General features: G+C 48.6%; 16 protein-coding genes and 1 long non-coding RNA gene across 49 annotated transcripts in view; 4 read left to right on the plus strand and 13 right to left on the minus strand.

Moving 5' to 3' along the window:
* Positions 1–2706, minus strand: part of LOC120691572 (ADP-ribosylation factor GTPase-activating protein AGD5-like) — a 5102-nt gene extending 2396 nt beyond the window's left edge. The window contains exons 1-6 of the mRNA XM_039974673.1: positions 2397–2706; positions 1690–1748; positions 1217–1307; positions 597–651; positions 414–504; positions 116–308 (exon numbers count right to left, since the gene is read on the minus strand). Of these exons, the coding sequence (XP_039830607.1) occupies positions 116–308; positions 414–504; positions 597–651; positions 1217–1307; positions 1690–1748; positions 2397–2447 (540 nt within the window). The 5' untranslated portion in view covers positions 2448–2706. The remainder of the gene's footprint in view (positions 1–115; positions 309–413; positions 505–596; positions 652–1216; positions 1308–1689; positions 1749–2396) is intronic.
* A 6487-nt stretch (positions 2707–9193) lies between these two features.
* Positions 9194–9969, minus strand: LOC120691582. The gene has a single exon (XM_039974683.1). It carries the CDS (start codon positions 9702–9704, stop codon positions 9480–9482), a length of 225 nt encoding a protein of 74 aa, XP_039830617.1. The 5' UTR covers positions 9705–9969; the 3' UTR covers positions 9194–9479.
* Positions 9970–18321: 8352 nt separating this feature from the next.
* LOC120691590 lies at positions 18322–21232 on the minus strand. 15 transcript variants are annotated; one of them, XR_005682339.1, is made up of 8 exons: positions 21043–21196; positions 20177–20947; positions 19815–19966; positions 19526–19676; positions 19214–19312; positions 19034–19120; positions 18711–18758; positions 18322–18592 (listed from the first exon to the last, which is right to left on the minus strand). XR_005682339.1 is itself a non-coding variant. In XM_039974706.1 (8 exons), the coding sequence occupies exons 1-5, from the start codon at positions 21092–21094 to the stop codon at positions 19647–19649; spliced, it is 642 nt and encodes a 213-aa protein (XP_039830640.1). In that variant the 5' UTR covers positions 21095–21204; the 3' UTR covers positions 18322–18561; positions 18711–18758; positions 19034–19120; positions 19214–19646. The 15 variants fall into 15 exon arrangements, 12 of the variants coding, with proteins under 12 accessions (XP_039830640.1, XP_039830629.1, XP_039830703.1 ...); XR_005682338.1 differs by having other exon boundaries at positions 19746–19966; XM_039974706.1 differs by having other exon boundaries at positions 18322–18561; positions 19214–19676; positions 20177–20309; positions 20673–20947; positions 21043–21204.
* Positions 21233–21538: 306 nt separating this feature from the next.
* LOC120696194 (SOSS complex subunit B homolog) lies at positions 21539–22924 on the plus strand. The gene is made up of 2 exons (XM_039979331.1): positions 21539–22040; positions 22193–22924. Exons 1-2 carry the CDS (start codon positions 22026–22028, stop codon positions 22685–22687), a joined length of 510 nt encoding a protein of 169 aa, XP_039835265.1. The 5' UTR covers positions 21539–22025; the 3' UTR covers positions 22688–22924.
* A 543-nt stretch (positions 22925–23467) lies between these two features.
* Positions 23468–26615, plus strand: LOC120691656 (internal alternative NAD(P)H-ubiquinone oxidoreductase A1, mitochondrial-like). Of its 3 annotated transcripts, none has more exons than XM_039974812.1 (5): positions 23468–23651; positions 24309–25225; positions 25341–25501; positions 25611–25676; positions 25769–26615. In XM_039974812.1, exons 2-5 carry the CDS (start codon positions 24355–24357, stop codon positions 26381–26383), a joined length of 1713 nt encoding a protein of 570 aa, XP_039830746.1. In that variant the 5' UTR covers positions 23468–23651; positions 24309–24354; the 3' UTR covers positions 26384–26615. The 3 variants fall into 3 exon arrangements, with proteins under 3 accessions (XP_039830746.1, XP_039830733.1, XP_039830740.1); XM_039974799.1 differs by having other exon boundaries at positions 23469–23651; positions 24266–25225; XM_039974806.1 differs by lacking the exon at positions 23468–23651 and adding an exon at positions 23690–24075 and having other exon boundaries at positions 24266–25225.
* A 921-nt stretch (positions 26616–27536) lies between these two features.
* On the minus strand, positions 27537–41090 carry LOC120691672 (secretory carrier-associated membrane protein 1-like). Its single transcript, XM_039974824.1, has 13 exons — positions 40847–41090; positions 40452–40514; positions 40239–40343; positions 40046–40108; positions 39793–39826; positions 39208–39330; positions 29156–29218; positions 28978–29071; positions 28835–28880; positions 28662–28729; positions 28215–28263; positions 27994–28059; positions 27537–27905 (listed from the first exon to the last, which is right to left on the minus strand). Exons 1-13 carry the CDS (start codon positions 40901–40903, stop codon positions 27819–27821), a joined length of 918 nt encoding a protein of 305 aa, XP_039830758.1. The 5' UTR covers positions 40904–41090; the 3' UTR covers positions 27537–27818.
* Positions 30029–30914, plus strand: LOC120691682. The gene is made up of 3 exons (XR_005682354.1): positions 30029–30084; positions 30245–30353; positions 30540–30914. It is a non-coding gene; the product is annotated as an uncharacterized LOC120691682 (long non-coding RNA).
* Positions 41091–42028: 938 nt separating the features above from the next.
* On the minus strand, positions 42029–53078 carry LOC120691688 (brefeldin A-inhibited guanine nucleotide-exchange protein 5-like). Its single transcript, XM_039974839.1, has 32 exons — positions 52663–53078; positions 52400–52566; positions 51368–51489; positions 51230–51288; positions 50793–50850; positions 50623–50707; positions 50327–50530; positions 50161–50219; positions 49975–50044; positions 49824–49892; positions 49625–49747; positions 49466–49519; positions 49260–49348; positions 49039–49135; positions 48840–48938; positions 48408–48611; positions 48218–48328; positions 47922–48106; positions 47222–47845; positions 46721–47138; positions 46124–46363; positions 45895–46018; positions 45638–45786; positions 45144–45497; positions 44784–44950; positions 44510–44703; positions 44245–44408; positions 43556–43672; positions 43215–43351; positions 42850–43138; positions 42643–42738; positions 42029–42552 (listed from the first exon to the last, which is right to left on the minus strand). The coding sequence occupies exons 1-32, from the start codon at positions 52775–52777 to the stop codon at positions 42490–42492; spliced, it is 5106 nt and encodes a 1701-aa protein (XP_039830773.1). The 5' UTR covers positions 52778–53078; the 3' UTR covers positions 42029–42489.
* An 846-nt stretch (positions 53079–53924) lies between these two features.
* On the minus strand, positions 53925–64938 carry LOC120691702. 3 transcript variants are annotated; one of them, XM_039974879.1, is made up of 16 exons: positions 64455–64938; positions 63793–63900; positions 63546–63665; positions 63416–63451; positions 63167–63301; positions 62927–63010; positions 62740–62858; positions 62495–62596; positions 57063–57179; positions 56935–56988; positions 56693–56759; positions 55750–55803; positions 55242–55331; positions 54732–54797; positions 54622–54654; positions 53925–54359 (listed from the first exon to the last, which is right to left on the minus strand). In XM_039974879.1, the coding sequence occupies exons 3-16, from the start codon at positions 63633–63635 to the stop codon at positions 54228–54230; spliced, it is 1179 nt and encodes a 392-aa protein (XP_039830813.1). In that variant the 5' UTR covers positions 63636–63665; positions 63793–63900; positions 64455–64938; the 3' UTR covers positions 53925–54227. The 3 variants fall into 3 exon arrangements, with proteins under 3 accessions (XP_039830813.1, XP_039830796.1, XP_039830803.1); XM_039974862.1 differs by having other exon boundaries at positions 62927–63013; positions 64455–64746; XM_039974869.1 differs by lacking the exon at positions 64455–64938 and adding an exon at positions 64252–64340 and having other exon boundaries at positions 62927–63013.
* An 815-nt stretch (positions 64939–65753) lies between these two features.
* On the minus strand, positions 65754–70248 carry LOC120691695. Its single transcript, XM_039974850.1, has 5 exons — positions 69915–70248; positions 69121–69170; positions 68351–68428; positions 67299–68157; positions 65754–66780 (listed from the first exon to the last, which is right to left on the minus strand). The coding sequence occupies exons 1-5, from the start codon at positions 70071–70073 to the stop codon at positions 66103–66105; spliced, it is 1824 nt and encodes a 607-aa protein (XP_039830784.1). The 5' UTR covers positions 70074–70248; the 3' UTR covers positions 65754–66102.
* A 503-nt stretch (positions 70249–70751) lies between these two features.
* Positions 70752–76687, minus strand: LOC120691718 (protein STRUBBELIG-RECEPTOR FAMILY 3-like). Of its 13 annotated transcripts, none has more exons than XM_039974908.1 (20): positions 76224–76630; positions 75630–75889; positions 75287–75416; positions 75120–75191; positions 74946–75011; positions 74794–74865; positions 74618–74689; positions 74449–74520; positions 74301–74366; positions 74118–74183; positions 73610–74016; positions 73461–73517; positions 73258–73389; positions 72846–73156; positions 72480–72748; positions 72248–72383; positions 71615–71748; positions 71337–71493; positions 71162–71260; positions 70752–71076 (listed from the first exon to the last, which is right to left on the minus strand). In XM_039974908.1, exons 2-19 carry the CDS (start codon positions 75745–75747, stop codon positions 71174–71176), a joined length of 2424 nt encoding a protein of 807 aa, XP_039830842.1. In that variant the 5' UTR covers positions 75748–75889; positions 76224–76630; the 3' UTR covers positions 70752–71076; positions 71162–71173. The 13 variants fall into 13 exon arrangements, with proteins under 13 accessions (XP_039830842.1, XP_039830882.1, XP_039830838.1 ...); XM_039974948.1 differs by having other exon boundaries at positions 73258–73317; positions 73616–74016; positions 76224–76628; XM_039974964.1 differs by having other exon boundaries at positions 70772–71076; positions 73258–73314; positions 73616–74016; positions 76224–76589.
* Positions 76688–79519: 2832 nt separating this feature from the next.
* On the minus strand, positions 79520–83659 carry LOC120691792. Its single transcript, XM_039974988.1, has 2 exons — positions 83059–83659; positions 79520–80084 (listed from the first exon to the last, which is right to left on the minus strand). The coding sequence occupies exons 1-2, from the start codon at positions 83392–83394 to the stop codon at positions 79926–79928; spliced, it is 495 nt and encodes a 164-aa protein (XP_039830922.1). The 5' UTR covers positions 83395–83659; the 3' UTR covers positions 79520–79925.
* Positions 83660–87657: 3998 nt separating this feature from the next.
* Positions 87658–92599, plus strand: LOC120691802 (peptidyl-prolyl cis-trans isomerase CYP37, chloroplastic-like). 2 transcript variants are annotated; one of them, XM_039975005.1, is made up of 12 exons: positions 87658–87869; positions 87956–88132; positions 88221–88310; positions 88504–88599; positions 88738–88845; positions 88954–89003; positions 89898–90000; positions 90187–90240; positions 91043–91198; positions 91319–91441; positions 92150–92199; positions 92286–92534. In XM_039975005.1, exons 1-12 carry the CDS (start codon positions 87726–87728, stop codon positions 92407–92409), a joined length of 1275 nt encoding a protein of 424 aa, XP_039830939.1. In that variant the 5' UTR covers positions 87658–87725; the 3' UTR covers positions 92410–92534. The 2 variants fall into 2 exon arrangements, with proteins under 2 accessions (XP_039830939.1, XP_039830931.1); XM_039974997.1 differs by lacking the exon at positions 92150–92199 and having other exon boundaries at positions 92231–92599.
* Positions 92476–93860, minus strand: LOC120691819 (caffeoylshikimate esterase-like). The gene has a single exon (XM_039975016.1). The coding sequence runs from the start codon at positions 93612–93614 to the stop codon at positions 92592–92594; it is 1023 nt and encodes a 340-aa protein (XP_039830950.1). The 5' UTR covers positions 93615–93860; the 3' UTR covers positions 92476–92591.
* A 1358-nt stretch (positions 93861–95218) lies between these two features.
* On the minus strand, positions 95219–96003 carry LOC120691827 (putative cell wall protein). The gene has a single exon (XM_039975027.1). The coding sequence runs from the start codon at positions 95897–95899 to the stop codon at positions 95564–95566; it is 336 nt and encodes a 111-aa protein (XP_039830961.1). The 5' UTR covers positions 95900–96003; the 3' UTR covers positions 95219–95563.
* Positions 96004–98224: 2221 nt separating this feature from the next.
* LOC120696195 lies at positions 98225–99646 on the minus strand. Its single transcript, XM_039979332.1, has 4 exons — positions 99539–99646; positions 98947–99444; positions 98694–98867; positions 98225–98610 (listed from the first exon to the last, which is right to left on the minus strand). Exons 2-4 carry the CDS (start codon positions 99148–99150, stop codon positions 98464–98466), a joined length of 525 nt encoding a protein of 174 aa, XP_039835266.1. The 5' UTR covers positions 99151–99444; positions 99539–99646; the 3' UTR covers positions 98225–98463.
* Positions 99647–126472: 26826 nt separating this feature from the next.
* On the minus strand, positions 126473–128500 carry LOC120691837 (ubiquitin fusion degradation protein 1 homolog). 2 transcript variants are annotated; one of them, XR_005682390.1, is made up of 4 exons: positions 128258–128500; positions 127824–127876; positions 127193–127257; positions 126473–127085 (listed from the first exon to the last, which is right to left on the minus strand). XR_005682390.1 is itself a non-coding variant. In XM_039975036.1 (4 exons), exons 2-4 carry the CDS (start codon positions 127212–127214, stop codon positions 126685–126687), a joined length of 327 nt encoding a protein of 108 aa, XP_039830970.1. In that variant the 5' UTR covers positions 127215–127876; positions 128258–128458; the 3' UTR covers positions 126473–126684. The 2 variants fall into 2 exon arrangements, 1 of the variants encoding a protein (XP_039830970.1); XM_039975036.1 differs by having other exon boundaries at positions 126473–126880; positions 126977–127085; positions 127193–127876; positions 128258–128458.
* Positions 128501–135679: the final 7179 nt, after the last annotated feature.

The raw sequence follows: 135679 nt of genomic DNA on the forward strand, positions 1-135679 counted from the left end.
GCAATGTGGATTACTCATCTTGAGTAAACAAGAAGTGCTAAAAATTTTCAAAACCTTTGTCTGAAATTGATTGTTGCCTAGGAAAGCTTGCAGCATTTCAATAGTGAAGGGTTACCTGAGAGGGCATCCTTGAAGCTGCAGGTGCAATTTTGCTCGGAGCTGGTGAAGTACGGTTTTGCTCAAATGAAGATCTGTGACCATATCCACTTCTGTTAGCACTAGCCGGAGACTCTTGGCTTTTCTCATCTCGAGCACCAGAGGAAGGTCGTGACGTTCCATTCCTTGGTACCCATCTCTTGTCCTCGTATCTACATTTCAGACATAATATTAGTCACATGTAGTGTTCAAAAAGGAAGCAGATAGGAATTAATTACACTAAATCAAAGTACAGAAAGATCTGAGAATAATCATACTTTGCACGGATGAAATTCTCTATTCCAACCCTATCATAGTTAGGAGGCAACTCTGCTTCCCAATAGCTGTTTGCCTTTTCGTTTCCCATTGCTGCAAGAAATAAGAGCAACCATCATGAGAAATGCCATAGTGGTTTCATTCAACTAAAATGTCCAAGTTACACAGCAGATAGCAATCCTTACATTGAATAAATGCAACTTGCTCTGGCAGCCATGTATCCAGGGTGGCAGATCTTACCTGCAGAAGGAAGAAGATGCTTTAGAAAAATGATAGAAGTCATCGGTTATTTGATAACCACCTATGGTTTATAGTAGACAATACAACATGAACAACAGCAACATATGTTTTGTGAAGCCATTTTCTCTCTGGCTTATACAAACAATTTGTTATCGACAAACTAAATAAACTTAAATGCAAAAAGATCACGATAGAAGCAATGTAGCCAACAAAAACATAAGCACAGCTACATGCCAAGGTTCTTGCATGATAAGGATAATTAAACTGATACTCTAGAACTGGGCAGTGCTGTAGTGGTACATGATTACCGTTATGTCAGCTAATAATTTCAGTTAAATTGAAGTTGACATACACAATTTCAAGCATAAACATTTGAAGCCGTAAAACAACAGGTCAACAGCTAGCAAATTGTCTTCAAAAGCAGATCACCTTAAGCCATACATAAGTATTGTGGCTTCCATACAATTCTTTGAGGACATCTACTGAGGACAAATGTCTACCAGTGATAGAGATGTTGAGTTGGAAAAGTAAACAGTGAAGCTCATGCACATGATTAGTCACTGACCTTAGATATGTGCACCCCAAGGCTTCTATGAATTCCAGAACATGTCATGCATATAAAGATCCCTAGATTCACACTTGCCCATCGAGGACCCCTGCAATATGGTCACAATTAGGATTTTCAACATGGACAAAGTTTTAAGAACAGGTATCTACCCATAGGACATGCAACGACATGGAATATAAAGCAGTCAAGGATCCTTTTCTGCTGATATAAAATTTTCATTTTAGTCCGTTTTCCTGTAATCAGAGGTGTGCTTGCACATGCACATAAATTCCTAAACAAACGGTAAATCTGTAGATGTTTCAAACCATAAAATATCGTCCCATTTACTCAAAAAAACATTTAAAAAACAAAAAGAGCCATTTCCTCAAGTGATAACTGATAATGTAAGGAAGCTATTCTGACAGCATCTAGATATGTCTAATTCGCCATTTCCATGTTTGAAACAACTAAATTGACACAGTTCCACTCACTTTGACTTGCAGTCTGCGCATTCTCTGTTCTCAGGCAGCCGAAGAAGACCTTCTAATATCTGAACACAGAAGATACAATTAGTTAAAATGGCTAGGATTCGGAAAAGACCAACAAGCATACCAGAAGGATGCTAACACAACATAAACAATACATAATATTGTTGAGGGAGTCAACAAAATGGCGAACTTTTGTCTCGACACTGAAGGCAAGCTAGTGAGGTTACTTAAACTGTGAAGTGTGACCTAAAATATAAGGAAGCCAAAAAATGGTTCTGCCTTTCTTATTACCATACAAAATATAAACGAGATAGTTTATAAGTCCACCAGACAGATACTGATAAGAAAATTCGGAACCAATCCGCCTTCTAGCAGCCAAATGAAGAGCCCTAAACGTCACCAACAGTAAGCGTCGGTTCCTTGGTTCCCACATGACCCTAAGCAAAAGGGAACGGAGCAGAACTCGGATCCGCCCCTCGCATCAACTCAACCAGAGTCACAAATCATTTACGCAGATCAGCGTAACGGCGAAAGGGAAATCAACTGCCGACGTCACCGCAGACCCCGAATCCTGAATCCCGAGCACGACAATCAACCGCACACGAAAACGGATTCCCCCTCAATCCTCTTGTCAATCAAAGCAGCAGCGCGCGGTCCCGATCTACGAAAATACTCGGAGAAGGGTGAGGAGCAGGGAGCAACAGCCGGACCTTCTTGTGCTTGGCGTTGAGCTCCTTGGATACGGACGCCTTCTCGTTCATGGCTGCGCCCCCCGAATCCTCCGACCCGATCAGACCCCGATGCTCCCCTGATTGAGAGATTGGACCAGGATCCGGGCTCCTCCTGCTCCCTCTTTCTCTCCCCCTCTCCTCCCTGTGTTTTTTGCTTTGCCGCGTCGGAAGGGTCGAGGAGAGGGATCTGTGCCGTGCCTCTGTTCTCTTCGCGGCTTGACCTTCTTGCTTGCTTCCTCTCTCCCCAGTCGCTACCCCCTGGATTTTCCTTATTTTTATTTACCTTTTTTTCTTGGTTTGTTTATGTTGGGAGACTAGTTTATTTGTGTGGTTTGACAATGACGGTGGTGTGAGGGTTTGCTGGCCTAACCACGATTAAGCCCCGGATATTTTTGTAACGCTCACACCGACCAAGGGTAGGATTGATTGGAACAAGAACTCCTCGAAATTTCATCGGATGCTATTCTCAAAGTCAAAACATCGATCTATTATGGGTAGAGATAAAAGAAAAGGCATGTCTCTATCAAACTTACCCAATGATACTTTGGCAGTGCATGGTGAAATTTTGTAACTTTTAACTGTGATTGAGGATTTCTGTGTCATTGAATTTCGTAGATTATGGTGGCTTTACCCGTGAAGAACGAAGTCATATGGTTAAAAAAATGTTTGTTTTTCCCTGAATTTTATCATAGTTTTATCGGTTCAAGTTATTGCTAGAGCCAAAAGACATCTGAAACGTCAAAATTTTTCTCCAAAAAATGTTTGTTTTTCCTTGAATTCTATTGTAGTTTCCATGCATGAAAGATTTATTTCTGGACTTGCGTATTCTAGAACTCTAGAAGACAACCAAACAAGGCCATAGCACCTTGGCGGCGGCACCCTTTGGAAAACCAGAAAAAAAAAAGGCACGAGCGAATATGCTAAAGTAAACTGTAAAGAACCGAAGATGACAAGAGCCTGAAGATTGCAAGGTAAAATGGGCACTCCACCGCACACTAGGATGATGCTAGCACAGTCAGCAACTTCATGCCGCATAGATGACCTTTGGTAGGACCGTGCTTTTGACAGCTTTCCGGGCACATGGTAATTCTCATCTGCTAGTCAACCATTACCCATTCCTTTTTATACTTTGTCCTACGCCGACATAAAGATCATGATGAGTAACTGGCACGTGGTGACGTGGCTGTCCCAGTGCTCTGGCCGACTGGCCCCTTTCTCGATGCAGCGCAAAGTTAACATTGACCTGTCGAGGCAACGGCACCATAGAAGACAGTAGAGTGCAGATAGTTTATCGGCACAGGCTTTTAAATTTGAATCTGATTACCATGGCTGTTCCATGGTCGTCATGTTGCTTAAGCCTGATTAGCAGGTGAGGTGCGGTTGCCGGTCCTCTCCTCCATCTGCTGTTTCTTCTCGTTTAGGTTTGGCTTACCGGGCAGAGAGCTGTTGGATGCTCCGTTTGGTGTTTTGCTCCTGCAGTTCTGCGTGTACCTACCGGAATGAATTTCGGATTGCCGGATTGGTCTGTTTGTGGCACAAGTCAACAGAGGGAGTCCCCAGGCCGGTAGCAACTCTTTGTTCGTTGAATTTGCTTCGGCATACCACGCTGAAACCAATTGATGCCACGTGTTATTATGTACTCCCTCTATTCACTTTTGATAGCTATATTTCAAAAACTTAAATGTTCAAAAATGATAGCTATATTTACTATTAGCATGGGTATTGGCAATAAATAGCACTAGTTACAAGGAGTTTCTAGTTAAAACATTGGAGGACCAACAAAAAAGTCTGTGACATTTATTAGATTGATAAGCACACTTGTGGTGCCCTCGGTCATTGTGTCATATGGAAATATATATATTAAAACTGAATGGAGGGAGTATAGTAGTATGCTTGCATATGCACACCCATTTGCATAGAAAATGCAGAGTTCTTCAACTGTCATTGGATCATAGCCCCTACTGCGTGTTCTGACAGAATGTTTTTGCAGCATTTAGTGCGTGGAGTTGATGTTCCAGCGAGAGTCCAATTTCTAAAAATGAAACAAAAGAAAAGGCATGCGGGCGAATGAAACTGGAGATGGGCTTGTTGGAAACCGGCTTTCTGGCCCACTCTAACTCTTGCACGGGTCCAGGTGCAATGTTCCATCTCAGGCCCAGTCCAGTAGACCAGTACCCATCCTGAGCCAGCGAGGCGTTTTCTGGACTAAATACGTTTCTCTGTCAAGAAGGCGGATTTATATTACAATTTCGTTTTCCCTCCTGCAACGAAGTCCGCTGGAGCGAGTTCCCAAAAAAAAAAAAAAGTCCGCTGGAGCGTGGTGGTCGGGCCATTGGCCCAGTGGCAAGCTCACTGCGTGGGAGGCAGCCAGCGGGGGTTTGAACTCCCGCACCGCTCCTGGTCACGATTTTCACAAGTTTTTCGTCACAAAAAAACTGAAGTACTCATCACTTTACATTCAGTACGTGTGTGTTACGGATTGTAGTTAATTAGACAGGGGATATGTATGGTGTGTGATGTGAATACAGCTATACAGATACTACGTACGTTTCAAAAAATGGTCCACTGGAGCGTGTGGCGTGACAACGAGAGGATGAGCTCGTGAGGAAGATGGAGGCAAAGCCGCATAGGGAGCCCACCGTCGGGCAGGAGAAACTTGCGGCGGCGATGAAGCGGCTCTAGTTACTTCGTAAAGCATGTCGAAATCCAAAATCAGATATCTATTAAACTATCCTGCTCCTGCTACTACTCGCCTCCGCTACCCGCCGATGCGGATCCCAGCGCCCACTTGCAGGCTCGTTCAAATCAGTAGAAAATCCGTCCATCACCTCTCTAGCGCTGAGGTACTGTTTAGACTTGGGAATCGGTCGTCAATCCCACCCTGAGGCCGTGTTCCGGGTCGAGTAAGAGAAAATTTCCTCCAAAATCCTAGAAATAATACCACTCCCTTCTATGGCTCTCAAGAGTTGAATCCTCCTTATTTGGCCCTACTTTTAACTTCTATGCTCTACCGTCGAATTCTGTCAGTTAACTCGTGTGAATAGTACATGTGTTTTTTCACCGCTCTTTTTTTTACTACAACAATCTGCAAATCAACTCCAAAATTCATCAAACCTTTTACAATGATACAACTGATGCAGATGAATCCATTTTGCAAAAAAAAACATATGTAGCATTTACGCTCTCCAAACTAAAATTCACCAAATCAGTCTATTTTTAAAGACTATTTGAATTTTTATGGTACAAAACTATTGTCCAAAAATTGATTAAAAAATACCTAATATTTCTAAGATGAGATTTATTAATTTATAAAATTATTTTATACTATATTTTATTTATATAATTTTGATGTTCGTTAACAAAAACAAATTTAAACTTTCTTTTAGAAAATAATTTTTTAACACAACTTCCAAATACTGTAAGTAACATATGATACAAAATAATTTTATAAATTAATACATCTCATATTAGAAATATCAAGAATTTTTTATCAAATTTTTGGACAATAGTTTTGTGCCATAAAAATTCAAATAAACTTAAAAAGTAGCCTTTTTGCTGTACAAATGATTGGTGACTCAGTTCACTCGGTCAGGCTCTTCCAAGTCCATACGCAACTTAATACTAGTCATTAGTTTTGGAGAACAACGTATGTACTCCTCATCAAGTTATGGAACATAAACCACCGTTACTGAGTTCTAATGTTGAGGCTTCAACTGCAGAAAGTTTCTGATGATGATAGTATCGACTTGAAAACAAGAGACAGTATAAGAAGTTCTACTCAGTAACAAGTGCGAGAGCTCAGGATTATGAACCTGACATCTTACCAAGATACGAAGATGCGTTACACATAGGAAGGATCAGTTTCGAAAGAAAGGCCGTGTGGCCACCTAGCTGTTCAATGTAAGCTTTGCTTGTATGGACAGTGATTTTTGGAAAGTCTAGATTAGTTAGAGAGATCTTATTCAATCAGTATTGGTAATGTCCTCGTACCAAAATATCAGTTTTAGTATTTTTACATGCAAAAGGAATATAAGCAGCATGTCTATTTGTGCTAAAATATGCGATAGTAAATTTTCTCATGGATTTGGGGTTGTTTGGTTTGAAGCTAAAGAGCAAAAACCACTCATTGGTTGCCAGAATTTGTTCATGTTGAGTTGTTGACTGTTCACATCGATTTACTAGTTTTCTAGGAAAATCTTGGCAAGATTCGATTTCCCATTTACTTTTTTCTGCCAATTCATGGGCAATCAATTTGATCTCCAGATTCTGGAAAACATACAAAGGGAAATTTTGGCTACCAAACAAATGGACCCTTTCATTTCCCTGGATTTGACATGATATATAGGAACTATTTGCTATTTTGAACCGAATTTGATAAAATTTGATAGGAAGTACATGCATGCCAAATCTGGTCCACAGCCAAAATTTGGCAACTATTATATGGTAATGGGATTGCCTAGCTACGCCATGGTTGACAGTAGCACTTTTGCAAAAAAAAAAAAGGTTTCCTAGCCCACCTCCTGCATAGTGCCTAATTGCCATGAAGCACCTAGCGCCTTTTCTTAAGTTCAATTTGTAGGCTGCATCTCCCATCTTAAGAGCATCTCCCAGAGTTCCCCATCTCAGGTTGCCATTCTTATTTTTTTTTGACAAAAACAGAAAAAACCTTCTCCAACAGTTCCCGATCCCAGGTTGCCATTTATGCCAAGTTCGGAAAAGAGCCTCCGCGCGCGTATATATGCGCGCTCGTATCCGCGGCGCATCCGTCTGTATCAGAAGAGGTGGAAGGGCATAAAAATAATTTTGTTTCTGTCTCAGAGTTTCCGATGTAAGTTTTTATGAGGTGGAAGGGCATAAACATAATTTTATTTCTCTCTCTTGGAGATGCTCTAAGTTCATCAAGTTTCCGAATCATCCTACCCCTGGGTGCTGGCATTGGTTAATTCTGTTGAGGGTGCTCTTTCTCTCTTGTGGTTGTCAATTTCTCATTCTAGAAGATGATTAAGCGAGAAGCTCTTCTTAACTGAGACATCGCTACTTTTGTTTGTCATTGATACGGTCGTTTTGTTACCACTAGAAAGTTGATGTAGACTGCTAGACTAGCAGTACAGTTCAGAATAACAAAAGAATATACTTTGTGCAAACACTCGACAAATTCTGGATACTATGTATTGTGTCAGCGTCGTTACGTCGGTTGGCAGCCTCTGTAAAGAACAGCACCGGCATGGTATAACCGTGTAACAGCCAGAAGATGTGCCACATGCTGCCAGATGCATCATTAAACCACTCTCCGACTGTCCGTTACCGCTCACCAGTCACCAGTGCGCCCTTTGGTTCACATGGCTTGTCCCGCGAAATCGCCCAAATTCTGGAGCATTTCTGTGGCGATGTTGAGTTGTCGACCGCCCAACGTTAAACTCTCCAGCCGGCCAACGGTTTCAGTCCAAGGAAGAGCTCTCTGGCTTGCTGACCGGTGACCAAGACACCAACGCTGCCGCTGCCAGTTCCCGGCGTGTGCGGTGTGCCCCATCAGCGGCTGGCCCAACCGCCCTCCTCCTCACGTCACCGGCGACCCATCCATCCACTTCATGCCCGCCCGCAGCTCGATCTCGATGCCGGCAAGCGGCGAGGGCTCAACCGACCATGCCTGCCGCTGCCGATCGTCATGCGCCTCGGCAACCGGGAGCGCGGGGCGGCGCGCCAGAAAACCGGTAGGAGGCGGAGCGCCGGCCGCCTCTGCTGCTCGCCAGCCGCACGGGTCTGACGCTCTGCAACGCCCCAACTGACCGAGTCAGTCAGGTCTGCCGCTCCGCCGCCGTCTCCGTGTGCTGCTACAAGTCAAAAACCACCAAACCCCGCGCCCCAACCACCAGCTGCTCGTCGCGCGCGTCGCGCCGCCTGATTCGTCCTCGTTAGCGGCTGCCGGCCGGCTGGCTGGGCAGCTGGCTGTGTTCACCGCGCACCAGTGCGGCAGCGCCCGGCGCCGTGAAATTGACCTTGACAGCTCTAGGAATGGCGCCACCAAATGACAGCTGCTGTTCCTGTGTTGTGGGGCGACGGAATTAAAATGGAGTTGTTTTGGTACTGGAGGCCCCGCCCCGCGTCAATTTAAATGATCTCGCATGGCGTAGTTAATGCTTATGAATTGGTGGTCGGGCATAAGGGCTTAAATGCCTTGCCTTGTTCCTTCTAGATGAAAACCTAAAACTTTCAGAAGTTCAGATTAAGACAATGTTTAGTTTTTTAAAAAAATTCTACAGTACTCGTTATATCAAATCTTTGAATACATGCATAAAGTATTAAATATCATTAAAAAAATAATTAATTACATAGTCTAATTGATTACCACGAGATGAATCTTTTAAACTTAATTAATTCATGATTGAACATTATTTGTCAAGTAACAACGATACCAAAATCCAAACTTTTTCACCAACTAAACACACCCTAAGAATAAAGAAAGTGGGAAACTTTCAATTTCACGATTATATTTCTTTATTAGAATGATATTTTTGAATACTGCAGCATCTGACAAACGTTGTTCAGGTGTGAGGGATCACGTTGTTGATATGGAGAGGGAGAAGAAACGTATGAGCATCGGTGAATGCTGGCTGATTATACGCAGAGAAAGGCGATCTGAGCATTTCTCTTGCATCTCCTCCATGCATGGCACCACCAAGATGTAACAGTAGTAGTAATTCCAGAATCCAGATCACCAGATGCATGATGGTAAGGGCTCGAAAGAGCAAAACGTGGAGCCTGTACAGAGTACAGGGTTGTTTCAGAAGAAAATTCGATACGGACTCAATGCGAGGACTTTGTTAGTCGGACACAGGGTTCACTTCATGGCACAGTTCATCCCAAATTTACATGCATGCACAGGCAATGCGCGCGAGCTGCCATTACAATCTGCAAACCGAGCGTAATCAAGCGGGAACAAAACAAAAAAAAAAACAACAGTCGCACGCCGAGAGCAAGATCACCGACCAAGAACACATGCAGATCGCGAGCTAGCTGACTACACCTCACGAGGCGACGAAGAAAGCCGTGGATGGAGATCGATCAGTAGAGCCTGTAGTGGCGGTAGGACTTGAGCATGGCGCCGCAGAAGGTGCAGATGATGGCGCGCCAGGTGCGGCGGTGCACGGTGAGCAGGTAGCAGACCCTGGTGGCGGTCTCCATGTCCGCCACGCTCGCGCACCCGCCGCACCGCGAGCAGATCCCCGCCGCCGGCTTGCTGCTCCGCACCGTCCGCCGCTGGTCCACAAGGAAGCAGAAGAACACCATCCCTCCCCTCCCCACCTTCCTTGATCCCCTTCGGTTTCTTGTGCCGCTCTCCAACGGAACTAACAGGCTAATCTCCTCGCGTGCGGCAAGTGCTTTATATAGCGGCAGCGGCAATGTGGAGCGAGGCCTGCAACTAACTCGCGCCTCGCGGTGACGAGGCTGCTGGTGAGGTCAGCAATGGCGAGCGAGCGAGCGGCAGGCCGCGCCAGTAGGAAGCAGCAAGCGATTCCGCGAGAATGCGAGATGCGACGGGGAGGGGGGCCGAGGGGAATTTAAGGCGGGGCATATGGATCGCATTGATGGCGGGGTAGGAGTGGTGGTGGTGGTGGAGGGAAGGGTAGGGGTGGGGTAGGAGGAGGCGTTAATGGCCTGGCCATGGCCAGCCAGCCGACCATGGCGCGTTCCCGGCTTGACTTGGCTTTCGAACGGGCAGCGTGCACAGGCACGCAGGCACAGCGAGGCTGGTTGGCCGGCTGGCCAGTGGTCACCGGTGCTGAGCAGGCAGCTCGTGTCCGAGATGGTTCACCACGGCGGGCGGCCGGCCGGCCGAACTGCCGAGAGTATGTGTGGTGGTGGAAGTGTGCGGACCAGGACTGGCAGCTTTCGGTTGAAACTGATCGTCGTTTCAAAGAAATCAAGGACGACCACCAGCCAAGGGATCATTGCCTCTGATTTCAGGAACTGTTGTAAACCTGAGCAGCAAGAGCTTGAATTTTACACGAAAGAAGAATTCGCTTCTCCTGAGAAATCTGCCTTTCCAACAAGAGTCTGAGCATTTTTTTTCAAATTCAGTAACGGTCCTTGTCGTAGTACTAGGTTTTGTAATGTTTCACATACGAAAATTGTTAGAGCATCTTCAAGAGCTTTTATATCTATGAATAGCTAAAATTTTGATATAGCTATTATATAAAACGAAATAGCTAGTAAAAAAAGATGAAATCCAACATCTTCTTCAAAATTCAAAAAAGAATGGCTAACACTAAGAGCTAGACAAAGATGCCTAGCAACACCCTCTGCATAAAAAACGAGGATAGAATACGAGGTAGATAGAATTTCTGTTGAATGAGATTTTTGTCTTTTTTTTAGCTAACTCACCTAAGATATAAGAGGTCTTCACAATCCTTTTTCTAAACGGCTACTCCTACAGATTAATCTCATGTTCGCATCTAGAAGCTGGACGGGCAGCGCTTGGGCCGGGTGGCACTGTCAATCAAAGCCTCACTAAATGCTTAGCCTACCCGGCTTGGCTTTGGCCCCAGCAGAAAGAAAAAGACTTCCATGAGAAGCAAGCGAGAGCCCTGTAGACAAAGACTTGACCTGCTGGCAAACAGATTGCCATTGATTACAGTTGGTACTAGTATTAGGCTTTGTTTAGTTTTCAAAAAAAATTCTACAATACCCGTTACATCGAATTTTTTACACATATATGGAGCATTAAATGTAATTGAAAAAATAGCTAATTATATAGTCTAACTGATTAGCACAAGATGAATTCTTTAAGCCTAATTAGTCTATAATTAAATATTATCTATAAAGTAACAATGAAATGTGCTACAGTATCAAAATTTAACTTTTTCCGTGAACTAAACAGAGCCTACGAAATGCGCTACAGCTGTCTGTCCGAAATGTGGATACTCCTGCTAATGGGGCGGGGCTTGATGGGTTTTTTGGGTGGGTTTTAATACGGGTACTATTAGATGGGTGGAAACGGGTGACACTATGAAATGGGTTGGGGCGGGTTGGGTTGACGACATAGACGGGTTGGGACGGGTTGGGGCGCTATGGTAGTAGATCGGCACGTAAGTCGCATATCATCTTCCATCGTGACTTCGGGTTGGGGCGGGTTGGGGCATTGGGCCGACGGGGTGGGTCGGGGCGGGTGGTAGTTAGGGTTCTTGAAATATGGGTAGGGGCGGATTTGGGGTGGGTTCAACCCCATTAGCAGGCGTAAATGTGGAGTTGCGTGATCCTTTTTGCTGTTGCAACTAGCTCAGTTGACTTGAGATTTGAGAACCTTCGACTGTGACTGTATCGTGCCATGATGCCATGTCATGCCAATGCCATGCCCGTGAAGCGAAAGACGGTGCCGTTGAGTGCGAGCGGCATTGATCGTCCAGCGATGGTCTCTTCGAATCCGGTCCGATTTCACGGCTAGATTCTGCGACCCATGCTACCTCATTGCTCACAGGAAGAAATCCCAACGTCTGCCTGTCTGCTGTCCCGGTGCGTAGCATCCAGAGAAGAGCCACGGAAGCACAATACCGGGAGAAATGCACGGGCACACGGCTCGTGCCTGCCGCCCAGCACGACACGACCCAGGGCGCCCATAACTTGGCCCGCGTGATCTGTCATGTTGCATTAATCCGGGCCATCGGAGGCAGACAAGCCCCATAAGCAAGGGAGGACCCTGATCGACCCCTTCGGCCGCAAGGAATTGCTCGACGGGCTGTCACGTCGCAGTCTCGCCATCATCATCTGCAAAGCTAAGCTGCTCGAACGTATAGGTGGCACATTAGGATCATGCGTGATCTGATCCACGATTAGTGGACCCGAGCGTTCTCTCTTTCTCGCAGTCTTTTCCTCAGCCGTGCACTGTTAAAAGAGACATGCGCCATGTTTGGTTAGGGGGTGCAAAAGTTGAAAACTTTTCACCCTTTTAACCACTAATTAGAGGTATTAAATGAAGTCTAATCACAAAATAACCTCCAAAATTATGATACCGTAGCATGTACTTTGGCTAATAAGGTCTTTGACAGTATGATTAGAGGATGATTAGGGACGGTTACCGTAGTCAATCATAGTGGAACTTGGCTCATTAAATTCGGCTCAAAAAGTTATAACCATCCGTAAAATTTTTTCGCAAATGAACTTTATTTAATACTCCAAACATGTACTTGTCTTTTTGTAAAAAAAAATTAACGGAGAAACCAAACATGGCCCTGGCATGTTTTCGAGTCGAGCACATCTTATCCGCTGGGGGCGATTGCGTACGTGTCGATGGATACGAGATAAAGGTGGTGCACTGATGCGTGCACGTACGGTTCGGTTGACACGCTCCGTAACTGTCAGAAATTACTGCCCCCTCAGTGGTCCCGCTCGAGGGAATGCTAAACAGTGCTAACGTGCCCGGGTCGCCGTCGATCGGGGCAGCTGTCAACCGGCGTCCGGCGAGCCCGTACACACATGTTGAAACGAACATGGCACTATTTATGCTATTTCGAGTGATTTTGGTGATCGAATGACAACACAACACTTAGACTAATATGATTGTTAAGATGACCATTCTCAGGCTTTTAGGTTCAAGTGATGACAAAAAAAAGAAGATAGGCGGGTCTCAGGGCAGCTGTCACAGAACAGTCCAAATAATACCGATCAAGTGCACTACTTAACCATTAAACTTACTCCTCCGATACTGTACTTCACCAGTACACTCAGACTGCCTGCTTTAACCAGGATCGATTGCACAGGAACTCTCGCCAAAAGACGAGCACAGGTGATTACAAGCAACAAAAGTTTTCAAACTTAACTTACAACCAGAGTTAAACAAAAGTCTCCAAATTAATTTACAATAAAGTTTAAAGCCAGAGTTACATTTCGAATACAGAGTTCAAACGCAGCGGAAAATACAAACATGTTTGAAATAAGCTTCAAAATACAGTACGATAAATAACGTCGATGATCAAAAGACGAACTTCACATCTTGCCCACTGATGTGAGGCTCACCTGTCTTCACTTCACGGAGAAGACGGAACCCACTCGACCGTCCAACCTGGAGGAAGAGGCTGACCACTCCAGGACGCACTAATTTCCTCGAAGTCTTCCGGAATACAACCTGCTCAGAAGGGTTACAACCAAGTCCTGAGTATTCTAATACTCAGCAAGACTTACCCGTCTATGGGTATACTTAACCCATTATCTAGACATGCACAACTCTTTGGCTCTGGGTTATTTTGCTGAAAACCTACTAAAACTGGATCCTTACTTTCAATATTTTATCTCCAATTGTGTTGATAGCTAGAAACTAGGTTTGACTAATTCTCTAGAGCACACATGGTTAATCATATTATCTTTTCAAAAATATTAACAAAAGTCCAACTTTTCTCTTTCTGTCCTTTCAATCCTTACTACGATGCGACGCATTGACCAAGGCTCTCATATCCGCGAGTCACGGCGAATCGATCCGATTTAACCTTGCAAGGTGGACCTAACTCACACGACACGTGAAAACCCCGTCGGGCCACACACGTCAACTGTTCCCATAATTACCCGAAGTCTGAATCAAGCCCGCAAGCACCCAGATGATGAGCCCCGCACGTGCGAACACCCGGTGAACCCGTGGGCCACTTCACCATCCGTCAACCCTACTCAGCACCGCAGGTCGAGACTCAGATTCCGACGAAATTAAGGTAATTAGCTTACCGGTTTCGACTACCTATTACTTCCGGCATGTGGTTAGTACTGTTCAATCCTCAGTCAAAGGGCCAACAACGGAACGGTCCTCAATCGTCGCAGGCGGAGACTCAACTTTCCTTAATCAATAATCATATCCAACTTTACCTCCGCCCGGTCTCCAATTTCCCTTCTTATTGCATTATTTCTCATAACACTGCCTGAAGTAACAAACCTATATCTCGCGGGTGACAGGAAATCACCCGTCTTCTACCGGTTTACTTAAGCATAGCGGTGCTAACGATAACTGCACTAGTAAGGACACTGGTTATTCAAGATTATGCATCTATGGTTCCAATCAATTCCTCAAACGTAAATGCACAATACTTTAATATAACATGGAGTAATTAAAATAAGGGATATGTTCCGGGGCTTGCATTGCAGGTCAGCGGGGTTAGCGATTTCTTCGGGAGCGTGTTCGACTGCGTCCTCCTGCTGTGCTCCTGCTTGTGGCTCCTGGACCGGCTCAGCAACCAGCTCGTAAACCGCTTCGTTCGTGACGTCTGCACGTATGAAAAGATGCCATGCAGGAGTTACAACGGTGCAAGGCACTCAGGAGGCAATGCAATGCGAGTAAAAGAAGATATGACAGCAATCATTTAACGAACAACCATGAAAACTAGCGATAAAGGAAACGGTTTGGTGCTGCTTGGCAGGTTTAATTTCCGACTGAGCTTAGCCTGAAGTGTTTCCTTTCAACAACACTACTAGACTTGCATTAAGAAGGCTAGGTGCACCACAAACAAAAAGAAGCAATAAGGCATTGCTTAGCCATGGTGAAAATAAAGAAAGACTAAAGCTAGGAACTAGCTAAACACAAAAACTTAACAAACCGCAACGATCTAGTAGCACAACTTTTCTATCATGAAACACTACTGATAAGGAGTGTATAAATAAATTACCAACATTTATTGATATATAAAAGTATTTACTTTAACTCAAGAAAAGGAAATCAAACAACAATATATCCACAACATGTACACAGGATATGCACCTGAAACTTTTTCAGTGGACTACACATCCAAAGAGTAATCTACTGAATAAATTTCATAATTTTTAGAGCAACGGAACAACCGGTATTAAATAAACTAGTTTAAACACAAAACACAATTTAAGCAGGGGAAAAAGTGACATTTTTCATGCATGAGTATTTTTCTACTGAAGATCTTGATTTTAGAAACTTAACAAAATTTAGTTTGCATTTTTTGGATTTTTCTGCATTTTTCCTACAAATTACCAAACTTCCACTCAAATCAAACAACAAAGAAAACAAAAACCACCCTAAATGGAGCTGTGGGCCCCACCCGTCATCCAAATAAAGAGAGGGGGGGAGCTCCCCTGCTCTGCTCTGCCGCCTGCCCCGGCCCGCACGCCGGCGGCGCGCCTGGCGCGCGCGCGCGGCCGTTGGCCGGCCGGCCGGCGGGGCAGCGCGGGCGGGCCCACGCGCGGGGCTAGCACGGCCGCGGGTGGGGGCGGTCCTGGGCGCGCGCGGGGCGGGGCGGGGCGGTGGTGCACGCAGGGCAGGGCGGTGGCGCGGCGTTCCCGGCCGGGACGGGGCAAAGCGGCCGCGGGGTTGGGCGGTGCTGCGCTCAGGGAGTCAGAGAGGCCTAGGGGCGCGCGGCGGCGCTGCGCACGCCCGAGCCAGGGCGGCCCGCGGCGGCACAGGCGGCGGCAAGCGGCGGCCATGGCGCCCGCGGCGGCGTTCTGCCGGCGGCGGCGCTAGGAGGGGAGGGGAAAGGATGCGGGGAGGACTAGGGGACCTCGGGGAAGCTCACCTCGCGGCCGAATCGAACGGAGGGAGGCCGGGGAGGGGAGCTCGATGGGAGGGGCGGAGGCTTAGTGTGGACAGCGATGGCGGACGGCGGCGCAGGGGCCGATTTGGCTGGGAAGAGGGGTCGGTCGGCTCGGGGAAGGGGCGGAGGAGGTGCGTGCTGAAGTCGGGCGACTCGGGGCGCGAGTAAACGAAACACGGCGGCGAGGGATGGCCGGAATCGGCCGGCGCGCGAGCTGCAGGGCTAGGGTTGCTCGGCTCTGCGGCGAACTCCTTGCGGCGCGAGGAAGGGAACCGAGTAGGAGAAACTAGACTTGGCATCCGACTCGGCAGCGGGGCGCTTAAGCGGCGACGGGCTCGCCGGCGCGACGCGTGGCAACCCCGACGTCGAGGCCGGTGGGGCACTGGCAAACAGGGGAGGCAAAGTGACCAATTCAAAGGTTTTTGAGCCGATTTTGACCGTACAAAATTTGAAATTTCATAAAGCAACTTGAAATTTGGTCAAAAAGGAAGTTGTAGAGGACAAGATAATCTACAACCTTACTTTTGGGCGAAAGTTGTATTGAAGCTCGGATCAGAGACAAAAACGCGATCGAACACTGCTCAAACGACGTTTACCGCGTGAACTCGGTTAACGCTAACGATTGTGATTAACCTTAATTAGCGATTAAGCACGGTATTAGCGTCAAAATTAACACCGGGGTGTTACAGCAGCGCCCTGAAAGCTCTTCGGATCAGGAGCACCGGAAGAACCGATGCCTAAGCATCGGTGCATCCGACGCTTGTCGGAAGAACCGACGCTATGATATTTGGTGCAGAAGGGAATCGAAGCCAAGTCAGCCTATAGGCACCGGTTGAACCGACGGTCCAAGAAAGGGCATCGGTGCATTGGGCGTACTGTGTACCAGAGATTATGTCAAGTGCCCAGGAGAAGTTTCTTCAGCACCGGTTGAACCGACGGTGCATCGGAGTATTGCGTCGGTGCAATGACGTCAGCGCCCAGGAGAAGATTCTTAAGCACCGGATGAACCGGTGATGCATCGGTACAAAGCGTCGGTTCAACCGGTGATCACCGCGTAAGATGTCAGAAGTTCAACGGCTACTTCGGGTTATGAGTGACCGGAAGAACCGACGCTACCTCAGCCAGAGGCATCGATTCATCCGATGATACGCATATTTTCTGCTGACCGTTGGAGCAACGGCTACAAGACTTGGTGGCCTATATATACGCCTCACCCTGGCCATTTGAAGATTGCTGGAGTTGTTGAACATCCCACACACACCCAAGAACATCTCCAAGCCATACAAAAGCATCAAGATCATATTCTTAGCCCTTAGCACACTTTGAGAGTGTTGTGTAATGAATTAGCTCTTAGTGAGTGAGATTGCAAGGCTTCGAGCCTTTGTGCTGTGGTTCATTAGCGAACCAAAATAAGAGATTGGTGCGCCGGCACCTTGGAGCGTGAAGCTCGCCGGCAACGTCGTCGACCCTCCGACTTGGTGTGGAGCGGCGACAACATCTTTGTGCGGGGGTCGTGGAGACCCCCATCCTTTGTGAAGAAGCTCCTTAGTGGAACCCCGGGGGCAAGGTGACCGTGATTGTGTTCACGAAAGAGACTTGGTGCCCGAGTTGCAATACTTTTAGTGAGTGCTACAACAACGTGGATGTAGGTGTGTCTTTGTGGCTAACTGAACCACGGGATAAACACCCGCGTTAAGAGTTTGCTATCTCATATCCCGCTCTTTAAACTTCCGCATTTCATACTAGCAATTTGTATGCCTTCTTTTATAGAATAGTTTCTTGATAGGAAAGGCTATAGGTTGCTAAACTCTTTTGGAATAGGGGTTTCACACTAGAACAACCTAGTTGCACATCTAGATAGCATGTTTTAGTTTAAGTTTTGTGCAAACTAGTTGGAGCCATAGATCTAAGTTTTTATTAGTGCCTAATTCACTCCCTCCCCCTTTTAGGCCAGAGCACCCGATCACTTTCACATGTGCTGAGCATTTTGGAGGCACGAGTACAGCGCACAACAGTGTGATGAGGTGGAGCCACGACACGCGTGGTACGGGCTACGTCTGGATGGCCGGGGTGATCCCCACGGCGACGGCGACGGTGAACTGCCGCGCGAGGTGTAGGATTTTGGCCGTTCGTTGGGGGTGGCAACGCATCACGCGGCTGCCTTTGCTTCTGCGGCGAGTTGTGACGTCAGCGCTGGCAGGACTCCGGCCGTGGATAACACTTTCAGCTTCTGCTGTTGCTTCGTTAAATGGAGCGGAAAAATATTTAACAAAACAGCTTTCGCTGCTTTTACTATAACTAGTAAGGTGTCCGTGCTAACGCCACGGGTAAATTTCAGACGTACACCATTCATCACATGATCCATAGTCCAAACCGAGAAATATATGTTTCACACAAAGGACAAAGTTATTATGTTGATTACACAAACACATCCATAGAGTAAAATCACAACTTAAAATTGTGAGGTATGGGCATTGGGTCCAATATAGATACAGTTCGAGATTCCATATCAAGTGAGAACAATATGATATGTCCAAGAAAAGAATGTATATCGAACGACTCTGTGCTTACAAAGAATTGCAGGTCCATGTAGTGGAATGTTCCTTCATCATCATCTAGATATAGGTGAATATAAGAATTTAAGACCTGTATCCCATGCACAAATGCAAATATATAGATCGTAAATAAGTCGACCATGTTCAATTATATATATATATATATATATATACACACACACACACACGTTGAACAGATATATACTTACATTGTCATACACGTGCTCTTGAACATCTCCGGGATGGAGATTTCCTTCCTGAAATTGAATGTCCATGTTGAGAAGCTGGATGTTTCTGAAGAAGCTGGTATCACAAAACTAACATAATTCCAATGATTTTATGACGGGATATGAAAAGTGGTAATAATATCATGCCCAAGGTAAGAAAATATTTGCTGTTCCTTGCTTCTTATGGGAACTTGTTAATAATTATCACAGGAAAAATAGCAGCTGAGTGCCTTTTCAACATACATGCATACAAACAGGCGTACATAATACTGAACTCATAATGATATGTGGTACAAATTACTCACTGTGGCTTCAGGGTTTTGAATTATAACAGAAAGTGCATCAACAAGCTCCCCCAGATTATGAGGAGGAATGTTTGTTGCCATTCCGACCTGAAACAATTTAAACAACCGTAAGAATCCCATTTTTGCATAAATAAATATCTGACTTAGTAGCACTTGTATAAAGTGAATACAAACTCATACCGCAATCCCAGAAGAATCATTCAACAATAGAGATGAAATACGAGCTGGCAGCAGAGATGGCTCCTTCTGTGAGTTATCAAGGTTTGGTACAAAGTCAACCTGTAAAATAACAAAAATCAGCATGAAACGGATGGGGGAAAATGTCATACAACAACTCACAGAGAAAGACATCAAAGAAGTGAAAAGAGATACTGTATCTTGCATGTTGAGGAATGCTATATGATTTCAACAGAGCCCAATATGTGAATAGCTCTCATTGAATCTGGAACGCGGAGAAAATTGCAGTTTCCCTAACGCGAGGGAAGGAACTACCTGCAGAGATTGTCAAGCCATTCTTGTGGGAAGTGGCGGCAAAAATGATCCGTTCAGTCCCCAGCCACCGGCAATAGGCCATCGGCCTAGCTAGGCTGTGGCTGCATACCCTCCGCAAGCTTCAGTCGTATGTAGAGATCCATACCACAACCTGAAAAAAGGAAAGGGTGAGATACATAAGACCATAACCTGAAAACATGGTAGCTAAAAGATCGATTACACTTAATGCCAAGGAGAGCACAAGCAAGCAGAATCTCCAAACTCAAATGGGCCCAAATTAACACCATACCGCCAACCCCAGCCTATATCCTTGCCGACAACTCAAATGGGAGCGTATGCTGACCCCAAAGAACTCATACACATGGTATTCAGATACTGTGTAATTCCATGAATAACGATCAGCAATGAATTTGTTCACTGCTGCAAGAAAGCTTCCAAGAACTGCAACAAGATACAGCAAACAAGATAGTAAGGAAAGATCAATTATAAGTACAAGTTAGGCATGAGGGGACAATATTATGATATTGTAAATTGTGGTCACGACTACATGTATGTTTGGGGCAGTGTCAGTTGTTCAGTTCATAATTTGGTTCTAGCTATGCACCACAAGGGTAGCAACTCAAATAGGAAATAGCAAGAATAGTCAGCTACCCAAAACTGAGATTTCAGAGATGAGCACAGCAACCACCATCTTAGCCGCCACAGCCTGCTTGGTGAGCACCTGCTGGCGCTGCCTGGTGAGCACCTGCTCCTTGATCCCCGTCGACCCTCCTCCTGAAACCCGCTGCCGCAGCCTCGAAGAGAAGGACGACAGGATAAATAAAGAGGAAAACGCCCGAAACTTGACTAAATCAAAAGGAATCGCTCCCAAACTTTGCACAGGTGATCTCCATGGAGTTGGTAAGCTATCCCGAAAGAGTCATGTCTCAATTCGAACTCAAACTCAGGGAATTTCAGATCACGAGCAAGAATGTAGTTTTTCTCACCAAAACGAAATTGGTTCGATTCTTCATGCTCGTGTTGATTCAATCAAATTCACTCATGGAGTAGCATCAACACATGTCTTTGCACGAATCAAACCAACCAAAAGCTCCCTAAATGCTCGGATTTAAGAAATCGAGCCAAGAACGAGAAAAACTGCACGTGCCTTGTTGGTGGTCGTCGCCTCCTCGTCCGGGATCTGCCGTGCCAGCGGCAACCGAGTTGCCGGCACCGGCGCGACGTCGGCGGCCCGCGGGTCCGTGGGGTCGTCGCGCGATGTGGTCATGGCCTCGAGCCCCTCGACGGAGGTGGCGTTGCTGGGGGCGCGGAAAGGGCCACAGCCTAGCGTCGCTCGGCGGCGACCCCGCGCGGCCTCGCCAAGCAGCAACGGCGGCCTCGGGCGCATGGCTTCGCGCCCCACCCGCCGGCCGCGGCTGGATCCTGCGAAGGAAATGGGGGACAGGGGGGTTAGGGTTCCGGGGGAGTCATATTAGGTTAGGGTCGCGAGGGGGGTTTAGGGTCCGGTGGCGACTCACCGGAGGAAGGGTTCCCGGCTCCGCGCGGCGGCGCGGGCCAGCTGGCGCACATGGGCAGCCGCGGGCGGCGAACGGGGCAGCAGCTGCCGGCAGGAGAGCGGCATGAGGCAGCGGCGGCCGATGAATTTTTTGGTAGAGAAAAAGAGAAATCAGATTGGGAGCCAAAAGAGCCGGGCTGGGAATCGAACGCGGGACGCGGGGGGGGGGGGGGGGGGGGGGGGGTTGTGGCGGGGACGGACGTGCGGGCGGCGAAGGGGCGCGTTGAAGCCGCGGATCCATATAAGGTCAGCCGTTCGATCACGTTGAAGCCAGGTTGGAGAGGATCTCAGCCATAGATTTTAATGGAGTTATTTTTTCTGGGTACATTTGCATGGGTGGACAACAGTTGGAGCATCTCTAGTGGGTGCAAATCTAAGTGTAGACATAGCGAAATTTATTCCATCCTTTAGAGGATAGATTTTTTTCCCTTCCTATTTATTTATCTTCTTTTCCCCCTGGCTTCCCTCCCCTCTCCACCATATCCATCCTTTACCGCCGTCAGCTCCCAATCGGCCTCCACGTCCGTCGCCGGCCTTCTCGACGTCCGCGCTCCTCCACGCCCGCCTCCGCTCCGGTCACCGGCGGCCGCGCTCCTCCGCACCGGCGCACGCCTCCACCCCGGTCGCAGGCGAGGTGGCCGCTCTCCTCCGCGCCCATCGCGGGCCGCTGGGTGCCTCTGCGACCGCCTCCGCGAGCCGCCCGGTCACAGCCCGCCCATTTTTTTTTGAGGGTCACAGCCCGCCCATTTAAGTGTAGCGTGCACGTGCGGTCTTCCCACGCGGCCCACTGAGCGGCCCATCGGTCAGCGAACCGACCGATCGCGCGCGTCGCCGACCTCCTGCGCGGGGCGAGTCCGCCCGCGCGATTGCAACCGCGGCACGCACAAGAGGCGACTGAGCGGCGGCGGCCGCCGCGGGACCGCTCTCCCGAGACGATCACCGTTGATGGCGCAGGGAGAGGTGAGCCCGCCGTTTCCGCCCTCCCCCTCCTCTTACCACCACGCGCCGCGCGTCGTTGTCACCCAAATCCGAGTCGCCCGCAAGATGTTCGATCAAAAGCCTGATAGGAGCTTCTATGCATGGCGGGTGATTAACCTCACACCCTTCTGCAGGCCGACACGCCCGGCGCCGGCACCGCAGGCAGGACGGTGAAGCTCAAGGACCTGGTCCCGGCGGCGACCAACACGGTGAACACGACGTTCATCGTGCTCGACAAGGCGGCGCCGGCGGCCCGCCCGCCCCACCCCCACGCCCACGCCCAGGCCCAGGCCCGCGGTGTCGAGGAGGTGACGTGCCTGGCGCTGGTGGCGGACGACACCGCGGCGGCGCACTTCCTGCTGTGGGGCGGCGAGTGCGGCGCCTTCGAGCCGGGCGACATCGTGCGGCTCACGGACGGCATCTTCTCGTACCACAGGGGGAACGCGCTCGTGCTGCGCGCGGGCCGCCGCGGGCGCGCGGAGAAGGTGGGCGAGTTCACCATGCTGTTCGTGGAGACGCCCAACATGAGCGAGATCCAGTGGGGGCGCGACCCCGGCGACCCCCGGAGGATGGTGCAGGAGGCCGTCGTCTCGCCCTACTCCCAGTTCTTCAAGCCGCCGCCGCGGTGATCTTGCTTCCAGCGGCGTCGCAGCTTGCGGCATGGCCATTCTCGCGCAAAGTGTGACCACCTTTGATCTCAACCAATTTTGTGTGTATGCCTGAACTTCTGAAACATAGAGATATTTACAATCCTGTGATCAAGAAGACTCAAACGAAACGCACAAGCTCTCTGAAACCCGTATCAGCTGTCAGCGGCAAATTGTTGAGGAAATATATATTGGCACAGGACCCTGTGCATTACAGTTTTTCGGGGCACATGGTGACCAAGCACAACTGCGGTCCCGTTTGGTTACATCTAGCACACATAGCGCTACAAGAGAATCTTGTATGCATTGAGTGCTAAACGAAACTTATTTACAAAGCTTTCACACATGGGTATAATTTTGCGCGATGAATCTAATAAATTTATTTAATTCATAATTGACTATAATAATGCTACATCAATCATTATTTAATTATGCAGTCAAATATCTCATTAGATTCGTCTTCCAAAGTAGTACAGAGATTGTGGAATTAATTTTATAAACTGTATTTATTTAATACTCCTAATTAATGAACCGCAACACGCAATAAAACGCCGGTCTGGCCGCCCCGCAAGTATCTGGACGCCGAACGGCCGGTGATGGGCCGACAGCTAAGCGATGACGCAGTCGCCAGACCCGGGCGGGGCGGGCGAGCGGGCCTGTGTCGCCTCTTCTTTTTTTTCTTCTTGCGATGCAAGTCGAGGCCGCCTCGCCGAGAGATCCTCCCCCTCCGGCAAGCCAGGAATATAAAACGAGGCAGGGAACACCGAACACGCGCACGGCCCCGCCCGCTTCCAGATCTTTTCGGTGCCCCCGTTCTCCCTATAGTCCCCCTAGCCTTCCCGAAACATTCACCACCTGTCCCTTCCCCTCCAGATTCCCAGTCCGAGGTCATCGATGATGGCGATGGCTCTCCTCCCGCCGCCGCCTTCCTGGTGATCTTCGCACGGTATATTCTCCAACCTCTTCTCGACTCTTGCCGTGTGTTGCGCGGGAGCGGGTCTGGGCCGGTGGGTCATCCACGGAAGCTGGGAGGACGGAGGGGAACTGGTCCTGGAACCACGAGCGAAACTCCGTAGCAGCGGCGGCGTGCACAACGCGCCCAATCCTTTTGTTTTTGACGCCACCAAATCCTTTTTGTTTCTGCTCGTCGTGCATGCATCACGGGTCCGCGGGTATATTCCTGCCCACGAGGTTCTAGATGCGCGCTTGCCTGATCAGCCAGGCCAATGAGAATCGGAAGGGGGATCGTGCTTGTTGACCTTTCCGCCGAATTTCTTGGGGAACAATTTGACTGGTTCTGCTTGGAGTACAATTCTTCTAGATGCAGAGTTCGTCGGCTCCAGTTTCCAGGGAGGCTGGTCAACATCCGCGTACTGAACCACACGTCCTTTTTTTCCCCCTACCGATTCTTCCCAGGAAATAGAGAATCGAAGCAAAGCCAAAACGCATTCCTCATGTCTTTTTTCCTCCGCTGCCGCTGTCGTTCATATAAATTGTCTTGCAGATCTGCCATAGGTTTCGTATGCATCGCTGAATGCGATCTCAACGTCCGTTTTGCAGGCTCTTCTGAATTCTGATCCCTTCCCTCGCACGCTTGGGGCAGTTACCTTCGCGCGGAGGTGGGCAGCTGAACTAGGCGCGCCGTGGACATGGCGGCGTGGTCTAGGATCGGGAGGGGCGCGCAGCTGTCGCTGTCGCAGTCCCTGTCGAGGATCGTCTCGGAGGGCGGCGCGCCTCCGGCGGGGGCGGCGTCCGCGCTGCGCGGTGCCGCTGCGCTGTCACGCGCCCGGGGGCAGCACGCGTCGTCGCTCCACAGCCTCGCGTTCGCGGGGCTCGCGGGCAGGAGCGCCGCCGCCGGGGCCCACCTCCTCCCGCCGACCGGCACCAGGGGCATCGGCACCACGCCCACGAGGCTTCACCCCGCGTCGTCGGCGGCGGTGGCGGCGGAGCTCTCGGACGCGGAGACGAGGGAGCCCAAGGCCGCGGCGGCGCCTCCTCCTCCTCGCCACATGCCGAGGCTCGGGTCGACGAAGCCCGGGGAGAAGCCCCGCTTGGTGGTGCTGGGCACCGGGTGGGGGGCGTGCCGGCTGCTCAAGGACGTGGACACGAGCGCCTACGACGTGGTGTGCGTCTCCCCCCGGAACCACATGGTGTTCACGCCGCTGCTCGCGTCCACCTGCGTCGGCACGCTCGAGTTCCGCTCCGTCGTCGAGCCCGTCAGCCGCATCCAGTCGGCGCTCGCCACCCGCCCGGGCTCCTACTTCTTCCTCGCCTCCTGCACCGGCGTCGACACGCGGGCGCACGAGGTGCTCTGCACGGCCGCCGCCGGCGACGGGCTGCCCAGCGAGCCGTACCACTTCAAGATCGCCTACGACAAGCTGGTGATCGCCAGCGGCGCGGAGCCGCTGACGTTCAACATCAAGGGCGTCAAGGAGAACGCCATCTTCCTCCGCGAGGTCAGCCACGCGCAGGAGATCCGCAGGAAGCTGCTCACCAACCTCATGCTCTCCGAGAATCCAGGTAGCAACAGCAGCTCACGTTGACACACGTTTGCAGAAGGGAAATCCATTACGGATTGATCATCAGTTGGGCATTGCGAGCACCGGTTCTGATGATATTACTGTTCCTACTCCAGGCTTGTCTGAGGAGGAGAAGGCGCGGCTCCTGCACTGCGTGGTCGTCGGCGGAGGCCCCACCGGCGTCGAGTTCAGCGGCGAGCTCAGCGACTTCATCATGCGCGACGTGCGGGAGAGGTACGCGCACGTCAAGGACTACGTCAAGGTCACCCTCATCGAGGTACGAATCGATCGACTAGATGATCCGGAGCATAATAACTTGCATCAATCGGACTTGCTAATGAAATTGCCGCTCTTCTAATCGTTCTTCATGATCTGTTTCTTTGCAGGCAAACGAGATCCTGTCATCGTTCGATATCGGCCTGCGTCAGTACGCAACGAATCATTTGTCAAAGGTAACAGAAACTTCAGACATCGCTGATGACACCCTGAAATGTACTCGATTAACTTGTGATGCTCAACCTTGTGTGTGCTGCATCTGTTACAGTATGGAGTCAAGCTGATGCGAGGCATCGTGAAGGAGGTGAAGCCCTCGGAGATCACCCTGAGCGACGGCACCCGCGTGCCCTACGGCCTGCTGGTCTGGTCCACGGGCGTCGGCCCGTCTGAGTTCGTCAAGTCCCTGGACCTGCCCAAGTCGCCCGGCGGCAGGATCGGCGTGGACGAGTGGCTCCGCGTGCCCTCGGCCCCGGACGTGTTCGCGCTGGGTGACTGCGCGGGCTTTCTGGAGCAGACCGGCAAGCCGGTGCTCCCGGCGCTGGCGCAGGTCGCGGAGCGGGAGGGCCGGTACCTGGCGCGGCTGCTCGGGAGGGTCGCGGCGCAGGGCGGCAGCAAGGCGCACTGCATCGGCAAGGCCGAGCTCGGGGAGCCCTTCGTGTACAAGCACATCGGCAGCATGGCGTCGGTCGGGCGGTACAAGGCGCTGGTCGACCTCAGGGAGAACAAGGACGCCAAGGGGGTGTCGATGGCGGGCTTCATCAGCTGGCTCATGTGGCGGTCGGCGTACCTGACGCGGGTGGTGAGCTGGAGGAACAGGTTCTACGTGGCGGTCAACTGGGCGACGACGCTCGTGTTTGGCAGGGACAACACCAGGATCGGCTGACGAGGATGCAGTTCTACTAGAACGTCGGCTGTGCTCCTCTGAATAATCCACGGGAGCAGCAGACTGACTGTCATTTTCGTTCTTTTATTTTTTTTTCTGTTCCTTGTTCATCCACGTGTTAGAGAATTTTAGTATTCTATATATTGACTTCTTATACGGTTATAGCGGATCAAACTATCACATTTTCCACGAGAAGTATGAAACATGAACAGAATTTTTGTTGAGATCGGTATTCGGAATTCTCACTGTTCTCATCAATGCACAGAATTAGATGAATAGGTCCGAGATACTTTTTTTTAGCATCTTAGGTCCGAGATACGTGAAACCGATGGTTAAAGGGGACCGCGGACAAAGCCTACAAATCAATTTAACAGTGCCAGGGTCCATACGTCGGAGACAAAGTCATCAATTTTTGTTTATTTTTTTTTCTGTTTCTTGTTCATCCACGTGTTAGAGAATTATAGTATTCTATTGACTTCTTACGTTTATAGTTGATCAAACTATCACATTTTTCACGAGAAGTATGAAACATGAACAGAACTTTTGTTGAGATTTACTGGTATTCGGAATTCTCACTGTTCTCGTCAATGCACAGAATTGGACGAATAGGTCCGAGATACGTGAAATCGATCGTTAAAGGAGACCGTGGACAGGCTGTGTTTAATTCGCCAAAAAATTTGAATTTTGGTACTTAGTACATTTCGTTATTACTTGACAAATAATATTCAATCATGGATTAATTAAGCTTAAAAAATTCATCTCGTGCTAATCAGTTAGACTGTGTAATTAAATATTTTTTAAACTGCATTTAATGCTCCATGCATGTGTCCAAAAATTCGATGTGACAGATATTGTAGAAATTTTTTTGCGAACTAAACAGGACCAAGCCTACAAATCAATTTAACAGTGCCAGGGTCCACACGTCGGAGACAAAGTCATCATGACTTACCTCAGAAGAGCTGCTCCCAGCAGACTCATTGACCCAAGATATCAGCTTCAGTGGTTAAAAAAGCTTGCTAAAATGCAAGTCTCCGTAAATTTAGACGGAGACTGACAACATATATCATAATTAGTTGGTTGGCCCTATTTGATCGGTTTGCTATATCGCACTTCAAATGCTTTTGCCAATATTTACTCTTCCAGCACGTACAAATAGTTGACAATAAAACTGTACAATAAATTAAAGGTGATGCTCCAGTGCTCCAGTCCACATTGCAACTAGGAAAAAAGATGGATGAAGACATGAAGTAATGCTATAAAAGCTGCACATTCTCTATATAGGTTAAAAAAGAAGATGGCGAGTCAATAATGTCACTTGCAACACCATGATAACCTACTGATAATTTTGGAGGAAACATATACTTTCATTTGTAGCACAACCTATCCACGGTAAGTATACGCTTGGGACTGTTATCTGAAATGTACTCCGCCACATTTAGAATGCGGCTCTCATGGCACTCCTTGTCGCATCACGCTTCATCTCTGCTGCCTTTCCACTGCCTCGGAAGTACATGTACACTTGCTGCACTCATAAATATCCAAATTGGCTCAGCTAGTTCATATTAATTTAATTCTGCAAAACCAGATCAGTTGCTTATAGAGACACTGACCTGGATGACCCAGATGCTGAGCAATGACTCGAGACAGAACAATCCAAATCCAACAAAGTAGAAGATCTGCAGAACAACCACATAGAAACTTTGTTACTAGCCAAATTGGATAATTATATTTTGCATCAGGAATAGGATGAAGAAAATTTTAATCAAAATATACAAAGCTAGATATCTCAGGATGGAAATGTAATTAGCAAAAAGAAAAGTCATGTCCTTACCCCAACCAAAGCATTCACGCTGAGAAGATCAATTGCTGGCAAAATTCCTCTGCAACAGTGTAAGACAGAAGTTAGTTCATGCCAAGGATTCATCAAGCTCATACAGATCTAGCCCTCTAGACATTGATCAAAAGATCTTGGGGGTGCTCTTGTCCAAATTAGTAAAACATTTCATGTTTTTATCTTGTTGCAGCGATGGGGCTGTCCAATCAGGTGGAAATGGAGCAGTTGAGCTTTGCTCTATAATGTTCAATAGCCAACTAAACTGTACTCTAATATCAGTGTTACTTCATAGCCACATCAAACTGTGCACAATATACAGATAGTGTCAGTGTGTCACTGATACATCATAGCAAAAAAACATTTGCATTGATGCAAGTTTGCAAAGTATGCAAGATTTCAGTATTCCCAGTTTTCTATACACAAAAAAGCAGGCAAGAAACTTACGCCAATGATTTTCCCTCAAATACAACAGGGGGAGCCACAGCAGAGAACACACAGAAAAGAATGTGGAACTGTAATCACAGGAAGTTCAAGCAATTTATTAATGTGCATTCAAATTTATTGAGCATTAGATAACTATTATCACGGATGCTTCAGAAAGTGACTCGTAAACTTACCAAGTAAAGCAAGAAGAACAATCCAAACTTCAATGCGCTATCAGTCCTACAAAACAAGTTCCAGCAAATGTTACCAGATGCACACAAAAAGACAGATGGTCCGAGATATACAAAACAATGCAATGATATTTCAAATAAATTACCTCATGGCATTATACAGAGGGCGATACCATAAAACATAGGCACCAGGAACACCAGATATGAAGTAGATTATAGACAACAACCAGATCTTAACACCTGACAATAGATTAAACATTTTAAAACGAGTGGGATTGATTAACTTGATAGAACCACAGGTCACGGCAAAAGGATTCAGTCTACCTTCCCCCTTGATCCAAGCTGTAGTAACTGCTATGACATTCCAGAACAGGCAGCAAACCAACCCTATTCATACCAAATAAAGAGATTCAGTTAACCCTTCCATTTATGCCTCTGAAAATATGTAGATGTTTCAATGCTATTCATCTCTCCATATCTACTACTACTTAAAAAGAACGAAGTGACAAATGTGTCTGCCCTCGGATGTGTCTGCCGCGCGCGCGAATGTGTCTGCCCGTCAACCCTCCCTCCGCGCAACCGCCCGGTGCTCCAGGTCCTCCACTACCTCGCGTGCCGTGCCTCGCCGCCGTGCCTCTCTCGAGCTCCGGCCCCTCACCGCTCCGCACCTCCCTCCACCTCGCTCACTGCTCCAGCCTCCCCCTCCCCCTCTCCACTCCCCCAACCTCGCCGCTCCGTCCTCCTCCTCGTCGCGCTCGCCGCCAACACCCGCGCTCCTCGCCGCTCCGCCCTCCTCGTTGCGCTCGCCGCCAACACCCGCGCTTGTCGCCACTCCTTCATCTCGTCCGTCCGATCCGCCCCGTCCTTCCCGCTCTACCCCACGCGTCGACGGTTCCGCCTCCCCTCGCTCAGCCCCGACGCGAGGCGCTCCTCCCTCCCCTTCGCCCTCGCCTTGCTCTCCTGAGATCACATGCCCCTCCTCCGCCGCGATGCCAGGGTGCTCCTCTGCTGCAAGCCGCTCTTGACGAGGAGAATGTGCCGAGCCAAATGCAGACGATTTTGACGAGGTCGCGGATCTCGGTAGCCCACTTGCTCCACGAGCGGCGCCGGACGCCCTTGTATTGCGCCGTCTTCCGGCGGCTGCTCGGCATCGGCGCAGCCTGCTGATTCTTCGCCAACTTCATCCCCAATTTCCCGGTCTCTGTGGGTGCTTCCTCCTTGACCAAGCCCATGGCTTCATGTGCCTCTACCAGGTCTGCTCTCCATCGATTCGATTCCATCCTTTTTTATTTTTCTCTCCACGTACGTCGTCACTCATCACCCTAAATTTTCCTGTCTAGCTTTGCCCTTATCACCGACAGGCTGCATATGTGATTTCAACTCCGATCTCTGATGGCTCTTAACTTTTTGTAGTGCGTGAACAAAAGCATCATGGGTCAGCAGCTAATCTTAATAAGCATACATGGAGTTAATCTCCGTTTGTTGGAACTTAGAATGGGTCAGACTAATGCCAAAACGAGAGGTATTCACTATTCAGTGCAATTTGCAATTTTTACATGTTAAATTTATATAAAATAAATTAGATTTGGGTTTCTTATATGCTTTGCTGCAAGCTATGCTTTGATGAATTGGTGGCGTTGGACCACAAATCATTGCATTTTACAAGTGCATAGACTATTTTTGATTTGGATGTTACTTTATGGTCTAGGTGGACTTCGCCATACCTTAAATATATTCTGTCCTTCGCCACTGGGGCGAGGTGAAGGAGAAGCTGGTGGCATTTCCTCCGCCACTGGGGCGAGGTGAAGATGGAGAAGCCGGTGGCACTATATCAAGAGGCCGAGATCAGATGTGCACGAAACAGGTGTCTGCTTCAATCCCTGGTATTGTTCAGTTGCTCCTCAATCTCCCCATTCTGATACTCAATTGTTTTTAACACCACATTGAAGGATTTTGGGTTGAACAGTTTCATTGTTGAGATTTTGATGCGATCTAGGGCATGAATTAACAATCAATCAATCATTGTAAACATGCCATCTTGTTCTGACACCAGTGTTAACGAGCACCGTCCTAGATCATAGCAAGTGCCAATGAGAAGATCCTGTCACCTAATCTCAACAAGCACCGCCTGCTCCTTCGGTGTCTGCCTCTCCACTGACATATTCTTCACCTGTACCATCGTGCCGTGGGTGAAGACAGCTCTTTGTCCTGCGAACAAACAAGGTGAGGCTTTGGTTTGATTTTGTTCCCCCTGCTATGGATCAATGAGCACCGGCCCATGATGAGTGCTGTTGAAGAGAGGAACTTGGAAGACTTTTTTGTACGTCAATTCAATTTTGTGTATTAGTGTAATCTAAGGTCCTGCAAACTTCTCATTAGTTCATTTTGTTGAGTAATAAATTTAATAGGATATTCTGTATACATCTATTTCCTTGTGGTAGTTTTTCTATTATGTTTCCTATCAGGACTGCTAAGAGAATAGGAATACCCGATGACAAGAGGATCATAACTATGTTGGCAGATGATACTGCTCGTAATCTCAATAATAGTTGTCCAACCCCATTTTTCATCAATGAGAATCACTAGCTAAATTAGCTAAATCTTTATGGTGACAATGTTGAGGTGAACGTCTTCACTCTGAAATTATTGTTACTGAACCACAACATCAGTGTGCCCAAGCCTAATAACACTGCACAATTCACCAGCCGTATGGGTAATCTTTATGATTCTGGTTATGAAATGAGCTGATGCGTGGCGATGATGATAGAGATGGTAACTGCAAAGGTATTTTCACTAGCTCTAAACCATTTGTCAAAGGACATACTCAGCAACTGGGAAGTCATTGCTGTCAACCAAGGTGAGACTTCTCTTGCATTTTTACCTATGCTTCTATGGTTTTTCATTATACTGATGCTATAATTTTCTGAACAGGTAGTGTAGACGTCCAAGGAAAGAAAGTGCAATCCAACAAAGGCTTGGAGGCAAGGATTCATCAGCCTCTGCAATCTGCATTAGTGCCTCCCATGAAGCACCTTGTTCTACAACAAAACCACAAAGAGCTTCAGCAAGATTCTGAGGATAACAGTGATGTCTTCTTTTATAGGTTTGGATTGGGCCGCTCAGCAACAACAGGAAGGCTGTGGTTCTCTGGAACCGGCAGGGCTACCAGGCAACCATCACTGCGCAATGGTCAAACATTGGGCTTGCTTTGTCCACTGTTGTTAATGACGGGAATAATTGCTCTATTCCTCCAACTCTAGATGGGTGGGTATATATAGATCCAATACATGGGCCTCTAGATGGACCTTTATACATATGGGCTCAATATACTCCAACACCCCCCGCAGTCTGAACTACCGGCGCAGCGGTGTTCAAGACTGGACAACAAGAAAGCCAACACCCCCCCGCAGTCTGAACAACCGACGCAGCGGTGTTCAAGACTGGACAAGATGAGAGTACAAGTAGAGCACAAAAGGGCTAAACCCCCCCCCCCCCCCCCCCCGCAGCCACAACTAGCCACCGGCTACGTTGAGGCTGGATCGAAACTCCGAGAAGGTCGACGAGGGCAGCCCCTTCGTGAAGATGTCAGCAAACTGGGAGGTAGTCGGGACATGGAGTACCCGAACATCGCCGATGGCGACTCTGTCGCGCACGAAGTGTAGGTCGATCTCCACGTGCTTCGTCCGCTGATGCTGGACGGGGTTGGTGGAGAGATACACGGCGCTGACGTTGTCGCAGTAGACGAGAGTGCTCTTGGCGAGTGGGCTGTGGAGCTCCGCCAAGAGCTGTCGCAGCCAGGACGCCTCCGCCACGCCGTTAGCGACAGCCCGGTACTCCGTCTCGGCACTGGAGCGGGAGACAACCGGCTGCCGCTTGGACAACCAGGAGACCAGGTTGCCGCCCAGGAAGACGGCGTAGCCGGAGGTGGAGCGACGAGTGTCCGGGCAGCCAGCCCAGTCAGCGTCGGTGTAGACCACCAGCTCAGCAGAGGACGAGCGGTGAAGTACCAGGCCGAGGTCCACAGTGCCACGGACGTACCGGAGGAGACGCTTCAACGCAGCAAGGTGGGACTCCCGGGGATCATGCATGTGGAGACAGACCTGCTGAACAGCGTAGGTGAGGTCCGGCCTGGTGAAGGTGAGGTACTGCAAAGCGCCGGCCAGACTCCGGTAGGCTGTAGTGTCAGCCACCGGATCACCCAGATCAGCAGATAGCTTCGCCTGAGTGTCGACTGGAGTGGAGCAGGGCTTGCAATCTGTCATCCCAGCCCGCTCCAGAATATCGAGGGCGTACTGCCGCTGGTGCAGAAGGAGACCAGACGGGCAAGGCTCAACAGTGACGCCCAAGAAGTGGTGGAGCTGACCAAGATCCTTCATAGCGAACTCCTGCTGCAGAGAGGAAATGACACTCTGAAGCAACTGCTGACTGGAAACTGTGAGCACAATGTCATCGACATATAGCAGCAGATATGCCGTCTCATCTCCACGGCGGTAGATGAAGAGAGACGTGTCAGACTTCGCCTCGGTGAACCCCAGTGTCAGCAAGAATGTGGCGAACCGAGAGTACCAAGCCCGTGGAGCCTGCTTCAGTCCATAGAGAGACTTGTTGAGCCGGCAGACCATATCCGGACGACTCGAGTCCACAAATCCCGCAGGCTGAGAGCAGTAAACAGTCTCTGACAAGGTGCCGTGAAGAAATGCATTCTTCACGTCCAGCTGGTGCACAGGCCAAGTGCGCGAGAGCGCAAGTGAGAGGACCGTGCGCACCGTAGCGGGCTTCACAACCGGGCTGAAAGTTTCATCATAGTCCACACCAGGCCGCTGAGTGAACCCCCGGAGAACCCATCGAGCCTTTTAGCGCTCCAGTGTGCCGTCAGCCCGACGCTTATGCGTCCAGATCCACTTGCTAGTCACCACATTGCAACCAGACGGACGCGGCACGAGGTCCCACGTCTGGTTGGCAAGAAGAGCCGCGTACTCCTCTTCCATCGCGCGACGCCAGTGAGGATCCGCCAAGGCGTCGCGGACAGAGGAGGGTACCGGAGAGACCCGCGGCTCTCCCTCGGTGGCGGAGAGAGTCGCGGCCTGGGACGCCATCCGCCGAGTCACCATGGGATGGATATGTCGAGGATCCCGATGGATGACCGGCGGGTGGTACACCTCCGGCTCTGCGCGAGGGGGAGCCGGAGGAGGCGGCGGCGGCGGCTCCGGTGTCGGCGTCGCAGGAGCCGGAGCCGGTGTCGGCGCGGAACGACGCCGGTACACCTGCACCGGCTCAGCGTACCGCTGCGGCGCCGGGTTCGGCGCCGGACGACGCCGGTACACCTGCACCGGCTGAGCGTACCGCTCAGGTGCAGGGGAAGGCACCGGGGCCGCGCGAGGCGCAGCAGAAGACACCGGGTCCGTGCGCGGCACAACCGGAGGTCCGGGGGCCGCGCGTGGCTCGACCGCGGGCCCCGGGGCCGCGCTCGGCGCAGCAGGGATAACCGGAAGCGGTGCCGGTGCGCCGTGAAAACCTGCAGGAAAAGGACAGACAGGTAACGGTGGCTGAACCACCGGATCAGTCGGAAACAGAGACGCGAGCTCGGGACCAGGAGAAGGTGTGGAGGAGGTGGAGTAGGGGAAATCCGACTCGTCGAAGACGACGTGTCGGGAGATCAGAACGCGGCGAGAGGTGAGGTCAAAGCATCGGTACCCCTTGTGGTCAGGGGAGTACCCAAGGAACACACAACGAGTCGAGCGGGGCGCTAGCTTGGGAGAAGCGGTGGCGGAGGTGTTAGGGTAACACGCACACCCGAAGACCCGAAGGTGGTCGTAGCGAGGAGGGGTACCGAAAAGAGCGTGGTGTGGAGTGGGAGCAGGAGAAGCAGTGGACGGAAGGCGGTTGAGCAGGTAGGTGGCGGTGTGGAGGCTCTCAGCCCAAAAGCGCGGGGGGAGAGAAGCCTGGATCAGAAGGGTGCGCACGACGTCGTTCGTCGTGCGAATCATCCGCTCAGCCTTGCCGTTCTGAGGAGAGGTATACGGACAAGACATACGCAGCTGAACACCCCGAGACAGGAAGAAAGACCGGGAGGTGGAGTTATCGAACTTCCGCCCGTTGTCACACTGGACGGCCTTAACGGTGAGGCCGAACTGAGTGGACACCCAGGCAAAGAAGTGGAGGAGGGTGGAGAAGGTCTCAAACTTAGCGCGCAAAGGGAAAGTCCAAGAGTAATGAGAGAAATCAGCAACAATGACCAGATAATATCTATAGCCAGACATGCTGAGTACAGGAGATGTCCACAGGTCACAGTGAATGAGATCAAAAGCATGCGCAGCATGCGAAGAAGAAACAGAAAACGAAAGTCTAACATGACGACCTAACTGGCACGCATGACAAAGGTGCTCAGCAGGAGCCCTAGTACATGGAACATCGGTACTACGGCGAAGCTGAGCTAAAACGTCGCGGCCGGGGTGACCAAGCCGGCGGTGCCAGGTGGTGGAAGAAGGCGTCACGGCAAAAGCAGAAGACGAAGAAGCCGAAGGCGAGGCAGCGGAAGCAGGAAGCCGAAGAGTGTAAAGGGGCCCCGGTGAAGGAATAAGTCTATGTCATCTCGGTCTTTGTGGGTCTCCACCTAGGACAGGTTTCAGTTCTTCTTTTGACCAGCATCTCAGACCTTGCATGGTCCTTGCTGCGTGGTGGTTGTTGCAGCTGCAGCACATTGGCATCTTAGACTAGCTTTAGCATCTAGAGGACAGCATCTAGAGAACAACAATTAGGACCTAGAGGACAGCATCTTAGACTAGTCCTTGGTGTGTGTTTTGGCTGCCCTGCAGCCCTTGTATAAAAGCGTGGCCACCCCTCCCGTTGGAAGGCATGGCATTGTGAGTGTGAATGAAGAAAACCCAGAAAACTTCCCCAACTTGAGTGTCATCCTCTCAGCTCAATGAGAGTGAAAATTGAGCTGCTAACACCCGGGCTGTCACATCGGAGAAGTGGACGCCGGGAAACCGAATCCTTCACAGTAAGACTAGAAGAGTCAAATTCGATAGAACAGGAGTTGTCAGTAGTAAACTGGCAAATAGAAAGAAGGTTGTGAACCATTTGAGGAGCAACAAGAACATGAGGAAGACGAGGAGCAGAACCCACGGCGGTGACAGGAAGGCAAGACCCATCACCAACCATGATAGAAGAAGGACAAGAAGGGTGTGGGGATCGGAAAGAAGAGAGGATACCAGCATCGGGAGTGGTGTGGAACGAGGCGCCCGAGTCGGCGATCAACTCGGTGCTGGTCGGCGGCGTCAGTCCCATGGTGCTGAAGGACTGCGCCAGAGCGGCCTGGTCCCACCCCCCAGGCCAGGTCGGCTGCTGGCTGGGCTGAGCGGGCGGGGTCCAGGAAGGTGCGAAGAGTGGAGCAGCGCCAGTGAACATGGCCGCCGGCTGGAGCTGAGGACGAGGCCCCCCTCCCGGACCCTGGAACGGCCACATCGAGATGCGCCCTGACCATGGGTTGCTGAAGGATGGCCAGGGCATACCTCCAGCAGCAGGGGTGGGAGCGGGAGCCGGAGCCGGTGTCGACGCGCCGCCCCGACGGCCCCCACCGGTACCGGTGTTGCCAGAGGCAGGGCCACCAGTGCCACCACCACCACCCCGTCGCCGGCGACGTCCACGCCCCCCCCCCTCCTCGGTCTGCCCAACGGGAGGAGGAACAGTGGAGGAGGTCGGTGGAGTAGCAACGAGCGCGGCGGGGGTGGACGAGGACGATCCGGGCGCGAGACCCCTGGTGATCTCCTCGAGGGCGAGGTCGTCCCGGACCTGCAGGAAGGTGGGGAAGGGCCTCTGGCGTGCGATCCAGCTCTTCAGGTGGTCGTAGGTGCTGCTCAGTCCCCGTAGGACATTGAGCACCAAGACCCGATCGGACACCGGATCCCTGAGGTCGTGAAGAGCATCGACCATGCTCTTCATCCGCCGGCAGTACTCACCGACGGAGAGGTCCCCCTGCACGAAGGTGCGGAAGGTGGCGTCGAGCTGGAGAGCGCGGTACTCGGCGTTGCCGAGGAACTGCCCCTCGAGCGCCACCCAGGCCTGCCGCGCGGTGCCGCCGTGTGTCCTGACGAGGTGTCCTCCAGCGGCCGTAGGAGGAGGACGCGGGGTCGAGGATGACGGAGACCAGGGCCCTGATGTTCTGGACGCCGGCCGCCTGGAGGTGGAGCTGGGCGACCATGGGGTCGGTCGGGTCGTACCGAGCTCCAGCTCCAGCGATCGGGGCCTGGCGTGAGGAAGAGGCGCCGGGCTCGTGGTCGACGGGCCGGCCGGAAGAGACGCGGAGGAAGCGCTCCGCCTCGGCGACCCGGAGAGCGAGGGCGTCGGCCGTGGCGCGCTCACGCTCCCAGGCGAAGGAAGCTGCGCGGACCCGCTCCTGAGCCGCCGAAGCCTCCGACTTGGCGGCGAGGAGGGCCGCGGCGAGTGCGGCGTCGTCCGGCTGCCCGGTCCACGCAGTGTCGGACGCGGCGTCGACGACGGGCTGCTTGCCTGCGGCGATGGCGGCGCGGTGGGCAGCAGCAACGGCGGGATCGGCGGCCGCGTCCTCAGGAGCAGCCCCCGCGGCGTGTAGGAGCTGGGTTGCGGCCCGCAGGACCGCCGGATCGGCGCCCGCGGCCTGCAGCAGTTGTGCTGCGGCCCGCAGGGCAGCCAGATCGGCACCTGCGGCAGCCATGGCGGCCTCCATGGGCTGCGCCACCACGGGAGGTGGCTCCAGGGCCTGCTGCAGAGGATCCGCGCCGGGGCCCGCGCCGGGAGCATGGGGGGCGACGTCCCCGGCCCCTGCAGCGGCGGGTGTAGCCGCGTCCGGCCCACCGTGCGCGAGATCGGCGGCTAGGAGCACCGCAGGGGCGACGGCGGCGCATCCAGAGCCCGTGGCAGCCGCCCCGGATCCCGCAGTTCCCGCCGCGCCCGCGCCCGGCCCTGGAAGGGCGGCGGCGGAACGGGACCATGCGCCAGGGCGCGGTCCAGAGGCGGCGGGCACTAGGGGTGCCGGCGGCTGGAAACAGAGGAGGCTGGAAAACAGAGGAGAAAACCCTAACCTAGGCTATTGATACCATAATGACGGGAATAATTGCTCTATTCCTCCAACCCTAGATGGGTGGGTATATATAGATCCAATACATGGGCCTCTAGATGGGCCTTTATACATATGGGCTCAATATACTCCAACAGTTGTCACTGCTCGTGATCTTTGGGCGGTAAGCTTTGCTTTCTTCAGATCCCATACTGGACATTATAATCAAGTATGAAGGTTGATGGTTCAGACATCAGATTTCATGTTCCATTTCTTGTGCATTTGTGCAACACTCGTCCTTCTTGGCCCAGGGCCAATTATCAGCTTCAGTGGCACATCATGATAGCAAGATGTATGTCCTGACCCAAAGTAACTTTTAGCAGAGAACTGCAAGATGTATGTCATGAAATTTGATGTAGTTGGTGACTAGCTGCTGTTGAAGCAGGCAACTAAAATGAGAAAAGGTCCATTATGGTTTCTGCCTCAAGCGAATAAGGAATGCAATCTACATCTTATTGCTATATCAACTTTTAGATTTGTTTAAAGTGTCTGCATGCAAATTTCTGTTCTCCCGAGAGTGTTATTTTAATTATCCATAGAAAAGTATCTAAATTACGTGCATACTTGTGTTTTAGAGGAAGGGGGGAGTTGACAATGACAGCTACTGAGGAGGAAAATAATACTCATGCCTATAGTTTTGTAGTCGCTTGAATTATATAAATATCCGCGGCTCTATAGGCATGGGCACGAACCTGTCCTATCACTCAAATTTGGTGATCTCAATAAACTTGCTTTTGTCGCAAAAATTTTGTCACGATTATGATTTGCATTGCTCCCGTAGCAACACACGGGCATTCAACTAGTAACTTCAAAAGAAGCGCACCTTTTCAATACCATTTAAGATCTCAAAAACTTCTACTACGTTTTATAAATCCCATTACATGTATGGACTTCGGAGGGTGCAGGGATATAATAACTTAAATAGTAGTGTCACTAAAAATTGTATCTAGAAGCATATTAATTTAATCAATTGTGCTCCAGCTATAAAATAAGAAACATATCTGTCAAAAAATCTGATATCTGTTGCAAAACACATTTAACCAAAATAGCTGCAAGAATGCAAGGGTCATGTTCCAAAGTTTGGAACAAATCACTTGCCCATCTTACATATAGGTTCATAACCCATGGGTAAATAGATAAAACCAATGCAGAACTAAAAACTAAAAAAATAATCCAATATATGGGTGGAATGCATGTTCACTGCACCATAAAATAAAGGAGGATATTCTTCACCCAAGTGAAATATATCAGGAATTTGAGAGATTCAGAAGCACCATACCAAGAAACGATGCAAATGCAAAATATTGCATTCTTTGAAGGTGGCTTGGAATCTCATTGGTGATATCATGATGGATGAGTGGCAGGAAAGGAGGCCAGTTTTTCTCCTCAATGACAATACCAGCTGCCAAACAAAATAACGAGACGTAAACATGGATCATAAAAAAATCTTTATGCCAATGGTCTGTTGAGAAAAAACGTGAATGGATGCACAAAAGCTGCCAAAAGCTTCTCATGCTCGGTAGTCATACTTGTTTTATATAACTATGTGTACTGTCATGACCAGAGTACCATTTTTCCTTTAAGATGATAGTCACACTGTGGTTTTGCAACAGATCAAAAGAAAATATGCATAAATGATAAATCTACAGCTTTTGCACGAGATATATCCTTATCTTAACAAACTAGAGGTGCTGAAGCTCAGTATCTGTACATGTGTTACAAAAGAATATGGTGTTAGCACTATGTTATTCTTTCAGGTGTAATATACCATACTTGGAACACGCCAACATCAGGTATATCACATGCCTCTTCAATGTAAAAAAAAAACTATGACATTGATATATGGAAAGAAATGAGCATTTACCTCGTGCTGCAGCCTCCTCTCTCCTTTTCAATTCCTAGTCAGTATAACAGAGAAAACAAAGAATCAGAACTCTTCATGCTTGAGAGTGACAACCAGTACGCGCTACTTCGCATTTAAGCCTAGGAAGCAACTCTTCATGCTTGAAATGAAAAACTAAACCAATTATCTTGAGCTTAAAAAAGGATTTGTGATTGTTTTGTATTGTAATGAAATGGAAACAACACTGTAGATACATGATCAATGTCCAGCATACCTTCTCCCTCTTGTTCAACTCCGCTTCCCTTGCTTGCAGCTCCTTCTCCCTTCTCTTAAGGTCCTGGAGGATCCAGGAAGCATATGTCAACCTAGAGAGTCATGGATGCTTGGCACTGACCAACATTTACTTCTAAGAGAGCTTGTTACAGCCACCTTTTGCAGCTGAGAACAAAATGCACGCTCACACGAACCTTTGATGAGTCAAGTGGTATATCCACTGTGGCACTGAAGTCTGCGGGTTCAGGAGGAAGCGGCGAAAGACGTGAATTGGATGCGGGAGCAACGTTTCTGGGGTTCTACATTCCAGCAGAAATCACACAGTAGTGAGCAGGCAAGCGACATTAACCCCCCAACTCCTGTGCCATTCCACAGACGCCACAACTCATAAGAACAAAACAACCCACCGGCATGTAGAACGCTCCGCCGCCAAAGTTGGACTGCCCGCCAGACTTGCCACGCGCTTGTTCCTACCAGGCAACCGACCAAAAATACTTCACAATCACAAGCGCATACAAGAGGTTTCGGGCACCAATGCATCATCAGAGCAGCGAGGATTTCCCAAGCAGTGTCGGTGACGGCAAAGTCTCGAAAATAATAATAATAAAAAGGAAAAATACACATTGATTCTTCATCAATCGCCGGGCCGTGGTCAGATCTGCGCCCCGTCCAGATCCAAACAGGACCGAAGCAGCGAGCACCCGGAAGAAATATGGTGCCAAACACGGAAACTGGATCTGCGCCCGGGCAATGGCGGGATCGCGAAGACCAGGGAGGTGGGTGGAGGATCGGGCGCGCGTACCGAGAAAGGGTTCACGTCCTCCTCCTCGAAGGGGTTGCTGTCGTAGCGCCCCGCCATCCTTGCTTGTGCCGGCAATGGCGATGGAGATTGGAGTAGTGAGGCGGCGACGAGGAGTCCTCCTGCCCAACGGAAGAGGGAGGAGCGCGCACTCACGCAGCACCGCCCCCACACCGACTAGATGGGGCGATGGCGACTCCGCTTTGCCGTCTTGCGAAGGAGGACGCGGGTGAACGTGCGCAACGCGGAACGACCTGTCCGGCCAGTAACCGCTCGTGGGCCGAACTTCGTTTTTTTTCCCCCGGCTGTTCCCCCGTATCTCATGGGCCCATCAATTTGTTTATAGGAAAAGTTAGGTCCACACGGTTCAAACGTGCCGTGTGAAAGTCCACGATTTTGTTCAGCGTCGTCTTTTGAATTTAGAAGCTCACATCCGAGCGAAATATCACAAAAAGATTTGTTGAACTTTCATTTACCATTTATACGTAATAATTGATTCTAGCTTATTTGGAGGGTGTGAGCGTACGCTTTTACCACCAAAGATTTCGCCTGTCTTGTAGAAGTGACAATTGTCTATTTCCTTATTAAACGTACTATTTACGTTCTTCTCCACATGAAACAACATAGTTTCAGGCAGATGGATCACGCACCTTTTTTTTTTTGCCTTGACCAGAAAAATGATGTGGCGGAGGATGCAAAAGGTTAGGGCTGGCACCATCATCAGTATCCTATGATGATGTTGACAGACTTTGCAAGCATTGCGGCCATAACCGCTCCTGTGGATTCCAACCGACTTTTTTTTTGAGGTTAGACTGGGGAAGGCCACCCATTTTCCACTCGAGCATTGCTCGATGTCCAGTTTCCATTTCTTCCTAAAAGCGACTATCCACTTTAGTTGGGGAGTTGGGGCTGGTCATCTGTCGTACAGAGTACTATTAGCTGCCAAGAGGCTGGACCCAATTGGCTCAGTCTCGACAGGTTCATTGAAATTGAAAATAATGAAACGAGTCAACGATACACCTGCATTGGGCAACAAATGAACGATTGGAAGGTACAAAATTAAGTAATATCTTCATTACCAGCAACTACCGCACTGATGCGCAACATCAGACAAGATTGGCACCCAATAGGGACACAACGTAATACCAACAGATAAAAACACACCGTCGTGGTTCAGCAATAATCAGTCAGATAAAGCTCCTCGAGACCTCTGCTTTATTTGACGCACAAAAACGAGACTTCACCGCACATAATCTACTATTGCCATATAATAACAACAGGCCAAGTACACCGTCCTGAACAATGTGTACATATCGCCAACACCTATCCTACTGTGTAATGTGCGTATAGAAGCATCATTCCCGTCCGGGAATAGATAAATAGCCCAAAAGTACAATAAGTCACTAGGAAAAACATGGCGTGCGCAACAGGCAAACCCACTTCCCTTGCATCGTCCAAAAATATGTGGCTTAGGGACTTGCAGTTTCTCGCAAACCAAAAGCCCATTCATAGGGAGTAGCTGTTGCACCAGACATGTGCCTTAAGGATGTCAAGCTCCCTACCTGTGCTCCATATTCGCACAAAAATGCCGATGGTGACTATATTCCAACGAGAGAGATATGCTACAGAAGAACTAGCGACGCGCTTCAGGGCATAAGTGGAGTAAGTTGTTTGCTGAAGAGATCTCCAAGCACCCCGCGAACATCCATCTGAAGCATAACCACAAATTAAATCTCTAGCACTATCATATGTTTCGTTGATACCTTCAAACCAAACCATATATTGGAGAACGTATGTACCTGATCACAACAGATAAGTTTGGTAATTAATGGATAGAAGTCTTTCAGGTGCCTTTTGAATATCTGAGCATCCATGATGCACATGCCTTTCAAAACCTGAAATGCAAAGAAACTTTCATGTCAGAGCAATAAACAGATATCACAAAGTACAGATGAGCATCTAAAAAGTTCTAAGGTAAAGCTCCAAGAATCCCAGATATATTATACCTTGACAATAACAGGAGCCCGTAGGTCCAACACACGATGTATGTCTGCACTTGCAGCCTCCCCAGTGCTAGGCTGGAGATCAGACGCCTCTTTCAGAATCTGCCCGCAAAAGGAAACCAACTTTCCTTCTGCTAGGTCCTTGATCTTTTCCTGCTCGCCAGATTCCACACTAAAACCATCTGCTTCCTCAGTTGAGTCCCTTTCTTCCTGCTCCACTGTTGATTTATGGAGGATATCTAAATAAATAGTAGTTCCAGCTAGTTCTTGCCGAAGAAGATTCAATGGAGGCCTACACAAATTTACAATGGTAAGAAACTGATGCCTAGGTCAACAAAAGTACAAAGGAATTGGTCTTCGAGCCTGACCTTTCTGGAGGTATATGGTGCATCCTCGTTCGAAGGTTCGAAGGTGAATTATACGAAGAAGCAAATTCTAGGAGTGAAAGCAAGATATCCATTATTGCAATCTGCTGTGTGGCTTTTAGCCTGCTCCAATACCTCTTCTGCAATGTTCCATCAACAGTCAGTCACAGTATATCAACCCAACTACCCAAGTAGGCTGGCTCATATATTTGATAAGATGAATTCTTTATTTGCTATAGAATTTTGTGAACCCCTGATTGTGTCACAGGTGGGTCTGGACCCACATGTCAGTGAGACAATGGATGGATTCAGAATAAGGTATGCATACACTGTAAACTGCGTACCTGTATGCTGTCAATTGCGCCAAGCAGCAGTAACTGGGTGATACATTTGCTCCTGACAGTTTCCATCATAGGGCTGTCTTCCTCTTCAGCCTTGACAGCCTCATCATCATCAGGTGCCTAGATCAACAAGAACATAGCCAAAGGAGAAAATGTTAGTACTTCCATACCAAGTTTATTCACGGTATCAATGTCAAAACACTTAGTTCCAATGCTCATAGCTAGTTTTCAGATGCCAGATGGGTTACCAGATATGAAGGTCAGAACAGGCTAAAACTATGCTCATAGAGCCGAGCAGCTTCAACAATGGCCAGTTTTTTGCCAATTTTTTTTAGAAGAGAAGAATCGCAGAAGGTTCAGTAAATCTAACTTACAAATTATTTGAAATAAAAACACAGATTACTAAGGTAACACATACAATTGGCTGGCACAGGTCACAGCAACAGAGTAGTCCTTGTAGCAAATGGACTCATGTGTTGTAAGTTAACATAGAAGGTATTACTAAATAACAATCATCTTTCATGAGATGGACCAAAACAAAATTTGACAGAATACCAAATAAAAGTCGTTAATAAATAGTATTTCTTGTGAGAATGTGTGGTTAAATATTTATTGATGTGCAGATGCCCAAACCATAGTAGTTAGATGCCCAAACCTATCAGCATGTGCTGGAGGAAAGAACAAGCATATACCTTCACAGGTGAGGGTGGAGCAATATCATCTGCTCGACCTTTTGATTTGGATGTAAGGCTTCTGACCAAAAGATTATCCATCATATTGCCCATAATTCTTTGTCCAATGCTTTGGCCACGTGGGGAAACAGCAGGTTGTGTTCTCCCTGATGGTGATGGTGAACCTAGATGAATACATAAATTGTGTAAATCTTTTCATGTTGACATTCCATATGGAATATTGGGCACAAAAAGACAACTAGAGGAACACCGTAGATCAGGATACCTTCTGAATTATCCAGGCTAGTTTGTGGATTTGGCTCTGGATGACTATGTTCACCATTACTACTGATGGAGACTTCTCCCCTGCTGCCATGTGAGTCGCTCTCTGCTTCTCTTGAAAGTAACTGCTGGTTGTTTGATTTTTGAAATCCTAATGAATTGAGCAGTTCAAGTGGCTGAGTTGTGTATGATGCATCCCTGAAAAGTGAGATCAACAATAATAATAAATAAATAATGAGAAGTAAATATTAATTTACGAAGAAAATTTCAGAAAATACCTAATACTCTTTAGTAATGTTTCCCAGTCACCATCACTGAACTGGTGACCACCAACCTCTATCAGATGAACTAAAGCACCAAGAGCAATTGAAACGACGGTTTGGTCTGTTTTCTTGGCACACTCAAGCAGCAAGCTCAGCAGAGGTGGAAGCATAAAAGATACCTCCTGTAAATGCCACACAGATCATGATCAACCAAACAAGTTTCAGTTGGATCTTTTGTTGTACGGGATGCTTCAATGAAATATAAAGTGTTTATGAAATGTAGGGGATCAACAGTTTTATCATGCTGATGTTCTGAATTATGGACATGATGTCCTTGAAGCAACTAAAGTCGGAAGGGAAGAACAGCATATGTACCTTATAGAAAGTATTGAAAAGGTTGCAAATTAACTGCAGCGAATGAATGCTAGTATCACGAAGCCAATCATCCCCAGAAGAAAGCCCATCCCTTCCAGCATGTCTTACATGATCAAATATAGGAAACAGTACACGATGGAAAATACTCTCCCAGAAGGGAGAAGAGAACTTGTGTCCTCTCTCATTCAGCAAATCAAACAACACTTCAAGTGCACAATGTCTGACTTCTGGTCTGGAGTCTAGAGTCAAATCAGACAAACCAGTCAGCATTGGGAACCAGTAGTGCTCTGTCACATCAAAATTTGCCTCTGGAACAGCATCAATAGGTTTAACGGCACCACCTGGAATGAAGCCCTGTATGATGAAGAGACAAATGAGGCAAATAAGAAGGTATTCCCGATTCCCATGAATAAGAGAGCAAGAGAACTACAACATCAATAAAATGTGGACAAAGACAACTTAATATGTAAGTAAAGGTTACTAATAATCCCAACCTCTGCCAAACGATCTTCACATATACGTAGGAGAGCAATAGCCTTCAAACTAATTCGAGGAGTGCATTTGTTATTTGCAAAACCAATAAGGCAGTTGACACAATCCATAAAGCAATCGCCAACAACTTGATCAAAATGTTCCAAAATAACTGCAAAAAGTCATTTAGCTCACAAAGTCAGACAATAAAATTTCAACATTGCTACGATATAAGCTGGGTAAGACACTTGATATGCCAGCTATATAAATTCCTGTTTACCTTGTTCTACGTTCTCAAAAGCACTCTCAACAATTGATTCGTCCTCGTCATCGGCTGCTGCGGTGAATATCATGAATACACAACGCCAGCCCGACTTTATGCTACCAACTTTCGACTTGATCAACTACATGTTCATCCAGCAAAGTTTTTACATGCAATATCATTTGATAAGAAACATCACATCATTATATTTCATTGGTGCATCAAAAATTCATGTGTAATGACATACCTGAACAATGCAATCAACAATTAGGCCGCGGATTTTTGAGTTGTGGCTATTCCTCATTAAAATGACAAAAGGCTTCAGTATGTCACTCTGAAATGTGAAGTTGTTTAATTCTGCACGCTCCAAGTACTTCATACCAAGCTGCCTTAGTGAGTCAATGGCATACATAGCAACTTTCTCCTCATGGTGGCTTCCAGCTGCAATAAAATGCTGGGCCAACACAGACCATATTCTAGCCCACACCTACATTTCCATATATCAATGGTGAGTTATTGCTACTTATGGCAGATTGTCTGTTTAGACCCCACTTATTTATCACTTCACAATTATACTACTCCCTCCATTCAGTTTTGACTGATATATTTCCATATGGCACAATGACCAAGGGCACCAAGTGTGCTTATCAATCTAATAAATGCAACATAGACTTTTTTGTTGGTCCTCCAATGTTTTAACTGGGAACTCCTTGTAACTAGTGCTATTTATTGCCACATTTAAGTTTTTGAAATATAGCTATCAAAAGTGAATGAAGGGAGTATTATAATCCATGAAAAATACTGTGAAATAGATGGCACAGTGCAAACAAGAGCCAGAGCATACCAGACGTATACGAGCCATGTTATAGTAGCTTATCTCAACAAGCTTTTGCAAGCTAAAGACACGAGCAGGTGTTTGTTTCAGCTCTTCAGCAGAAACACCACAGAGGGCGGTGAAGAATTCAACAATTGAATCACTTGGCAGTTTTACGCTGTTTACAAAGATTTGTTCAGCAGGCTTCCCAGCCAACTCTTTCAGAGATTGGACTACAGAGTCCCTCGATATTTGATTTGATCCCATCATTACAGTTGCAGAAATGGAAGGATTTGAAGTGATATACTCAAGTCTCGAGACACATTCTAAAACAGCATTCCAAGTATCTTGTAAAGCATCCATATCTGTGTCAGCTAAACCAAGAAGAGTCCGCAGTGCCTCAACATTTTTACTACGCATCTCCTTGGGAGCATGCAAAAATGTAAACCTGCAAATAAGTTACTAAAGACATTGCTATATGAAAATTAAATGTGATTGCACTATATGAAGAAGTTCAAAGGATAAACCTACCTCACTAAGGATGTCAAGAAAGCATAGCGCATGGTGTCCATCCCAAGAACACGAGTAAGATGGATACCAGCTCTAAACCCATCCATGCATGATACAACCCTAGGCTTACTGTCACCTTCCTCCATGGTCACAGAAAATGTTGCAAGCAAAGGCCATCCTACAGCTTCAAGCATTGGCCTAACAAGCTCAACCTGCTGTGCAACATAAAAAACACCTTTCTTCTGTCCCTGGTTCTTGAAAAGTGCCTGAGTCTGTTTGATGATCTTTTCACTCTCTGCCTTTGTATCACTTGCCGACTTCAGTCTTGGAAGGGCTAAATTAAGGATATTGACAAGACGGCCTCTTTCTTCTGTTTCAGGTCTCTTTGTAGTTTTTGATGCATCATGCAAATCATCTTTCATCTTTATCTCTTCCTTGACAATGGAATCATAAATTTCTTCCAAGAGCTCCTTAGGAGCACATTCCTCTGCATCACTTACAGTGTTCATACGAACAAAATCTGATTTTGACATCTTAGGCCACACCATTGGATTATGTGCATCAGTATTCAACATTATAACAGCATAAGCAAGAACATAAGCAGTATCTGCATTTTTAAAAAGCCCAGGATTGTCAGCACAGTACCTGCAAATAGTCATATCAGCATTTCAGGATCACTGGTGGAAATCTTGAAGAAAAAACACTATAAATACAAACATACCGCTCAGCAAATTTTTCCATTATACGATCTATCTTCTGTGCCTCACCAGGAAGGCGAAATCCTTTCAGGAACTCACGAATTGCAGCATCAAACTTCAACCCTGAAAACTTCATGGAGTCAACATAGGAATGCATCACAGCAAGAGGGAACTCCTCATGCTGTCCCAAATATTCACCAATCATAACCTGCATATAGCTAACAAAAGTTAGATGTAGGTAGACCTTTTTGATAAAAAAACATTAAATAATATTATATTGTATCTTACAGCAAGACTCCCAATAAAATCTTAAAATCACCTTATCCAAGCTGGGAGTGTTCTTGAGAAACTGAGCTACAGATGACGCCTTATTTTCAATTAATTTATTTGACAATAAATACTCAATCCCTTTCGCTGGTTTACGATTAAACTGCAAGAGATGTGAAAGATTTAAGAAACATGGTGAGATTGCGAAGTGGTTAAGAAAACTGCAGGCATCCCATTCCCACCTCTGAAACTGCAGCCTCCATTGTCGATTTATGAGCTTTGGCTCTCTCAAACTGATTCCGACCATCCTCTTGGCTCTTCGTCTCATCGGTTGTCAAGCTCCTCGAAGCATTCTCTTCGTTAGACTCAGCAATGCTCCCTTGCTTTGAAGAATCTCTTCGAAGTTGCTCCCAATCAGCTAGTGACTTCAGAATACTCACCAAGCACTGGAATTCAAAGTCTTCATGTCAAACCAACAACAACAACAACAACAACAACAACAACAACAACAACAACATAGCCTTTTTTCCCAAGCAAGTTGGGGTAGGCTAGAGATGAAACCCGAAAGAAATAAGTTTCCTGTCAAACTAACACTAAACAAAAAAATATCACATTCTATTTCACTACCCGCTGGGGGTTCTCAAGGAAATGTGGGTAATCTGAAGTGTAGTAACCTGGAGAGATGAGCCTTTTACAGAAACTGTTTGAGATGACACATTGGAGTTAGTATCAGCAATTTGAGATCCTTGTGCAATTTTTGAGAGTGCGCTAACCTGATAGAGATATATTACCAATCAGACATGTTACAAGTCAGAGAAAAAAAAAAGATTCAGAAGCTATGCTTTGTGAACAGTTAAATAAACTTATACTTACCATACGTTCAAAAAGATTTGGTCCCTCAAGATCACAGTCATAGTTCACAAACACATCTGCAAGCATTTGGGGATCTTTGCAAACTTTCTCCAACATCCTGGTTGGAAAATCAATCAAATAACATCAATTATACATGTATCGGAAATCTAGAATGATCAAACTGTGTCTGTCCATGCATTATGCATGTATCTGAGATTCCATAAAAGAAAACAGAGGTGTACCTAAGAACACTGGCCTTCTGGCTGAGGGGGCTATCAGAGCTATCTAGAGACCTTAAAACTATCAGAGGAAAGAAGACACCAATTTCTCCCTGCACAAATATTTAAAGAGCACGAAGAATGTAATGATATCAAAAGAAACACAGCACAAAACAACAAACATTATTCCCATAACATGACTACATGAGTCCTCTTGATAACAAATTTACCTTCAGACTCTCTCTAAAACGGAGCAACAGAACTGAAAATATTCCACAAGCATACTGTCGAAGAAGAAAAGACAGTTTAGCATGATAGCATACTTAAAATCTCAGTACTGTCACATCAAGTATGATGAAAATCAACATTGATAGATTTTCAATTTTGACCTGAAAAACAACTGGAGATGGAGAGACGCATGCTCGCAGAAGAGCGTACGAAAGATATGCTTTGACCGAATCAATGAAGTGGAAATTTTTTGTGAATGCGTCACTCACTCCTTCTAGCAATCCCTGGAGATAATAGCTACGAAATAACATCAAAACAAACGAACAAACAATATAAGCAACCCAAAAGAGGTAAACTAACCTGTAGTAGTTCGAGTGACAGCAGCCTTGTCTTTGTAGCAACCTCATCGCTTTCTTCTTTCATGCTCATCTGAAAGGATGACAAAAGGCAGGAGTGCAAGTGTGACTTTCTTGTTAGTTCTCATTAAAATAACACTATTTAAGCAACCAACCTTGCAAAGAGTTCGGAAGAGCAATAGCGCATCACGTTGTATTATATTCATAGTGTCCAGGTCGATTCCACTGGAAAAGGAGGGGGACAAAGGCAATGAGTAACTGCCACATCTGAGTTGCTGATGCCACCAGGAAATGCAAGCAAAATCCCATATACTAAACAAAACTTAAGAAGCTTAACGAACCGTGACACTTTCTTCCCATCTTCAAGTTCAACAGCCTTGTCCAGAACAGCCTCCAACCCCTGTAAAAGAACAGGTATTTGAGGGAACTAATGTAATAAATGACACATTTTGGAAGTCCTAATAGAATCATCAAAAATCAAAGCAACAAGCAATCCAGTTTCACTACCTTAATATCTGCTCCTCCTGCAAGATTCTGAAGCTCTTCAACAGACGTTGGAGGTGCTTCCGAAGCCCGATTCATGGACAATGCATCTCCCAGGGTAACTTTTTCCTCATCTTGGCTGTCAGAAGATATTTCCCCATTTTCAGAGTCCTTTGTGCTAGATGAAGGTGTATCTTTAACCACAGAGCTTGCAGACGATACAGAAACCTGGAACCAAGAATAAGTAAAATAAATACCCAGAAACAGCCTCAATGAATAATTTTCCTACGCATAAGAGAAGATATGGGGAAATTATTTGCCTGCTCAGATTCCATTCTCCTGAATACAATGCTGATCATCTGGGTCAACATAGCCTTTGAGGTAGCCTGGTTCACAGGGCTCTTGCTACGGAAATACAAATGAACAAATTATCAGACAAGTTTCAAAGTGTAACATACTGCAAAAGAGAAGGCGACAATATGAAAGGTACCTATTGAGAGCAATGTTATAACATACTCTAATGACCCCAAGCAATGGTTCTCCATGAACTGCATTCCAAAGAAACAGAATCGAACTCAAAATATGTATTTGCTACACATATTGTTCACATACGAAGATAGCTACATGCAGAACTATTTCAGCCTCACTGCTTTTGTAGCAGTAAAATATATGAATGCATTAGCAACTTCCACCTTGTTTTCTTACATGATTTTTTAAAGACACTTCCATATACAAAAAAGAGGAGTATAACAAGGAATATTTGTCCAAATTAATGCATGCATCTTAAAGAGTTATGTATAAGCTTAGCAATTGCCTAATGTACGAGGCCATCATATCTCACAAATGTGTTTCAAACAACAGCATTAGTTAAACTTGCTCAATAAACATAATATTAGGAAACATAGAAAATAAGCTTGTACAGATTACCTCTAAACCTACTTGAAGCAACAGCGTTGAGAAGCACTTTCAAGACTTGGAGAACAGTACTACAACACAGAGGTGATACTCATGTTAGTACTTGAGCAAAATGTGGCAAGGCATTATCTCAGTTTAATGTGATTGTACCTGTCAGGGGAGGTGTTATCGACACAGCCACAGACCATGTTCAGGATGTCTGTAAATAATGGGGAATTTTTACCACCTTCTAAACCAGGATCACCTTCTAAATGGTCATAAGCAATAAGTTTCTGGTAAAAGAAATTGAACAACTCAATCAGAAAGGATCATTCAAAATTTTGAACTTAATATTGCATTTTATACAAAAAAAAAGGAGGTAAAGATACATTATCAGGCTGATTCTTGGTCCAAAAAAAAATGCTGTAGAAAAGGAGTGGCAACTACTGCATTGATCTGGATTACTTTGCAACTAGCATAAGATCCACACATTTGATGCCACCCCAAGTAATTTAGCAATAAGCACTGCCCAATTTATAGATGGATTATGGGGAAGATATGGTAGCACCAGATCTCACATCTGTATGAATGTAAAGCCAATTACCGCATGAGGACCAAAATTCAGAGCTATACTGAAGTATATGATGGAAATTGGAAACATATAACTTATATAGATGTATTTGTACATCATGTTTGCGAATTCCAGATTATGTGTGGCGTAGCACCCTATCTTATTGAACCTTGGTAATGCAAAATGTATATTGGCGAATCAACTTAATGTCTGGACAACTACCTGTTCATATTGCGGGCCCATTTTACTATCCTGAGTTCCATTTTGTACACTACTATACATATCCTCGTCGTATAACGATAGTTTGTGTTACATCTCAATCTCGTCAAAATTGTAAATACATCACATGGCATAAACCTGTAACAACCTATCATCTCTAACCCAAACTACCAATGGTCAGAGACTTGGTTTACATGCCAGCATCTACCCTAGACAAGGAAATGTGATTCTATCATTCTAATGTCATGGTGCCGGCGCGAATGATCCCTCAACAGCGTGCATTTCCGCTAGTCAACCATGCTCGGCGCCAATGCAACACGTCTGCCGCGTTGCGAGCCTCATTGCCTCAGGCAGGCAGGCAAGCAAGCAAAGGATGAGAAGAAAAGGGGTGATGACGATGATTGATTTATTACGTGGAGGCAGTCGAGCGCGGGCTCGACGAGCTTGACGTGCTTGGTCTCGACGGCGAGGCGGAGCGGCTGCAGCACGAGCTCGGCCTGGGGTCCCTCGAGCACGCGCCCGGCCGACGCGAGCGCCTCCGTGATGACCGCGCCCTCCGCTGTGGCGCCCTTGATGTTATCTGCGACAACATACGCCACAGAGATCACCGCAGCTCCATCGTCAGCCACCGAGAGATCCCAATGCGCGGGAGGGGAGGCGGGGAGAGGGCACGCACCGAGGCATGACTGGATGGATTGCTGGAGCGCGGCGAACTTGCCGCGGTTGGCGGCGCACTCCTTGAGCATGGCCTCGAAGGCCCGGGTGACGAACCCGCCCGCGGCGCCCGCCATGGCCACGGATCTCAGCTCCGGCCGCGGGGACGGGGGGGAAGGCCGGAAGGGGCAGAGTGGTTAGATCCGAGGAAGAGTGGACATGGGATGGAAGAGGGCGCGAGATCTGGAGGGGTGCGAGATCTGAAGGAGGAGACCGATAGCCCCCGCTACTGTCCTCGGCTCGGCGGGGGACGGATCGGCCTGGTTGTCTCGCACAGTCGCACGCACGCACACACGCTCGCTGGCTGATTTTAGCAGGCAGATCGCCAGGACCATTGGCGAATTTCTTTACGCGGGCATATACTTGCCTTGGCCCGGCGTTTTGGTGTTCTTGTGCTAGATCTAATTGATCATGTTCCTTCGTGCTGTGTGGGTAAATTTTCGGCGGATGACCGCCTGATCGGGAGTCTTGGACGATGGTAAAAGCTATTGTTTCACGGTCGCACCAACATATTTCTTAATCATACTTTTTTTAAGAAAAATGGTTTCATCAATCTCGACATAACATGTCGAGCTCAAGTTCTTATAAAATGCCCTTTAAAAGTTATATTTTTTTCATCAGCTTGATTTAGGGCATATACGATCCGCCTGTTTTTTTTCCCCCTTTTTCATGTGATGATTTGCATAGAAATGGTGGGGCCTTTTTAACGTGGTAAACAGATCACGTCTGGTCAAAAGTCAACTGTGTGACGAAGCTGCCACGCGCCATGGCTGCGAGAAAAGAGTTACAAGAAGCTCCAAGGATTTGTTTTCCTTGAAAGAGAAAAAATGTTGCGCCGGTCTGTTCTCGTTAAAAATACACGGGCAAGAACAGCTTTTCATATAGTACCTTCGTGTTTGTCAGTCCGTGGGGCCGTCGGGCCGTGGTTCCCATGTCTACTCGCTGCCGCAACAGGCTATCTGGACTAGCTGTCCCTGACACGACGCGGCGACCAACCTGCGAGGACGTTCGACATGTCCGCCAGTTTTGTTTTGTTCGCTCGCGTGTGTCAGTTAACAAGCCAGGCACGACTGCTGTGCTGGGTTTCCGTCTCAATCCACAGGCCAGCCATCTCAGTATCTCACCGTAGCAAACTGCAGATATTTACAGCCAACACAACATCACTGGATCTATGCGTCCACACATTAGTAGTAAAACCACTAATATGGAGGAACAAACAAATTCTGGAGCGAAGTTGATGGCAATTGGCATAACCGATTACAAATTTAGAGATTAGGAACGTAAACTAGATTCATCCGCACGACACATTCAGTTTTAGATACACTGAAATAGAGCCCCGAAAGCACCCCTGCCAGCGGCCTAGAGCTAACCGCATAAGGAGGTGGACTCGCACTTCCCACTAGAAACTCACCTCGTCAGGTCACCTTGTATCGTCCTTGTGATTTTTACACCAAATCAATTGTGCAATTATACACTTTTAAATCGATGATCCATTTGGAATGTTATGTAACAATGAAGACTACCAGCCTATTGTGGGATTCTATTCCTGCGTTTTCTTCGGGAGTGAGCGAACGGATCGACCCATGTTCTGTCTTCCCTTGTGGCCCGGTCCCAGCGTTTCTGGAAATCGCGAAGCTCTGATCGTGATTTTCTCCGGATCTGCAAGGTCGAAACAAAATTATGCCAATCTGATTAATTAATGGCATGGAAATCACAACATACCAATTGTTGCATACTATGGATAGCTCCAGATAATTCTTCACTGTCATTTTTAACATAAGGGACATACATAATTTACAAGTGATGTGATAGTTTTTTTGAACTTCAAGTTATTCAGTTTCCAACAGCACTTTCCCCAAGACAGGGATGGGTTAATGGCACTTGACACAATGTGTGCCAGCTAAGTGGTTTGTTAGCTCACCTTTGTTCGCATGTCAAGACCTGCTGGCCTCCCCTGGTTACAAATTATAACATGAGTTATGGAGAGGTCACATAAGAAAACACAGCAATACGACACACAAACGAACATACTCTTGTTTTTTGTGCTTGAGCAGCTTTTTGACGGAGTAGCTGGGCATTTTTCCCTCGAGTACCATCCTTCCAGAATTCATAAAAACAGAGGAAACATTCAACATTACTTTGAACTTTGACAATGAACAAACAAAAATTCATATTTACAGAATTCATTCAGCATAAGATGCAGATATAACGCTTGGCATTATTAGAAGGCAGTCTTATTGCAATGTTTAATCCAGTTTCCGCCACCTACAAAAAGATGGGCTTCTGTTTCTCCTCAGAAGACTTAATTATGAAAGGATTATACGAATTATGCACACAAGTGCTCTCAAACTATTATTCTCAATGGCACACAAAAGCTTGTGTGTCATTGCATTAGGAGGTGCAGCTCAAAATTATGGAGCATGCTGAAAATATTGCCATGATGTATTGTTCTTATACGCATAACAACTACTATGAATGCATAATTTGCAAGAGACAATAAGGTTTCAATTTGCAACAACAAAAACAGATGTTTCCACAAACCTTTGTTATTGTAGAGCCTCCTAATGTCTGCACTCCTCGATGAACTATAAATTCACTATCAACTACTCCGATATTCTTTGTCCTGTCACCCTGAAAGTAGTATAAGAAAAAAAGAACAAGTTTTATTTAGAGTCTTCACCCAAAAAGAAGAAGTTTTCTTGGACAGTGAGGTCATGAACTCATAATTACTGCAGTATGGATTAAAAGATGTTAGATGCTTAAGAACATAAATAACTACAGAAGTTTCTACTCCTCAAATCAGTTAACCTCGGGCAAAAAGAAAAAAAAAAGACCACTTCAATAGATTGTAATAGAAAAGTTATATTGTTGACCACATGAAACATAGTGTTATATGATTTTTCTTGGGAATACTAATAATAATTTACAATTTTCTCATTGCGATAAAAATGATTATTGAATGGAGAGAAGCTGCATGAAAAACTTAGTTTAGATACATTAAATTATAAAGCATGCACAGTTATCCAAACAACAGTTTTTTTTATCAAACCTGAGCACAAGACCCAAATTTGTAATCAATGCCCCATCCATGGATAAGATCATTCTGTAAAAATACAATGTAGATATATGAATACCTGGTATAATCCACAGAAATCAATCAGGTGCAAGGGAAGAGAATATCACACAAAGTATTTTCTTTTTCCTAAAGCAGGTTGATTATATGTCAATGTCTCATACTCTTATAGCAACCAACAAGTCAGTTGAACTAGAAATTAGTGTGGTCCCTTTCTCCTTCCTGTGCTACAGACAAATGCAGCAGTGACAATGCGTGGAGTATTAAAGGCACTGTGGTGAGTTCATAAACAACTATGAAGCTAGGACCAAAGACACACCCACAATATGAATCTGATTCAAGCATTCTCCACAAGTAATAATGACCCAAAATGCCAACATATGTAGCATCCAAACTAACCTTAGTTGTGAATACTAAAAGTGCAAAAATATATTGGGCCAATGAGACAAGTAGTTAGCTCATATCTCATATATGTTTACTGCTTCGGTACTCTATATTATTTCAGAAAGAAGAAAATACAAAGGTGTAATACATTTCTCAAAGAAGAAAAACTTAAAGACTTAAACCATTTCGGAAAGAAACAAAATGTGAAGACTTAACACCAAACCAAGAGAGGTCAATGTAGAGCCAGGATTCAAAATGCACTAGCTTTGCCTGTTTGGGTTCGTGTCCCTACTCATTTCAACATAGTTAACCACAGTTATGCATGTTCCCAATAACTCCAACTCCAAATACAAAAATGGGACTAACCATACACGAGGGCATCTAAGCCTACACCATTCTATACAACCCAAGACCACAGCTTATGGACCGTTGAAAAGAAAAACAGTCATATTGTCTGGTACAATGGTAAATAAAAAAAAAAGGTAAATTCGAAAGTGCAAACATGGTTAAGAAATCATACAAAGATAAAATGTACCTGGATAAGATGCCATACACATTGCCAAGCAGATTTTGAGAAAACCGGTGCCATGCCCTCAACCCATCTATGAATCAAATAATTATTATGTTATGGACAGCTCACAATATCGCAAGCATAATGTGGTTACTAAATAGTAAGACGATACAGGTGCAACGAGATCAAATAGAAAAAATATAAAGAATTAATCAGCAAAGAAATTCTGTTATAGCACAAGAAAGGGTTCGAGAAAGAAAATATACCCAGAACAAGGCGGTCCTTCTCTTGAACATTCTTTGTTAGCAAGAGCAACTCTCCTATGCATGTTGTTTCATTTAGTTATGATGTAACCACAAGTTTCAAAAATAAATGTGAATTACCTGGAACTTACCTATGAAAACTTCCTGATTTTTTACGAACAGTTATTCGGTGATGAATTTCAGAAAGTTTAGAGTCAAGACCTGGTTGTGATATCTCCAGTCCTTCTGATTTAACTATATTTAAGTATCTGAAAGGAAATAATGCATTAGCTAAATTGGTGCAGAGATTTCGATCAATTGAACTCTTTTGGGGGAGAACATTAGTGTTGGAGTATATTGAGCCCATGTGTATAGAGGCCCGTGTATAGATTCTATATATACCCACCCATCTAGGGTTGGAGGAATACACTAATTATTCCCGTCATTATGGTATCATTAGCTTAGGTTTTCCACCTCTCCTCTGTTCCAGCCGCCAGGGAGCCGGCTCCCCTGTTGCGCCGCCGCCGCCGGCCAGCCGCTGGCCTCCGGCTCCTCCTCATCCTCCCCTCTCCGACTTCCCCTCCCTCTCTTCCCTTCCTTCCCCCCTCTCTGTGCCGGCGCCATGGCCAGCCCGGCCCGCCACCTCCCTGGCCCTGCTCGATCCCGAGCAGGGCAGGGCCGCCGCCGCCGGCAGGGGCCTGGGGGCCGCCGGATCCGCCGCCCTAGCCGCCGCCGGATCCGCTGCTGGAGCGGACGCCGCCCTCCCCTCCTCTGCTCCACCGCCGCAGCATGGAGCCGCCGCCAGGAGCCGCGCCGTAGCCGCCTGGGGCCGCCCTGCCGCCGCGCTGGCCGCCCAGGCTGGCCCTGGCGCGGGTGCAGGCGCAGGTGGACCTGCAGCCGCCGCCGCCGCCCAGATCGGGCATGCCGCCGCCGCAGCCGCCGCACAGGCCGTCCCTGGCGCTGGCGCAGGCGCGGGCGCGGGTGGGCCCGCCGACGTCGCCGCCGCAGCTCAGGACGTCCCGGGCGCGGGTGATGCCGCCGCCGCCGCCCACCGAGCCGCGGTCGCTGCCGGCAAACAGCCCGCAGCCGCCGCGGCCGCCGCCGATCCCACGTGGCCCGAGCTCGGGATGCCTCCCATGGATGCGCCGCTCTCCGCCGCCGCCTTCCGTGGTCAGCAGGCTGACGCCGCTCTCGCTGCGGCACTCATCGCCGCCAAGTCGGAGGCTTCGGCGGCCCAGGAGCGGGTCCGCGTGGCTGCCCTCGCCTGGGAGCGCGAGCACGCCAAGGCCGACGCCCTCGCCCTCCGGGTCGCCGAGGCGGAGCGCTTCCTCCGCGTCTCCTCCGGCCAGCCCGTCGACCCCGAGCACGGCACCTCCTCCTCCCACCAGGCCCCGCCCGCTGGATCTGGAGCTCGGTACGACCCGACTGACCCCATGGTCGCCCAGCTCCACCTCCAGGCGACCGGCGTCCAGAACATCAGGGCTCTGGTCTCCGTCCTCCTCGACCCCGCGTCCTCCTCCTACGGCCGCTGGCGGGACCAGGTCCTCCTCACCCTCCGCCGCTACGCCCTCGACGACCACGTCCTCGTCGACTCGCCGATCAAGGCGCGTGACGTGACGTGGCAGCGCCTCGACAGCGTCGCCCTGTCCTGGATCTTCAGGACCATCTCCCTGGATCTTCAGGACCTCGTCAGGACACACGGCGGCACCGCACGGCAGGCCTGGGTGGCGCTCGAGGGGCAGTTCCTCGGCAACGCCGAGTACCGCGCTCTCCAGCTCGACGCCACCTTCCGCACCTTCGTGCAGGGGGACCTCTCCGTCGGTGAGTACTGCCGGCGGATGAAGAGCATGGCCGATGCTCTTCACGACCTCGGGGATCCAGTGTCCGATCGAGTCTTGGTGCTCAATGTCCTACGGGGACTGAGCAGCACCTACGACCACCTGAAGGGCTGGATTGCCCGCCAGAGGCCCTTCCCCACCTTCCTGCAGGTCCGGGACGACCTCGCCCTCGAGGAGATCACCAGGGGTCTCGCGCCCGGATCGTCCTCGCCCACCCCCGCCGCGCTCATTGCTACTCCATCGGCCTCCTCCGCTGCTCCTGCCACCTCCCTCCTTGGTGCTACTCCCGCCGGGCAGACCGGAGGAGGGGGGGCCGTGGATGTCGCCGGCGACGGGGTGGTGGTGGTGGTGGTACTGGTGGCCCTACTTCTGGGAGCACCGGTACCGGTGGGGGCCGTCGGGGCGCGCCGCCACCGGCTCCGGCTCCCGCTCCTGCCCCTGCCCCTGCCGCTGGAGGTACGCCCTGGCCATCCTTCAGCAACCCATGGTCAAGGCGCATCTCGATGTGGCCGTTCCAGGGTCCGGGAGGGGGGCACCGTTCTTCTTCGCATGCTGCGCATGCTTTTGATCTCATTCACTGTGACCTGTGGACATCTCATGTACTCAGCATGTCTGGCTATAGATATTATCTGGTCATTGTTGATGATTTTTCTCATTACTCTTGGACTTTCCCTTTGCGCGCCAAGTCTGAGACCTTCCCCACCCTCCTCCACTTCTTTGCCTGGGTGTCCACTCAGTTCGGCCTCACCATTAAGGCCGTCTAGTGTGACAACGGGCGGGAGTTCGATAACTCCACCTCCCGGTCTTTCTTCCTGTCTCGGGGTATTCAGCTGCATATGTCTTGTCCGTATACCTCTACTCAGAACGGCAAGGCTGAGCGGATGATTCGCACAACGAACGACGTCGTGCGCACCCTTCTGATCCAGGCTTCTCTCCCCCCGCGCTTCTGGGCTGAGAGCCTCCACACCGCCACCTACTTGCTCAACCGCCTTCCGTCCACTGCTTCTCCTGCTCCCACTCCACACCACGCTCTTTTCGGTACCCCTCCTCGCTACGACCACCTTCGGGTCTTCGGTGTGCGTGTTACCCTAACACCTCCCCACCGCTTCTCACAAGCTGGCGCCCCGCTCGACTCGTTGTGAGTTCCTCGGATACTCCCCTGACCACAAGGGGTACCGATGCTTTGACCTCACCTCTCGCCGCGTTCTGATCTCCCGACACGTCATCTTCGACGAGTCGGATTTTCCCTACTCCACCTCCTCCACACCTTCTTCTGATCCCGAGCTGGCGTCTCTGTTTCCGACTGACCCGGTGGTTCAGCCATCGTTACCTGTCTGTCCTTTTCCTGCAGGTTTTCCCGGCGCACCGGCACCGCTTCCGGTGATCCGTGCTGCGCCAAGCGCGGCCCCGGTGCCCGCGGTCGCGCCACGCGCGGCCCCCGGACATCCGGTCGTACCGCGCACGGACCCGATGTCTTCTGCTGCGCCACGCGCGGCCCCGGTGCCTTCCCCTGCACCTGAGCGGTATGCTCAGCCGGTGCAGGTGTACCGGCGTCGTTCGGCGCCGAACCCGGCGCCGCAGCGGTACGCTGAGCCGGTGCAGGTGTACCGGCGCCGCCTCCTGCTCCGGAGGCTCCTGCGACGCCGACACCGGAGCCGTCGCCGCCGCCGCCTCCTCCGGCTCCCTCTCGAGCAGAGCCGGAGGTGTACCACCCGCCGGTCATCCATCGGGATCCTCGGCATATCCATCCCATGGTGACTCGGCGGATGGCGTCCCAGGCCGCGACTCTCTCCGCCACCGAGGGAGAGCCGCGGGTCGCTCCGGTACCCTCCTCTGTCCGCGACGCATTGGCGGATCCTCACTGGCGTCGCGCGATGGAAGAGGAGTACGCGGCTCTTCTTGCCAACCAGACGTGGGACCTCGTGTCGCGTCCGTCTGGTTGCAATGTGGTGACTGGCAAGTGGATCTGGACGCATAAGCGTCAGGCTGACGGCACACTGGAGCGCTACAAGGCTCGCTGGGTTCTCTGGGGGTTCACTCAGCGGCCTGGTGTGGACTATGATGAGACTTTCAGCCCGGTCGTGAAGCCCGCTACGGTGCGCACGGTCCTCTCGCTTGCGCTCTCGCGCACTTGGCCTGTGCACCAGCTGGACGTGAAGAATGCATTTCTTCACGGCACCTTGTCAGAGACTGTTTACTGCTCTCAGCCTGCGGGATTTGTGGACTCGAGTCGTCCGGATATGGTCTGCCGGCTCAACAAGTCTCTCTATGGACTGAAACAGGCTCCACGGGCTTGGTACTCTCGGTTCGCCACGTTCTTGCTGACACTGGGGTTCACCGAGGCCAAGACTGACACGTCTCTCTTCATCTACCGCCGTGGGGATGAGACGGCATATCTGCTGCTATATGTCGATGACATTGTGCTCACAACTTCCAGTCAGTAGTTGCTTCAGAGTGTCATCTCCTCTCTGCAGTAGGAGTTCGCTATGAAGGATCTCGGTCAGCTCCACCACTTCTTGGGCGTCACTATTGAGCCTCGCCCGTCTGATCTTCTTCTGCACCAGCGGCAGTACGCCCTCGATATTCTGGAGCGGGCTGGGATGACTGATTGCAAGCCCTGCTCCACTCCAGTCGACACTCAGGCGAAGCTGTCTGTTGATCTGGGTGATCCGGTGGCTGACCCTACAGCCTACCGGAGTCTGGCTGGCGCTTTGCAGTACCTCACCTTCACCAGGCCGGACCTCACCTACGCTGTTCAGCAGGTTTGTCTCCACATGCATGATCCTCGGGAGTCACACCTTACTGCGCTGAAGCGTCTCCTCCGGTACGTCCGTGGCACTGTGGACCTCGGCCTGGTACTTCACCGCTCGTCCTCTGCTGAGCTGGTGGTCTACACCGACACTGACTGGGCTAGCTGCCCGGACACTCGTCGCTCCACCTCCGGCTACGCCGTCTTCCTGGGCTGTCGCTAACGGCGTGGCGGAGGCGTCCTGGCTACGACAGCTCTTGGCGGAGCTCCACAGCCCGCTCGCCAAGAGTACGCTCGTCTACTGCGACAACGTCAGCGCCGTGTATCTCTCCACCAACCCCGTCCAGCATCAGCGGACGAAGCACGTGGAGATCGACCTACACTTCGTGCGTGACAGAGTCGCCATCGGCGATGTTCGGGTACTCCATGTCCCGACTACCTCCCAGTTTGCTGACATCTTCACCAAGGGCCTGCCCTCCTCGACCTTCTCGGAGTTTCGATCCAGCCTCAACGTAGCCGGTGGCTAGTCGGCTACGTTGAGGCTAGGGGAGTATTTGCCCTTTGTACTCTCATCTTGTCCAGTCTTGAATACCGTTGCGTCGGTTGTTCAGACTGCGGGGGGTGTTAGCTTTCTTGTTGTCCAGTCTTGAACACCGCTGCGCCGGTAGTTCAGACTGCGGGGGGGTGTTGGAGTATATTGAGCCCATGTGTATAGAGGCCCATCTAGAGGCCCATGTATAGGTTCTATATATACCCACCCATCTAGGGTTGGAGGAATACACTAATTATTCCCGTCATTAATTAGTATAAGGTACAATTTCTTCACAGATTTCTCCTATCTGGAGCAAGTACTTAAGTTTCTTACTTTTAAGAAAAAAAATCCAATGCACTGAACTCTGATAAAATTCTACGTTTCTGTACATCTTTCTTTTGTTTGTTCATTGTTTACTGCTAGGCAATGATAAGTTCAACAGGTTGCTTTCATGTAACACAATACCTTCTTGGGTTGAAGTTATCCACTTCCAGATCTTCATCCCAAAGAAAGATGTACTTATACATGGAGACAACAGCGGGATGGAGGAACCTCTTTGCAAACCACCTATAGAAATAAATGCCTTGTCATCTTGTCTTGAAGCTAAATGATACCAGAAAAAAAAATGAAATGTGGAAATATGCCCTTTTTTGTTGCAAAAAAGAGAGAAAAGCATGCCTAATCTCAGTGCAAAGGAAGAAATATTGTACCATTTTGTCTGGTTAGAAGCAGCTATATGTATCACACTTTTGCTCCATGGCATATCATTCCACCCATTGACATTCCCATCATAATGGAACAATATAGCTGTAAAATTTTCTGGAAGAAACTGAACATTCAAGAGTTAAATCACAATTTTATGCGCGATTAGTCCTTACGAAGGTAGTAATGAAGTACCTTCTTCATAATAGCGTCCACACTCTTTTTCTGATTTATACCAGCAGCAATGGCAATCAAAGACCGATCATTCTGTCTAGACTTCTTCTGGAACAAAACACCCACAGAGCATTTGATAACTAAATAATATTTTGTACTTAGGAGGTGGGAACAGCTAATGGTTGTCGAGTTTGACAAGTGAAACCAACATAAATATTATTTACTGGAAACAAAGCACTTAAGATGAGTTACCCAACTGACCTGTGATTGTGCACTTGTTGTCAGCCACAATGGCTTCAACTCCACGTCGGAGTTAGACTCCACTATACCATGGGGCAAATAACCAATTCTCGCAACAGGTTTTTCGGACACCTTAACAGCAGATCTGTCAGACACCTGATGTTTAAATTGGAGGGCCAACCCATGTCTTAGTAACAGAAAAATCGGCTTCTGGATTAATATGGAAAAACATTTTTTCTGACTTTTGATCAAAATAATGTTTTCACATACCGTCACAGTATCAAATGGCCGAGATTTTGCTTCCAACTGTAAAATTGCATAACCACATCACATTCATCCATCGGGTATATTTTTGTTCAGAGAACTCAGTTCTGAATAAACCAGGGATGTTGATTATTACCGATGTCTGCTTATGTTGAAAGTTAGCCATGTTGTACACCAGGAATATGATGATGGCGCACAGGACCAATAGATGCAACCGCAGTTTCATCTTAGGACAGCTATCGCCCCCCTTACCATTCTGTGGAATCAAAAGGTGGTAGCAATATGGAACAGATACCTCACACTTAACCAGCCATTTAAATGCTCAGAAAGTGTAGATGACACTGATAAGCAATGAATCATCAAATGAACACACGCAAACTCACCTTATCTTGCAAGGCACTAGTTTTTTCTGTACATCTGGAAACCGATGGATCAGTCTTGTTATGTTGTCAGGAAGCAACTCAAGCACCTCAGGATCGCTTCATGACGCCCTGCATACAGGTAATAAAATACAGTGATTGTGTCATCATAATTTTATAATGCAAATATTGTCTCAGTTCATCCGGGGTGGTCCCCCAAAAATGTTCTTAAGTGCAGATTTGGTGTGTTACTTGAATCCAGACGTATATACCACTAATCCACATTAAACAAAGGAGAAAAATTCTTAACAATCAGAAAACAGAAAGGAGAGCGCGGGGGCGAAATCTCAAACGAATAGGTGGACATCCGGTGCACGCATCGCGCGCGATTCGCTTGTGTTCTTCACAGGGCAGCAGTGAAGCAAATAGACAGCAACGGGGTGTGACGCAGGCATCGATGCGAGCGGGAACGAGAACGCTCACAAAACGGCGGCGACCGAATTACGCTACTCTGAGCCCCAACCCTCCAGTTGAAGCTCAGGTGTCACCTCGCGGCAACGAGGGCATCCCAGGATATCGTTTTCCCAATTGCAGGCAAGAGCACCCAAAGGCACGATCAGAACCAATCCATGATAACACACGGATGTCGGTACTCTCTACGGTGGAGAAGAAGAAAGCGGAATTACCGCGGTGGCGGGAGGAGCCGACGACGACGCCGCGGCGGGCGGGCGGGGAGGTCTCGGAGCCGAGCGCGCAATGGGCGGTGGAGGAGGCGCCTCTCACCACTCGGACGAGCTCGAGGGCGGGCGCCTTGCCAGCGAGGGCACCGGCGGTGCCGCTGCTGCTGCAGGTTAACGAGACGTTTCGCTGTGCCGGAGCGCGGAGGGATTGGGAAAGTGTGGGTGCGGGGAGTTGGGACGGGCACGGGCGGAGGCGGAGGCGGCCGCGGGAGGGCGAGAAAGCCCGACGCGCGACAGCGACGGTCGGGGTCAGCGCATCAGAGGAAGGGCGACGGGTGGCGCCTCGCCCAGGTCCCACCCGCGCCGCGCTGCGCCCGTCAGTCGTCGCAGCGCGCCCCCACACACGCGGCGGCCTCCGCTCGCGCGACGAGCGCGCAGCTGCCGTTTCGGCCACGCCCACGACCGGGTTTCCCGCTCGGTTTGTTGGCTCCCCTCCTCTGCAACACACGTGAACCCCATCCCGAGCCCCGTGCGCGTGAGTGACGAAAGTGTGTCCCTATATAACTTCTGGAAGATGAATTGTCTATGTATCTATAAAGTCCATTAAACTCAAATTAGATTCAATATTACCTAAAAATATTTCAACATTTTGACATAATAGATTCAACATCTCTTATAAACTATTTCAACATTTAGATATAATAGATTCAACATTTATTAATCCTACGTCAACATTTTTTTTGGAGGGGGCAGGGGCTCCCTCTCCGGACTCCGGCGCCGGCGGCGGCGCTCCCCGCGGGCAGCCAGGCGCGCGCGGAGAGGCGGCCGGCGGGCGGCCGCGAGGGCGCAACGGCGGCGGCGATGCAGGGGAGGGCCGCGGGCGGCGCGGAGCGACGGGAGCAGGGGCAGTGGCGGCCGGGGCCGCGGCGGCGGGGCACAGGAGGGCCGCGGGCGCGCGCGGAGCATGGCCGCGGTGGCGGTGCAGGGGAGGGCCGCGTCGGCCGGGCGCGACGGGAGCCGGGGGCTGCGGCGGCCATGGCGGGGTGGCGGGCGCAGGCTTCACGAGAGGAAGGAGACGGTGGGCTAGGTTTTACTGTGGAGATCTAATGGTGGTAGATGTTTGCACGAATCTCAAACACTAGAAGATGATTGGAAAAAAATTCCGGAAGATATATAGGTTCCACGGTGACAAAAGGCAAGCGGCCCACGAGCGGATGCGTGCAAAGAGAAGAGCGACGCACAGCGGCACACCTGGGCGCCACCGGCCCAACACTGCCCGAACAGTTCTGGCGTGGAGTTTTGATCTGGTTCAGCCAGTCCAGTCCTCTCCAACAGGCAAATGTTGTTATCTTGGTGTTTAAGCATCAGCTGACACTGATAACAAGCAGCAACAATTGTCAGACAAACATTACACAGTAAGACAAGTATAGCTAGCCTAATTGGACAATCTCTACAGGAAAATATGGATCCCCTTCTAACTGTCCTTACTCCTCAGCCCTTACAAAACACCACCAAAAACAGCTAACCCTTCCTGTTACATCAGCTTGATTACTGGGCCACAGCTTTTTTTTCTGCCAGCAACCACTGGAAGGGACTAGCCTATGATATGGTTAAGCTGTACACAGTTTCACCGGCGTTGAGCTGATGGTAAGCTTCATCCCCGGGTCTTCTTGCCGCCTTTGCTGAGGCTATCCTCAGATGCTGCAGCACTCCTCTTCCGGCCTTTGCTGGGGCTATCCACCTGCGCCCCAGCGCCCCTCTTCCTGCCTTTACTGGGACTATCTTCCTGTGCCCCAGCGCCCCTCTTCCTGCCTTTACTGGGGTTATCTTCCTGTGCCCCAGCAGTCCTCTGCCCACTCTTCGGAGGCCGACCGACGCCTCTCTTCTTGGCCGGCTCATTTCTCTGGGTAGTCTTTTGATTAGCTGCTAATGATGCATCACTTTTACAGCCCTTGCCCTCGCCTTCCTTGGCAGTAGCTTCCCTTGAAGAAACCTTGCATCCCCTTGCATCACCAGGGCCAGGGCGTCCTGCCTGCTGGGCTCGAGCATTCTTCTTCACTGCAGAGGCACCAGCTGTTCCTGTCTCTCCACGGATCTTCAAGAGCAAGCTTGCACCCTGCTTCACAATTTTGCACGAAAGGTTCCGAAGCTCAACCGCAGCCATGTGCTCTAATGTAGCCTTTGGGTAGAAGGCTATTACATTATTCACAAAAATGAGAATGTCTCTCAGAAGCTCCTTGGTGGAAGAGATGGCACCACTCTTGATCTTAGAGTGAAGGGTCCGGAAGTCCATATGCCGGCGAATCATCTTCTTGTATCTAACCCTTTTCCTCTATAGACGAAAAGGTAAGAGGTGAGATAAAATTCAGATCGGAAAGTGTTCATGCTATTTGGCTGACTTTGAGAATGATTTGATAGCACAATTAATTTTGAGAAGTAAAATAATCCTTGTAGCACAACTATATAAGCACAAGCACTGCATAGTTTACCCAATTCGACAAAAGACCAACTGCAGCCACGTCATAAGAAAATAACCTAAACTAAAGACCCATAAAACCTGAGTTGACTAACCTATTAGCAGGAAAAACAGTTTAGCAGTTCTAACAGAAGTTTCAAAACTATTAAGATGCACTGAAGTATTCCCTCTCATCATTCCAAAACAATTATTGCAAGGTATCTAGCCATCTAGGTCATTTCCTTGCATAGCTCTCTCAATTATGACCTCCTTCGTCCTTATCGGAGTCAAAATAAGCCCTATATTAATCAGTGAAGGAAGTATATATGATATTTTAGACCATCTACTGAGGCACCGGAAATACAAAGGTAATTAATTCAGTGAATTCATCATACCTGGGTATCAAGTTGGTGTTGCAACATCAAACAGTCGCCTTGAGTGGATATAGTTTTCAAAATCTCTGCCAACTTTTGCTTGATTCTTTCACTCACAAGCTGACCACATTCTGCTTTTGGAGCTTTCAAGCCCTTCTTCACAACATCAGGTTCTGCTTTGGGAGTTTTCAAGCCCTTCATCATAACATCAGATTCTGCTTTGGGAGTTTTCAAGACCTTCAAAACGTCAGATTCTGCCTTGGGAGTTTTCAGGCCCTTCTTCGTCACATCAGATTCTCCATTTGTAGTTTTCAGACCCTTCTTCATTAGGCCAGATCCTACATTTGGACTTTTGAAATCCTTATTCAGCACACCAGATTCTGGCTTTGGAGTTTTCAAACCCTTCTTCATCACAACTGATTCTGCTTTTGGAGTTTTCAAGTCCTTCAAGAAGCCTTCAGAGGAACCCTCCCTCTCTTTGCATGCTGTAGATGTAGGCTCACCATCCCTACTACTACCATCACCTTTGATAATAGTCCGTCTAGCTCTCCTTCCTCTTTGCTTTCTAGAGCCCCAAAGCAGGCTATCTTTCGGACAGACCTTCTCAACTTGATCCTGAGGATATGACTCATCCGGTAATGGATTATTAGCCTGAACTGAATCAGTATCACACTGCTGCACTTGCTGAGCTTTCTGACTGTTGCTTGCTTCCTCTGTGAAACTAGCCGCTGATGATCTGTCTCTGGATGCCTCTTTACCTGAGGAAGTATCCACTGTATTTTCAGAGTGCGAACATGATTCGGTCTGACTGGTGCGACATTCAGAACTACCATCACCATGTTTGCTATTGCTGAGGCTTTGAATCACAGATTGGAGGGATCTGGAAGGATAAAAAGAAGATTGCATGTTACCATAATGTAGAGAAAATCCAAAGTTGGCTAAGTATCAAAGAATCACTTATTTGGATAAAAAACAGATCGCATCCAGGATAGTTGAATATATGAACAAAATACCAACAACTCAAAGTTAAATGCAAATGTGCTCAGATAAGGGTGAAAGAAAATGGCACTAACCCAATAGAATTTTCCGACTTCTCCAATTCCCTTCTCAGTTCAGCAACTCTCTGCTTGCGAAGCTCTTCAAACCAAGCGCTGTATTGAAGCAAATAGAATGATCAGAACCCATATAGATCTAAGATACTTCATATATCTATATATATTCAACTGCTGCTGCCATCTGAAAGACACTGCAGCGTCCTACATTTTCGCATACAAAACTTATTATTTATGGGATTGAGAATCCAATCTTCAAACTGAGGTTGGTGATCAAGTGATCCACATTTTAATGTTTTTTGTCCTCTTTGTTCTCTGGCACTTATCCCCTATCCAGCCTAAATCAGATCACTGCTGGAGTAGTAAAATGCCAACTTAAAAACCTGAAATCACCAACCCACATATACAAAGAAGTGTAACTATTTCTACTGGTCGAGTGCAGCCTGCAGACATGCTAACTATCATCTATTGTTTAATATGATAAAAATGGGGCCTGCGGTGCACATCTCATCTTTTCGGTAAAACAACAAAATTATTTTCAACTATGATGCACTATATGATGAATAAACACATGCTATATGTTCAGAGATTCATTAAGATCTTATTCAGCTCCCACAGCATCGTAGGCAACATGAGTTCCTAAAAAGCGACTAAATCCATCCAAGTTGATCTTCCTAAAATACATAATGATATGCAGTAGGCGTTCTACAACATGCAAATTAAATTTACAAGTTCATGTAATGGACAGTCAGGTATGAAGTATGCACACCACAGATCAGGTGTACACTCACTTGCATGCAGAGTAGCGCAACTGTATCTCTGCAAATTTCGCTTCACATTCCTGCATATAGAAACAACTGTAAGCAAAGAATTTGTATGCAACACTAGTATCAGCCACTCAATCAGTCTGCCATAGCTTCTACATGATAATAGAACAGCTAAATTGCAATGTAAGAAGACACAGCTTGATGCATAAAACTAGTTACATAATGAGGGCACATCGTTAGGCCCAAGGTTCCACTACATGGCTACATCTGCATTGCTGGAAAAAGTCCATATAGTATTAGCAAGTTAAACATGCCTGGGAAATTATACAGCAGCAGCAGAGCCTTTTAGTCCCAAGCAAATTGGGGTGGGCTGCCCAGGAAAATTTTCTTGTTTCTAAGAAAATATTTTTTCACCTAATCTGAGCAGTAATTTGAGCACAAACTGTGCAATGTGTGTCATCATTGCGTTGCTAGTTACTGTGGCACACTTCATTAATGCCTACTACATCGTTGTCCTTGTGACTGGGCTCCCCCTTTGTTAAACTCAAAATCATGGCATGATAAATCCTATTCAATCGTACAAGTCCATACAACCAAGCATCTAAGATCAACGACTCAGCATTTCTAGAATCGCACAGCCCTACGGACATTGCAAAATCAAGCATACGCACAGGTAGGGCCACGAAACCCTAGCCCCAATTTACGCTGGAGACAGTTATCCCGGGCCGGTGGGGCCCAGGGCCATGCCCTAATCCGTGTCCTAGTCGGACGCGAGCTGCACACACGAGCTAGGGTTTGATAGGGTGCGGGGTGCGGACCTCGGGAGAGAAGGCGCACGGGGAGCGGGTCCGGAGCTCGTCGGCGACGGCGGCCCACGCGGCGCCCCCGTGGCGGAGCACGGCGCCGCCCAGCACCAGCTCCTCCCACGTCCCCCACCCTCCTCCGCCGCCGCCCCCTCCCACCGCCACGACCACCATCGGGGTGCCGGCTCTGGTCGGCTTGATCGCGCGGGGTACGGGCGGTGGATAGCCAGTAGGAGCCGGAAAGGGAGGTCAGGAGGAGAGGAGAGGAGGTGGACGAGGTGTCGGGTCGTCGCGGTTTCGGGGAGGTGGTCTGGGCTTTCCCCTGTTCCGCACTTCCGCCCGCCTGCTGTTTCTCGGGTCCGGCTCGCGTGGGCGATTGGGATTTTTGTGAGTTGCTATTTCTGGGCCCGCGCCGTGCTAATCTCGGAGCCGCGGACCCGGGCGGGACCGCGCGGGAGAGAGCGTGTGCCAGGAGCGGTGGGGCCCCACGCCGCGCCGCGCCGCGCCGCGAAACGCGCTTTTCACTCGCCGCTTCGCCTTTTTCCCGTTGAGTTGTGACGCCGCAGCATGCATCGGAGTTCGGAATCGGATGAGGCGACGGACCGACGGTGACTGAATTGGGTCCGTGTCGGAAACGGAAAAGCATTGGACAGTCATCGGATTGGATACTGAATCTGACAATTAAATTCAGGTTACAGATTCCGATTCCTACTTTATTTTCCCGTTAAATTGACAGTGAATCGGATTGGAACTTTTTCAAAAGCATTTTAATGAAAAGGAGCAGGAGTCTAGGAGATAAGGCACTTTGTGCAGTGAACTACTCTATGTGACCATAAACATAGAGTGATCCACTGATCTTTAACATGAGCAAATTCTAATATATTTATTTCAGTACTTGTATTTACATATGGTCTAGAGAACCATGCATGATCACATCGAGTGATCTGGAATCGGAACCAGGAGCCGAGAAATACATTGTGCAGACTACAGAATTACAACAATAACTTCGAACTAAAAAAATTTGACCGGAGATTCGGAGGAGCAATTATGGCAATGGATAAAGCACGGTGCATTCTTGCATCCTGCTACTGTATTCCATCCTTCTTGCGTCGGCCAGAGTATCCTACTACTGCATCAATGGTACAAGTGCGTCTTCACAACTTGGGAGAAAATGAATCTGGCAAGAACCACATGACACTCCAAAATGAGGTGCATTATTGCATTCCAATTTTGAAGCACAGGCCCCCACATTTTTAACCCACCTTCTGGACCGCCTACATGGAAGCCTTTGATGCATTACTTGCCATGCGAGTTAAGTCTTGGACAACTTCAGACATCGGTGGCCTAAATTCTGGTTCGTGCTGCAGAAGTTTCAGGTTAGTCGTGTGTCTATCTTCATGTAAAGGAGATGACAGATCTACGATCAGTTTGTTTTACCTGAATGCAGCGGCTAATAATGTCAGCAAAACGAGACAGTGCCTTTTCAGAACATTGTCCTTGAATGGAAGGATCTACCATCTTTGCTATGGCATCAATATCATAGAGCTGAGAAGTGGCCCATCGCACCAGATGTTGTTCAGCCCGTGGACGTGAGCTGCAATTCCATTCCATGTCAAACATTGTTGAATTGGCTGGATCAGAAATCATCTTCAAGAAAAATGAATGTGCCACATGAGCGTGCAAAATGGATTTTTGTCGTTTATTTTAAATGTTACCTATCATAAGGTTTACGCCCTGTTAGAAGCTCCAACATAACAACACCGAAGCTGTAAACATCACTTCGATCACTTATGGATCCAGATTCATGCACCTCAGGGGCTTCATAATGGAATAAGCTACGGCCAGACAACTGACATACAAAGAAGTACAGGCCTTATGAAAGATGAAATAATTGCATTAACTTCTTTCTCATGAAAACAATGCTTAGCCAGTACTTCTTTGAAATGAACTGGTGAACTTTCATGAAATCAATATATCATAACCAAAACACAAAGGATACATTGTAGATGCAACTTTAAATTATAAGTATCAGAATATCAAGAAAACAAATGGCTCTGTACTATTTGAGATGGTTATAAAACGAAAGGAGAAACATAGCACAGCAGCCCAAGAGCAACACGGAATCATGCATGTTTTGGCTCTATCTGGCTTCACATTTGCTTTAACGTATAATTTTGCAAGCCTCTTCCTTTACTGAATTAAATATAAGCCTATTTCAAAAGATTTAACTAGTATATAATAGATAGGCCAGATCGTCAGGACTCGAATAATAGAAACAATGTTACCACAAGTTTCAAGTATCCTTTAAGAAAATTTAATACAAAACATAGTCATTAACATTTTTTTACCTGAGATGCTGATTTTGATGCTAATGATGCAAGGCCAGATTCAGAAATATGCACAACTAAGGTGCTGTTTAGAAGAACAACAGATGGTTCAAAATTCTGATGTACAATTGGTGGCTGGAAACCATCATGAAGATGTCTGTAAAAAAATTATATGAATAGAACTTTCAGACATCTTTCTGAATCATGGCACACAACTCAAACAAAATAAGATGGAGCAAATTGTTATGCTTACTGTAATGCTTTTGCTGCCCCCACAGCAACATGGAGGCGAGCATTCCATGATAATGGCTTGCTTGAGTCATCTACATAGTGGAGTTCATCATGTAGAGTCATCTTGCTACAGTGCTCATAGACAAGTAGTCGCTGCTCAAACTCCGCACAGTATCCAACAAGCCCAAGTATGTTAGGATGCCTCAGTTCAGAAATGCTCACAACTAGCTCAAGAAAGGCATCCACTGGTACTTTTGAGTTAAAAGCATCTATCTTCAAAACTTCCAGTAACTGCTTACAAAATGAGTGTCACAATTTCAGAACAGATGATTGTATAGTCAACAAATACATAAAAAAATAATTAATTCAATATTCCTGGACCATTTACCTCTCCATCAGGAAGCTCTGCCAGAAATATCTTACCAAACCTGCTATCCCTTATGAAATTTTCCTCACTGAAACTATTGGTATATTGTTGAAGGGATGCAATGGAAAAGGACTTGACAGTAGTAGTCAGGTCCACTTTTCCAACTGAAGGTACTCTTCCCTTTCGAGTACGAACACTGGGATTGACGATGACCTTTTCAGAACGTTGTGCAACAGGTTGAGTAGAATGCAGCTGTTCCTCAACGAAATTATCAGCCTTTTCCATATCAATCACATGCTCTTTTTGCTTCATTGCAACCAGCCCAGGAGCAGCTGGCATGCATGTGTTTACGTTAACTTTCATATACTCAAACTTGCAATACAGTGAAACAATACTTCGGATTTCTGGTACTATTGAATTTCAACTCATTTACCTGCTACCGGTGAGTCTGATTTCCGCCCATCTCTTGCATCATAAACCGCATTTGAAGCTGCTGCAAAAACATTATTTAAATGTAAATGATTGAGGAAAGGACCCTGCTCTTCCAGTATTTCTTTCAAGTTTCCTGTATTCAAACTTGCAAGGCAATGAAATGGTGATACTTGTATGAATTTTCTCAGGTTTGAAGCCATTCACCTGATGTTGGCATTTTTAACTTATGCTCCTCCTTTGCATCAGAAACAACATGGGAAGCTGTGCATAAAATTTTCAGATGTCAAAACTAAGGGGCAAAGATCAGAAAGAAATTAAAGGCAGATGACAGAATGGGTGTCAAGTGATATTACTGGAACCTTTCCCAACATTATTCTCGAGTTTTACTGGTGGCTCCTTGATTTCTGCCACTTCCTTGATTTTAGGCTCTCCAAGCTTCTGAGGCACCCTTCCCATCTTGTTTTTGGTATAAATGTCATCCCTTGACTTTCTTTCTTTGCACTTGGATAGACAGTACATTGCCATTAGCACAATAACTACTGCTGATACCACCCCGATAAGGATATATCCAACTAATTTGATTGTGGAAACAGTATGTTTTCCTGATCCTGGAGTACTTCCTCCCTGAACACTAGAAGAGGTTGAAGGTTCTTTTGAGGGGACATGCCTAGCTGGAGGTGAGACTGATGGTAATGGTGTTGGCGCTGCAGGAGGCTGAGCGGATGGGGCTATGCTGGTATTGAATGGGTTCCCATCCTTCCTGTGCGGTAAATTAAATTAAATTAAATTATGTGGGTATTGTAAACCCATAAAGAAACCAACTATACGAGCTTGATCAAGCAGAAGCTTATAAGTTCTTACTTAAAGTTTGGCAAGTTGAGTAACTTCACAGGCACGGGACCAGACAAAAGATTGTTTTCTACATTCCTGTTGAATTAAACCAGTTGTGGTAAAATAAGCCAGATATTCAATTTCATTGAAAGGCCAATTCAGTTGCCCTTCGAGAAAAGAAAAGAAATAAAAACCATGATTGAGAGGGCATACAAATCTTGGAAAGGAAGATCTTGCAGCACATCAAGGGTTCCTGTTAGTTGATTGTTCTGAATATGCCTGCAATGGTTGTGGGAAATTAGGCAATTCACTTTGTTAAAAGTTCATCCTGAAAGAACGTGCAGAAGACTTCAATACTCACAGGCTAGTCAATGCTGTCAAATTTCCCATTGAAGGTGGCAGCGGACCGGTTAAGTTGTTAGAAGAAAAATCTCTAATCAAGAAAGTTGATTGTCATTACTAACTTGCTTCAAATTATCAGTTAGTGATAGTATGGAATAACACTGTAAACCAAGTTAGAGTGTTCTTACAAATTCGCGAGCCCAGTGAGTGCTAAAAATACATCTGGAATATCTCCAGATAATTGGTTGTTATTGAGTGACCTGCAAATGGAAAGAACACAGTAGGGTAAGTTTGAGAAACCATCATGGAAGTCTTAATTTTTTGATGAAGGCATGTGAATTTGTGTTGGCAATAATATACTTACATGCTTGTCAAAAGTGTAAGGGATGACAATGTACTTGGGAGGCTACCACTTAGCTGGTTAGCTGAAAGGAAACTGTGATTGATAGAAAGGGCTTAGTAACAAAATAGCCATGAAGGTGAATGGAAAGCAGTAGAATGTTCGAACAGACATACAATTTCTGCATTGTGACTGGTAGACCATCGGGTATAGTTCCGCCAATATTATTGTTGCTAAGATCCCTAAATGAGGTAGTAAATCATGAAGTGTTTAGTGCCAACTAGATAAGAATATCACGAATTCAGAACCAGTCAGACAGGCATCTCAAACTCTACACATATTCAGCTTACAAGGTGATTAATGATGTGAAATTCCCCAAAGTGTTACCCAGCTGTCCACCCAAGTTTGCACCGCTGAGAATTCTACAAGAGAAACATGCTGCATTGTTCAGATCACCAATTAAAGGGGTTCATTGAGTAGAAAGATTGAAGGAAAAATACATGAGCACTGATCATACATGGAGGTAATATTTGAGGCCACGCATGAAACACCCTGCCAGCCCTCATTGCAGGGGTCACCGCCATTTGTAGTCCAATTTGGCAGCTGCGGTGCTCCAAGCGCCGTGTACAAGCCATTTATCGCAAACACTGATAAACAGAACAGATACACATGATATAAGGTACCAAAGAATAAATCTCTGCATTATCCCGTTTGCGGTAAGTAAATTATATGGTACTCAAAAAGACGTAAACAATCTGGTGTCCTGAATGAAGCTATGAAACCAATAATGATGTTTATGGAACACTCATGCATACTGAATTAAGACAATTGTAGCAAGTATCAAGGAGGACTATACAGACCATCTTGCTCGTAAGTGTATGGCTGACAGCGCGGTAACGCGGAGAATAGCAGCAAGATGGCGGCCGAAGCAACCAGGGGCGGCGGGGACGCGCGCTGCACGCGCGCCGGCTTGCTCATTGCCACGACCTTATCCCTTCAACAATCCCCCAACGAGGGCATCAGCTGCCGAGCGACCCCCGAGGATGAAGGTGACAAAGTCGGGCACGTTACTCTGATCTTTGGAAATAACGATCAATTATGAGTCCCTGAAGATTACAGCCTGGAAGTCAAAAAAAAAAGGAAGGGAACAGTAAGAACGCAGGGGATAAGGAAACGAGAGGCGCACGCGAAAGTAAACAAATGCTGATGCCGCAAGATTCTTGCGACAGCAAAAATCCGGCCAAAATTCCGTAAGGAACTCACAGAATCTGGCAGGACAAGAAAAAAAAATTCCAGCTTCTCGCTTCCGGCGACCGTACACTTGTAAAATAAATTCGCTTAGCATCTTCTTCCCATGGAAGAGAGCGCAGATGGAAACCAAAGCGGGAAAGAGAGGTGGAGAAGAACCAGAACAGCCAGTGAGAAGAAAGGCGAAGAAGGAGCAGCCCTGATACCTGCGGCAGATTCCCGTCTCCACGGCAGCACTGCACTGCGCAACGAGCAAGTCCAATCTCTGCCGCAGCCGCCGCTTTACCGAGACGCTCGCCACCGAAAGCAAGCGACCAGCAGCGAGTGCGGTCCTCCTTTCCTCGGGCAGCGTTTAAAACTCCCCGAGCTGAGCTCGGAAAGCCTTGGCCGCTAAGGATTCGCGCTGCTCGGTGGAGAGTGGAGAGGAGAGGAGAAAGGAGACGGCGAGACAGGGACGGGCTCGACACGCACAGCGCAGATCTATCTATCCTCTCCTCTCGTCGCAATCCGTCGCGGGCGCCGGAAAAGGGGACAAAGCGGCCAAGCGGCGTGTGGTGCGGCGGGACTGCGGGGGAGGGGAGAGCGGAGAGGGGAGCGTCTGTGTCGATGATGAGTGCGCGGAGCGGAGGCGAGTGGCGAGCGGAACAGCTGGGGCAGGCAGGAAAAGGACAAAGCCCCCACCAAAGCAAGCCGCTTTTGAATCCACTGCTCTGCCGCTGCCAGCGGTTGTACGGAGCAGCTCATGTTTTTTTCTTTTATGAAAAAAAGAAGTCTTTTAAAAAAACAAAAAAAGAAGTCTTTGTCTAAAAATAATATGGTAATTGATATATGAGGAAACACTCATCTGAAATACCGAAATAGGCGTCTGAAATACGGTGCACTTCATGTTTCAACAGGCGTGAGCAAGGTAATAAGAATGATGGGTCCTTGCCTTTCGATTTCTAGCAACGCTGATGGCGTTGGCCACTGGCCACTGGCCAAATCGATGGGGTCACGGAATGATCGCACCGCGCCCTCCTACCTCGTGAGCCCCTTTTGTCCCGTCTTCCAGCCGATTCCAGCGAAAATTCCTGGGGGCGCAATCCCATTCCCAGCTCGCCGTCACACCTCACCTCCGAGCCCGCCGCTCCCGGCTCGTCGGCATGGTGTCGGATCCGAGTGCCGCCGGCTCGTGCTCGTGCCGTCTCCGAGCAGGCGAGAGGGACGGACCGTACGTGCAGGGTACAAATTCCTACCGGCATTTCCACAAAAACAAAAAGGAGACAAAAAAAAAGGGGAGACGCATACAAATTCCTACCGGCCAGGCGCACGGTATTCCGATTTCCAACCAGCAATGCACGCAGGTGCACGGCACGATGCTAGACCGTCGATCGGGTTCATTCATGTTCATGCCAGGGAAAAAGGTGACGAAACCTTTTGACCTTTTTGCGTGCATACTCTGTGCGCCGCACGCTGCGGTTGCGTGTGATTGGCTATCATCGTCAAGTTGTTTGCTAAGTGTAAATTATAGTGTATAATCACGTTCACATATTTTAGTTATGTGCAGTGATGGTGGCTGGATACACGTCGGTTTTCCGGCTGTAACGGCTACTAAACGGCCATGCCTGTCCTTTTTGAAAAGTTAAACTATGGCTAGTGCTAATCCGCCTAGTAGCCGTTGTCGCCGTCGCCGTGTCAGTCCCGGCGGCGATCCGCCTCGAGTCGAGCCCGCGCGCACTGAGCCACTGACACGACAGGACGGCATATCCCGGTCCTAATCGGAATCCAATCAATGGAAATTTTAATATTTTTGTCACCACGATTCCCAGATTAAAAAGGTAGTAATTTATTACCGCCAACGAGGAGTGACGGCTGCCCAGCCCCTCACGTGCGTCGCCAACAAAATCGGTAATCGATCACGGGATCATCCGCGCGAAGTTAATTGGGTTAATCTCCAGTGCTCCTGCTTCCTTTAATAAAAAATTAATTGGGTTAACCCAGGTTGCCCCTCTTTATTGGCTCTGTTGGGATCGCCCTACCATCCTAGCGCGCGTATTTCACGAAAAGAGAAGCTCGCATGCGTGAAGTATTAAATGAAGGCTATTTTGTAAAATCATTTAAGGATGGATGTAACTTTTCGCGATGAATCTAATTACGATAGTTAATCGATGATTGGCTACAATGATACTATAGTAATCATTCTCTAATCACGCGGTCAAAGATCTCATTAGATTCTTTAAAATTTCTAACGCAGGATTCTGGAGTTGATTTTGCAAACTGATTTTATTTGACACCGTAATTAACAGTTAAAGTTACTACATTTTCTATATTTCCTAGTACTACAGTGCAAACCAAACAAGGGCCATTGTATTCTACGGGCTCCCGACAAGGTGGCGCAACGGCGCAAGCGAGCCTTTGGGTCGTTGTTGGGTTGGTGGAACAGTGGCCGGATTCCGCCTGTCGCTTCTCCGGCGTGCAGCGGCGGCCGAGATTCCGCCGTAGATCTGGCTGGCGGCTGACCAGTGACCACCCGGGCCATTAACGGTGGTTACGGCCTCGTTGCCTCGCGGCAGTAGGCGGGCAGCGTAATCGTGAAACGTCCATCAAAGTCGGAGCAGCGTTCTCAACCGTAGGATCGCTCCGGTCTAGCTCGACAGCGTCGTCCCGTCCTCGGTCTTGTCACCGCTCACCACCGAACCTGTCAAGGTTCAGCGTCGACACGGAGGCCTTGTCACCTGGCAACGGAAGGCTAGCCGCTTGTCCCGGTCACGGTCATTGATTTTGACCGGTTACACGATCGATGTGTTTAGCACATTGTAACACTTTTCGTTTGTTTGTGGTAGATATTGTCCTATCATGACCTAACTAGACTTAAAAGATTAGTCTCGCAACGTATATTAAAACTATGCAATTAGTTTTTTTATTTACCTACATTTAGTATTATTTGCTACATTTAATATTTCGATGTGATGGAAATGTGATGGAAAATTTGGTTTTTGTGGGGGGTTTTGAATCTAAGCGGGCGAAAGCGACCACTGTTACCGAAAGGAACACAAGCAGGCACGTACATCTTTGACCGGCAAAAAACCAGCCTTGCCAGTGCAATTGATGCCTCATTCAGTTTTTGGACAGAGACAGTACTCGTGTTTGGTGCCAGCTTAAACTGTTCATATATTTCAGATTCGGACAGTGTGCGTGCCTGCCATTAATGGCTGTCTTCAGAGAAAAGGTTTGGATTTTGATACTGTAGCATATTTATTGTTACTTGGCAAATAATGTCTAATCATGAATTAATTAGACTTAAAAAATTTATCTCGTACTAATCAGTTAGACTGTATAATTAATTTTTTTTTTCAACTGCATTTAATACTCTATGTATGTGTCCAAAAAATCGATGTGACGGATACGGCAGGAAAATTTTTGGAAACTAAACAGAGCCACATGCGGGTCCTCGTTTGCTAAAGAAAAAGCCCAGAAATTCCACTTGCATCCGTCAAACATAGCAGCCACTCGAGTCTCGAGAAGATGAAACCAATCATCATAGAATCAGACGAAAGGATTTCCTGAAATTAAACACCTCGCGGCTAGCATTTGCCAACTGACTGAGTTCACATTACACGCTCGTTTAGGCATCTCCTAACACAGGCACACAGCAAGCGGGATCAGCAACAACTACTCCAGAGATCCACCAGCCGCGGCTCGCTCGCCACAAGACAGCAGGGGGCAGCGGCAAAGCTTGCCTCAGAAAAAAAAAGGGACCCAAAACCTGTACAGATACAGAGAACGAGAGTGAGAGCCCAGAGACTGCCTTGACTGTCATGATCCACCAGAGCCGGAATGGATTTGGGGTATGTCCACAGAGCACACGGCTGCCCCTCAACAGAGTACAGACTTTGGTGGTTCTGATAACACACTAAGTCTCCGCAACGCTAGCTAGGGTTTGATGAGGAACCGGCGAAAGGAGGGGGCTGGTGCGATGGCCATTGAATCCTCTCCGGAGGGCAGGGTGCAGGGGCAGGATGGGCGATGAACGTTGGCATGTCTTGACCTGGCATCAGAACCGAGACGCCTTTGGGGTAGACAGGTATCTGCAAGCGACATGAACAAAGTGGTCAGTAAAAATGCATCAAGTGAACTCACTGAGGCCAATGTGAAAACAGAAACGTTAACTGCTTTGGTGCAAGCAAAAATGCTGTCATAAATTCAAGCTACATTGTAGTAGAAACAAACATGCGAGACATACGAGTACTGATGTAACTGAAATGCGAGATTGGTGATATTTTCAAACAAGAGCAAATTGTCATACTTCACAGAAATATTTCCTTTCACAAGAAGAGCTGACGACGTCATCTGACACATCACAGAATGAGGTATATAGCAATTATCATACAATTATAGTTCCACATTGGCACAGCAGCAAATGGTGGTAATTTTGCAACGTCCAGAGAAAAAACAGGTCTAGGCACAACCAAGGCCAGTTGTCCAGTGTTCATCCACGTAGTTGGATGTTTACAATTTAATTTGCCAAAGTACAAAGCCTCGGTATATGAATTTCTAAGTTCCTTCTGCGTAAATCATATCCCGTCGCATGCAAGTAATCCAGAATCATTTGGTGTCAACAATTACGATGAAAGTCAGACCTAGTATACAAAACTCACAGGAGGTTGGAATTGGAAGTGAAAGTTTAGGAACTACTACGATTTGGCAGGAGGTTGGAATTGGAAGTGAAAGTTTAGGAACTATTGCGATTTAAGAATGTTTTCCCACCGACTTATACTCTGGACAAGAAACTTTCACGCTGACACCTAGCAAGCAAATAACAAAATTAATAAAGAAATCTAGCAAGCATATAACTATGATGTTCTCTGCAAATGCATTATCAAAGCTCAAACCTACCATCAAAGGAACTTTCCAGTACGGCTGCGACACAGCCTTAGATTGTCAAATGGACCAACAGAACTAAAAGGAAAGAACACAGGTATGCTTGACCCCATGTGTATGCGGTAGCTTTCTACTGGCAATTTAGCTAAACTGTATTGTACTGATACATAAAAATTTCCGCAACTAAAGTTGGCATGACAATCTTCGGCTTGCAGGTCATAAAAAGATGATACTGTTCTAATCCAGTGTGCACTCAATGACTTAACCAATTATTGTTCTTTCCCACCAGTGGAACACTAGACAGTGGCAAACAGTTAACCATTCATCATAAAGTTTTCATGGGTTCTCAAGTGTACTACATAGTGTGTACTTGTAAAGATTACAGTGTATGAACTCTGCAAAGTAAAACAGTTTTTCGGAACAAAACAAAGTAAAACAATAAACTTGAAACTAACGCTAATTGATCTATCTGAAAACATGTCTCTCACAGTAAATTTAAAGCCGTGTACCAGTAATCGGACTGAGCGAACGGGTGCCTAACCGGACTGGTTAGGTGGCCTCAGTAGCACTCCTCAGGTCTTGAGTTCGACTCCCGGTGGGAGAGAATTCCTAGCTGAGGTTAAAAAAATCCTCTCGCTTGCCTACACGCCAAAGCACATGGAAAGTGGTCCCGGCCCGCTCTCACATGGGCACAAGTACAGGTTATGGCACCCCTGTGTAAGGGCGGAACAAGGGTTCGGGGGTTTTCTCGACCTGCGTGAGAGATCTTCTCTTAGCAAATGCCTGGGGGCCGTCATACCCCTGCAGATCGAGTTTTTTTTAGTAATCGGACTGAAAAAAATGTTCTTTCTTCCAGTTTGTCAGAGAAGAAAGGAAATTATATTGTATTTTTTTGAGCAATGAAATTATATTGTAGTTTGCACACCTCACACGTGAGAGTAAATGCTTTTCATCTCCATGGTCTGACCCACTGCTCTCAATAGTAACAAAGTTCAACTGCTGTCTGATGATCCATCTTAACAACAAGATGCTCCACATGACCACATTACTAACAATTATTAAACAGTAAAAATGATGACACCATCTGGGACATGTATGTAGTGGTTCCGTGGACAACCAAGATTGCAATTGGAAACTACACCGGGTCCAGACTTCGGTGTGGCTGCAGATAGGGATGGGTCCTTGTCTGTTTGCTGCTGTCAGCCAAATCCCCCTCTCAATTCCATAACCCATGCTCTCTTTTTTGAAGGAATACGGGCCCCAATCTTTTATGGCTCATTCGATATATAAATTCATTTAGACAATATGTACAAGATTCTTGTGACAAGCTATACAATTGTGTTACCTGAAACTGAAATTAGATAAACTGTATACAATTTGGGGAAGATAGACGGAATGGAATTCGGGGACTGATGCTTCTACCTACAATCTTGGTGCCATTATCTACTTTAGACTCTCGGTAGTGGGCACTAAATAAGCACTACAAGAACGAAACTTTAAACAAGGATGGGTGCAAAAGCAGAATATGCACAAACGAGGCAGCAACCTTATCTAACTGGAGATCTGGATATGGCTAGCTGAGTTAGCAACAGATACTTGCGGAGTTGTGGAACTGAACTAGTAGAGCCCATGTGCATATATGAAGTTATTAGAACAATGGCATGCCCACATACTAAACTGAAAGGCACATCTTGGGATTGCATCAGTCCTAGATTCCTAGTATAACTTATGTGCGTGTATGAACAGCTTCGACACTAACATATGCAGGAACTTGACATTTCATATCAAAATAGCGTCATTTACTTTTTCCTATGCGCAATGCATGGTCTCTTCCAGTGCAACCAGACAACTATTATGCATCGAATCATTATAGGACCGTCCTAATTTCCGAACCTAAGGATTCCAGTTGCACGAGCGCTTTAACGACCAGAAGTGAAAATCATTTGCATTTGAGCATTTCCATCTTCCTCGCCAGATGCCTTCGTGCCACCGCTGAATTATGATCGAGTAGAGCAGAAGACTAGAGGATGACAAGAACCGATGGTCCGACAAGATTCGCAATCAGGTCCATCAGATAGCCAGACACACAGTAGCAAAAAGCAAGGCCACGCGACAAGGCGAGGAATCATGAAAAGCGTCGCGCCATGGATGGGCGAGGCGTGCGGGAACAGTGTGGCGTACCTCGAGGGGCGCGTGGCCTTCGAGCTTCCTCGCCGCCTCGAGATCCGCGCCGGGGGCGGCGCCGCCCCCGCCGCCGCGGCCGAGGAGGCGGCGGAGGATCCCCCGGGGCGGCGGGGCGGCCGCGTGGGCCGGGGGCCGGAGGAGGTGCTCGAGGATGGCCATGGCGAGGAACATGGAGACGAGGATGGCGGTGGCCACGAACCCGAACGACACCGCGCTCACGCCGCTGTCCAGCTGCCGCCACCGCATCTCCTCCGCTGCCGCGGCCGCGGCAGCAGCAGCCGCTGCCACCTCCCCGGGCCCGGCCGCCGGGGCCATCGCCGGCCCGCGCACCATCGCACACCGCCCGCCCTCCTCCTCCCCGTCCCCGCCGCCGCTCCCAGGCCTCTGGTCACAGCCCGCGCGGCGCCATTGGCGGCTCCTTGCCTTCCCCCCCGCGCGAGTGGGTGGTGTGGCTAGGCTAGTCGTCTTCCGCAACCTTTCTCTGCCGCGGCGCCGCGCGCGACGAGTGGAGTTCGGAGGGAGATGGGGCAGACCTGGGACTGAGGGGAGGAATCAGGAAGGGTCGGGCACGGTCTATGCGACGCGATCCTTTTCCGCAGCGCAGCAAAGCTTGAGACCCTTTTCGAGGACGGGGAAGGGGCAGGACGGGCATTTCGTCGTGACGGTGACTGACTGCGCCTGCGAAGGGCGGGCTGGCTCGCGCGGAGCGGCTCCTCAGCAGGGATGTGGCTCGACGTTTTTTTTTTTTGATACCGGAATTGCCCCTAAACTCGGTCGTCTCGAGTTCGAGCAAACAGTGGCTTACTACAACCACGGTTTTATTGTCAAGGTCTGACGCAATGACAAATTGACATTGTTAAACTTAAACAGAAATACCATACGGCTTCGTGGAAGAAAAGCAGCCCGCACCAAAATTGCAACAGTATCATAATCACTCTGTTCGGCAGCTCCAGCAGCCTTCAACCCAACAGTATTTTCTTCTCACACCGCTCTAGCACCAGCTTCCAGCCACCAGCCAGCCAACAATATTTTTCTGTCACACCACTCCAGCCACCAGCTACAGCTTCAACCCAGCGAACAGAGTGAATATCCATCACATACTCTTCTTTGAAGATTCTGGAAACACTTAGAGCTCGTTTAGTTCCCAAAAATTTTCACGCGCTACAGTAACTTGCAACGTTTGACTATTAATTTGGAGTATTAAATGTGGATAACTGACAAAACCCATTCTATAACCCCCGGGTGAAATCGCGAGACGAATCTAATGAATCTAATTATGCAATGATTAGACAATGTTGTGCTACAGTACCACCCTCTAATGACAGATTAATTAGCCTTAATAGATTCACACCGCGATTTTTCGTCCATCCATGTAATTAGTTTTATAATTAATCTATATTTAATACTCCTAATTAGCGGTCAAACAGCCTGGGAACTAAACGGCCCCTTAAATAATCTCTAGAGAAAATATATAGCACAAGTATTGAGTGTAAGAATTGGAGGCCGTGTTTAGTTCCTAAAAAATTTTCTATAGTATTCGTCACATCGAATATTCGGACACATACATGAAGCATTAAATGCAGTTGAAAAAATAATTAATTACACAGTCTAGCTGATTAGCACGAGACGAATCTTTTAATCATAATTAATCCATAATTAGACATTATTTGTCAAATAACAACGAAGTATGCTACAATACTAAAATCCAAACTTTTTCACAACTAAACGGGGCCTGTCCTGAAAAATGCTAGCTCCCACCTCTTGGACAGTCAACAAGTCAACCGCGAGCTGCGAGGAGCTCGGATCTGCAGCCCCTTGTCGACTTGGCAGCACTACTGCATCAGTGGGAGTTTTATGGATACAGATATCTAGACTGGAAACTAGATAATCGTGCCAAATGAGTTTTATGATGATGAAATTCTCCTCACATCTCATAAAACTCCATCATTCTATCTTCTTGTCACGTCAGTAAAATTGATAATATTTAATGCCATGAAATTTTTCATGAAATCCCCACTGAAACTTGCCTAACCACTGTTACACTAGGCATCTAAAATGTCAGTGGGATTGTCATAAGAATGTCATAGACATTAAATTTATTAACATATACCAATAGTATAATGAGAGAGAAAAGATGAGTATCATAAAATGTGAGAAGAGTGTTATGATGATGACGCTCTACCGACACAATTCTTACAGTCTAGATAACTGTGGTGATGACATTTTCACTAAAACTAGCCTAATGAAACCAAGCCCTGTCCCTGGTCAGGCGTCACCAACGCCGAAGGAGGCACGAAACGCGCGGCGCGCGCGATCTGATCGGGGCGACGGCGACGGACAAGCTCCGCCACCGGACACTTGCCGCTCCTACAGTCCTACGAGGCAGGTGTCAGTGGTGGGCGGCCCTGCGCGGCTGCTGCGCCCACCTATCGGCCGATCACGCACTTCACCGCGGCCGCTGGCTCGATGCGCGGCCGTTTTTCTCGTCTGGCGACGTCAACGAGTGGGACAAAGAAAAGCTGGAAGCTTTGTGACTTTGAGAGCCGTGACGGGGAGAGAGGCTCCCGCATACCGGGAGAGAGGAAGAGGATCGATGCTCGGCTCGCGAAAGGTCGAAAGATCGATGCTGTGGAGTGCTCATCGGCCGTAGTACTCTCGTGATCTGCCGCTGCCCACGAACGTTCCACGCGCACAAGTTCCCACCATTTCCTTTCGATTTTGCCCCTGGCCGAACGATGCCAACAAAGCGGCGAACATTGACTCGAGCCACCACCCGCCGCCGAAGGACATGTGCGTGCTCTGTCTCGGTTCACCGGACGCGAATCGAGGCGCACGAGGCGCACGAGCATACTCTTATCCACCAGTCTAGACTAACAGAGGCTACGACGTGCAGAAAGTTCCCTTTCTTTTTTTTGATAGGGAAATTTCCCTTTCTTTAACCAAAAGCATAGTAACCGATCGCCGATCCACAGGGGAGGAATGGAATGGGCTCTGGCGTTCTGCCATCCTCCGGAGAAAAATGTTCGTAGGCCGCGAGCACTTGTTTAGGCGGCGGCACGCGGGGCGGGGAGCACCCCTCGTGCCCATCCGCGGCGGCTCCATAAATCCCGCGCGCCCGGTACACGCGTCCCCAAATGGCGTCGCCGCCCTATCCATACTTTGCAGAAGTCTCAGGCGCAGCTACTAGCCTACTAATCCATGCCCGGAGGAAAAAGGCACGGACTCTACTGTATTGTGTGATGTACCGCTGCCCAATCACGGTTACACGCTACGCGCTCCATGCATGCAATGCAAAATGTGATTAGCCTTCTTGCTTTGGAAAAGAGAAGGCTAGAGAACGTACAGCTGGATATCGAGCCAGCTCGGCTCGTTATAACTTGGCTCGTTATGGCTCGACTCGTTATAGTTTGTTATACAAACGAGCTCGGCTCGGCTCGTTAGTGGCTCGAGCCAGCTCCTTTGGCTCGCGAGGCAGAGTATACAAATATTTACATAGAGATAATAACCGTAAATCTGTAAAAAAAACACATCACATGCATATTTTAAGTGAAATAAATAAAATAATGTGAATTATATAATAAAAAATATAAGTATGTTATCATCCATGATCATGATCAATCATTATTCGTTGATCGTTTCCACTAATTCATACAATATTTGTTATTTATCTTGGTTCGTTATGCCTCGCGAGTAGCTCGCGAGTCAGCTCGGGCTGGCTCATTATAAAGCGAGCTGGCTTGTTATAAAACGAGCTGGCTTATTATAAAACGAGCCGAGCTCGAGCCGAACTATTAACGAGTGAGTCGAGCGAGCTAGCGAGTTATGAATTTTTCGTCCATCCTTACGTGCAGCAGTGCTAGCGACACGGGGTGCGACCGTGCAGGCCGTAGACGGGGACGAGGACAGCACGGGCGTGTGGGACGTGACTGCCGGAATCGCCGCTTAATTAGCCAAGTCCAGTGGCGAGCCTAGAGGGGGTGATTGGACATGGGGATCCGATTATTGGTGGCCATTGAGTTGATGAGGGGGGGGGCCGTTGATGAAGGGTGCAGGGAGCGCGGCGATCCAGGGTGGACCGTGGACGCGCGCGTGTGATGGTGGTGACGACGCGGGAGCCTGCGCGAACCGAGTGTCTGACCTTGCCGGTGCCAGGTGGAGGCGGCGTGGTCGATCGGGGAACCGGGGGCAGGCGGGGTGCCGCGGCATGGCGGCAGGCGGGCAGCACCCGCCCGCCGCTCCGAGTGGGGTGTCGGGCGAAACGCCGTGCCGGTGGTTTCGTGGGCAGCGCAGGCCTTGGCAGTCTGGCTTTGGCGCCGTCCTCCTGCACGTCCCCTCACCGGGCCCCTCGGTCACAGTCCGTCCATTCGTTCCCTGTCGAGTCGGCGGAGGGAGGTAGCTGGGCCGAGTTGGCCAGGGAGGGAGGCAGATAAATGATTTGGGCTGAATTGCCGAACGGATAGGAAGTGGGGGCCCACATCACGCTCCAGACCATGTCCTAAACCGTGTCGACCCGCAGCCCAATAAGAGCCCCGGAGGAGTTCGAAACCGGATTTCTGGCTGTGGCTGGGAATAGACGGCGACCACCGCCACGACGGCGACGGCAGCGACGGCCACCATTCCCTTCCAACCCCCCACACACCCACCATGGCGGCGCGCGTGCCGCGATGGCGCTCGCTGGCGCCCGCCCCACGGCCCACGCTCCCGCGTCCGCGGCCAACACCAAGCGCCCTGAGTGGAGGACGCAGCCGAGCCTCAACCGCCGCGGCCTGATCGCCCGCGCTTCCCACCGCCCATCCTGCGCTGCTGAGGTGGGTGCGCCGGCTCTGGACTTGTCAGATAGCTTCCAAGCTTCCAGAGCTTTATTTGTGCTCTTGGTTTGGCGTCATGGGTGCAGGAGGGGGTTATCCAGTGGCTGAGGAGCGCGGCCGCGGCGCTGGCCATCGCCGCGCAGATTTCCGTGTCGCTGCCGGCGGACGCGGTGCTCTACTCGCGGGACACGAAGATTCCGAGGACCGGAGAGCTGACTCTGAGGAAGGCCATCCCCGCGAACCCAAGCATGAAGATCATACAGGTTTTACTATCCTCGGAACCGGCATTGAGGTTTGCTTATTATTCAGTTCTTCAGCCTGGGCATTCACTTATAGTGCTGCATTTGGCAGGAATCTCTGGAGGATATCTCGTATTTGCTGAGGATACCACAGAGGAAGCCGTACGGTACCATGGAGGGCGATGTGAAGAAAGCCATGAAAGTAAATTGTCTCCATGGCATGTTTTTTTGCCTTTCCTAGTTGTTCTTCGGAGTTCAGAATAACTAATCCCTGGAGCTATTCAGAGTTCAGACAGATGGCATTCGCTTGGCCTGGACACAGTGGCCTTCGCATTGCACTTGCCACTTGATAGCATTGCGCTTCCTACATATAAAACTTTGTGCTCTTGGTGTAGATTGCAATGGACAGCAAGGAGGCAATCCTGGGAAGCATACCTGCAGAGCACAAGGAGGAAGGTGCCAAGCTATATACTTCTCTTCTCGAAGAGAAGGTAAGCATGCTATGTTAGGAGTGGAAAATGTAGTTCACAGAACAAATATGAACCCAGTTTTCAACCTGTATTTATCCATGAACCCTTATTTGTTATTCCTGTTGCTTGATAGCTGAGATACTTTAACATCACCTACAGGGTGGTTTGCAGACTCTATTGAAATATATTAAGGAGAATGACCCTGACAAACTTTCCATAGCACTTGCTTCATCACTTGATACTATTGGTGAATTGGAGCTATTGCAGGTACCTCAGCAAACCCATAAACTGTGGGATAGAATTTAGACTGTGCTTTTCAGTTCCACGATCATTAAGATTTCTTGAAAATTTATTTTCTCCCCCCTCTTTCAATAGGCTCCTGGTTTGTCCTTTCTACTGCCCCAACAGTATTTGGAATATCCAAGGTGACACTTCCCTTCTATTTCTGTGATTGATTGTATTTTTTTCACCATTGTTTTTCTTGTTTCAACCAGCCACTAGTCTGGATCATAAATTAGTTGAGTGTTGATGTTATGAAACTTCTCGACCTGCAAGGGGCAAGCGCCCCCCCCCCCTCGTGGAGCATCAATGTAAGAAGACCTCTCACGCAGGTCGAGAAAATCCCCGAACCCTTGCCTCACCCTTACACAGGCGCGCCATAACCCATACCGTAACCCGTGTGAGAGCGGGCTAGGGTGAGCCGGGACCTAATTCCATGTGCTTTGGCGTGTAGGAAGGCAAGGGGATTTTTTGACCTCAGCCTGAAATTCGCTCCCACCGGGAGTCGAACCCAGGACCTGAGGAGTGCTACTGAGGCCACCTAACCAATCTGGCTTGGCACCCATTCACGATTTTATGGAACTTCATCACGCATGACTTCGTTATATACACATTTTCAGTGGAGCATGAGAAATACCAACTACCTTAGCTGCTTGATGTAGTAATCAGGGATTCCTGGCTGCCCTTTAGTAGGTTAATTTGAATCTCTGTGTGACTTGTGAAACTTCATTTAATTCTATATTTTAGTGCTCAATAATAATAAGAAAAACATCTATTCACCACTATGAGCACACTGATTTGTTATTGGGTCTGGCAGTGCAAACACTTGCAAGTTAATTTTCGCATTAAACTAAAAAACTGTTATTAGTTTGAAAACAAATTATGCAATATATTTTGAGAAAACAGAGAATAGATTCAGGATGTAATGTCAATCTGAATATTCAGTTTCTGGGGGCATTTACATAATTGAGCATGCAGTTTTCCAATCTCTGACAAAAGATTTTTTATGAAATTTAGTTTAAACAGCTTGCTATTAATAGGCTAACAGGAAGAGGAGTTGTTGAATTCACAGTTGAGAAAGGTGATGGTCCAACATTCTTTCCAACTGGTGGTGGTGAACCAAAAAGTGTCGCCACAATTCAGGTAGATAGCAGAGGCACTGTGTAGTTATAGTCCATGGAAAACTTGATGTAAATCAACAGTTTAAACTCTTCTAGCATCTTTTCCTTCACGCCTTCTGTTCTGAGAAGAATTTTTTCTGTTATTCTTTGTAAGTGTTTAGTAGCTCTAATAATTGAGCAGACACTTAACGTTTTCCCATCAATGTAGGTTGTCATTGATGGCTACTCTGCCCCACTGACTGCTGGAAACTTTGCAAAATTGGTAAGGTCACTTAACTCTGACCCAATCTCTTTATTTCCTCAAAGTTGTTATGGGGAAATTCGTAAACTGTAAACTTTCATGCTCCCTGCTTTCTGGAACAATAAGCTGCAAATTTGACTACTGAAACAGGAGTTTTGTTACGCAGAAATGGCAATAGCAGTTTTTTCATACAATAGCTTCAAATAAAGGTTTTTCAGTAACTTTTATCAGCGAATGCTTAGAACTAACAATAGTCAAATATGTGCTTTGAAGACTGCATCAATATCCAAACGACAAGTAAAACAATGGAGGGGGAAGGTTTTTCAGTAACTTTTATCAGCGAATGCTTAGAACTAACAATAGTCAAATATGTGCTTTGAAGACTGTATCAATATCCAAACTGATGGACTATGGATAAAAGCACACACCCCTCCCACTATAACACCTGGGTTTTATGGTCGGGTTGGCTAGGTGGGGCGCGCTAACATGGTACCAGAGCCGAGGTCTCGGGTTCGAACCCACCCGGCCACGCATTTCCGCTGCGCGATTTCCCCTGCGCCTCTCGTGTGCTGAGACCTGCTGCGGGCTACGCCGGGCTCGCACGCCGTAGGGGGAATGATGGACTATGGATAAAAGCCCACACCCCTCCCACTATAACACCTGGGTTTTATGGTCGGGTTGGCTAGGTGGGGCGCGCTAACACAAACGACAAGTAAAACAATGGAGGGGTATGAACAAAATTCTCTTTATGTCTTGAAATTTACTTTACAAGTTCTTTGTTCTTATTACCAGCTCTAATTCAATGCAATAACCTTTCCTTCAGGTCTTGGATGGGGCATATGATGGGGTAACACTGAAATGTGCAAGTCAGGCAATTGTTGCAGATAATGAGACTGGGAAAAAGGGGTACACTGTTCCATTAGAGGTCATGCCTGCAGGACAATTCGAACCATTGTACAGAACTCCATTAAGCATTCAGGTTAGTCACTCCCCTGGACTGCTTTTCTGGCAGTGGAATTTAAGCATATGATTTCGTTATTATTTTAGGTGAATGATGTCATCTTTTGCAATTCATCTTATTTTGTTTCATTTGATCTAGGATGGAGAATTGCCAGTCCTGCCGATGTCTGTATATGGTGCTATTGCCATGGCACATAGTGTGGATTCAGATGAATACTCCTCACCAACGCAGTTCTTCTTCTATCTTTATGACAAGAGAAACGTGAGTAAAAAAGCCTAGCACTCATCATCATACTTTAAGACATCAAACTGCATATTCTTACTATCCAATTTAAAAGATCGAATTGTATAAGGCCAATCCCAGTGCAAGTTTCATAGAGGTTTCATGCACATTTAAGACAGTGACACGTCAGCAACTGTGATGACATGGCAAGGTAATTATGAAGAAAGAGAGGGAATGAGTTTCATCAGGATGAAACTGTGTATATACTGTTTCCCAGACTATGAAACTTGTTGACACTTGCATTGGGGCCATAGAATTTCATTTCATGCACTTGTGCCCAATCACATGCCTCACAATTAAATGCTATGGCTAGTTTATGAAATCGTGAAATGAAACTTTGCATTGGGCGGTCTTGTTTCATTCACGAACTCAAATGTACTTAGATGACATGACACTATGAAACCGTGCAATGAAATTTTGCACTGGGAATAGCCTAAGTGTACTTTGCTGAATAGTGTAATTATTTTCCCCTCCTATTGTGAACCACACTGGCTATCTTTAAAGGGTTATCATATGCTTTTTCTTTAAACAAAAAGGTGCCAACTATCACTCTGCCAGGTCATACAAAGGATGAACGGCCCAATCTACTAATATTACTCGCTCTACCAGCCCATAATATATACTAGAAGCATGACTTGTTTATATATTTGGATGTGGTTTAGTACGATTCTATTTCATTTTCTGTAGTCTGGTCTAGGAGGAATATCTTTTGATGAAGGACAATTTTCAGTCTTTGGGTAAGTGGTGATTCATTTCATTTTCTGATAGCAAATTAATGAACAAGGATCGATAAGAGCTTCTATGGGCATCCAAACACCTGCAGGTATACCACGGATGGAAGGGATGTTCTGTCGCAGATTAAAACCGGAGATAAAATTCGTTCTGCCAAGCTTGTACAAGGCAGAGAACACCTTGTGCTGCCATCAGCAGTCCCTGAAGAGAGCTGATATCATCGTCGCCAAACATTGCAGCATTCTTTACACTGATCAGGCAACCAACATTTTGTATATCCATGCCACTAAACCTGACCAAGCAGTTCATAATCAAATATACATATAAGAATCATTGTACATGAAACCATTTTTTGTGGTGTATCGATCACTTTGCACTCTGAACAGAATGGAATTCTTTATTCAACAGTTATGTCACGGTGCCAGGAAGTCGCCGGCGGCGTGCATCTCTCGTTGAACCAGGCAAGGATGTCACCACGGACGCGCTCGATGTTCTCGTCTGGTTCCCCGAAGAGCAAGGAGTGGAGCATCCCGTCGTATATCTTGATGGTCTTGTCCTTGCTGGCGGCGGTCTTGTACAGGGCGCGGCTGACTTCGGGATCGGTGACCTCGTCGGCGCTGCCGTGCACGACGAGAAACGGGATGGTGACCTCGCCGAGGCGCTTGGCCAGCTCGTCGGTGGCGCGCAGCAGCTCGATGACGGTGCCGAGCCTGGGGCGGCCGTTGTAGCGCACGGGGTTGCGCGCCGCAATGACGCGCTTGGCGGGCACCTTGACGGACTTCTCGATGAGGTCGGCGGTGGGCACGATGGCTGCCGTGGGCGCGAACCGCGCGACGAAGGTGAGGATCTCCGGCAGCGGCCACGGCGGGCGGATCCGGTCGGAGATCCTGCACATGGGCGCGACGAGGACGGCCCCTGCCCACTCCTCGGGGCGCGTGCGGAGGTGGATGAGCAGGCAGATGGCGCCGCCCATGGACTCCCCGAAGAGGAAGCAGGGCAGGCCCGCGTGCTCCTCCCGCGCCCTGACGTCGCGGAAGAAGGCGAGGAGGTCGGTGACGGCGGCGTCGAGGTCGGGCACAAAGGCGCGGAGGCCGTGGGAGCGGCCGTGGCCCGGGAGGTCGGCGGCGAAGCAGGCGAACCCGGACCGCGCGAGGAAGACCGCCGTGGACTGGAACGTCCAGCTGACGTCGTTGCCGTACCCGTGGACCATGAAGACGAGCGCCTTGGGGCGCGCGGGGGCGCGGGGCCGCCACGCCCGCGTGAAGAGCCGCCGGGCGCCCTCGTCGAGCGTGGTGAAGTAGGACGACTCGCCCTCCGCGCCGTGCGCCGCGTAGTACTCCGCCTCCGTGGCCGGGTGGTCGCCCCAGAAGTGGAGCGCCGGCGCCGGCGCCGTTGACGACGCGTCCCCGTCCGCCGGCATGGTGGGGATCAGAGTTTGGTTCCGGACGGTGTCGTGGGGTGCGGCGCGGATGGGGAACTACTGGGGTGGCCGGCGAGTGGGGGAGTCGTTGCTGCCAGTTGCGTAGCGGCATGGGAGAAGCGGCGTTTGGGTGCGAGACACGGATTCGTTTCCGGCCTTCGGCTGGGGTAGCCGGGTAGGTAGGGACCAGGGACAGTTCGTGAAGCCGTTCCACCAGCTCCTCCCTGCACCGGCGCAAAACCCACGTGGCCACGTGGTCTCTGTTCGCTGTGCTGTAGCTGGTGGCTGATGCTGATTTGTTGCGACAGAAAAATACTGCTGGTTGGTTGGTGGCTGCTGGCTGGTGCTGATTTGGTATAAGAAAAAAATACTGTTGGCTGGATGACAGAGTGACTATTCGCTCTTAGTTGGCACACGCTGGGAACATTAACTCCCGTACCAGCAATTTTTTTTCAAGACAGAAGACACGGAATATAGAAACGCTTACCAGGATTGGTAAGCAATAGACTTTAGAGCCAAAACCTTTTGATTCTAGAACGTGAAGAAACATGATCCTCGATCACAGGAGTCTCATTGACTCCATTTTTCTCTCTCTTTTTCTCTTTTGAAGAAGCAGCATTTACAGCAAACAAAAAAAGTGAAGTTTTCCAGGGTCAAAAATGGGGTGGACCTGTAGCTGAAAATAAGAGCCCAGTTAGCAAGGGCCTATTCTGATTTTGGCCTGAGATGCTCGGGCTGCACATGATACTTTCTTGGGCCGCTGCAGATCTTGGACAGTTCTCCTTGCGCGCCGAATTCAGATCATGGTGCATTGGTGCGTGAAATTTTTTTTAGCAAAATCATCTTAGCCGTCATAGGCACATGCATGCGAGGAGTTCGTCGCAAAGAGTGACTGGTCTGGTAAGTGCGCATATTCCCCGCGATGAATTGATCATACATATACATATACTATATACTGGCTCTGTTCGGCTGGCTGTGGCTGGTAGTTGCTGTTGATTTGTTGTGAGAGAAAAGTACTGCTAGTTGGCTGTGCTGGTGGCCAGTATTGGTGTGGTGTGATAGAAAAATACTGTTGGCTGATTGCGGCAAAATAGAGTGACTGCTACATGATCTCTAACGTCATCGCCATGTTTTCTACGAAAAACTCCACTCGTCTTGGCATTGATGGTGATGATTCGGCCGGTTGGTCCGGGACCGCCATGGGCGCAGTGGCGCACCTTCCCCGGAAGGCCCGGACAGATGGTCCGGTGGATCGGCAAGCACATCTACCGGATCTACCCCTTGTATCCGATTCCAACCGGCATTGGGGGCCTCCCACCTCCCTCTCTATTGAGTTCCCTTCGTTTTGTTTTCACGCCAAGAAAATAAACTCAAGAGACTTTCAATAAGGTCCCCATTAGAGGAAGCTGGTGAGTACAGCACCGCCGACGTACTTTGCCCCCAGAAGCCAAAAAGGAGTACAGTGCTATTACCTGAACTTCCTGCAGCCCCTATGGTTGTTGGTAACGCCACCTACTGTGCCGTGCGCCTCACTGTTGCTCATCACCTCATCATCAAGCACGTAAAGCATCATGAAAATACAATCCACAGTTCACAGTGACAGATGATGATAGCTACATATATCGAGCAAACTTTATTCGAATTAATACTGGCGGAGAAACAAGCTGCGTGCTAATAATAACAAACCAACTCGGCCAAGATCCGACGCTTCTTCGTCCTACACATCGCTCGTCGAGCACAAACTGCACACAGTGACAGCAGAGAGGTGGGACGGACAACACACAGACATGCGTGCATGCAGGGAACACGAAGCACGCGGCGCACGGCTAGCTCTGGCTATATACTCGTAGCGGTGGAGGATTATTCTGGGAATAATGGCGGCGAGGCCGAGACGACGGACCGGTCGAGCTCGAGCACCACCGTACCGTCGCTGGGCGCGTGGGTGCTCATCATGGAGTGGCCGCGCCGGGGCGGAAGGGGTTGGGGACCTCGAAGCCGGGGTTGGGCACCCAGGTGTCGTCGGCGCCGGGGAGGTACTGCCCGTTGGCGGCGGCGGGGATGCTGTGGTCCAGCCCGCCGATGTCCGGGATGTAGTGGCTGCCGATCTCGTACCGCCCGATCCCCGGGATCAGCACCGTCCCCTCCTGCACCGTGTCGGGGCGCTTCACGTCCTCCTCCGCCGCCGCCTGCTGGACCGGGACGGGGCGCGTCGCGGCGCCCAGCTGGGCGACGAACGCCGCGAACACGAGCAGGGCGAGAAGCAGAGCCGACGACGACCTGGCCATGCCGACGATCTCCTGGTTGCTGCTGGCCGCCTGGTAGCTACCTGATCGCGACTCACCGATCAATCTTGCTTGCTGTTGCTTTCGCGGTGTGGCTACCGGTGACGCCGCGCCCGGGCTTATATAGAGCGCTCGATCGGAGCCAGGGGGGCGCGGCTTCTTCCAGCGGCCGGGGCGGGAAAAGGCGGCGCGTTTAATTCGCGGCCGCTGCTTGGCGCGCGTCCCTCTCGACGGGCTAGCAGACTACCACTACACTTTGCCAGCGGCGCTGGCCGTGCGCTTCAAGCATACGATCGAGCGGCGGTTGGATTGGATCCGGGTGTGCGTCGCGCGTGCGCGGTGCGCCGGCCGGCGTGTGGGTGCGTCGTCGTCCGTCGTCGGCGGCGGCTAGTTACCGTTCGACGGCGACGGATCGGGGGCGATGGCCCGCTCCCCTTTCGAGTCTATTGATTGATTGATGATACGAGATGTGGCGGTCCCGCTCGGGTCTAGGTTCCACCCACTCTACGCTGCTCTTTATTGCGACGCCGGCGGCGACGGCGATCATGGGGTGGCTACTTATTTCGGCCTGGTGCTCACGTTTCCGACCATCCTCCCGTACGCTGATGAGCTGATGACACTGACCATCACGGCATCGCTCACTGTCTAGCACTGGTGTGATCCAAGCACGGATCGGAGACGTCCGCTCAGCAGTCGGGTTCAGTTGTCTCGTCAGGAAACATGATCTGCACGGAGCATTCTGCACTACCGTCTCGTCAGGAAACATGATCTGCACGGAGCATTACTAGCTGCACTACCGGACTCGCCTATTTTGCCGAGTGCTAGAGACACTCGCAAAAATAGGAAAACACTAGGCAAAGAAGTCGCCGAGTGTAGCACTCGGTGAAGCACACACGGCCTTTCTTCTACCGGCAAAGCCAGCTATACCGAGTGCCTTTTCTCGGGCACTCGGCAAACGTTTGCCGTGTGCCACGCCGCACTCAGCAAAAAAGAATGAAACGGGACGGCCGAACGGGACAAACGGGACGGGACGGGGAGGGGAACTTTGCCGAGTGCCGGACTCGTGGCACTCGGCAAAGATCCAAAGTTCGCCGAGTGCCAGACGCGTGGCACTCGGCGAAGTTTCAAACTTCGCAGAGTGCCTAGGTAATTACATTCGGCAAATCTGTTTTCCAGTAAATAGAAAAATGGTTGCTTTGCCGAGTGTCAGGCTAAAAACACTCGGCAAAGCTTGCTGTTTTTTGTATTTTTTCTGTTTTTTATATAATAACCACATTCATCATCACAAAGAAAGCATATATACATTCCAGAAAAGCAATATAGTATATATAAGGCACATCCATCACAAATATCACATAATAACACAAATATCTCACGCTACGTCGCACGAATATCACAAATATCATAAGTCCAACATCGATGCCATAAGTGTAACATTCAACAAGCACAAGTCCAACTAATTAAACAAGTCTAGTCCAACAACAACAAGTCTGTAGAACAAATATCATAAATAACTCTAAATCAGCTAGGTGGCCACTGCGACGCTGCCGGTGCCGGTGAATGCTCGTCTGGCGGCTCATTTGACCCCCCAATCGATTGATTCTGCAAAAAAAAATTGACATAGGATTACATCTTGAGAAAATTGTAAGAGTTCATGTCCCTCTTGATAGTATGACATTCCTAAACTCAATTTGAAAAGATAAAATATTAAATGAATAGCCGCTTTTAAACTTTCATATCCTTGACTTAGCTCATGTATATATCAGTTGTGATACCTTCTAATCATTCTTATTAAAGCATATGTCATTAATCAACCAACCACTAAGTGAGTCTAGATGATCTTTCAGATATAGCACATGATATATTGACATAAAGTATCTCAAAATTTGAATATGTATGTGCAAGCAAAGCAAATCTATATATCATACTCACAGGAGTGCCTGTAGCGCCAGATGGAGGAAAGATAGAAGGAAGGCCTAGCGGTGGCAGCGGTGGTGGGGGCCAGGGCATCGTTGGCGGCGGTTGATAGTTGATTGTTGCGCCAAGGCCTTGGAGGTATGAGAACATGGTCTGCATCTGTTGTTGCGCGGTCTGTCGCTCAGCAAGAAGCGCCTGCTCCATCCTCTGCCGCTCCTGCATCCGCTCTTCCTGCCACCTACGCTCTTGCTCCTGCCTTAGCGTCCGCTCCTCCTCCAGCCTCGCCTTGATCTCCTCCCGCCTCTTCATCTCTTCGTCCATCCGAGCCTATAAGATTTCACCCAAATGTTACAATGCGAACAAAAGATAACTAAAAGCAATGAACGACAAATGGAGCAGAAATAACCTGGATTGCACGCACGCTGGCCACTGAAGTCTCAGGCCGTGGGCATATTGGCGGGGTCGAGTCGGTGGTCCTTGCCCGAAGCTGGGAGAGAGTCGGCGTACTGGCTGTGTCGACAAGGCTGTTGGCGATCCAGTAACGGCCGTGCTTCTTCCCTCCTCCTGCCCTCATGATGGCTTCTCCAGAAAGGGGCTGGGTGGCCGGATCCCATGTGTCCCCATGGAGCGCCTTTCCCATCTCCGTGTACTCAGTGATGCACGTGTGGACGCTCGGGTTGCTGTACGCCTCGGGTGGATCCGCCGGGTTGTAGGAGACGTCGGACGTCGCCCTGCCCTTGTGCGCCATACAGTATTGCCTGGAAGTCGTTGCATTCCTGGTCTTCATGTGACTCCGACTGCAAGCAAAGCGAAAGAATATAATGATTAGTGAGAATGCAGAATTTAGAGTTTGAAAGTACCAAAAAGTGTAATGACTTACCCAAACATCCATGTACTCGGGAAGGCCTCGGCTGCCTTGATGGTGTGGCGCACCTTGCATCAACAAGCGGCGCTCCCGGCATAAGTTGTGCCGCTGAATCCACTCCTCGCTAAGCCACATGTCCACCATCATTTCCCAGCACGCGCCCTTGCCGGCGCACCAGTTCGGAGGCACCTACACGTAATGGAAGCAAAGTGGATGACATTTCCGAAAATGAAATTCAAAAGAAATGAGTAGTGATTTCGTCATTTACCCTCAAGTATTGTTTCCGCGTGAGGAACATATTTCTTGCTACGTCCTTGCCAACCTTCCTTTTTTCCACATCGGCGCAGTAGTTAATTACGGCCTGAACACGCGCCTCGTAGTGCATGTCCTTCACTAGTTTGCGACATGCTGTGTCAGCCACCTGAGCCGCTATGGCCTCATATCCTGGCTCGCACACGTAGAAATCCTGCATATAGACTCGATAATTGCAGTCAATATTCAAAGAGTTTCAAATATATGGTAACTATTCACCAATATAGTGCGACGACTTACCCAGAATTCTCCCACCACCCGTCTCGCCTTGTTGCCGAAGGACCTCCCTTCCCGATCTTCTACATCTGGGACGGCGATGTAGTGGTCCCACGTGTATGCCGGCTCCAGGATCCCGTCATGCATCACCATCCCAGGGAAGAGCTCCCTGCATAGGGTTCCCAGGATGCCGTTGGGCTTCCTTTTGTGGGCACCCGCCTGCACGCGCATCCAATACCTGTAAAAGTGTATAACATAAAGTATTAGTGTCTTGTCATTTTGAACATATGAATTGAAAAATAAATGCCATTGTGCATAACATAAAGTATTACCTGTCCGGTACCGGTCGAATCATCGGGCGTCTCGCAAGAGGTATGGGCCGCTGCGGCAGTTGCGACGGTCCTCGCAACCACACCGCCCTCATATATCCTGCTGCCTCCTCCTCCTCCTCCTGGTCCTCCTCCTCCTGTCTCGGCTCCTCCTGCTCCTCCTGCTCCCGCTCCTCCTCCTCGTCCTCCTCCTCCTCCTCCGCCGCCGCCGTCGTCAAATCTCGAGGTGTCCTCTCCCTCCTGCTCCTTCTCGTCCTTCCCTGGCCTCCACCACCTGTCTTACCTCCTCTCGTTCTCCCTGGTCCTCGTCCCCAATGCCTCCTGGACCCCTTCTTCTTGAAAGAACTCTCTGCCATTGTTGTAGTCTTCATTGTTTGGGACAGGAAGTTTGCCATGTGGCGATACCTTATACACAACATTCCAACCCTGAAGACGTTTGTTGGTTTGGCACGAATATGAGAGATAATAAACTTGTGTGGCCTGTTGAGCCACAATGTAGACATCGTCGCCTGGTAACTTTGAATCCTGACGAATTTCGACTAGGCCAACATTTGGGGTCCGCCTGGTTAATGTAGGATCAAACCAATGGCATTTGAAAATAACGAGAGTCAGTGGTACGGAACCTTGAAACTTGAGTTCGTATATTTCTTCAAGTCTTCCATAATACTCGACCCATCTTGGCCAGGCGTAAAGACTCCAGTATTAGTGGTTTTTCGATTGGGCCGACTTTGCTCATATCATGTTGTGTGAAAGCGATATCCATTCACGTCATAAACGTTAAATGACTTAACCCTATAGCTAAATCCATCAGCCACTTGTCTCAACTCGGCACTCATGGACTGTAAGATTCCGAAAATTCACTAAAAATAAATCATGCGCTAAAGTTGTTTTTCGTTGAGCTCGACTCCCCTTAAACCCCGAACCCTAAATCCCAGAGCCTCCCCCGGACAACCCGACACCCGAATTCAATTTTCGTCCCGTCCATTACCCATCCAACGCGACGCGTCGTGATCGGCCGCCGCGAATCCCGCTCCCTCTTTTTCCCTCTCTCCTTCCTTCCCGGCCGCGTGCCCCATTTCCCGTGGCCCGCACCCGCGTGGCCGACCGCGGCCGCAGTCGCCGCTGGCGCGCACCGCCCCCCCTCCCTCCTTTTTCCTTTCCCTCTCTCTCCCATTTTCTTTTTCTCTATTTCTTTTCCTTTTTTCCATTTCTTTTTCCCTTCTCTCTTTTTCCTTTTTCTTTTCTCTCCCTCCCTCCTTCCCTTCTCCCTCCTCTGCCTCGCTCCCGCTCGCCCCGAGCCCGCCAGGCCGGCTCCCTTCCCCGCTCGCGCGCCTGGGCCGCTCCCCGCCCGGCCGCGCCGCCCTTCCCCTTCCGTGCCACCTGCCCGAGCAGCCTGACCGCCCCGGCCGGCCCGAACGCCGCGCTCGCGCACGCGCACGGCGCCCGGCGCGTCGAGCCGCGACGCGCGCACGCGCACCGCGTGCACCGCACCGCGCGTCGAGCCGCTCGCTGAGCCGCGTGCGTGCCCGGCCACGACGCGCGCCGCGCGTCGCTGCGCCTCCCCGCTGCAGTGCCAGCACGCGCGCTCGCCGCGGCCACGCCGCCCGCGCTGCCCCGCTCGGCGCCGCTCACGCGCACGCGCCGCACCGCCCCGCCCCGGCGCGCCACGACGCGGCCATCCGACTGGCGCCCCTCCATCACCGCCCAGCCGCACGCCGCGACGCCCGCCGCCAGCGCCTCGCTCCGGTCCCGCTCGCCCTGTGCCCGTGTGCAGCCGCCGCGCCGCGCGTCGCCTAGCAGCAGTGCCGCCGCAGAGCCGCCGCCTCGCCACCCGCGCCGAGGCCAGCGCCCCGCCTTCTCCTCCACGTGCCACAGTGGGCGGCCTCGACGCCCTCGCCGCTGCACGCCGCTCCTGCGACAACCTAACGCGGCCGCCCGCCATTAATCCCGCCTGCAAGCCTCGCCGAGCCGGTCACCCACCTCCACCGCCTTGGCTCGACTATAAAAGAGGCCCCGAGCCCCCAGCCATCCCCGCAACCACCTCCGCCGCCTCCAGCCACACCTCCCTAGCGCTAGCGCCGCCGCCACGAGCCACCAGAGCCGCCGCCGCCCACTCCCGTCGCCCCGCCTCTGAGCGCCGCCCCAGCCTGAGGTGAGCCGGGGCATCGAACCCCACGTGCCCCTAGCCCCTTTTCCCCTCACTCCCGGCCGCCGCCCTGGCCCTGGGCGGCCGGATTGGCCGCCGCCGGCGACCCCAGGCGCCTCCCCTGTTTCCCAGCGTGGGAGGGAGGAAGGGGATGGCGATTTTGCCAAGAACCCCTCCCCCTTTCCTTTATTTCTTAAAGAAACCTTCCATCATTTGTGCCTTTTTGCAGAAATACCCCCACCTTTAGTAAATCTGCAAATAAACCCTATTCCAATATAAACCTAATCTCAAATATACCCCTGACCTCTCCAGAATAACCCAAAGGCTTCCAAAAATAATTACAAACAGACCCCCGCCTACTCAAGATTTTACAACCAGGCCCCTGGCCCTTAACTAACCCACGAATCTTTATAAAACCTATCATTTCATGTACCAGACGACCCCGGATTAAACCAAAACTTTACCCTACCTAACTTAACTCAGCCTTGACCATGTCACTCAGAAACCACTCAAAATTATTGCTTCTACCTCTATAATTTATGCGTTTCCATTCCGAGCTCAATGATAAAACTTTTATTCCTGTGACTTGATTGGTGCGTGTTTGTTTGCGTCGTAGACCACGGAGTGAACGAAGGAGAGCCCGTCAGCGAGCAGTACTGTGAGCAGGAGAACGAGGATCAGTTCCGCGACCCCGAGCCCGAAGGACAGGACTTCCCCGAAGGCTTTGAAGACGGCAAGTTCAATCCCATCCTTTGATACATGTTTCTGTCCTAGCTTTTTTTTTAAACACAAACCAATGGCCTGTTTTATAAAATTGCATATGTTTTGCTTGCATGAAAACACGGTTGGATAGCCACCCCTTGATTTGTGATGACCATTCCTTGACCACCTAGATTAACGTCTGATTTTGCTTGGACGTTAATCGATATTAGAATGCTTAGAACTTTACTCATAATACGATTTGTTTTATAAAGAAAATGTGTGCGTGTGGGATGGGATAAATGTGGTGTTTTTGTATAGAAAGTTTAGACGGGATGGATGGCATATCCACGGATTTGCCATTTGGTGTGCTCGTGCCAATGTGGCAGGGCAATGAAGGGAGATATCCATCTTGTCGTGTCTAAGGACCGAGTTGGTGTGTCATCTCACCTAACTCCACTTTCGTGCAAACCACTCGACCGTTGAATGGGCAACGGCGTAGCATAAATCCCACTAGTTGGTGTGGTAGCCATCAGGAGAGCTGAGAGCAACGGGTGACTAAGGAAAAGGGATAAGCCCCGAGTGACTTATGCCCGGTTATACCTAAGTGAACGGTCGATGACCCCTTGGTACATCCCGTGATGGCTAGTCAGGCTTAGCTATGGTGGGTAATGGCTATGTTGGGATCTACACCGACACGACGGTGTTCGAGTTGTGGTATCCTACTTGTGGGTAAAGTTGCACACCTCTGCAGAGTTAAGAATCTATTCGAATAGTCCGTGCCCACGCTATTGGGCGAGTTACGGTGTGGTCACATAACTAGTGTATCTTTGGGATGGGCTGGTGTGAGTTGTTTTGGAATTGGTTCCGGCAGTTGTGCCGTGTGCTACGACGGACGGGGAGTCCGGTAGCAGTTTTAAAACCTGAACTCTGTGTTACTGCAAAAACTGATTTCTAAAAGGTTTTCCGTAAAATGAACCCCTGCATAAAATGTCGTTTTTCTGCAAATTAAACCGTAACCTTATCCTTGATTTACCTATGCATATTATTCTGTTGTAACCCCTCCGTGGGTGTGGTTGGACTTGCTGAGTACGTTTGTACTCACCCCACTCTTACTTTTTACAGAAGAAGACCCAGACTTCGTGCCAGACGACGCTGAGTAGGGTTATCGTTCTACACCCAACCTTGCCCGTGGAACCGGCCCCGTTGAGATGCCTCCGCTGTCGCAGTACTCTGAGCCCGTAGTAGACCCTATGTGGTTTGCGGTCTGGTGTTATGTTGTAGCTTGGTTAATAATTATCATCATCTGTATCGAGTGTCCTCCAAGGTTTGTACGGTTTTGAACCATCTGATGTAATAAATGTGGCATCAACTTCCTGGGACTGGTGCTTTGTATCACATTTAAGTCTTCTCTTATGAGGGGACGCTTCAGGTGGTATCAGAGCCGTAGGTTGGCCGTAGGACATGACCCTAGGAGCGAAACCCGTTTTTAGACCCTTTACCTTAGGACTTTTCTATCCTTAATCCTTTCCTCACACAAACACTTACCTTTGGTTCTTGCCCTGTTCCAGATGGCTGACAATGGATGGATTGGCGGAATCTGTTTCGCAGAGCCCGGCCTTCCCAAGTTGTTGATACTCAGCCTGGAACGCATCGGAGTTGTGGATCCACCAGAGTTTCTCTATCGGGAGTACGACTCCAAGGGTACTCTTCGGTGTGACCTGATGATCTTCATAGCAAGAAGCACCCGCTATCCTAATGTGGACCCTTGGTTCATCTCCACCACTGGATTCCGTTTCCCGGATACCTATCGGAAAGCCGCCCGTAAAGCCCTGCGACGGCTCCGAGTGATCTACAAGCATCACCTTCAGCGGACTCCTATGGGGTTCTTCCCGCCGACTGAAGGAAGAGGACGCACCTGGATCGCCCGAATGAGAGGACTCGGGAGGGAAGAAGAAGATCTGGAAGACACTGTATCCCACCTGTCCATCTACCTCACCGGCCTGGATGAGCTCTACCGTGAGCAAGCAGCACAACTAAAGCAACAAGTTCACAGAGCAGAAAAGGCAACCCAGGAGCTGGATGAACAACGGACAAGGACCGCACACGCCGAGTATTCCCTGGCTGCTCTCCAAGTCCAAATGGATGAAAAAGAGGCAGAACTGGAAGAGCAGCGGACAAGGGCCTGCACGCGCCGAGAACTCGCTAGCCGCTCTCCAAGCTCAGATGCGGAGGTACGAGGCTCGCTGGGGAATAGGTGGATGGATAGAGGAAGATGAAGAAGAAGAACCCATGGAAACCCATTGGGACGTTGGCACTCAGACTGAAGAAGAAGAACCCGAAGAAACTCACTGGGATAAAGGAACTCAAACCGAGGATGATGTGATGGATCAGTACCTTCCACTGAAGAAGCGCTCCTTTAGAATTGAGGAAGAATCCCCATGATAGGAGTAGTCTCTAAGCTAGAACCTTTGCTCTAATAATCATGTACCCATGAAGTTGTACCCCATCATGATGCCATAAATAAAAACCATCTACCCCTTTTGTGTACCGCAAATATTCATGCAAGATCTTCACTCTATCTTTGTTTTCAGATGGCTGAGGAAGGATGGACCCAGGGCGACTGCCAAGCTGCACCTGGCTTCCCCAGCCTGTTGATCAACGCCCTGGAAAGCCTTGGCGTTACGGAACGCCCAAGGTACTACAGCAGGGAGTACGAACATCATGGCACTCTCCGCTGCAGGGTGATCATAGTCATCGCCAGAAGCGAGCGCCACCCCAACATCCAGTCGTGGCGAGTGACTGCTACGGGATTCAGGCACCAAGACACCTATCCCTTGGCTGTCAGAAAGGCACTTCGGTACCTATGCCGGATTTTCGAAGAACACCTAGCACCCACGCCAATGAGGTTCTTTCCGCCGGCCATCAGAACCCCTGTTTGGGAAGCCCGCATGAGAAGCCTGGAACGGCGCCGCCATGAAGTAGACCCTTTGTACCAAGTGGCTAACTATCTGGCCGCTTTGGACCAACTCTTCGATGAGCAGGCCCACCTGCTGAGGGAGCAGACCAATCGTGCCGAGCAAGCTGAACTCGCGATGAGGCTCCAGCAGGTCCGAGCAGCCCAAGCCGAGGCAAGAGCCGCAGCTGCGATCAGCAGTGAAGCAGTGGCACAGGAGAGCCTCAGACAGGCCCGAGACCGGCGCATGCAAGAATGGACCAGGAGTGGGACCCCAGTTCCGGCCATCGGAGAAGACCATGTTCTACTTGGGACACCCGTCATAGGATGGGGAACACTCTTTGGAAGCCCTCGAGCTCCACCCGAGAACCCCGAAGGGTCTACTGCTGTCAGAGAAAGAGAAGTTGCTGCTCAGCCCCAAGAGAACGGGAACCCGGAGGACGACGAGCCGTTTGTTTCCCCGGAAGCACGTACCACCCCAGAAGAAGACTCGCCCCGCGAGTAGAGTGTCCAACCCTACCCTGTTGTTGTACCCTTCTAGTCCTTCCAGTTTAAGTTGTATTCCTAGTTTGAACCTGTACCCGGTCGTGTAGTACGCGTTCTAGTCTTGTTCCTGTGTTGTACCCTACCTCGCTTTAGTAAAAGTTGCTTGTTTGCCTTGTTGTGTGCTTGTTGTGTGTGTGCCTTTCGGCAGAAGGTTAATTCTGTTTTTTTTAAAAAAAATACGAATTAAATAACTTAAACATCACCTAATCCCAATCTCACAAAAACCCTACCAAATTTGCAGATGGTTTCCCGAAGCGTCACGAGGGCCTCCCGTGTCAGGGACCCTGCAGCCGCTGATGCAGGAGTACGCCTTAACGGGCAAAACCATCCTCAGGAAGAACAAGAAGTGAGTCAGGGCAGAGGAGAAAATCAGGATGCACATCTACCACCACCACCACCCTTCGTGGACCTGGCACAAGTGATCCATAACCAGACTCTCATACTGGAGACACTGGCCAATGCTCTAATGAACAGGCAGCCACGAGAGCAGACCTTCAACGACAAGCTAACAGCCTTTCTGAGGGCCAAGCCACCCACTTTTGCCGGATCCAGCAACCCCTTGGACGCAGATGACTGGCTCCGCGTGATCCAGAGGAAGCTCGAGCCGTTTGGGTGCCAAGATCGGGATAAAGTCCTCCTGGCAGCACATCAACTCACCGGGACCGCCTTAGCCTGGTGGGAAAATTACTGCGCTGCTGCCAGAGATGCCTCCACCATCACCTGGAATGAATTCGTGAGAGAGTTCCGCCGCTATCACATCCCCTCAGCTACCATGAAGCGCAAGGCAGATGAATTCCGTGCACTTCAGCAGGGGAATATGACGGTAGAGGAGTATACACACCAGTTTATGGAATTGGCTCGCTATGCACCAGAAGAGGTGAACGACGACGAGAAGAAGCAGGATATGTTCAAGAAGGGACTAAATCCAGAACTCAGGACCCTGCTCACCCCCCAGATCTATCCTGACTTCAACACCTTGATGAACAAGGCAATCCTCACTGAGAAGGCCAGGAGTGATGAAAGAAAGGATAACAAGCGCAAGTTCCTGGAGAGTAAGGCCCGCCAGCAGGATCGTTCCCAGAAGGCCAGAAGTTTCAGCTACAATGCACCAAGGACCCAAGCCCCAATGCAGTACAGAACCCAGTCCCAAGCGACAGGACCACGGGCCCCTAACACACAGCTCAGAAGCCAGAACACCATGAGGGCCCCACAGAGTAATGCGAGCCAAGTTACCAACAACAACAGCAATGTGAGGGCCTGCTTCAACTGCCGTGAGACGGGTCACTTCATTGCCGACTGCCCCTATGCGAAGAACAAGCCGGCTACTTCAGCCTTCTCCAATACAGTGAACGGACCCAAACCAGTTCTGACCGGTGCCAACCGAGTGCCCCTCCGCGGCAATAGCAACAACAACAACAACCAGCAGAGGCAATCCCAGCAGTCTTTTGGACGAGCCCGTGTCAACCACATTGACGCACAGGAAGCTCAAGGAGCCCAGGGCGTAGTACTCGGTGAGTACCTAGTCAGCTCAACTCTTGCAACAGTACTGTTTGATTCTGGAGCATCACACTCATTCATATCCTCGAGCTTTGTGGAGAAACATAAAATACCTACGGTACTACTAAAAACACCCTTATTAACCCGGACGCCCGGAGGAGACATCAGGTGTCAACTGGGTTGTCTACGGGTAAGGATCAATTTAAGTGGGGTAGAGTTTTTAGCAGACCTAGTAGTGCTTAAGTCAGAAGGGATAGATGTGATCCTCGGAGTGGACTGGCTAAGCAAACATAATGGCCTCATAGGTTGTACGGACAAGGTAGTACACCTAACAAACCCAGAAGGAGTCCGAGTGACCTGCCATACCCGGGAAAGTGGAGCAAACCCGATGGTGTTTAGCATGGAAGCCAAGTCCTTGGAAGAAGTCCCAGTAGTGAATGAGTACCCCGATGTCTTTCCCGAAGAACTTCCCGGTATGCCACCAGATAGGGACATAGAATTTGTCATTGATCTTGTTCCTGGAACCGCCCCCATAGCCAAGAGACCTTATAGGATGGCAGCCTCCGAGTTGGCGGAGTTAAAGAAACAACTAGAGGAGTTGCAACGGATTGGCTTCATCAGGCCAAGTTCGTCGCCTTGGGGAGCCCTGGTTCTATTCGTGAAGAAAAAGGACGGAAGTATGAGGTTATGTGTAGACTACCGGGCACTAAACGAGGTCACTATCAAGAATAAGTACCCTCTCCCCAGGATCGATGATCTTTTTGACCAGTTAAAAGGAGCCAGGTACTTTTCCAAAATTGACCTGAGGTCCGGCTATTTTCAGCTCAAGATCAGGGAGAGCGACATCCCGAAAACAGCTTTTGTCACCCGGTATGGTCAGTTTGAGTTTACGGTGATGTCTTTTGGACTGACAAATGCACCTGCCTATTTCATGAACCTCATGAACAAAGTGTTTATGGATGAGCTAGATAAGTTTGTCGTAGTCTTCATTGATGACATACTTATTTACTCAAAGAGTATTCAGGAGCACGAGCAACACCTGAGGGTAGTTCTGGAGAAGTTGAGAATGCACAGGCTATACGCCAAATTCAGCAAGTGTGAGTTCTGGCTGGAGAAAGTAGCTTTCCTTGGTCATATCTTGACCGCGGAAGGAGTAGCAGTGGATCCCGAGAAGGTCGAAGCAGTCTCCAATTGGCAGCAACCGACCAACGTCAGTGAGATCAGAAGCTTTCTTGGATTAGCTGGGTATTATCGGAGATTCATTGAAGGATTTTCTAAAATAGCCCGGCCCATGACAGAGCTGCTCAAGAAAGAAAAGAAGTTCACCTGGACGGAGTCGTGTGAAAGGAGCTTCCAGGAGTTGAAGCAAAGATTGACGACAGCCCCAGTGCTAACCCTGCCGGATATTCATCGGGATTTTGTCATCTATTGTGATGCGTCCCGACAAGGATTGGGTTGTGTACTGATGCAAGATGGGAAAGTCGTTGCATATGCTTCCCGTCAACTCAGGACCCATGAGCAAAATTACCCGACTCATAATTTGGAACTTGCAGCCGTAGTGCATGCACTCAAGATCTGGAGACATTATTTGATTGGAAATAAGTGCGAAATCTTTACCGACCATAAAAGTCTGAAGTATATCTTCACCCAGCCAGACTTGAACTTGAGGCAAAGAAGATGGCTAGAATTAGTCAAAGATTATAACTTGGAAATTCACTATCACCCTGGTAAAGCCAATGTGGTAGCCGATGCCCTAAGTCGGAAATCCTACGGGCCCAAGAATGACCATTTACGAGAGGAAATGACACGATTAAATGTGCACCTTATCCCTCGAGGCTCTAGCCAAGTGCTGAACGTTCAATCCACTCTGGAAGAAAGGATCAGGAAAGCCCAAAGGTCAGACAAGGGACTGATGGAAATCCGGAGACAGACCGGAGAAAATAAGGCACCAGACTTTAGAGTGGATAATAAAGGAACGCTATGGTATAAAGATAGAATTTGTGTGCCCCAGAAAGGAGATTTCAGGCAAATAATCATGGATGAAGCCCACAACTCAGCCTACTCTATTCACCCAGGATCCACCAAAATGTATATGGATTTAAAACAGAAATATTGGTGGAATGGGATGAAGGCAGATATTGCACGATTCGTCGCCCATTGCGATACTTGCCAGAGGATCAAAGCTGAACACCAGAAGCCGGCAGGATTGTTGCAGCCCCTACCCATTCCGGTTTGGAAATGGGATGAGATAGGGATGGATTTTGTAGTAGGCTTGCCCAGAACCCAGAAAGGACATGATTCCATATGGGTAATAGTGGACTGACTCACTAAAGCGGCTCACTTCATACCCGTACGGACCAACTATGGCGGAGAAAAGCTAGCCAAGCTCTACGTGGAGAATATAGTAAAGTTGCATGGCGTGCCTAGTCGAATTGTTTCGGATAGAGGGACCCAGTTCACCTCTAGATTTTGGAGAAGCTTGCATAAAGCCATGGGCACCAAACTAGACTTTAGCTCCGCTTATCACCCACAGACAGATGGTCAGACAGAAAGGGTGAATCAGATTATGGAAGATATGCTGAGAGCATGTGTTCTCACCTACGGCAAAGATTGGGAACAGAGTTTACCCTATGCCGAGTTCTCATACAACAACGGGTACCAAGCAAGCTTGGGTATGTCGCCGTTCGAAGCTCTCTACGGAAGGAAATGCAGGACCCCTCTGATGTGGTCAGAAGTTGGAGAGCGTGCTTTAGTCGGGCCCGCCCTCATAAAGGAAGCAGAAGAAAGAGTAGCCGAGATCAGAGAGAAGCTGAAAGCAGCCCAGTCCCGACAGAAGAGCTATGCGGACAAGAAAAGACGGGAAATAAGTTTTAACCTAGGAGATTTCGCGTATCTCAAGGTATCACCCATTCGAGGAACCCGGAGATTTCAGGTACAAGGAAAATTAGCCCCTCGGTATATTGGACCATACCGAGTTCTGAAGAAAGTTGGAGCGGTAGCATACCGTTTGGACCTACCAGAAGAAATGTCCGATATACATCCAGTATTCCACGTCTCGCAGCTAAGAAGATGTTTGAGAGTGCCCGAGGCAGAGCATGTGCCAGTGGAAGCGATTGATCTACAGCCAGACTTACGATATCAAGAAGTACCGGTCAAGATTCTCGACACTGTCACCAGAAGGACTAGAAACTCCGAAGTACGAATATGCAGAGTCCAGTGGAGCAGACACGGAGTAGAAGAAGCGACGTGGGAACGCGAAGACGCTCTGAAGAAGGAATTTCCCCATCTCTTTAGGAACCAGCCGAATCTCGAGGACGAGATTCATTTTAAGTGGGGTAGGTTTGTAAGATTCCGAAAATTCACTAAAAATAAATCATGCGCTAAAGTTGTTTTTCGTTGAGCTCGACTCCCCTTAAACCCCGAACCCTAAATCCCAGAGCCTCCCCCGGACAACCCGACACCCGAATTCAATTTTCGTCCCGTCCATTACCCATCCAACGCGACGCGTCGTGATCGGCCGCCGCGAATCCCGCTCCCTCTTTTTCCCTCTCTCCTTCATTCCCGGCCGCGTGCCCCATTTCCCGTGGCCCGCACCCGCGTGGCCGACCGCGGCCGCAGTCGCCGCTGGCGCGCACCGCCCCCCCCTCCCTCCTTTTTCCTTTCCCTCTCTCTCCCATTTTCTTTTTCTCTATTTCTTTTCCTTTTTTTTCCATTTCTTTTTCCCTTCTCTCTTTTTCCTTTTTCTTTTCTCTCCCTTCCTCCTTCCCTTCTCCCTCCTCTGCCTCGCTCCCGCTCGCCCCGAGCCCGCCAGGCCGGCTCCCTTCCCCGCTCGCGCGCCTGGGCCGCTCCCCGCCCGGCCGCGCCGCCCTTCCCCTTCCGTGCCACCTGCCCGAGCAGCCTGACCGCCCCGGCCGGCCCGAACGCCGCGCTCGCGCACGCGCACGGCGCCCGGCGCGTCGAGCCGCAACGCGCGCACGCGCACCGCGTGCACCGCACCGCGCGTCGAGCCGCTCGCTGAGCCGCGTGCGTGCCCGGCCACGACGCGCGCCGCGCGTCGCTGCGCCTCCCCGCTGCAGTGCCAGCACGCGCGCTCGCCGCGGCCACGCCGCCCGCGCTGCCCCGCTCGGCGCCGCTCACGCGCACGCGCCGCACCGCCCCGCCCCGGTGCGCCACGACGCGGCCATCCGACTGGCGCCCCTCCATCACCGCCCAGCTGCACGCCGCGACGCCCGCCGCCAGCGCCTCGCTCCGGTCCCGCTCGCCCTGTGCCCGTGTGCAGCCGCCGCGCCGCGCGTGGCCTAGCAGCAGTACCGCCGCAGAGCCGCCGCCTCGCCACCCGCGCCGAGGCCAGCGCCCCGCCTTCTCCTCCACGTGCCACAGTGGGCGGCCTCGATGCCCTCGCCGCTGCACGCCGCTCCGCGACAACCTAACGCGGCCGCCCGCCATTAATCCCGCCCGCAAGCCTCGCCGAGCCGGTCACCCACCTCCACCGCCTTGGCTCGACTATAAAAGAGCCCCCGAGCCCCCAGCCATCCCCGCAACCACCTCCGCCGCCTCCAGCCACACCTCCCTAGCGCTAGCGCCGCCGCCACGAGCCACCAGAGCCGCCGCCGCCCACTCCCGTCGCCCCGCCTCTGAGCGCCGCCCCAGCCTGAGGTGAGCCGGGGCATCGAACCCCACGTGCCCCTAGCCCCTTTTCCCCTCACTCCCGGCCGCCGCCCTGGCCCTGGGCGGCCGGATTGGCCGCCGCCGGCGACCCCAGGCGCCTCCCCTGTTTCCCAGTGTGGGAGGGAGGAAGGGGATGGCGATTTTGCCAAGAACCCCTCCCCCTTTCCTTTATTTCTTAAAGAAACCTTCCATCATTTGTGCCTTTTTGCAGAAATACCCCCACCTTTAGTAAATCTGCAAATAAACCCTATTCCAATATAAACCTAATCTCAAATATACCCCTGACCTCTCCAGAATAACCCAAAGGCTTCCAAAAAAAATTACAAACAGACCCCCGCCTACTCAAGATTTTACAACCAGGCCCCTGGCCCTTAACTAACCCACGAATCTTTATAAAACCTATCATTTCATGTACCAGACGACCCCGGATTAAACCAAAACTTTACCCTACCTAACTTAACTCAGCCTTGACCATGTCACTCAGAAACCACTCAAAATTATTGCTTCTACCTCTATAATTTATGCGTTTCCATTCCGAGCTCAACGATAAAACTTTTATTCCTGTGACTTGATTGTGTGCGTGTTTGTTTGCGTCGTAGACCACGGAGTGAACGAAGGAGAGCCCGTCAGCGAGCAGTACTGTGAGCAGGAGAACGAGGATCAGTTCCGCGACCCCGAGCCCGAAGGACAGGACTTCCCCGAAGGCTTTGAAGACGGCAAGTTCAATCCCATCCTTTGATACATGTTTCTGTCCTAGCTTTTTTTTTAAAACACAAACCAATGGCCTGTTTTATAAAATTGCATATGTTTTGCTTGCATGAAAACACGGTTGGATAGCCACCCCTTGATTTGTGATGACCATTCCTTGACCACCTAGATTAACGTCTGATTTTGCTTGGACGTTAATCGATATTAGAATGCTTAGAACTTTACTCATAATACGATTTGTTTTATAAAGAAAATGTGTGCGTGTGGGATGGGATAAATGTGGTGTTTTTGTAAAGAAAGTTTAGACGGGATGGATGGCATATCCACGGATTTGCCATTTGGTGTGCTCGTGCCAATGTGGCAGGGCAATGAAGGGAGATATCCATCTTGTCGTGTCTAAGGACCGAGTTGGTGTGTCATCTCACCTAACTCCACTTTCGTGCAAACCACTCGACCGTTGAATGGGCAACGGCGTAGCATAAATCCCACTAGTTGGTGTGGTATCCATCAGGAGAGCTGAGAGCAACGGGTGACTAAGGAAAATGGATAAGCCCCGAGTGACTTATGCCCGGTTATACCTAAGTGAACGGTCGATGACCCCTTGGTACATCCCGTGATGGCTAGTCAGGCTTAGCTATGGTGGGTAATGGCTATGTTGGGATCTACACCGACACGACGGTGTTCGAGTTGTGGTATCCTACTTGTGGGTAAAGTTGCACACCTCTGCAGAGTTAAGAATCTATTCGAATAGTCCGTGCCCACGGTATTGGGCGAGTTACGGTGTGATCACATAACTAGTGTTTCTTTGGGATGGGCTGGTGTGAGTTGTTTTGGAATTGGTTCCGGCAGTTGTGCCGTGTGCTACGACGGACGGGGAGTCCGGTAGCAGTTTTAAAACCTGAACTCTGTGTTACTGCAAAAACTGATTTCTAAAAGGTTTTCCGTAAAATGAACCCCTGCATAAAATGTCGTTTTTCTGCAAATTAAACCGTAACCTTATCCTTGATTTACCTATGCATATTATTCTGTTGTAACCCCTCCGTGGGTGTGGTTGGACTTGCTGAGTACGTTTGTACTCACCCCACTCTTACTTTTTACAGAAGAAGACCCAGACTTCGTGCCAGACGACGCTGAGTAGGGTTATCGTTCTACACCCAACCTTGCCCGTGGAACCAGCCCCGTTGAGATGCCTCCGCTGTCGCAGTACTCTGAGCCCGTAGTAGACCCTATGTGGTTTGCGGTCTGGTGTTATGTTGTAGCTTGGTTAATAATTATCATCATCTGTATCGAGTGTCCTCCAAGGTTTGTACGGTTTTGAACCATCTGATGTAATAAATGTGGCATCAGCTTCCTGGGACTGGTGCTTTGTATCACATTTAAGTCTTCTCTTATGAGGGGACGCTTCATGGACGAATCGGTTTGCCCCTGAAAGCGAAAGGGACAAAGTTCGTCATATTGTTCGAAACGTTAAATGACTTGCACCTATAGCTACAGCAAAGATCCTGTGAATCGGAGTTTACCTTTTGTTGCAACCAATAAATGAAATCGGGCTGAGAATTTCCAGCGCCATTTTTAAGAAGAGACTCCGATTCGTTCTGGGTCGGAGACCTTGAGCGACGCCAGAATTGATGAAGAAATTGCCTGTGTGAAATATTGTGAAATATGATCAAGGGGTTGGATGCTGCTTAGTGCAAACGCAAGATGTTAAATGAGATGCTGAATCGTGGAACAACGTGAACACGTTAAATGAGAACTTACCCTATGTACGGCTCCACCTCAGAAAGGTTGGTCAACAAATAAAGCATGATACGGCGCCACTCTTCATGGTTCAGGGTCTTGTACCTCGCATCAATTGCACTTCCAAGTTGCCCTCGGAAAATGCTGAGACTCGATTCATTATCGCCAGCATTGTAACGAGGAGGTGGATTATGCATGCTGGGAAGCTTCTCACCATAGTATTTAGTCGTGAAGTTTGACACCTCCTCCAAAATATATGCCTCAGCAATCGAATCCTCAATTTTGCATTTATTCTTACATTTCTTTCGAAGACCCTTCTGGCATCTTTCAACTGCATAGCACCAACGGAACTACACAAGCCCTCCCATTCTTGCCTCATAAGGCAGATGCAGAAGCAAATGCTGCATTGGATTGAAGAAGGCTGGTGGAAAGATCTTCTCCAACTTACAGAGCAACACGGGAGCCATTTTTTCCATGTCCGCAATAATAGCCCGAGATAACTCCTTAGCACAAAGCTGACGGAAAAAATTGCTTAACTCTGCTAGCACGAGCCATACATTATCAGGTAAGTAGCCTCGAACCATCACCGGAAGAAGCCGCTCAATCCATATATGGTAGTCATGACTCTTTAGCCCGTTGATTCGCATAGTAGTCAAGTTCACACCCCTCCTAAGATTCGTTGCATATCCATCGGGAAATTGCAACTTTTGGATCCACTCTAGTGCTTCTTTCTTCTGGGCCCTCGTGAGGACGAAGTCGGCCTGTGTCTTCTTCCATTTCCTCCCGGGTCCAAGAGTCCTCATTTCGTATCTTGGTCTATCGCACAACATTGCCAGATCCACTCTTGGCTTTACGTTGTCCTTCGTCTTATCAGAAATGTCCGTGACTGTTCCAAAAAGTGCCTCCCCCCAATTCTTTCCAGTATGCATCACATCAATGTTGTGTGGAAGAAGAATATCATCAATATAAGGGAGCCTCCACAGCCCAGACTTTTGAGTCCAAGCATGTTCCTCACCGTACCCAACAAAACCACCGCCATCGTTGACTCGGAGAGCGTCTATCTGAGCATGAATCGCAGCACCCGTCATGATCGGCGGTGCAATTTCTGTAACTTTTACACCTTTCGTGAAGCTCTTAACGTCTTGTCTAAAAGGATGGTCAGCGGGGAGGAATTGTCGATGTTTGTCAAACAATGAATACTTACCCCCCTTCCTCAACCAGATGAACTGCAGAGCTGCCTTGCATGTTGGACATGGGAACTTCCCGTGAGTACACCAGTCGCAGAATATGCCATACACGGGTAAGTCATGCAGGGAGAATTGGTACCAAACATACATTCTAAAATTTGTCTTTGTTGCTCGGTCATAGGTCCACACCCCTTCGTCCGATGCCTTGACCAAATCATCAATCAGAGGCTCCATGTATACACTCATTTTATTCCCCGGGTGCTCTGGAATAATGAACGACACGAATATGGACTGTCGTTGAAATAGGACCCCTGGAGGGAGATTCAGAGGGATAACAAACACAGACCAGCATGAGTACGAGGCAGCCACCATCCCATAAGGATTGAACCCATCTGTTGCAAGCGCAATACGTACATTATGAGCTTCATTAGCCTTGTCACGAAATGTGCTTCATGATAGTCATGTAACATGTCTCCAACCCCACCATCAGCATCACAATCATAGATGCGTTGCCTCACGACCTCGTCCCTCATACGGTGGCCTTCACCATGAAAGATCCACCATGTATAGTCCGGTGTAAATCCATACTTGCAAAGATGTTGGCCCACAACCTTCTTCGTTTTCCGTTTCTTATTTCCACATCTGTTGCGCGGACACCACAAGAAACTCGATCCTTCAGCCTGACTCCACGCGGCTTCCAAAAAATCATTGGTCTTTCGAATCCATTCATCGGTCATGGTAGCCTGACTTGGACGGCCCGTGTACATCCAATGACGATCATCCATCCTCTAGACCGGAGTGAGAATAAAAATCAAATGCAACTGCGTGTTGTCCCTACATTCTAATAGGTGAAGGTAGGTCCTAATCCCACCCGAGGATGCGTACATACGGTCAGTTTTCATGGTCCACTACCATCCGAGACAAAATTTCGGTAGCACCTCCCCGCTGTTCTCCAGATACACGTCCCGAAAGGGAGATTGTGTATCCGGAGAACAACGGGGAGGTGATGCCGAGACTCTGTCTCGGATAGGAGTGGACCATGAAAACTAACTGTATTTACGCATCCTCGGGCTGTCCAAATAACGTGGACAATTCGAAATAGATACAATTATAGATATGCAAAGATCCACATATCTCAATTGTATTTCTTCCGAACGGGAGACGCCTAACTAGGTTGCGGTTCCATAATCTACGAACATTATCAATAACGGGGGCGGTTGCATTGCTTACCGAGGGTCGGCGGTGTAGTCGTGGCCGGCGTGGAGTGGACTCGCGGTTCCGGCTTCTCGCCGAACACATCACGGGCGGCACCGGGGGGCGGGAACGGTCGCACCGGGGCGGGGTTGCGGCGCACCGGGGGCGGGGGCGGGGACCGGCCGCTCCGGGGGCGGGGACGCGCGCCGGGGACGGGCAGTGGGGCGCTCCGGGGGCGGGGTTGCGCGCCGGGGGCGAGGCGCGGCTCTTCGGGGACGGGTAGGGGCGCGCAGGGGCCGGGCCAAGCTCCTCCTCCTCCGGCGGCATCGAGGCGGCGGCGCTCGGTGGCGGTTCGCGCCGGGAACGGGCACCGGGGCGCTCGGGGGCTGCTCGCGCCGGGGGCGGGCACCGGGGGCCGGGCCGAGCTCCTCCTCCTCCGGCTTGGCGGCGGCAGCACTCTGGGGGCGCGGCGCGCCGGGGGCCGGGCGGGGCGTCGGGGCTGGGCCGAGGTCCTCTTCCTCCGGCTTGGCGGCGGCGTGGAGGCGGCGGTGGGCAGGGGGCGAGGCGGAGTGGAGGCGGCGGCCGGCGGCGGACCTGCGCGCGCGGCTGCGGGTGTGTGCGTGAGTGAGGTGTGTGTGTGGCCGGCACGGCTAAGTGCTGGGGCCGGGGGGGCAGAGACTTTGCCGAGTGCCAGATCAGGGCACTCGTCAAAGCCGCGACCGCTTTGCCGAGTGCCCTGATCTGGCACTCGGCAAAGACGCGACCGCTTTGCCGATTGCCAACCTGGAAGCACTCTGCAAAGCTAGGATTTCATTTCAAAATTCTTCAATTCAAAATTTATTTAAACATATTTGTTTGAATATAATTCAACATTTCATTACTAAACTTATATTTCAGACAAATATATCATGCTTCAATGAAAAAAATATATTATTTTAATCACTTTTAGCTATATTTCAATTTGTATGAACTAATTCTCTATATTTGACAAAAAAATTAAAAAATACGAAAACATTTCAAAAAATAACCAAAATTTAACATAAACCAATTTATGAGGTCTATTGCGAATATAAAAAATTTAACATACTTTAGCCAAAAAAAATTTATTATTTCATGCAGTAGAAGTTCAAATTCAATTTACATAGTACTAAAAAAAACTTTAATATTATCAAATGGCCTCAAAAAATAATGAATATTTACCATAAACCTATCCATCATGACCATTGCCTACACAAAAAGTTTTGAAGTCATAACTCAATTTGATGGTCCGTTGGACTCAAAAACTTAACTGACTCATTCAAATGTCTCTGGAACTTCTTCGGGATTCCTCATCCTGTAACCAACGTATGTGATAACTTTTTCGAATTCTTCTTAAACTTTTTTTTTGAAATCTTCTTAAACTTTTTCCACAGCCTCGACTTATGATATCATGATTTCACTACAAATTTCATAATTTTCTGACTTCATTTGTGTTTTATAGAATTTAAAATCTATTCGGCCACAAATTTGTTGCTATGTTTTCTGAATAAGAGGTTTGATTTTTTTTCTTTAAATTCTTGTACAAACCCTCAAATTTGACTCAATAACATGAATATAATTTTTCCATTAATTATGCACACCTTTGACAATATTTTGCAGTTTAAATTTGAATTATCCACAAAATATTCTTGTAATGAAATAAATAATCTAAATATAGTAAACATAAAGGATAATTTGCCAAATTTAAATATGATATCTTTCACATAGTATGAGAACGTAGGAAAAAGTTTGGAGGGTGTTGGAGAAAGTTTTTGTATTTGTTTGCCGAGTGCCAAAGCAGACACTCGGCAAAGTTTAGTAAATGCCGAGTGCCTGGTCTATTGCACCCGGCATTACAATATATTTGCCGAGTGCCCCAAGATGACACTCGGCGAAGCATGTTTTTGCTGAGTGTTACCTAGCTGGCACTCGGCAAACAATAACGGTAACGGCCGTGGAAAAATGGGAACGTTTGTGGCAACGGCGTGTGCGGGGCACGTGACAGAGTTTGCCGAGTGTCGACTGTGGGGCACTCGGCAAACAAAAGCAGCCCCCACCGTAACGGTCGTCTGCGGGTGGGTGCGGTGCACGTGACGGTATTTACCGAGTGTCAACAGGCCGGCACTCGGCAAAGAGATATTCCGCCGAGTGCCAGTTGTTCGCCGAGTGCATGTTGTTTGGCACTCGGCAAAGAACCTAGCACTCGGCATACGTGGGTTTTCCGGTAGTGCTACGACATCGACATGTGGGCTCTAAACGGCCTTTTGGCCTGCTGTGAGGGTGAGCTACTAGCTGGACTGCCACACTAATCTAGACATGGAGTTTCAGCTGGCAGCGGACTCCAACTAAGGCCGTGTTTAGTTGTTTACGTGTAAAAATTTTGTAAAGGAATCTTGCTAATTTGAAGTACTAAATGAAATCTATTTACAAAACTTTTTGCACAGATGGGTTGTAAATCGCGAGGCGAATCTAATGATGCTAATTAATCTATGATTAATCCATAATTAGCGGATGGATACTGTAGCATCAATGTTGCAAATCATAGATTAAGTAGGCTCATTAGACTCGTCTCGTGATTTACAGCCCATCCATGCAAAAAAAAATTGTAAATAGACTTCATTTACTACTACATACATGTGTCAAAACATTCGATGTGACGTTTTTTTTGTGTTTACGGAGTTTACAGGTAAAGATCTAAACATGGCCCAATTTTAGAGGGTCGGTACTTAACAGTTAACACTGATGACGACCAAGACGTACAATGATCAGCCCATCCAGCGACGAAGCTTCATCACCATGCATGCTCCATGCTTGCCCCAGGAAACCCCAGGCACCCACAGTCCCGTACACCTTGCTCAGACTCCTTACCGTTCCGTGTACTGTTTCGAACTCGAGCTTCGGTAATTCCAACTGAACCTTTTCCTTTCAAAAACAATGATGTGGCATGGCGTATGAGCTCTGCCATCCGTTGAACAAGAAGACAGTCAATTGATTTTTTTTCTTCTTCTTCAAATGAGGATGGGCCAAAACCAACCAACCAACCAACTAGTAGTACAGAAGATCAATCAAACTTACAGTTTAGGTTATCCTCACGTGGGATCCATCGTCCATGCTGTCGGTTAAACTCTGTCGGTCCCTACCACGCATAGCAGCTATACCATCCGCAGGTTGCCAGTTGCGCATGCATGCTTGCCTGGCCAACCAAATAAATCGTCCGCATGCATTGATGCATCTACCAGGCGAGCCAAGGTCAGAAACGAAACCCACCAGACCGTGAGCGGTGGAGAACAAACGGGTTGCTGCTCCTGCATGCCGACGAAGCGATTAATGGCGGCGTGTACTTGGGGGTCGCGGTACCTGTGCCACCACCAGCGCGTCGCCGGCAGGTGCGTGCAGGCCTGCGGTGCCCGTTCCCGGCGGGTTCGAATTGGAAGCTTCCGATGGTGGGGAACGGAACCACCTGCCTCGCCGTACGCGTGGGCGTTTCGGGGTTCCGTCGAGGACGGGCCATTGGACGACGATGATTCACCCTCCCGTGAACCGCGAGGTGTTTTATGGCGGTTGTTGCGACTACGCAGCAAACTACGCTGCAGGCAAGTACTGCAGGGGGGAGGGGCCAGCGGTTTGTGCGCACAGGCCGCACGGCGCCTGGTTTATTTATTGCTGTTCCGATCAACGCTTGGAATATAATAATGGCCTGTCCATTGGTAGCCGCCTGATGCTGATTCTTACGTGTTGCAGGCAGTAGATGCTGATGAGCGGCTGTCGAACAGATTCAGCCCTTCGTTTGATTTTTTCAGTTTATTAAATTATAAATCCCACCACATCGCATGTTTACATACCAATTAGAAGTACTAAATATAAACTTACTATAAAACTAATTTTATAGTCGTGACTTAATCACGAGACGAATCTATAAGCCTAATTAGTCCATAATTTGATCACTAATTAATACAGTAATCATCCACTAATTATGCATTAGTTATACTTAATATATTCGTCTAGAGCTCTAATTGCAACTTATGCAATTAGTTTTAATTAAATTAGCATCTGAACATTCAAATTGACATCCGAATATTTGATGTAATAACAACTTAAAAAACCAAACGAGGACCGGGCGTCAGAGCATCTCCAAGAGTTTACCAAATTTTACTTGGCGAATCTTGTGTTTTGCTAACTTTTAAAAACATATGCCAAGTAAAAAAAGAGCTCATCTCCAATAGTTTGGAATAATTCACTTGCCAAACCCAGATATAACTTACATCAGAAATCTGAGAGAGAAACAAAATTATGTTTATGCCCTTCCACCTCATAAAAACTTACATCAGGAACCCTGAGACAGAAACAAAATTATTTTTATGTCCTTTCACCTCTTCTGATATGGACGGATGCGCCGCGGATACAGGGCGCATATATACGCGCGCGGAGGTTCTTTTTCCGAACTTGGCATAAATGACAATCTGGGATGGAAAACTGTTGGAGAAAGTTTTTTCTGTTTTTGCCAAAAAAAATAAGAATGACAATCTGAGATGGGGAACTCTTAGAGATGCTCTCAACTGCAGAAGCTCCGGAACTTAGAAACAAATGCGAATCTGGGCGGGTTCAGGCGTTGAGCTACCAGCAGCACCCGGGCCTCGGTTTAAATTCCTCCGTGTTCTTTGCAAACAAAACGTCTATGTCTGTGTTTAGTTCCAAAATTTCTCTCTTCAAATTTCACTATTCACCTATCACATCAAATCTTTTGCCTCATGCATGGAGCATTAAATGTAAATAAATAAAAAAACTAATTGCATATTTTTGATGTACACGACGAGACGAATCTTTTGAGCCTAGTTAGGTCATGGTAGAATAACAATTACCACAAACAAACAAAAAATCCTACAGTGTGCTACAATGTCCGATGTGATCCTTTTTACCACCATTTTACGGATCTAAACACAGCCTATAAGCAGGAAAGCAACGAAACGTCTAATTCAACGAGGCCCGGCTGGTTCATTGAGCCATAATCTGACGTCGACCGCATGGTTTCAGTGAAACAATTGGTAGCCGCATGGTTTCAGAGAAACAATTGGTAGCTACTGGGTGCGGTTACCTGTCACTTGAGGTGACGTTTGACGAAGCCATCGACTGAAGCGAGAGCGGCTGCACGCAGTTCGTCGGTTTGGGCTGTTTCTCAGCCAGCCCATTCCAGAGGTGCATTCGTGTTCGTGTTACGCGCGTATGTTGTTATTCGTTGGTCTGCATTTGTCCCGCTGTTTCCACTTTTGTTCCGCGTTTGGCCTAATTCAAATTTTCTGGATTCAAAATTTAATACTAGTTGCCAAATTAATAAACACTATCAGGAATTTAATACTGGTTTTCAAATCAATAAACAGTATAACAAGATAAAATAGAAAAGAGAATCTGCCATGCGTGCAAATATAGACAAAATGCTGACATCATCCATGTGCATGCATAATCTAAAAACTAAAAAAGTTATAACTGTAAAATCGAATATCCAAATTAAATTTAGATTGCGCCATTATCTTTTTTATGATAAGATCTTCAAAATAAAACCACATTTGACTATATTTCCTCGATATTTTTAAAACATTTTATTAACATTAAATAATTAATTTTAAAATAGGGAACAAAGATTTTGACACCACGAATAAATAATTATTCATACGAGCAACAAAGTTACACGTCACGAATAAATAATGATGTACAACAAACAAAAACAGTAAACAGTGCGAACATTTGAGCCACAATGTAGACATCGTCGCCTGGTAACTTTGAATTCTGACGAATTTCGACTAGGCCAACATTTGGGGTCCGCCTGGTTAATGTAGGATCAAACCAATGGCATTTGAAAATAACGAGAGTCAGTGGTACGGAACCTTGAAACTTGAGTTCGTATATTTCTTCAAGTCTTCCATAATACTCGACCCATCTTGGCCTGGTGTAAAGACTCCAGTATTAGTGGTTTTTCAATTGGGCCGACTTTGCTCGTATCCTGTTGTGTGAAAGCGATATCCATTCACGTCGTAAACGTTAAATGACTTAACTCTATAGCTAAATCCATCAGCCACTTGTCTCAACTCGGCACTCATGGACAAATCGGTTTGCCCTTGAAAGCGAAAGGGACAAAGTTCGTCATATTGTTCGAAACGTTAAATGACTTGAACCTATAGCTACAGCAAAGATCCTGTGAATCAGAGTTTACCTTTTGTTGCAACCAATAAATGAAATCGGGCTGAGAATTTCCAGCGCCATTTTTAAGAAGAGACTCCGATTCGTTCTGGGTCGGAGACCTTGAGCGACGCCAGAATTGATGAAGAAATTGCCTGTGTGAAATATGATCAAGGGGTTGGATGCTGCTTAGTGCAAACGCAAGAAGATGTTAAATGAGATGCTGAATCGTGGAACATCGTGAACACGTTAAATGAGAACTTACCCTATGTACGGCTCCACCTCAGAAAGGTTGGTCAACAAATAAAGCATGATACGGTGCCACTCTTCATGGTTCAGGGTCTTGTACCTCGCATCACTTGCACTTCCAAGTTGCCCTCGGAAAATGCTGAGACTCGATTCATTATCGCCAGCATTGTAACGAGGAGGTGGATTATGCACGCTGGGAAGCTTCTCACCATAGTATTTAGTCATGAAGTTTGACACCTCCTCCAAAATATATGCCTCAGCAATCGAAGCCTCAATTTTGCATTTATTCTTACATTTCTTTCGAAGAACCTTCTGGCATCTTTCAACTGGATAGCACCAACGGAACTCCACAAGCCCTCCCATTCTTGCCTCATAAGGCAGATGCAGAAGCAAATGCTGCATTGGATTGAAGAAGGCTGATGGAAAGATCTTCTCCAACTTACAGAGCAACACGGGAGCCATTTTTTCCATGTCCGCAATAGCAGCCCGAGATAACACCTTAGCACAAAGCTGACGGAAAAAATTGCTCAACTCTGCTAGCACGAGCCATACATTATCAGGTAAGTAGCCTTGAACCATCACCGGAAGAAGCCGCACAATCCATATATGGTAGTCATGACTCTTTAGCCCGTTGATTCGCATAGTAATCAAGTTCACACCCCTCCTAAGATTCGTTGCATATCCATCGGGAAATTGTAACTTTTGGATCCACTCTAGTGCTTCTTTCTTCTGGGCCCTCGTGAGGACGAAGTCGGCCTGTGTCTTCTTCCATTTCGTACCGGGTCCAGGAGTCCTCATTTCGTATCTTGGTCTATCGCACAACATTGCCATATCCACTCGTGGCTTTACGTTGTCCTTCGTCTTATCAGAAATGTCCATGACTGTTCCAAAAAGTGCCTCCCCCCAATTCTTTTCAGTATGCATCACATCAATGTTGTGTGGAAGCAGAATATCATCAATATAAGGGAGCCTCCACAGCCCAGACTTCTGAGTCCAAGCATGTTCCTCACCGTACCCAACAAAACCACCGCCATCGTTGACTCGGAGAGCGTCTATCTGAGCATGAATCGCAGCACCCGTCATGATCGGCGGTGCAATTTCTGTAACTTTTACACCTTTCGTGAAGCTCTTAACGTCTTGTCTAAAAGGATGGTCAGCGGGGAGGAATTGTCGATGTTTGTCAAACGATGAATACTTACCCCCCCCTTCCTCAACCAGATGAACTGCAGAGCTGCCTTGCATGTTGGACATGGGAACTTCCCGTGAGTACACCAGCCGCAGAATATGCCATACGTGGGTAAGTCATGCAGGGAGAATTGGTACCAAACATACATTTTAAAATTTGTCTTTGTTGCTCGGTCATAGGTCCACACCCCTTCGTCCCATGCCTTGACCAAATCATCAATCAGAGGCTCCATGTAAACACTCATTTTATTCCCCGGGTGCTCTGGAATAATGAACGACACTAATATGGACTGTCGTTGAAATAGGACCCCTGGAGGGAGATTCAGAGGGATAACAAACATAGGCTAGCATGAGTACGAGGCGGCCACCATCCCATAAGGATTGAACCCATCTGTTGCAAGCGCAATACGTACATTATGAGCTTCATTAGCCTTGTCACGATGAATCCTATCAAAATTCTTCCATGACTCACCATCGGATGGATGCACCATCTTATCAGGGTTGTATCGAACACCTTTCTTGTGCCAGGTCATCTGTTGCGCGGATTCCTCGGTCATGAATAGTCGTTGGATCCTTGGAATGAAAGGAAGGTAGCGTAGGATTTTCACGGGAATCGTGAGCTGCTTCTTAGGCTGACCATCACCAGAGTCCACTTCGAGGAATCTAGAGGCTTTACATTTTGGACAGTAAGCATCTTTCTCATGCTCCTTCCTAAATAAGATACACCCATTTGGACAAGAATGTATCTGCTCATATGGCATCTTAAGTGCACCGAGAATTTTCTGTGCCTGATACATTGACTTTGGCAGAATGTGATTTTCTGGAAGCATGCTTCCATACACGATCAACAGACTGTCGAAGGCGTCTCGGCTCAGGCTAAACTGAGACTCCAAGGCCATTAGCCGTCCGATGCCGTCCAGCTGAGAGACCTTTGTATGACCGTGAAGTTGTTTCTGTGTAGCATCCAACATCTCGAAATACGCCTTTGCGGATGCCTCTGGCTCCTCCTCCTGCGGTCCTTCACCGAAATGTGCTTCATGATAGTCATGTAACATGTCTCCAACCCCACCATCAGCATCACAATCATCGATGCATTGCCTCACGACCTCGTCCCTCATATGGTGGCCTTCACCATGAAAGATCCACTGGGTATAGTCCAGTGTAAATCGATACTTGCAAAGATGTTGGCCCATAACCTTCTTTGTTTTCCGTTTCTTATTTCCACATCTGTTGCACGGACACCACAAGAAACTCGATCCTTCAGCCTGACTCCACGCGGCTTCCAAAAAATCATTGGTCTTTCGAATCCATTCATCGGTCATGGTAGCCTGACTTGGACGGCCCGTGTACATCCAATGACGATCATCCATCCTCTAGACCGGAGTGAGAATAAAAATCAAATGCAACTACCACTACTACAGCCACCCCTATCACCGCCGGTTCTAAAAGTACATCACCAACGGTTTTGGGTACCGTTGGATTTAAGTCGTTGGTGATAGCGGGGCCATCACCGCCGGTTCCAGAACCGTTGGTGATGGGGACATCAACACCGCCGGTTCGTATCTGGAACCGTTGGTGATGGGGACATCAACACCGCCGGTTGAAGACATGAACCGGCGGTGATGACCTTTTTCCCATAAAAAAATATTTTAATATAATAATATTGCATCATTGTGGAACACCTCATTTGCTCAAGAACAAGCAGATTCAGTTATTAGCTTAACTGAATTATATTAGGTAATCTCATCTCATTACTTAAACATGCATTCAACCTATCAGCTGCTACTAAGCTAGCTAGGTTCAACTCAATAGTATATAAGAAAAAGCATACTCCCTCTGTTTTTATTTACATAATTAGGTTTGTCCTAAGTCAAACTTCATCAACTTTGACCAAGTCTAGAAAAATACAGCAACAACTATTCTATACAACATATACACTATTAACATATACTTCATGGTGGATTCAATGGAACAAATTTGGTATTGTAAATGTTATTATTTCTTTCTATAAGTTTGGTCAAAGTTTACTAAGTTTGACTTAGGACAAACCTAATACGACATGTAAATAAAAACAGAGAGATATGAATTAACTTAGGTAACCAACACACAAGAATTACAAAAATCAAAGCGATAATTACAAGTCAGCTAGATGATATACATATTTGTAGTAACCTACATTTTCCTAGAACTACTTGTGTCTTCGTGAAAGAGATCTATAGTAAAACTGATGCTCATCTACCTGAGACACGTAATTCCTTGATGCAGACGTTGTGTCGCCTGGCCGCGCCTCCAACACGTCCAGGTAGTACCGCCGCTCGCCCTCCGTCACCACGATCGTCTCGCCGGCGGTCACGCAAATGAACTTGCGGAAGTTATACTCCAGCCTGCATGGGCAAATTCAAAGGTCAAACGTTAGCTAAATGTTCACCCACAAAGCCTGAAGAAAAAACAAAGATCCAAAGCTTTTTGTCGCCAGGCACTCGCAGTCCTTGTGGTGGGAGACGTCAAGGAAGTCCGTGGTGTACGGCTGAAGCTTGACGAAGGTGGGCGTGGCAGCAACGTGTTCCTCACCAGCACGAGCTCGTTCTCCTGGACACACAGGTGCGCCATCAACTGAATAGGTTACAGAACAAGCAACGATGGAAAGGAAAAGAAAAAATGGTACGAAAAATATTGAGCAATCTAGTGTCCTTTACTTTCCTTTGTTTCTACATCCATTCATCCAACCAGCCACTCGGACACAAGAAAGTAGTCTGCCAACCTGCAATCCAATGAACAGTAAAGAACAAAGCAAAGTACCAGCTCATGTTGCAAGCAAAATTTCTGCAAAGAATCTTCCAAATTTTGCAAAATAGCTTTTGTACCCTAGAATACTCTCATGAAAATGGCAGGAGTTATTATCTATAATTATATATGCTAAAAAAGACAGTGCTAATAAATTTATGGAAAATTCAGGTAAACATCCTTGGATCCCAGTGAGCAAGAATCCAATTGTGGTATTAGGGGGTGCATGTGTCGTGGTGTGTAGGAAATTCACTCTGAAAAACAAATTGACGAGTAGATCATATCGATGGTGCGTGTGTTCTGTAACTGATCCCAGAAGCTAGCTGTTTCGCGGACTTCTGTATCCTATCCCTATTCTACCAGATGTACCAGATGTTCTCTTTTGTTCAACACATATTGTAAAGATGGCATGAGAGGGACTACAGATAAGCAGCCCCATTCAAATAAAAGTTATCAGAACTTAATATGGTGAACAGACATAATAGAAATGTACTCCACACTAATTGTTCTGACAGAAAGAGACTTCATGTATGCACATCGTACCTTGACTGCCTATTCATATTTGTGCTTGTTGCAGCCCATCAAATCACATGTTCCTACAGATCACAAACTAAAGAACATTTAGGTCTGTCTGAACTACGATGCAAAACTCTAAGAACAGTACTGAAGTCCAATTCAATGTTCATATTTGGATAATTTTTTCCACACAAAATTTAACTACCTGCACTGGTAAATGGTGAAGAAATTCTCGGAGTAGGATTCAACAATAAGATCAGCGCATACAGTCACAATGAAAGTGTTACATCTACTGCAAACATGTCAATGCTTATAAGAGATGCCAAGTGATAGTCTTATTTCTTTTATTGAGGAAGCAGCAAACTGAAGAGTGAAGAACCCAATGGAATCAAAATATTCACCACTATACAAACTATATGATTGAAAAGAATCGGCAATGACAGAAATTGTAAAACAATCACCGTTGCTAGTCAGGCGCTCGCAGGTCTCTCATCGTTGCCGCCAATGCACGCTCCGCAGCACCAATGCACGCCCATCAACTTCGAATCCTTCAGATCCAGCACCAGCGTCATCTCCCTGGCTCAGCACTCCCCCCAAATCACTCTCCGACTCCGCCTCATCCGGTGCCAATGCAGAGTAATCCGCGCAGGCCTCCGCCACTGCCGCCGCTACGGGAGGGGGCGGGAGGAGGGTGGAGGGAGGAGGAGGGGGCGGAGGGCTGGGCGCTGCCGCCATGGGAGGGCGTGGGTGGAGAGAGGATTGGGCGGGAGGCCAGCCGCCGCTGCCATGGGAGGGCGCGGGACGAGGGAGGAGGACGGGGCGGAGGGCCGGCGCCGCCGCCATGGGAGGGCGCGGGAGGAGGAATGGGAATGGGGAGGAGGGCGGCGCCACGAGGGAGGGAGGGCTGTGGGCGGACCCCAGGGGGAGGAGGAAAAAAATACCGGAGAGAGAGAGGGAGGGGAGAATGAAAAAAAATAGATGGAGAACACATCACCGTCGGGTCATATTACAACGCGGCGGTGATGTTGTCGAGAGCATCACCGCCGGGTCGTATTACGAACCAGCGGTGATACGTAAGCATCACCGCTGGGTCCATTTGGAATCGGCGGTGATAGGCTATCACCGCCGGTTCGAAACAAACCGGCGGTGATGGGGCGTTAGCAATGATGTATTCTGTAGTAGTGTACGTGTTGTCCCTACATTCTAATAGGTGAAGGTAGGTCCTAATCCCACCCGAGGATGCGTACATACGGTCAGTTTTCATGGTCCACTACCATCCGAGACAAAATTTCGGCAGCACCTCCCCGCTGTTCTCCAGATACACGTCCCGAAAGGGAGATTGTGTATCCGGAGAACAACGGGGAGGTGATGCCGAGACTCTGTCTCGGATAGGAGTGGACCATGAAAACTAAATGTATTTACGCATCCTCGGGCTGTCCAAATAACGTGGACAATTCGAAATAGATACAATTATAGATATGCAAAGATCCGCATATCTCAATTGTATTTCTTCCGAACGGGAGACGCCTAACTAGGTTGCGGTTCCATAATCTACGAACATTATCAATAACGGGGGCGGTTGCATTGCTTACTGAGGGTCGGCGGTGTAGTCGTGGCCGGCGTGGAGTGGACTCGCGGTTCCGGCTTCTCGCCGAACACATCACGGGCGGCACCGGGGGGCGGGAACGGTCGCACCGGGGCGGGGTCGCGGCGCACCGGGGGCGGGGGCGGGGACCGGCCGCTCCGGGGGCGGGGACGCGCGCCGGGGACGGGCAGTGGGGCGCTCCGGGGGCGGGGTTGCGCGCCGGGGGCGAGGCGCGGCTCTTCGGGGACGGGTAGGGGCGCGCAGGGGCCGGGCCAAGCTCCTCCTCCTCCGGCGGCATCGAGGCGGCGGCGTTCGGGGGCGGTTCGCGCCGGGAACGGGCACCGGGGCGCTCGGGGGCTGCTCGCGCCGGGGGCGGGCACCGGGGCGCCGGGGGCCGGGCCGAGCTCCTCCTCCTCCGGCTTGGCGGCGGCAGCACTCTGGGGGCGCCCCACAGCCTCGACTTATGATATCATGATTTCACTACAAATTTCATAATTTTCTGACTTCATTTGTGTTTTATAGAATTTAAAATCTATTCGGCCACAAATTTATTGCTATGTTTTCTGAATAAGAGGTTTGATTTTTTTTCTTTAAATTCTTGTACAAACCCTCAAATTTGACTCAATAACATGAATATAATTTTTCCATTAATTATCCACACCTTTGACAATATTTTGCAGTTTAAATTTGAATTATCCACAAAATATTCTTGTAATGAAATAAATAATCTAAATATAGTAAACATAAAGGATAATTTGCCAAATTTAAATATGATATCTTTCACATAGTATGAGAACGTAGGAAAAAGTTTGGAGGGTGTTGGAGAAAGTTTTTGTATTTGTTTGCCGAGTGCCAAAGCAGACACTCGGCAAAGTTTAGTAAATGCCGAGTGCCTGGTCTATTGCACCCGGCATTACAATATATTTGCCGAGTGCCCCAAGATGACACTCGGCGAAGCATGTTTTTGCTGAGTGTTACCTAGCTGGCACTCGGCAAACAATAACGGTAACGGCCGTGGAAAAATGGGAACGTTCGTGGCAACGGCGTGTGCGGGGCACGTGACAGAGTTTGCCGAGTGTCGACTGTGGGGCACTCGGCAAAGATCTATTTGCCGAGTGTCCCCTTGTAGGCACTCGGCAAACAAAAGCAGCCCCCACCGTAACGGTCGTCTGCGGGTGGGTGCGGTGCACGTGACCGTATTTACCGAGTGTCAACAGGCCGGCACTCGGCAAAGAGATATTCCGCCGAGTGCCAGTTGTTCGCCGAGTGCATGTTGTTTGGCACTCGGCAAAGAACCTAGCACTCGGCATACGTGGGTTTTCCGGTAGTGCTACGACATCGACATGTGGGCTCTAAACGGCCTTTTGGCCTGCTGTGAGGGTGGGCTACTAGCTGGACTGCCACACTAATCTAGACATGGAGTTTCAGCTGGCAGCGGACTCCAACTAAGGCCGTGTTTAGTTGTTTACGTGTAAAAATTTTGTAAAGAAATCTTGCTAATTTGAAGTACTAAATGAAATCTATTTACAAAACTTTTTGCACAGATGGGTTGTAAATCGCGAGGCGAATCTAATGATGCTAATTAATCTATGATTAATCCATAATTAGCGGATGGATACTGTAGCATCAATGTTGCAAATCATAGATTAAGTAGGCTCATTAGACTCGTCTCGCGATTTACAGCCCATCCATGCAAAAAAAAATTGTAAATAGACTTCATTTACTACTACATACATGTGTCAAAACATTCGATGTGACGTTTTTTTTGTGTTTACGGAGTTTACAGGTAAAAATATAAACATGGCCTAATTTTAGAGGGTCGGTACTTAACAGTTAACACTGATGACGACCAAGACGTACAATGATCAGCCCATCCAGCGACGAAGCTTCATCACCATGCATGCTCCATGCTTGCCCCAGGAAACCCCAGGCACCCACTGTAACACCCCGGGTGTTTGCACAGAAATTAAATAAGTGTCTGCACAGTAATGGTGTAGGTTGGTTTTGCATCATGTGCTTGAAATGCGTAAAAAGGATCTTTTTGTAATTATGAAAGGTTATAGGTGTAATTATAATTTTATGCAAGGTCCTTTTTGCAGTTGTGTTGAATGGATTGTGTAATTATAGTTTTAGTGGAGGGTGTTTGTGCAAAATTTCAGTGCATTTAATGCATGGTAGTCAATTTTGCTTAAAGGTCTACATTTGAAGTGAAATTGCTTTGAAAAAGACAAAATTCCTGGAATTCAAAAATCCTTCAACGATTTTAATTTTAACTCTTGAATCTTTGGTCAAATAAATTTTTGCACAACATAAAAGTTGTAGATCTTGAAAAGTTGAACAACTTTCATGTTGGGCACTTTTCCATTTGAGCTTTGGTTTAAAAGTTATTGCTTGTTTACAGAAAGGTCCCTGGAACTTTTGGAAATTGCAAAATCGCCCTTATGACCATCTCCCCCTCTCTGCTCTGCTTCTCGCCGCCGGCCACCGACAGCGCCGCCCGCCGACGCCTTCCCGGCTTTCCCGGCCATCAATTCGCAGTGCGCTGGCTCCCACGCGTCGCCGGCGAGCTCCTCCCCCTCCTGTTGCCTCGCGCTGGAGCCCCCACCCCTCGCCACGCGCCCCCGCCGAGCCCAGAACCTCCCCGGCGGCCGCCACCGCGACGCCGCCGTGGAGAGCCCAAACCCGAGGCCCAGCTCTCGATCTTTCGCGCGCCTGAGCACTACAAGAAGCCCCGCGCTCTATTCCCCTCCTCTTTTCGCCAGTTCCCTAACCCCACGCCCCAGAACGCCGTCGCCGCTCACCCCGAACGCCGGCGAGCTTCACCCCGCCGCGGAGCTGCCACCCCAGACCCGCTCCACCCCTACAGCCCCCACTTTTAGCACCGCCTCGACCTCGCGCAGCTCCCAGGCCACTTCCCCTCGCCTGAACCTCACCGGAGCACCCTCGCCGTCGCTTGCCTCCGCCGCCGACCCGCCCTGCTTCGCCGAGCCGCCGCTTCCGAGCCCCTCCGCGCAACCCTAGGCCACCCAGAGGTGCGCCTTGCACCCGTGAAGCTCACGCACGCCTCCCCTCTCGCCGCCGGTGAGCCCCTCGCCGGGAAACGGCCGGTCAATCGCCGCCTCCCCTCTCTGACCCGGCCCAGGGACCTCGGGTTGAAAGGAAAGAAAACCCAGGGGGTTATTTGCATAGGTCTAGACTCAGATGAATAGTGCCAGTAGGGGCTGCTTTGTAATATTTTCAGTGAACTTTGAAATTCTAGATCAATTCATAGAAAATTCGTAAAATAGCAAATCTTGATGTTTTGGAATCCTTTTGAAGAGCTCTATGCAGTAGAACCCTAATATGTTAGGCTTTAGTTGCAAGTTTTTGCTGTATAAATGGTTTTGTGTCACTAGATAAAGAAATACTAGATGTTTAATCTTTTTCTCATCTGGTGCTTGAAAGCTGATATTGCTATGAAATTTTGGTGGTAGTTTACTTATGTAACACTAGCTTTGCTATAAAAATTTCATGGTCAGTTCTCTTGTGTAGCTATTTATTTGTTTTAATCTTTGTTTAGTACACTTTATTTATGGTAAATAGTTTCTGTTTGTAATAAATCATGATTTTATTTTGACATGTTCTTTTTGAGTAGTTTAGTTTGTCCAGGAAGTTTAAGCTTCAGTTCATGGCTAGATCAGTAGTTAAAATTGATTTTTGTTAAACTGATGTCTGTTTTGTTTATTTTCTCAGAATAAACTCTATGTGGATAAAATCATGAAAAATTCACAGTAGCTAGATCATCCCTGTGTAGATCTCATGTTAAATTTTGAGCTTCTGATCTTCTTTAGTTTTACCTGTGTAATTCTTGCTTGTTCTAGATGTTATCGTAGTAAATGGTTTTTTTTGTGTTTAAATGGTTAAATGTCTTGGCATGATTTTTACAGGGTAGATTACTTTGTTCACGTTCTGTTTAGTGTAATTTTGGTAGATTTTATTACTATTTGTACTCTGATTTGTTAATTTATTTACAAACCATGACTTACTTGTATAGGAAAATCACCACCACTCATTTTGTGAAGTTAGTTAACTTCTTTTGTGCCGTTGTTCATGATGCCTTGTGTAGTTAAATTTGTTATTTAACTACTCTATAAATGATTACCCATGTTTGTTTTTAATGTTGTTCTTGCATTGCATATAGACACGACTGCCTTATCGGACGGGACGTACGAGCTGATCCCGGAATCTGACGGAGGTGATCTCGAAACTCAAGTGAACACTGCGGAACTAACTGAAGCCCCGAACCAAAGTTCGGAAGAGCCTAGCGCTGAAATAGTTAGCAATTACCGAGAAGGCAAGCCCCGGACATAACCTATATTTCAAATTATTATCATTTACTATTGTTACTTACTTGTGCATTTACAGCTCCTAGGATTTGAATTGAAACCCTAGATGCATGATCCTAGGAACCTATGTACTGAACACTAGACTTGAGTTCGAGTAATGGCTAAGCTTATAGGAACGGTAAAAGTCGAGTGATTGCCTGTCACTCGCGAGCTTTATAGGAATTGCTTGTTTACTTTCTGTTATCAATATAAGGACGACGGACGGGGTTGTGTTCGAGATCATGTCCTATGTGAGACCCCGTCTGTGTTGATGAACTTGCTAAGGTCGCGGTGTGTGGTAGTGCTGGTTAAGTTTTTGAAAGTACTAGTCACATGCCGTAAATATGGTACGCGGCAAGCCTAGTAGCCGATTGGACCGGGGAGTGGATATACCTCCCACTCTCTCAGTAGGGATAGGTTTTATTATATGTTGCGCAACACTACGACTTCTAGGGACAAGGTTCGGCCTTGGAGCCCTGTAGTCGGGGAGAGTGGCACTATCCACAAGCCGGAAAGAAAGGTTAACGGTTGTTTGGGAATGACCCGACGGTATTCCAGACGTGTGTGCTAGGTTACCCTTGCAAGGTTGAATTTCGATTCAGAATCGTCCGCCTCTCACGATGAAATGAGACTGCTTGATCTCTTTGCCACACAGAGTAATAAGAGCAACAATATTCTTATTAATCTTGATGTTTGCGTAGAAGTTCCACCTTGTTTGGTTAGTAGATGCATACATAGAATGGTTAATCAACTAGAATCTTGAAGCTAAAACTTGAAAGTAAGGACCTACTCTTTATTGCTTTTCAGCAAAGGAAAAACCAGAGCCTTACAAAGCCTTGCATAGTCTAGCTAAGGTGGGCTATTTATACCCGTTGTCGGTTAAGTCTTGCTGAGTATTAGAATACTCAGCCTTCCTGTTGAAACCCTTTTTCAGGTATGAGTTTTGAGGATCAGATCGCTAGCTTAACCTATCCTTGCTCGTTGCCTCCTGGCTGGTCCGTAGAGTGGGATACGTCTTCGGCCGGCAATGACTATGACGAGTGATACCATGCCTGGTCTAGCCTGGTATCCTTTTTGCGACGTGTTGTAGCCGTCGTGTTTTATCTTCCGCTGTTTTAAACTCTGATTCTCCACTTATGTTTTGTATAACTGTTTTACTTAAGCTGGTTTTGTAATAATCTTTTGAACTGGTTTGTAATCTTTAATATGCCTGTGTTGAAAAATTGTGGTTGTAATATCTCTGGACTCGCCTTCGTGCGGGGTATGCTTGTTCGATCCGAGAATCGGTGGTTGTATCGGGACGTTACCCGACAGACCAAAAATTGTTCCGTTTGAAGTGCGTTTAAGCTAATGTTGCCTTTATGGTGATGGTTTACGCACTTGAGCCGGGATAATTTAGGCGGTTCTGCCACACCCACAGTCCCGTACACCTTGCTCAGACTCCTTACCGTTCCGTGTACTGTTTCGAACTCGAGCTTCGGTAATTCCAACTGAACCTTTTCCTTTCAAAAACAATGATGTGGCATGGCGTATGAGCTCTGCCATCCGTTGAACAAGAAGACAGTCAATTGATTTTTTTTCTTCTTCTTCAAATGAGGATGGGCCAAAACCAACCAACCAACCAACTAGTAGTACAGAAGATCAATCAAACTTACAGTTTAGGTTATCCTCACGTGGGATCCATCGTCCATGCTGTCGGTTAAACTCTGTCGGTCCCTACCACGCATAGCAGCTATACCATCCGCAGGATGCCAGTTGCGCATGCATGCTTGCCTGGCCAACCAAATAAATCGTCCGCATGCATTGATGCATCTACCAGGCGAGCCAAGGTCAGAAACGAAACCCACCAGACCGGGAGCGGTGGAGAACAAACGGGTTGCTGCTCCAGCACGCCGACGAAGCGATTAATGGCGGCGTGTACTTGGGGGTCGCGG

This window comes from Panicum virgatum, chromosome 2K (genome assembly GCF_016808335.1).
Source record: "Panicum virgatum strain AP13 chromosome 2K, P.virgatum_v5, whole genome shotgun sequence".
NCBI lineage: Eukaryota > Viridiplantae > Streptophyta > Magnoliopsida > Poales > Poaceae > Panicum > Panicum virgatum.

Excerpts from the sequence above, each read along its gene's own strand:
- LOC120691802 (XM_039974997.1), top strand. The coding sequence starts at position 87,726 with ATGGCGCTCGCTGGCGCCCGCCCCACGGCCCACGCTCCCGCGTCCGCG. Across the intron at positions 88,600-88,737 it reads CTTCTCTTCTCGAAGAGAAG|GGTGGTTTGCAGACTCTATT; the intron begins GTAAGCATGCTA and ends CATCACCTACAG. Across the intron at positions 90,241-91,042 it reads CTGGAAACTTTGCAAAATTG|GTCTTGGATGGGGCATATGA; the intron begins GTAAGGTCACTT and ends CCTTTCCTTCAG.
- LOC120691672 (XM_039974824.1), bottom strand. The coding sequence starts at position 40,903 with ATGGCGGGGCGCTACGACAGCAACCCCTTCGAGGAGGAGGACGTGAAC. Across the intron at positions 29,219-39,207 it reads TGCATTTGCATCGTTTCTTG|GGTTGGTTTGCTGCCTGTTC; the intron begins GTATGGTGCTTC and ends TGGTATGAATAG. Across the intron at positions 29,072-29,155 it reads AGCTTGGATCAAGGGGGAAG|GTGTTAAGATCTGGTTGTTG; the intron begins GTAGACTGAATC and ends ATCTATTGTCAG.
- LOC120691827 (XM_039975027.1), bottom strand. The coding sequence starts at position 95,899 with ATGGCCAGGTCGTCGTCGGCTCTGCTTCTCGCCCTGCTCGTGTTCGCG.
- LOC120691792 (XM_039974988.1), bottom strand. The coding sequence starts at position 83,394 with ATGGTGCGCGGGCCGGCGATGGCCCCGGCGGCCGGGCCCGGGGAGGTG. Across the intron at positions 80,085-83,058 it reads AAGGCCACGCGCCCCTCGAG|ATACCTGTCTACCCCAAAGG; the intron begins GTACGCCACACT and ends TGTCGCTTGCAG.
- LOC120691695 (XM_039974850.1), bottom strand. The coding sequence starts at position 70,073 with ATGGTGGTCGTGGCGGTGGGAGGGGGCGGCGGCGGAGGAGGGTGGGGG. Across the intron at positions 68,429-69,120 it reads TTGCGCTACTCTGCATGCAA|CGCTTGGTTTGAAGAGCTTC; the intron begins GTGAGTGTACAC and ends GCTTCAATACAG. Across the intron at positions 66,781-67,298 it reads AACACCAACTTGATACCCAG|AGGAAAAGGGTTAGATACAA; the intron begins GTATGATGAATT and ends TTTCGTCTATAG.
- LOC120691718 (XM_039974904.1), bottom strand. The coding sequence starts at position 75,747 with ATGAGCAAGCCGGCGCGCGTGCAGCGCGCGTCCCCGCCGCCCCTGGTT. Across the intron at positions 75,192-75,286 it reads GCCTCAAATATTACCTCCAT|AATTCTCAGCGGTGCAAACT; the intron begins GTATGATCAGTG and ends TTTCTCTTGTAG. Across the intron at positions 73,390-73,460 it reads GTTAAAAATGCCAACATCAG|GAAACTTGAAAGAAATACTG; the intron begins GTGAATGGCTTC and ends GTTTGAATACAG.
- LOC120696195 (XM_039979332.1), bottom strand. The coding sequence starts at position 99,150 with ATGCAGGATTTCTACGTGTGCGAGCCAGGATATGAGGCCATAGCGGCT. Across the intron at positions 98,868-98,946 it reads CGCGGAAACAATACTTGAGG|GTGCCTCCGAACTGGTGCGC; the intron begins GTAAATGACGAA and ends CATTACGTGTAG. Across the intron at positions 98,611-98,693 it reads CCGAGTACATGGATGTTTGG|TCGGAGTCACATGAAGACCA; the intron begins GTAAGTCATTAC and ends CTTTGCTTGCAG.
- LOC120691702 (XM_039974862.1), bottom strand. The coding sequence starts at position 63,635 with ATGAAACTGCGGTTGCATCTATTGGTCCTGTGCGCCATCATCATATTC. Across the intron at positions 57,180-62,494 it reads GATAACTTCAACCCAAGAAG|ATACTTAAATATAGTTAAAT; the intron begins GTATTGTGTTAC and ends ATTTCCTTTCAG. Across the intron at positions 55,332-55,749 it reads AATTTGGGTCTTGTGCTCAG|GGTGACAGGACAAAGAATAT; the intron begins GTTTGATAAAAA and ends TACTACTTTCAG.
- LOC120691590 (XM_039974706.1), bottom strand. The coding sequence starts at position 21,094 with ATGTGCGCCAGCTGGCCCGCGCCGCCGCGCGGAGCCGGGAACCCTTCC. Across the intron at positions 20,948-21,042 it reads AGCCGGGAACCCTTCCTCCG|GATCCAGCCGCGGCCGGCGG; the intron begins GTGAGTCGCCAC and ends TTTCCTTCGCAG. Across the intron at positions 19,967-20,176 it reads CTCTGAAATCTCAGTTTTGG|TTCTTGGAAGCTTTCTTGCA; the intron begins GTAGCTGACTAT and ends ATCTTGTTGCAG.
- LOC120691656 (XM_039974812.1), top strand. The coding sequence starts at position 24,355 with ATGGCGGCGTGGTCTAGGATCGGGAGGGGCGCGCAGCTGTCGCTGTCG. Across the intron at positions 25,226-25,340 it reads CATGCTCTCCGAGAATCCAG|GCTTGTCTGAGGAGGAGAAG; the intron begins GTAGCAACAGCA and ends TTCCTACTCCAG. Across the intron at positions 25,502-25,610 it reads TCAAGGTCACCCTCATCGAG|GCAAACGAGATCCTGTCATC; the intron begins GTACGAATCGAT and ends GTTTCTTTGCAG.
- LOC120691582 (XM_039974683.1), bottom strand. The coding sequence starts at position 9,704 with ATGGTGTTCTTCTGCTTCCTTGTGGACCAGCGGCGGACGGTGCGGAGC.
- LOC120691688 (XM_039974839.1), bottom strand. The coding sequence starts at position 52,777 with ATGGCGGGCGCCGCGGGCGGGTTCGTCACCCGGGCCTTCGAGGCCATG. Across the intron at positions 51,490-52,399 it reads CCGCGCTCGACTGCCTCCAC|AAACTTATTGCTTATGACCA; the intron begins GTAATAAATCAA and ends TTCTTTTACCAG. Across the intron at positions 43,139-43,214 it reads CACCATATACCTCCAGAAAG|GCCTCCATTGAATCTTCTTC; the intron begins GTCAGGCTCGAA and ends AAATTTGTGTAG.
- LOC120691837 (XM_039975036.1), bottom strand. The coding sequence starts at position 127,214 with ATGGATGTAGAAACAAAGGAAA. Across the intron at positions 127,086-127,192 it reads GGATGTAGAAACAAAGGAAA|GAGAACGAGCTCGTGCTGGT; the intron begins GTAAAGGACACT and ends CTGTGTGTCCAG. Across the intron at positions 126,881-126,976 it reads TCCCACCACAAGGACTGCGA|GCTGGAGTATAACTTCCGCA; the intron begins GTGCCTGGCGAC and ends TTGCCCATGCAG.
- LOC120691819 (XM_039975016.1), bottom strand. The coding sequence starts at position 93,614 with ATGCCGGCGGACGGGGACGCGTCGTCAACGGCGCCGGCGCCGGCGCTC.